Raw genomic sequence first — 144,179 nt, forward strand, 5'->3', positions numbered from 1 at the left:
GAAACACATTAAACGGAAGAAGCCTGAGAAGAAGGCACCACCACCACCACCAACCAAGGAAGAAGAGAACAGGAAGAAAGAGGAGAAAAAGAGAAAGAAGCAGATGAAGAAAGCTGAGAAGAGAAAGAGATGGGAGGAAATGTTAAAAGAGGAGGAGGAAGATGAAGAACAAAGACAACGAGTGTTAGAGTTAATGAGGTTAAGGCGGGATATAGTGAAAGAACTGAGCAGACTAGCGAGGGAGAGGAAGGTGAAAGAAAAGAAGAGGAAGAAGCACGCAGAAGGAGCAAAGAAGGACAGGATAAAAGAGGAAGAAGATGAATTACGAAAGAAAGAAATGGAGTTAAAAAAGTTAAAGCTGGAGATAGGGAAAGCACTGAAGGCGCAGGCTAGGGTGAAGGAAGCGAGAGAAGAGAATAGGAGGAAGCTTGCAGAAGCAGCAAAAAATTAGAGGAAAGGAAAGAAAGGACCGCTCAGACGATTCCTGAACTTTTTCCAGTTCTGAAGCCAGCGAGATGGGGTCCACACCTAGTGAAGAGGGGGGTCTGTACTGGGGGAGGGGGGAGCAAAACCTTAGAGAGGGAGGTTTGTAATGAGGGGGGTCAATAGCTAGTGGCGAGGGGGATCTGTACTGAGTGATGGGGGCAAAACTTAGTTGAGAGGGAAGTTTGTAAGGGGGGGGGGGGCGGCGGTCAATAGCTAGTGGCGAGGGGGGTCTGTACTGAGGGGGGGGGGCAAAAATTAGTGGAGAGGGAGGTTTGTAAGGAGGAGGGTTCAATAGCTAGTGGCGGGGGGTCTGTAATGAGGGGGGGCAAAAATTTGTGGCGAGTGAGGTTGGTAAGAAGGGGGGGGTCAATAGCTAGTGACGATGGGGGTCTGTACTGAGGGGGGGCAAAACTTAGTGGAGAGGGAGGTTTGTAAGGAGGGGGGTCAATAGTTAGTGGCGAGGGGGGTCTGTACTGGGGGGGGGAAACTTAGTGGAGAGGGAGGTTTGTAAGGAGGGGGGTCAATGGCTAGTGGCGATGGGGGTCTGTACTGAGAAAGGGGGGAGGGGCAAAACTTAGTGGAGAGGGAGGTTTGTAAGGAGGGGGGTCAATAGCTAGTGGTGGGGGGGGTCTATACTGAGGGAGGGGACTCTATACTTAGTGGAGAGGGGGGGCTATACTGAGAGAAGGGTGGTCCATACTTAGTGGAGAGGGGGGTCAGTACTAAGGAAGGGGGGGTCTATACCTAGTGGAGAGGGGGGTCTGTACTGAAGGAGGGGGGTCTATACTTAGTGGAGAGGGGGTCTGTACTGAGGGGGGGGGGGAAACTTCGTGGAGAGGGAGGTTTGTAAGGAGGGGGGGTCAAAAGCTAGTGGCGATGGGGGTCTGTACTAAGGGGGGGGCAAAACTTAGTGGAGAGGGAGGTTTGTAAGGAGGGGAGTCAATAGCTAGTGGTGATGGGGGCCTATAGTGAGGAAGGGGGAGGAGCAAAACTTAGTGGAGAGGGAGGTTTGTATGGAGGAGGGTCAATAGCTAGTGGTGAGGGGGATCTGTACTGAGGGAGGGGAGTCTATACTTAGTGGAGAGGGGGGCTATACTGAGAGAAGGGTGGTCCATACTTAGTGGAGAGGGGGGTCAGTACTAAGGGGGTGTCTATACCTAGTGGAGAGGGGGGTCTGTACTGAGGAAGGGGGGAGGGGCAAAACTTAGTGGAGAGAGAGGTTTGTAAGGAGGGGGGGTCAATAGCTAGTGGCGAGGGGGGTCTCTACTGAGGGGTGTGGGCATCGGTAGACGACCCGGCATCGGCAGGCGACCCGGCCGGCATCGGCAGACGACCCAGCTTCAGCAGACGACCCAGAATTAGCAGACAACCCGGCATCGCCAGACAACCCACTTCTGGACTCGATCCCGGCTTGAATGACTACCCGCTCTGGACTTGACCCCCCGGCTGTTCCTGATTTCGCTCCTCGTTCTTGCTGTTCGTTTATTGTTGTTGCTGTAATAAACTGCTTTATTTTACGTGCATCTTCGTGTGGTCTGGTTTCCTGGCACCCTGACACTGAGCCATCGATTGACCTAAGCGATCAAATGTAGCCGTTAGCTGGGCATTGAGAAGAGTGAAGCCAAGATGGCCGCCACTTGTCTCTATGCCCTTGGAGGACTGGAGTGATGTCAAAATTAAAATGCCCCTGTACCGCGTACGTCGCGGCCACATATGTAAACGGCGGTCAATCCATACATGTGAGGTTTTGCTGCAAACACTAGAGCTAAAATAAACAATAAAAAAAATTAAAGTGTCCCTGTACCCGCGCGCTGGCACGCAGAAGGGAAACGCACACGTACGTCGCGGCCACATATGTAAACGGCGTTCAATACATACATGTGAGGTATCGCCGCAAATGCTAGAGCTAAAATAAACAATAAAAAAAAAATTAAAGTGCCCCTGTACCCACGTGCTGGCACGCAGAAGCGAACGCACGCGTACGTCGTGGCCACATATGTAAACGGCGTTCAATCCATACGTGTGAGGTATCGCCGCAAACGTTAGAGCGAGAGCAACAATTCTAGCTCAAGACCTTCTCTGAAACTCTAAACTGGTAACCTGTAAAAATGTTTACAGAAGGTGAAGGCAAATCTTCCCAGTGGGAAACGGATTACGGGGTTAATACCCCCCCCCCCTCCCCCCATACTCTATCCAAAATCAAAATTTTAAAAAATAAAATAAAAAAAGTCTGATTTTAGCTCTACTTTAGGTTCCCTCAGCATCAATGTCTCGTTGGGCCTCTCACACCAACCGCCCATGCCCAACCTCCCTAGGAAATCGGCTTTTAATAATTTCTATCATCGTGCAAACTATAACACTATACAATATGAACATTAGTATTGGCAGAACAACCTGAATATCCAAAATCCGTCACTAGATGGTGCCAGTGCACAAGTCAAAGTTTAATGGCAGCTTGCCAGCATGCTCCACTTGCTCCATCAAATAGTTTTATAGAGTGGTGCTGGTTGGTATAGAGAGGACATTGGCTTATAGCACTTTTTGTTCTATTACCTAAAAAATAAAAATAAAAAAAAAGTAAATTTCCAGTAAAAGAAGACTAATTATACTTTCCTGTCCCATCTCCCATGCTGTCGATCCTTGCTGTCTACGACGTAGCTGGAAGCAGGGGGGGACAGCCCATACACGTGTAGGGGGCCCGGGTATCCTGAGGGGCCCGGCCGTCGGGCAGGGTCAGGAAATGGCAGGGGTGGGAGGAGCCCCTGCCCTTAGTGCATTCCTTTCATGTGGGTGCAGGGGCACTGCAAGGCCCTGGGGAATGTTGGTGGTCAAGTCTGGGGGGGGGCCCAGGCCTTAAGCTTTGTAAGGGAGCCCACATTTTCTGATGGCTGCCCTGGCTGGAAGGAACCTGAAAGCACGCTGCCCGTCTACACAGTCCCTTGGCCAGGAAGGCCTCACCTGTGCTCCTCTCTGATTTCGTTTCAGTTTTCCCAACCTCATGGCGAAGCTCTGCCAGGTGTCGCTCCTCTGTCCAATAAGAGTATGACAAGCACAAATGTGCAATGTGTGCAAAAAAACGTAAAAAAAAGAAGTGGTGGAACGTCCAAGTTCTGCAGAAGGAACTCATTGTTCTAATCAGATCCTTGCATCTTCACACCTGAGCCTCATTAGTGTGTTTAAACGCACAGCACCATGCATTGCCACTCATTTTGAATGGCGCCCCATTGCACAAAATGCACTGCAGCTCACATTGAAATGAATAAGGCTGCCTTATGCATCTGAAGTGAAAACGCATGCCAAAAAAACATGGAACGCTAGGTGTGAAGCTGGCCTTAAGTTGCAAGAGCAGAGGACTGGAGTGCAAAAACGATCCCCCTTGTCATCTTTAGTGGCCGGCACTACTGCCAAACCGACCCATTCAAACAAATAAGGGCGTGCCACAAAAGCCCCACATGGGGCTGCGCCATTTACCAGGTTACAACATGCGGCAAGGAGGAGCCCTATCACCTCCTCACGCTAAAAAGCGATTCAAGAGCAACAATTTTAGCCACACGTCTAGACCTAGCCTCAGGGTTGCCATCCACTCTAAACTATATATTAATAAGGCCCCCATTCACACTTGTCCAGCGACTTGGGACTGCAAAGTCCCATGACAAGCTGTATCCCATGATTTCCAATGACTACCATTCATATCGGTGCGACTTCAAGTCGCAGCTCCTGCACTACTTTGGTCCGACTTTGATGCAACTTGAGGTCCATGGAGGACCCTGAGGAGTCCTATACGGACTCTGGGCAGGCCAGTCAAGTTCCTCCACCCCAAACTCGCTCATCCATGTCTTTATGGACCTTGCCTTGGGCACTGGTCCAAATCATTTGGTGGAGGGGGGAATTATGATCTGGGGTTGTTTTTTTAGGGGTTGGGCTTGAACACTTAGTTCCAGTGAAGGGAACTCTTAAGGCGCCAGCATACCTCGGGTTGAAGTCAGGACTCTATGCAGGCCAGTCAAGTTCCTTCACCCCAAACTCACTCATCCATGTCTTTATGGACCTTGCTTTGTGCACTGGTCCAAATCATTTGGTGGAGGGGAGATTATGGTGTGGGGTTGTCTCCACTTTAATTTATCATAAAGGTGTTCTATCGGGTTGCAGGACAGTCAAGTTCCTCCACCCCATACTAGCTCATCCATGTCTTTATGGACCTTGCTTTGTGCACTGGTCCCAATCATTTGGTGGAGGGGGGATTATGGTGTGGGGTTGTCTCCACTTTAATTTATCATAAAGGTGTTCTATTGGGTTGCTGGCCAGTCAAGTTTCTTCACCCCAAACTCGCTCATCCATATCTTTATGGACCTTGCTTTGTGCACTGGTCCACATCATTTGGTGGAGGGAGGATTATGGTGTGGGGGTGAGTGGGGTATCCTCCAAACAGGGGGCCCCCCAATCAATAAACTTCAGATCTCTTGACTAAAACTCACATGTTTCACAGGAAACCACTTCTTCGGGAGTGGTGTTGATATGAGGTCATGTTTAGGTGTATTCCCTATACACAAGGAACTTTTTAAACTTTATCTGTTATAATAAATTTTCTATATTAAAAAAATATATATTGATCCAGTGTATAGTTGTCTATAACGTACCATGAAAGTCCCAAGGGCCTCAACTCCATGTCTTGCTCTATAACTCAATGTCATTCACGGCTTTGCCCCAAAAGTCATTCCTGAAGACACAGCTGAGGTTGGTCTCTCCTCGGCTGTCCGGGTTGTTGAGGATGGCCCAGATGTCATTGTGGACAAACTCCCCATACAGAGACCTGGCAAAGCATAGACCTGCCACCAAGGCCGGGAGGACAAATATCCATGGGCCAAGATTGACCCCTTTGGTAAAAGAGCAGTTTCTGGGTCTCTTGAATCCAACTTTATGGCTGTCATCCCGCATCCCACCTGCACAGTGGCTCTTTCCAACCCCATTAGTTGTGTTCCTGGAGCTCTCTCTTTGGGCACCTATTACCCCACCGTTGGATTAAGGTATGGGGCTGAGCGGGGTATCCTCCAAACAAGGGGCCCCCCCAATCAATAAACTTCATATCTCTTGACTAAAACTCACATGTTTCATGGGGAAACCACTTCTTCGGGAGTGATATTGATAGGAGGTCATGTTTAGGTGTATTCCCTATACACAAGGAACTTTTTAAACTTCATCTGTTATAATAAATTTTGTATATTAAAGAAAATATATATTGATTCAGTGTATGGTTGTCTATAACGTACCATAAAAGTCCCAAGTGCCTCAACTCCATGTCTTGCTCTATAACTCAATGTTGAACCCTACAGATGCCATTAAAGTTCATGTGTGTGTACTTTTGGTAATATAATTTGGTGATGGGAGAATGGACAATGCCTCTTCTGTAACCCAAAGTGGTATTCAGCCAATGAGATATCAGATCCTGAATCGGAGACAACAATGTGGGTGTGATGACCCCCCTGGGTGATCAGCATACAGACAATTGGATCTCTAATTAGGATAAGGATTAGGAATTGTTCAGCAGACTGTCAGGTCTATGTTGGGGGTCCTAAAATATTTGGGTAAGGAGGGAAATTGGTGGTAAATCAGGAAATTGTTCGGGAGGCTTTATGGCTCCTCAAACAAATGCCGAGACAAAGAAAATTTACTGATCTTATTTGTTTTTGCATCAAATGGAGCTCAACTTTTTTTTTACATTCTGTCACCAGTGCAGTACAGCATCATCATATATCTAGTGTGGTGGTGATCAAGGACACCGACTGGTGACAATATGTAGGACAAAAAAAAAAAAATATATATATATATATATATATTTTTTTTTTTTTTAAATAATATTTTTCATTTTATTTTTTTTTTTATTACTTTTACAATTTTTTTTTTTTTTTTTTACATACAGTGACCAGAGCAATACTTGGTTGTTATATCATCACTGGGTCTCTAGGGGTCAGGAAAAAATATGTATACAAGGTTTTCCCATCCACTGAAGCATGGAGAGCTCCCCCTAGAGGCCAATGTAGGATCTTTATATTTTTCATGAAAAATATGGAAATGATGTAATCACTGGGTCTCTGTGGGTCAGGGAAGAATATGTATACAAGGTTTTCCCATCCTGGAATTCAGCTTTAAGGTAGTAACTGAATCATGGAGAGCTCCCCCTACAGGCTAATGCAGGATCTTTATTTTTTTAATGAAAAATATGGAAATTATGTCATCACTGGGTCTCTGGGAGTCAGAAAAGAATATGTAGACAAGGTTTGCAGAGAGTCACTGAAGCATGGAGAGCTCCCTCTAGAGGCCAATGTAGGATCTTTACATTTTTCTATGAAAAATATGGAAATTATGTCATCTCTGGGGGTCAGGAAAGAATATGTAGACAAGGTTTTCCCATCCTGGAGTTAAGCTTTAAGAGAATCACTGAAGCATGGAGAGCTCCCCCTAGAGGCCAATACTTGATTTTTATATTTTTTCATGAAAAATATGGAAATTATGTCATCACTGGGTCTCTGTGGGGCAGAGAAGAATATGTAGACAAGGTTTGCCTGTCCTGGAGTTCAGCTTTAAGAGAATCAATGAAGCATGAAGAGCTCCCCCTAGAGGACGATTATATGATCTTTATATTTTTTTTAATATTGAAAAATATGGAAATGATGTCATCACTGGGTTTCTGTAGGCCAGGGAAGAATATGTAGACAAGGATTGCCTATCCTGGTGTTCAGCTTTAAGGTAGTAATTGATGCATGGAGAGCTCCCCCTAGAGGCGGATGATCTTTATATCTTTTCATGAAAAATATGGAAATTATGTCATCACTGGGTCTCTGGGAGTCAGAGAAGAATTTGTAGACAAGGTTTGCCGAGAGTCACTGAAGTATGGAGAGCTCCCTCTAGAGGCTTCTTTAGGATCTTTATATATATTTTTTTAATATTAAAAATATGGATATGATGTCATCACTATGTCTCTGTGGGTTAGGGAAGAATATGTCGACAAGGTTTTCCCATCTTGGAGTTCAGCTTTAAGAGAATCACTGAAGCATGGAGAGCTCCCTCTAGAGGCCAATGTAGGATCTTTATATCTTTTCATGAAAAATATGGAAATTATGTCATCACTGGGTCTCTGGGAGTCAGAAAAGAATATGTAGACAAGGTTTGCACAGAGTCACTGAAGCATGGAGAGCTCCCTCTAGAGGCTAATGTAGGATCTTTATATTTTTCTATGAAAAATATGGAAATTATGTCATCTCTGGGGGTCAGGAAAGAATATGTAGACAAGGTTTTCCCATCCTGGAGTTCAGCTTTAAGAGAATCACTGAAGCATGGAGAGCTCCCCCTAGAGGCCAATACTTGATTTTTATATTTTTTCATGAAAAATATGGAAATTATGTCATCACTGGGTCTCTGTGGGGCAGAGAAGAATATGTAGACAAGGTTTGCCTGTCCTGGAGTTCAGCTTTAAGAGAATCAATGAAGCATGAAGAGCTCCCCCTAGAGGCCGATTATATGATCTTTATGTTTTTTTTAATATTGAAAAACATGGAAATTATGTCATCACTGGGTTTCTGTAGGTCAGGGAAGAATATGTAGACAAGGATTGCCTATTCTGGTGTTCAGCTTTAAGGTAGTAATTGATGCATGGAGAGCTCCCCCTAGAGGCGGATGATCTTTATATCTTTTCATGAAAAATATGGAAATTATGTAATCACTGGGTCTCTGGGAGTCCGAGAAGAATATGTAGACAAGGTTTGCAGCGAGTCACTGAAGCATGGAGAGCTCCCCCTTGAGGCCAGTGTAGGATATTTATATATTTTTATGAAAAATATGGAAATTATGTCATCTCTGGGGGTCAGGGAAGAATATGTAGACAAGGTTTTCCTATCCTGGAGTTCAGCTTTAAGAGAATCACTGAAGCATATAGAGCTCCCCCTAGAGGCCAATGTAGGATTTTTATATTTTTTTTAATGAAAAATATGGAACTATGTCATCACTGGGTCTCTGGGGGTCAGGGAAGAATATGTAGACAAGGTTTGCCGAGAATCACTGAAGCATGGAGAGCTCCCCCTAGAGGCCAATGCAGGATTTTTATATTTATAATGAAAAAATATGGAAAAGATGTCATCACTGGGTCTCTGGGGGTCAGGGAGGAATATGTAGACAAGGTTTTCCTATCCTGGAGTTCAGCTTTAAGGTAATAACTGAATAATGGAGAGCTCCCCCTAGAGGCCAATGTAGGATTTTTATATTTTTTAATGAAAAATATGGAAATGGTGTCATCACTGGGTCTCTGTGGATCCGGAAAGAATATATAGACAAGATTTCCCTATCCTGGAGTTCAGCTTTATGGTAGTAACTGAATCATGGAGAGCTCCCCCTAGAGGCAATTGCATGATCTTTATATTTTTTTATGAAATTATGTCATCGCTGGGTCTCTGTGGCTCAGAAAAGAACACACACACACGATGAATATATTTAAATGATATTTGCTGATCCTTGATTTCAGCTTTAAATGTTGGCTACGCTGCACCCAACCAATCAGACGTGTTTCTGTCTGGTCAGAACCCACCAATCCGAATGTTGCTTTTATGTTTCCAGTACCATATGATAGAACTAAAAGGAAGATTTGATTGGCTGGTCAATAAGAATATTTTTTTTCCCCTCGAGCTTCAGCCTTGTATTATTCCTCGGAGCACCAATTTCGGGCCGTCCATAGACGGGGTCGGGTGACAACATTCGCAGTCACACGGAGGTCTAATTTTAGGGTCTGACCTCCATGTAATTTGCTCTTTTGGAGACATAACCTGACAAATCGCCACATAAGCTGAATCTCGGAAGGGTGAAATATATACCGTCTGCCTATGTATAGCGAGAGGATGGATGGGGGTATATCTCCATCTCTGTGACACCAGCCAACTACATACACTGCACTCTACACCTATTAATGCCAGGTCCCAATATACAGCAACATCCAAACCCGTTATCAATAAAAAAGCCATCCAGTGACCTTGCCTGGGCTGGGATGATGTCATCAGTCTTCTGCAAGCTGGAGGAAGCATTACACAATGCCTTCTCACTGCCTGTTCATATCTCCCCCTCTCCCCCCCAAAATTTATTCTAGTAAAGATCGCTTTTCAGAGGGTCAGCAGTAAAAGCCGCACATGTGAATGAGCCCCTAGCCGTGCCCATTGATGGCATCCTCTATAATAGGATGCGATCAATCATTCTGATCATTGCGATTCCCTATCTGTGATTTAGAGACGGCTGTTTCTCTGTATGTTTTAATTATTTACGTTGATTTTACTTGTACGTCTTTGTTTCAATTAAAGGCCGGAGCTATTAATGTTCGTTCTCCGCGCCCGTATGCTATGCCGCTATCAATTCTATGGTACTTTGTAAATTATATATAAGAATGGATTTATAGGCTCAAAGTTCTATTTTAAATCAGCAGGCTCCTTATTATAATAAACAACCATGGCGCTGGGAGCGTGCTCAGTGCACGCCTCTGGCATGCTGACTGAGCTGTGGCCGGCAGCTCTCCGTAAAGGAATTGGAGAGCCAATCACAGCGGTCATGTGATACAGAAGGAGTGCCGCCGGCCAGGCAATAAAGGCCCCCCTTTGCCTTCACTGATTCCTTCCTCCCCCCTAATCAGTATGGTTATGACATTATTTAAATAAAGCCTTTGTTTTCATTCCATACTTTATTTTAGTCCTTGTGACATCATCACTTGTCCTTTTAGACCTGGTGACATCATCACTGGTCATTTTAGACCCGGTGATATCATCACTGCTCATTTTAGACCCGGTGACATCATCACTGCTCATTTTAGACTCAGTGATATCATCACTGGTGATTTTAGACCCAGTGACATCATCACTGGTGATTTTAGACCAAATGACATCATCACTGATCATTTTAGACCCAGTGACATCATCACTGGTCATTTTAGACCCAGTGAAATCATCACTGCTCATTTTAGACCCAGTGATATCATCATTGCTCATTTTAGACCCAATGACATCATCATTGCTCATTTTAGACCCCGGTGACATCATCACTGGTCATTTTAGACTCAGTGACATCATCACTAGTCATTTTAGACCCAGGGGCATCGTCACTGGTCATTTTAGACCAGGTGACATCGTCACTGGTCATTTTAAACCTGGTGACATCATCACTGGTCATTTTAGACCAAGTGATATCATCACTGGTCATTTTAGACCCAGGGACATCATCACTGGTCATTTTAGACCAAGTGAAATCATCACTGATCATTTTAGCCCCGGTGACATCATCACTGATCATTTTAGACCTGGCGACATCATCACTGATCATTTTAGACCCGGTGACATCATCACTGATAATTTTGGCCCTGGTGACATCATCACTGGTCATTTCAGACCATGTGACATCATCACTGGTCATTTTAGACACGGTGACATCATCACTGGTCATTTTAGACCCGGGGACATCATAACTGGTAATTTTAGACCCATGGACATATAATCACTGGTCATTTTAGACCTGGTGACATCATCACTGACCATTTTAGCCCTGGTGATATCATCACTGGTCATTTCAGACCTGGTGACATCATCACTGGTCATTTTAGACCCAGTGATATCATCATTGGTCATTTTAGACCCGGTGATATCATCACTGATCATTTTAGACCTGGTGACATCATCACTGATAATTTTACACCCAATGACATCATCACTGCTCATTTTAGACCCGGGGACATCATCACTGGTCATTATACACCCGGTGACATCATCACTGGTCATTTTAGACCCCGTGACATCATCAATGGTCATTTTAGACCCAATGACATCATCACTAGTCATTTTAGACCCAGGGACATCATCATTAGGACATCATCATTGGTCATTTTAGACCAGGTGACATCATCACTGTGTTTCTCTATGCAATACAAGCAGATTATGGGTGGTGAGGGGGGGGGGGCGACAGGGTGCTTCCTTAAAACGTCACAGCACTCCTCTCAAGAGCCCTCAGCCCCCCGATGCAGGCAGTAGGAGGAGTTATGCAAATATCAAAGAGTCAGCCTGGAGCTGTAGGTGTTTCATTTGCACACCACATGTGATGCGCTCTCCAAGATTGAAAGAAGTAAAGTCCAATGAATGAACGGGGTGGGTCAGGGGCAGTCAGGCTGGGGAGGAAAGGGCTAGATGATGCTGGATGTCCTCCAGCCAGGAAATGAGGTGGGCTCTGACTTGCTGCAGCATCTAATGCACATTGTGAGAATCTCACAGTGTGCAGTGAAATCAAAGCAAGCCATTTCAGTGCAGGAGAGGAGCCGGGACATCTGTGCATGACTGAAGGGAAGGTGGAGGGATGGTGTCACTATGCGAGGTTACAGGATGGAAGTTAGAAGTGATAACCTCAATCTCACCCTCGGAAGGGAACTATTACAAAAACACCATGACAGCAGATATCAGCCCACACTGGAGGGCTAGATTTATAGCGTGATCATTCGTCCTGGAGATATATATTTAAAGTGAAAGTACCGCTCCAACGCCCCCCCCCCCCCCTATTTTCCCCCATGACACATTTGCATTTTTTTTTGCACCTGCTGCCACTTCCTCAATTCTCACCAATGTGAGAATGACGTCTGCTTTGGGGTCACACGTCCCAGGAGACTTCTAAACCAGTCCCACAGCGGTGACGTGCCTCGTGCATGCAAGATGATGTTCCTGGGCCTTGGCAAGGAATCCACTGCGGGAAAAACAGCACTGGGCACCATGGTATGTGTCTGTTTCTTTAAAAGATGGTTATAATCCTTGTCAGGTTTTGTTTTTAGTTTTTTTTCCCATCGGTGTCCCTATGGAGAAGATTTTTCTTCACTTCCTGTCCCATTGCTACAACAGGAAGTAAGAGGAAATACCTCCAAAGTGAGGAGATCCTTGGTGGTCACCAGAACTAGTGTCTCCATTGAGAAGATTTCCCTTCACTTCCTGTCCTATAGCCACAACAGGAAGTAAGAGGAAATACCTCCAAAGTTAGGAAATCCTTGGTGGTCGCCGGAACTAGTGTATCCATTGAGAAGATTTCACTTCACTTCCTGTACTAAAGCCACAACAGAAAGTAAGAGGAAATCTCTCCAAAGTGAGGAAATCTCTAGTTGTCAGCAGAACTAGTGTCCCCATTGAGAAGATTTCCCTTCACTTCCTGTCCTATAGCCACAACAGGAAGTAAGAGGAAACACATCCAAAGTTCGGAGATCCTCTGTGGTCACCGGAACTGGTGTATCCATTGAGAAGATTTCCCTTTACTTCCTGTCCTATAGCCACAACAGGAAGTAAGAGGAAATACCTCCGAAGTGAGGAGATCTTTGGTGGTCACCAGAACTAATGTCTCCATTGAGAAGATTTCCATTCACTTCCTGTCCTATAGCCACAACAGGGAACAAGAGGAAATCCCTCCAAAGTGAGGAGATCCTTGGTGGTCACCAGAACTAGTGTCCCCATTGAGAAGATTTCCTTTTTCTTCCTATCCTATGGCCACAACAGGAAGTAAGAGGAAATACCTACAAAGTTAGGAGATCCTTGGTGGTCACCGGAACTAGTGTATCCATTGAGAAGATTTCCCTTTACTTCCTGTCCTATAGCCACAACATGAAGTAAGATGAAATAACTCCGAAGGGAGGAGATCCTTGGTGGTCACCAGAACTAGTGTCCCCATTAAGAAGATTTCCCTTCACTTCCTGTCCTATAGCCACAACAGGAAGTGAGGGGAAATCCTTCCAAAGTGAGGAAATCTCTAGTTGTCAGCAGAACTAGTGTCTCCATTGAGAAGATTTCCCTTCACTTCCTATCCTATAGCCACAACAGGAAGTAAGAGGAAATCCTTCCAAAGTGAGGAAATCTCTAGTTGACAGCAGAATTAGTGTCTACATTGAGAAGATTTCCTTCACTTCCTGTCCCATAGCCACAACAGGAAGTAAGAGCAAATCCTTCCAAAGTGAGTTAATCCCTGGTTGTCACCAGAACTAGTGTCCCCTTTGGAAGATTTCCCCTCTATTCCTGTTCTGGTGACATCACCGAAAATTAAAGAAAATCCCAAATTTTGGGCTAAAGGTACACAGGACAAATAGCGAGGGCGAATGTCCTAACCAATTCTGGTACGCGGCTGAAGGAAGGGTGGCTGGAGTACAACTTACTGGGACGTCACCGTGCCGCTGTCGATACGCTCTGCTCATTCCCTCTGCATAGGGGTATGGACCTTCCATTACGGGGTTGGAGGAATGGAGACTTAATGTGAGGTCACGGCATGGCTGTTGGCATGCTCTGCTGAGTCCCTCTGCATGAGGGTTATAGGACTGGAGAGAAGAGCGGCTGGTCCACAACTTACTGTGACGTCACCACGTTGTTGCCTGCGCACTCTGCTGAGTCACTGTTCATGGAGGTAGCAGTCTCCTGGGATAGGGCTGCTGGAGTACAACTTACTGTGACGTCACCACGTTGTTTCCAGCACGCTCCACTGAGCCCATCTGCCCTGAGTTAGGGGTCTTCTGGTATAAGGTTTGAGGAAGGGCTGCTGGAGCACCAATTACTGTGACGTCACCACGTTGTTTCCAGCACACTCTGCTGAGTACCTCTGTCTGGGGTAGGGATCTCCTGTGATAGGGCTGGAGAAAGGGCTGCTGGAGTACAACTTACTGTGACATCACCACGTTGTTTCCAGCACACTCTGCTGAGTACCTCTGTCTGGGGTAATCTCCTGTGATAGGGCTGGAGAAAGGGCTGCTGGAGTACAACTTACTGTGACGTCACCACGTTGTTCCCAGCATACTCCACTGAGCCTCTCTGCACCGAGTTAGGGGTCTTCTGGAGGAAAGGGCAACTGGGGTACAGATGGGACTTGTAGCAAGCGATGCCAGACCCAGCAGTCCGTTGGCTCCACCAAATCCAAATAATCTCAAAATTTCTGCTCCTACAGCTTCATGGGGGCAGTATGGGTTTTGGGGATGTTGCAGCCCCTCTGCCCTGAGTTAGGGGTCTTCTGGTATAATGTTTGAGGAAGGGCAGCTAGAGCACAAATTACTGTGACGTCACCACGTTGTTGCCTGCGCACTCTGCTGTGTCCTTCTTCATGGAGGTAGCAGTCTTCTGTTATAGGGCTGGAGGTAAGAGCAGCTGAAGTACAACTTACTGTGACGTCACCACGTTGTTTACAGCACACTCCACTGAGTAGAGTACCTCTATCTGGGGTAGGGATCTCCTGTGATAGGGTTGGAGAAAGGGCTGCTGGAGTACAACTTACTGTGACGTCACCATGTTGTTTACAGCACACTCCGCTGAGTAGAGTACCTCTATCTGGGGTAGGGATCTCCTGTGATAGGGTTGGAGAAAGAGCTGCTGGAGTACAACTTACTGTGACGTCACCATGTTGTTGCCAGCGCACTCCGCTTACCACCTCTGTCTGGGGTAGGAATCTCCTGTGATAGGGCTGGAGAAAGGGCTGCTGGAGTACAACTTACTGTGACGTCACCACGTTGTTGCCAGCGCACTCCGCTGAGTAGAGTACCTCTATCTGGGGTAGGGATCTCCTGTGATAGGGTTGGAGAAAGAGCTGCTGGAGTACAACTTACTGTGACGTCACCATGTTGTTGCCAGAGCACTCCGCTTACCACCTCTGTCTGGGGTAGGGATCTCCTGTGATAGGGCTGGAGAAAGGGCTGCTGGAGTACAACTTACTGTGACGTCACCACGTTGTTACCAGCGCACTCCACCGAGCCTCTCTGCACCGAGTTAGGGGTCTTCTGGAGGAAAGGGCAACTGGGGTACAGATGGGACTTGTAGCAAGCGATGCCAGACCCAGCAGTCCGTTGGCTACACCAAATCCAAATAATCTCAAAATTTCTGCTCCTACAGCTTCATGGGGGCAGTATGGGTTTTGGGGATGTTGCAGCCCCTCTGCCCTGAGTTAGGGGTCTTCTGGTATAAGGTTTGAGGAAGGGCAGCTGGAGTACAACTTACTGTGACGTCACCATGTTGTTGCCAGCGCACTCCGCTTACCACCTCTGTCTGGGGTAGGAATCTCCTATGATAGGGCTGGAGAAAGGGCTGCTGGAGTACAACTTACTGTGACGTCACCACGTTGTTGCCAGCGCACTCCACTGAGTAGAGTACCTCTATCTGGGGTAGGGATCTCCTGTGATAGGGTTGGAGAAAGAGCTGCTGGAGTACAACTTACTGTGACGTCACCATGTTGTTGCCAGCGCACTCTGCTTACCACCTCTGTCTGGGGTAGGGATCTCCTGTGATAGGGCTGGAGAAAGGGCTGCTGGAGTACAACTTACTGTGACGTCACCACGTTGTTACCAGCACACTCCACTGAGCCCCTCTGCACCGAGGTAGGGATCTTCTGGAGGAAAGGGCAACTGGGGTACAGATGGGACTTGTAGCAACCGATGCCAGACCCAGCAGTCCGTTGGCTCCACCAAATCCAAATAATCTCAAAATTTCTGCTCCTACAGCTTCATGGGGGCAGTATGGGTTTTGGGGATGTTGCAGACAACCATGCTTAATGTTACACCCCAAATTTGGGGGCAACACGAAATCCCTTTCAAAAAGTGGACTTCTCCTTTAATGTTGCATTTTTTTTAAGCTTGATATTTTATTGATTGAGTTTACAATACGAAGACCTTGTGCCGTAGGACGTAAAAAAAAAAAACACTGCTTTTAGAGGTGTTTGACCCTTTTTTTTTTTTTTTTTTTAACCTCCAAACGCCTGTTAGCCTTTGCGGCCATGCAGAGGAAGAGAAAAGGAGCATTTGGAGGCTTAAAAAAAAAAAAAAAAAAAAACGCACCACCAGGAGAGGAGTTTTTAACTTGAAAAAACGCAGAATGTGCATAATTCTAGCCAATGGAATAAACGCCCCCAAACGCTTGACGCACGTAAACGCGTGTGCAAAACGCGTGTTTTTTAATTTTCTTTATTCCTACCAGCAAAAGATGTCCAGGAGAACCAAAGAAACGTCCTGTGAGAGTGAAGCCTTGGCCTCATACACACTTGAGCTCAAAAAACGCAGCTTTTACAGGCGTTTGAGTTTTTTTTTTCACATTATCAAAACAGGGATCCTTTGCGTCGTGTTGCGTCGTGTTGCGTCGTGTTGCGTCGTGTTGCATAGTGTTGCGTCGTGTTGCTTAGTGTTGCGTCACGTTGCGTCGTGTTGCGTCGCGTTGCGTAGTGTTGCGTCGTGTTGCTTAGTGTTGCGTCACGTTGCGTCGTGTTGCGTCACGTTGCGTAGTGTTGCGTAGTGTTGCGTCGTGTTGCGTCGCTACGCTTCAAAATAGAAGCTTCATGTGAAGTTTGGAAGGAGTTGAAGCATCTCAACTCCTTCCATTCAAGTCCATTAAAACGCACCATAAATGCGCCGACGCAACAAATTAGGCCATGTTCACAAAAGCCACAAAAAAAAATAGGCATTTGGACAAGGGCTGCCCAACATTGCAGTGAATGACGTGTACGTTTTGTACACTTTAAATAAAGGTAATATAAAACAAACAAAAAAAAAAGAAATAAGGGAGCTGTGCGATGCGATTATTGTGCATAACACTGCCCCCTAGTGCAGCGGCAACGCAGAACACACAGGAAACTGCAGGGACCCACAGGAAACAATTGTTTCCTATGTGTCCCATTCACAATGCAATGCAGCCTAGCCCTGTGCTCTGTGATAAAATGCAGACATGCTGCATGTTATCGCAGCCGAATCGCATTGCACTGTCGGGTGGCACAGCGCATCAAGCCACCCGACATTGCTGTGAATGAAATGTACATTTTGTACACTTCAAATAAAGTTAATAAAAAAATTAATAAGGAGCAGTGCGATGCGATTAATTGTGCATCACACTGCCCCCTAGCGCAGCGGCAACCCACACGTTTAATCACGTTCCTGCATCTGGGTTAGTGTGTGTTTATGGGCATTTAGGCACGTTTATTCGCGTTCCTGCAACTGGCGCTAATATGTTCCATCGGCCATTAGAATGCATAAACGCGGGAAGGCACCTAGCGTTAGTGCGCATTTGGGTGTGTTTGGGTGCGCTCCTACGTGTTTATTCGCTTTCTTGCATCTGGCGCTAAAACGTTCCATCAGCCATTAGAATGCATAGACGCAGGTTAGCGCCTAGCATTAGTGCGCATTTAGGCGCGCTCCCATGCGTTTATTTGCGTTCCTGCATTATTTGCGTTCCTGCATCTGGCGCTAATACATTCTATCGGCCATTAGAATGCATAAACGTGGGAAAGCACCTAGCGTAAGTGTGCATTTGGGCGTGTTTGGGCGCGATCCTACGAGTTTATTCACTTTCCTGCATCTGGCGCTTACATTCTATCGGCCATTGGAATGCATGAATGCAGGAAAGCGCCTAGCGTTAGTGCGCGTTTGGGCGTGTTTCAGCCTGCTTCTACATTTTTTTTTCACGTTCCTGCATCTGGCGCTAATACATTCTATTCTATATGAATAAACGCGTGGAAGTGCGCATAAATGCGCACTAGCGTTAGGCGCTTTCCCAGGTTTATGCATTCCATTGGCCGATAGATTGTATTAGCGCCAGATGCAGGAACGTGTGGAAGCGAATAAATGCGCACTAGCGCTAGGCGCTTTCCCGTGTTTATGCATTCCATTGGCCGATAGAGCGTATTAGCGCCATATGCAGAAGCCTGAATAAACGCATGGGAGCACACCTAAATGCGCACTAGCGCTAGGTGCTTACCCATGTTTATGCATTCCATTGGCCGATAGAAAGTATTATCGCCAGATGCAGAAGCGTGAATAAACGCATGGGAGCACACCTAAATGCGCACTAGCGCTTGGTGCTTTCCCATGTTTATGCATTCCAGTGGGCAATAGAATGTATTAGCGCCAGATGCAGGAAAGCGAAAACGCGTGGGAACACGCCTACATACGCATAGACGCACACTAATGCTAGGCGCTTTCCCACATTTATGCATTCCAATGGGCGATAGAATATATTAGCGCCAGGTGCAGAAGCGTGAATAAAGGTGAAGGAGCACGCCTAAGTGCGAACTAGCCCTGGGCGCTTTCCCGTATTTATGCATTCCATTGGCCGATAGAATGTATTAGCGCAGGATGCAGGAATGCATGGGAGCGCATAAATGCGCACTAGCGCTAGGCGCTTCCCACGTTTAAGCATTCCATTGGCCAATAGAATGTATTATCGCCAGGTGCAGAAGCGTGAACAAACGTGTAGGAGCATGCCTAAATGCGCACTAGCGCTAGGCGCGTTCCCATATTTATGCATCCCATTGGCTAATAGAATGTATTAGCGCCAAATGCAGGAATGCATGGAAGCGCATAAATGCAAACTAGCGCTAGGCGCTTTCCCACGTTTATACATTCCAGTGAGCAATAGAATGTATTAGCGCCAAATGCAGGAATGCATGGAAGCGCATAAATGCAAACTAGCGCTAGGCGCTTTCCCACGTTTATACATTCCAGTGAGCAATAGAATGTATTAGCGCCAGATGCAGGAAATCGGAAAATGCGTGGGAACATGCATAAATGCGCAGGAACGCACACTAACGCTAGGCGCTTTCCCACATTTATGCATTCCAATGGTCGATAGAATATATTAGCGCCAGATGCAGAAGCATGAATAACCGTGTAGGAGCACGCCTAAATGCGCACTAGCGCTGGGCGCTTTCCCATGTTTATGCATCCCATTGGCTGATAGAATGTATTAGTGCCAGATGCAGGAGGAACTCGTGGAAGCGCATAAATGCGCACTAGCGCTAGTCACTTTCCCACGTTAATGCATTCCAGTGGGTGATAGAATGTATTAGCGCCAGATGCAGAAGCGTGAACAAACGTGTGGGAGCGCGCTTAAATGCACACTAGCGCTAGGCGGTTTCCCGTGTTTATGCATTTTATTGGCCGATAGATTGTATTAGCACCAGATGCAGGAACGCATAAACGCGCACGAACGCTAGGCGCTTTCCCGTGTTAATGCATTCCAATGGGAGATAGAATGTATTAGCGCCAGATGCAGAAGCGCGAATAAACGCGTGGGAGCGCGCCTAAATGCGCTTTAGCGCTAGGCACTTTACCGTGTTTATGCATTCCATTGGCCGATAGAATGTATTAGCGCCAGGTGCAAAAGCGAGAATACACGCGTAGGAGCGTGCCTATATGTGCACTAGCGCTAGGCGCTTTCCCACGTTTATGCATTCCAGCTGCAATAGAATGTATTAGCGCCAGATGCAGAAGCATGAATAACCATGTAGAGCACGCCCAAATGCGCACTAGCGCTAGACGCTTTCCCGTGTTTATGAATTCCATTGGCCGATAGAGTTAGCGCCAGATGCAGGAACACATGGAAGTGCATAAATGCGCACCAGCGCTAGGCGCTTTCCTGTGTTTATGCATTCCATTGGCCGATAGAATGTATTAGCGTCAGATGCAGAAGCGTGAATAAACGTGTAGGAGCACGCCTAAATGCGCACTAGCGCTAGGCGCTTTCCCGCGTTTATGCATTCCATTTGTCGATAGAATGTATTGGCGCCAGATGCAGGAACTCGTGGAAGCGCATAAATGCGCAATAGCGCTAGTCGCTTTCCCACGTTTATGCATTCCGGTGGATTATAGAACGTATTAGCGCCAGATGCAGAAGCGTGAACAAAAGTGTGGGAGCGCGCTTAAATGCACACTAGCGCTAGGCGGTTTCCCGTGTTTATGCATTTTATTGGCCGATAGATTGTATTAGCACCAGATGCAGGAACGCATAAACGCGCACGAACGCTAGGCGCTTTCCCGTGTTAATGCATTCCAATGGGAGATAGAATGTATTAGCGCCAGATGCAGAAGCGCGAATAAACGCGTGGGAGCGCGCCTAAATGCGCTTTAGCGCTAGGCACTTTACCGTGTTTATGCATTCCATTGGCCGATAGAATGTATTAGCGCCAGGTGCAAAAGCGAGAATACACGCGTAGGAGCGTGCCTATATGTGCACTAGCGCTAGGCGCTTTCCCACGTTTATGCATTCCAGCTGCAATAGAATGTATTAGCGCCAGATGCAGAAGCATGAATAACCATGTAGAGCACGCCCAAATGCGCACTAGCGCTAGACGCTTTCCCGTGTTTATGAATTCCATTGGCCGATAGAGTTAGCGCCAGATGCAGGAACACATGGAAGCGCATAAATGCGCACCAGCGCTAGGCGCTTTCCTGTGTTTATGCATTCCATTGGCCGATAGAATGTATTAGCGTCAGATGCAGAAGCGTGAATAAACGTGTAGGAGCACGCCTAAATGCGCACTAGCGGTAGGCGCTTTCACATGTTTATGCATTCCATTGACTGATAGGATGCATTAGCGCCACATGCAGGAAACGCGTGGGAGCGCATAAAAGCGCACTAGCGCTGGGCGCTTTCCTACGTATATGCATCCCATTGGCCGATAGAATGTATTATCGCCACATGCAGAAGCGTGAATAAACGTGTAGGAGCGCGCCTAAATGTGCACTAGCGCTAGGCGCTTTCCCGCGTTTATGCATTCCATTGGCCGATAGAATGTATTAGCGTCAGATGCAGAAGCGTGAATAAACGTGTAGGAGCACGCCTAAATGCGCACTAGCGGTGGGCGCTTTCCCACGTATATGCATCCCATTGGCCGATAGCATGTATTATCGCCAGATGCAGGAAACGCGTGGGAGCGCATAAAAGCGCACTAGCGCTGGGCGCTTTCCCACGTATATGCATCCCATTGGCCGATAGCATGTATTATCGCCAGATGCAGGAAACGCGTGGGAGCGCATAAATGCGCACTAGCGCTGGGCACTTTCCCACGTATATGCATCCCATTGGCCGATAGAATGAATAAGCGCCAGATGCAGAAGCGTGAATAAACGCATGGGAGCGCGCCCAAACGCGCACTAGCACTGGGCGCTTTCCCACATTTCTGCATCCCATTGGCCGATAGAATGTATTATCGCCAGATGCAGGAAACGCGTGAAAGCGCCTAAACGTGCGTGCAAAATGCGTCTTTTTGCCGCGTTTTTGTTGCTGCTAAACTCCTGTTTGTTTGCCTTTTAGCAAATAAAATTTATTGCAACAATAAATAAATAAAATAACTTTTTTACAATTAAAGTGAAACTTTTTGTTCTTTTCTCCCAATGATTGATCTGACTTTCTATTGGAGGATTTGTCCTTTTTCATTGTTCAGGAGACAATTGTCCCATCCATGCACTGGGGGGGGGGGCCGGGGGCCCCGTCTGATTGGCCCCCTCAGCAGACTCAGCCCTCTCTTTACCACCTTCAAAAGATCAGAGCGGCCGGAGGATCTCAGTAGAAGTTCCTGCGAGGAGGGGGTGGCTGCTGGACCAAAAAACTCCCCCCCCCCCCCCCACCTCTCCTGTGTCTGAGTGCACAGTCAGTGTGTAAGCTGAAGCAGATCCAAGCAAGGCTCATCCTCCCGCTATGTCCATCCCCAGCACCTGCAGGATGGATGGGATGCTCCTGGGCTCCTGCGCCCTCATCCTGGCGATCTGTCACTCTCTGGTGGGAGGTAAGTCAATATTGCGGCTCTGATTTCCCATCCAATTCTTCTTCTCGTCCTTCGTGTGTCCCATTCTCCTTCAGCTGTCACCATGGTGGCGTCCGCCTGCGATAACTCACACCGAGGGCTCATTCCTCCTCCAATCAATGTGCGGGTGTGTGACCATGGTGGGTCGGGGGCGTTAGATTGCAAGCTCCTTTGAGTGTGGGGATGTAGGATATGGGATTTAGATAAAGTCAGAGTAATAATTTAAGAAGTCAGTTGGGTATTTGAGGCTGCGTTTGCTACCAAGGCGCCGCTGCATCCGGGGGTGCCATTTGGATTCCCCTGCGGAGCCGCAATCAGAGATGGATGAGAGGACTCTGTGATGGGGGGGGGGCTCTGATGTGACATTGGTGGGCTCTCATATATGGGGTGGACCCTGGTGTGACTTTTTGATGTATAGGTGGGACTTTATTTAAAAGGGGGGGACTCTGAGGTGAAGGGGGACCTCTGATGTGATGATGACCAGTGACGAGAAGGGGGATTCTGACATGAAAGGGACCTCTGATGTGGAGGGGGGACTCCAATTTGAAGGGGGGTGTTAAGGGAGAGTCTGATGTAGTGGAGGACCTCTGATGTGAGGGGGGCTCTGATGTTAAGAGTTTCTCTGATGTGAAGGGGGAATTCTGATAAATGGGGGATTCTGACATAAAAGGAACCTCTAATGTGATTGGGGGGGGGGGGGTGTGGGACCTCTAATGTGAAAGGAAAACTCAAATCTGTAGGGGAACCTCTGATATGAAGGGGGGGACTCTGATGTGAAGGGAGAACCTCTGATGTGTTGAGAGGACCTCTGATGTGATGAGGGGACCCCTGATGTGAAGGGGGGACTCTGATGTGAGGGGCGGGGACTCTGATGTGAAGGGGGACTCTGATGTGATGAGGGACTCTGATGTGAAAGGGGATTCTGACTTGAAAGGGACCTCTGATGTGATCGGGATACCTCTGATGTGGAGGAAGGACTCTAATTTGAAGGGGGGGGGGGGAGTGTGATGTGATGGAGGAGCTCTGATTTTTGGGGGGGGGGGGGGACTCTGAAGAGTGTCTCTTTCTCTGATGCAAAGGGCGACCTCTGACATGAAGGGGGGACTCTGACATGAAGGGGGGACTCTGAAGTAATTGGGGATTCTGATATGAAAGGAACGGTGGAACCTCCGATGTGATGGGGAGGGGGGGGGTACACTAATGTGAAAGGAAGACTCAAATCTGCAGGGTCGACCTCTGATGTGAAGGAGGACCTCTGATGAGAAGGGGGACCCTGATGTGAAGGGGGACTCTGATGTGAAGGGGGGACTCTGATGAGAAGGGGGATTCTGACATGAAAGGGACCTCTGATGTGATGGAGGGGGGACCTCTGATGTGCAGGGAGGACTCTTAATTTGAAGGTGGAGGGTGGGAGGGGAAGAGTCTGATGTGGTGGGGGACCTCTGATGTGAGGGGGGGGACTCTGATGTTAAGAGTGTCTCTGATGCAAAGGGGGACTCTGACATGAAGGGGAAATTCTGATGTAATGGGGAATTCTGACATGAAAGGAACCTCTGATGTGATGGAGAGGGGGGGGGGGGGGGCGACACTAATGTGAAATGAAGACTAAAATCTGCAGGGGGGACCTCTGTTGTGAAGGGGGGACTCTGACGTGATAGGGGGGGGAGAGGGGACCTCTGATGTGAAGGGGGAACTCTGACGTGATAGGGGGGGAGAGGGGACCTCTGATGGGAAGGGGGGACCTCTGATGTGAAGGGGGACTCTGACGTGATAGGGGGGGGGGGAGAGGGGACCTCTGATGTGAAGAGGGGACTCTAACATGAAGGGAGGGAGACTCTAATGTGATGAGTGGACCTCAGATGTGAAGGGAGGACTCTCATGTGAAGGGGGGACTCTGATGTGATGTGAAGGGGGGACCCTTACGTGATGGGGGACTCTGATGTGAAGGGGGGACCTCTGATGTGATGTGAAGGGGGGACTCTGATGTGATGGGAGGAGACTTTGATGTGATGAGGGGGCCTCTGATGGGAAGGGTGGGACTCTGATGTGATAGGGAGGAGACTCTGATGTGATGAGGGGACCTCTGATGGGAAGGGGGAACTCTGATGTGAAGGGGGAACTCTGATATGAAGGGGGAATTCTGATGGGAAGGGGGGACCTCTGATGTGATAGGGAGGAGACTCTGATGTGATGAGGGGACCTCTGATGGGAAGAGGGGGGCTCTGATGTGAAGGGGACCTCTGATGTGATAGGGAGGGGACTCTGATGTTAAGGGGGCAATCTGATGTGAAGTTAATCTCATGAAGATGGTAGTGTTCCTCGTCCCAGACTCAGCCTTCCCATAGAGAAGTAATAATTACCTCCAGATTCTGCATATTTATAAAGGATTCCTCCACTGGAAACAACTGGAGAAACTCTGATTCCAGACACTGACTCCCCCCAGTAAGGATGATATATTGGTGTCGGGGTGTCGGTGTCTGAAATAACCAACCGGAGTCTTCTATTTCTGCTCTGCATTTACAGATGGACACGGATCAGGCTGCCGGAAGGTGATAGGTCGCCTCCTCACCACCTGTACAGCTTGTATAACAGTGTACATTTGCTGTCCCCTCAAAATAACTCAACACACATCCATTAATGTCTAAACCGCTGGCAACAAAAGTGAGTACACCCCTAAGTGACAATGTCCAAATTGGGCCCAATTAGCCATTTTCCCTCCCCGGTGTCATGTGACTCGTTAGTGTTACAAGGTCTCAGGTGTGAATGGAGAGCGGGTGTGTTACATTTGGTGTTATCGCTCTCACTCTCTCATACTGGTCACTGGAAGTTCAACATGGAACCTCATGGCAAAGAATTCTCTGAGGATCTGAAAAAAGAATTGTTGCTCTACATAAAGATGGCCTAGGCTATAAGAAGATTGCCAAGACCCTGAAACTGAGCTGCAGCACGGTGGCCAAGACCATACAGTGGTTTAACAGGACAGGTTCCACTCAGAACAGGCCTCACCATGGTCCACCAAAGCAGTTGAGTGCACATGCTCGGCGTCATATCCAGAGGTTGTCTTTGGGAAATAGACGTATGAGTGCTGCCAGCATTGCTGCAGAGGTTGGGTGGGGGGAGGGTCAGCCTGTCAGTGCTCAGACCATACGCCGCACACTGCATCAAATTGGTCTGCATGGCTGTCATCCCAGAAGGAAGCCTCTTCTAAAGATGATGCACAAGAAAGCCCGCAAACAGTTTGCTGAAGACAAGCAGACTAAGGACATGGGTTACTGGAACCATCTCCTGTGGTCTGATGAGACCAAGATAAACTTATTTGGTTCAGATGGTGTCAGGCGTGTGTGGGGGCAACCAGGTGAGGAGTACAAAGACAAGTGTGTCTTCCTACAGTCAGGCATGGTGGTGGGAGTGTCATGGTCTGGGGCTGCATGAGTGCTGCCGGCACTGGGGAGCTACAGTTCATTGAGGGAACCATGAATGCCAACATGTACTGTGACATACTGAAGCAGAGCATGATCCCCTCCCTTCAGAGACTGGGCCGCAGGGCAGTATTCCAACATTATACGACCCCAAACACCTCCAAGACAACCACTGCCTTGCTAAAGAAGCTGAGGGTAAAGGTGATGGACTGGCCAAGCATGTCTCCAGACCTAAACCCTATTGAGCATCTGTGGGGCATCCTCAAACGGAAGGTGGAGGAGCGCAAGGTCTCTACCATCCACCAGCTCTGTGATGTCATCATGGAGGAGGGGAAGAGGACTCCAGTGGCAACCTGTGAAGCTCTGGTGAACTCCATGCCCAAGAGGGTTAAGACACAGGGAAAGACATGTACACCACTCAGGCAGTTGCATCTTCACAGCCAGCCATGGGTGCAGGACCTCGGATTGCCACCGCAAACCGCAAACTGATAAATGAGAAATGGCCGCACACCAGGCGATGGCTCACGATGAAAGGCTTTATTGAACAAGGATGCAAGGTACAGCAAAATGGATGGGGTAGCCATGTTTCACACGACTCACAGCGTGCTTGTTCACTACCAACAAGCACGCTGTGAGTCGTGTGAAACATGGCTACCCCATCCATTTTGCTGTACCTTGCATCCTTGTTCAAAAAAGCTTTCATCGTGAGCCATCACCTGGTATGCGGCCATTTCTCTTGTATCCAAGAGGGTTAAGGCAGTGCTGGAAAATAATGGTGGCCACACAAAATATTGACACTTTGGGCCCAATTTGGACATTGTCACTTAGGGGTGTACTCACTTTTGTTGCCAGCGGTTTAGGCATTAATGGCTGTGTGTTGAGTTATTTTGAGGGGACATCATTAACATAACAAAGGAATAGACACCTTAAGGGGAGTCCCTCCTTTGGGAGGTGAGCCCATTGGGAGATCTTGTATGGGTGACACCAGAGGGGGGAATTTCCCTCTTAGAAAGCAGCCATTAGAACAGATGTCCCCATTGGAAGATTTTGCCTCACTTTCTGTCCGCCTAAATTAAGGTGAAACCTCCAAAGAGAGAGAAAACGCCTCCTTGAATCTGACTGGCTGTTGTGCTGAGATCCACACCTCTCCAGCCTGACATGGATGAGAAGTGAATCTTTATTGGCTTTATGTGAGTTGCCAATCTGCTAAATGGACCAGAATTATGTGGCACCACTACGCAGGAACCGGTGGTATTGGTTAGTCCCGTTTCCCAACTAGAGCACACACAGCCAGGCGTACAGCATTTTATTCTCTCTCGTTGGCTCAATAAAACTGTCTTGATGTAACTTGGATAGGTATGGGGGTACATGGGATACCCCAAGGAAACCGAAGGAACTGAGGACTCTTCTCTCTATCCTAGCAGAGGACTCCCACAAGGTCTCTGCTTTGTTAGGGGGAACGCGGAAGCTTGCTTCTTTGTAGAGATGACCGCATACAGTCTCTGGGGCATAGACCCACCTCCTGATTGCTTCCAAGCACAAATTACCCCCCAAGGGAGACTCCCCACCACTAGACCCTCTTCCACCCAGGCTTCTCTTGCTTCTCCAGACCAAAAGAACAGGAAGCCCCAGACTTTTAGCCATGGAGGGGGAAGCCACGGCTGGAACCTTGTGATTACACAGCAGCATCTCAGCAAGCTGCCCAGAGGACTCCTTCAGCAGGGCTCACCAGGATCTAAAAGACCCTCGGCTCTGGTGCTTCGGGCTATTTATTGGTACCCCAGCCACCTTCTGGTCACACCTCTCCAGATATTGGCTGGGTTTCCATAAATATTTAAGCTGCTCCTCCATTGTCCCTCCCACTGCAATTCTAGAACCTACCAGAATGCAGGGGAAAACCAGCAGCCTGAGCGGGCCAAACCAATCAACTCCAGCTCCACCAATTACAGAGCAGAGGAGCTGAACTAAATTTTGCAAATGGAAGAGAAGAGCGCACGGGCTCTGGTGCAAGGCCCTTTTCTTTTGTAATAAAAAAACTAGATAAAAATGCACTCACAAGCATAGATAGATCAGAGCTTATCAACTACATCTCCCCACCAGGGCGGGGACAAGGGGTGGGCACTGGGCAGGAGGGGCGGCAGCCCTGGGTACTGTGGTATCACATGAGGTGTGGGGGGGGGGCTGCAAAGAGATTGGAGGGGTTTATGTTGGGAGGGGGGGATTTAGGGGGCAGGAAGGGGTAAGAATTGTTCTAGGAGGGGAAATGGGGGGGGGGGTTGTTAGGAGTGGTGATTTAGGGGGATTTGTGGTGAGAGGGAAGATGGGGGAAGAGTATTTGCGCTAGGAGGGGGGATTCGGGGGGTTTGTACATGAAGAGGTGATATAGTAGGGGGGAAGGGAACTACGCTAGGCGGGGAAAAACCTTTTCAGGAGGGGGGCAGTATTTGTGCTGGTAGAGATGATTGGGGAGTATTTATGCTAGGAGGGTCGATTGGGGGGGGGGGAGGAGATTTGTGCCAAGAGGGGGGATGGGGGGGAGGAGGAATTTGTGCCAAGAGGGGGGATGTGGAGTGAGGGGGGGTGGGCTGTGTACTTGAAGAGGAAATTTGAGGGGAAGAGGATTTGTGCCAGCAGGGGTGATCTTATTGGTGGGGGGGGGGGGCATTTGTGCTGGGAAATTAGGGGATGGGGGCAAATATTTGTGCTGGAAGGGGGGATTTTTGCTGACACATAGTGCTCATACATCTTGGGAAGGGGGGGGGGGGGCAGTTTGGCATGTTTGCCCTGGGCTCTAGATGACCTCCCCACAACGGTACTGTGCACCAAAATCCTCTCATCAACCCTAATAGAAGCTCCAGCCGACAGAGTGGCAGCAGTCCTAGACCGAATGCAGCCGCCACTATGTTTGGTCACATACGCGCTACTCTTACTAGGAGGGTGTTACACTTAGCTTGTGCCCTCTGCTGTCTTTATTTACTGCTCTAGATTAAGGCCACCCTATTTTTGTTGAGATCAGCCTCACCGGAGCTACAGTGCTCCATATGATCTCCATTGACGTTCTCCAACCCTGAACTTGTGATGGTTTTGAACCAGCACCTCTAATATACCTGGCGATCTACTTTAATTCATAAAGGGCCTTGAGCGTTCCGAGAATTGTTCGCGTCATAGGAAGACGTCAAGTGGTCACGGATTCGTTGGGACAAAATTCACATGTAATGCATGAAAGGAGGGCAGTGAGATGGGACATTCAGCATGGTTGGTGCCCGGCCAAGTTGTCCCTGTCCATTCACAGCAATGTCATCTCTTTGTTCAGTGTGGGAAAGTCCGTCCTCTGCCAGGGAGAGACTAGGAGAGATTGGGATTATCCTGAATGTCTGCAGGATTCTTTCCTGGATCATGAACAGGGCCTCCTAAGTACCATAAGCTCTAAGAAGATTTATTATGGAATTAATGTATTCTGGTGCGAGGCCCCCAACTGGGCTTCATTTACCGTAAAGCTCTGTGTGAGCTGGGGGGGGGGGGTCTAATGGAGTAAATTGGAGCCATGTAAAGGAACACAATTAAAGGCTCCATCTACCTAGACTAAAGGGTTCGAAGTTTGGTGGGTGCTGGAGCGTTAAAGTGTATCTAAACTCTAATTTTCTGGTTTTGGCTAGAGTGCGAAAGAATAAGAACCTCTTTTAGATGTTTATTCCTCTTTGTTTTCCCACAGGGGAGATTCACCCAGCTACCATTGACACAAGGTGGGATGTGAAAGCTCAAATCTTGAAAGGTTTCCACCATCCCTGTGCTGAGTTCCCCGATCTGTGCGGAGTTCCCGGGTCTGAACACCTCGTGTGCCCATTATGAGGAGTTCCCACCATCCCTGTGCGGAGTTTCCGGGTCTGTATACCTGGTGTGCCCATTATGAGGGGATTCCCACCATCCCTGTGCTCAGTTTTCGGGTCTGTACACCTTGTGTGCCCATTATGAGGGGTTCCCATCATCCCTGTGCAGAGTTCCCGGGTCTGTACACCTGCTGTGCCCATTTTGAGGAGTTCCAACCATCCCTGTGCTGAGTTCCCAGATCTGTACACCTAGTGTGCCCATTATGAGGGGTTCCCACCATCCCTGTGCTGAGTTCCCGGGTCTGAACACCTGGTGTGCCCATTATGAGGGGTTCCCACCATCCCTGTGCTGAGTTCCCGGGTCTGAACACCTGGTGTGCCCATTATGAGGGGTTCCCACCATCCCTTTGTTGAGTTCCTGGGTCTGTACACCTGCAGTGCCCATTATAAGGGGTTCTCACCATTCCTGTGCTGAGTTCCTGGGTCTGTACACATGGTGTGCCCATTATGAGGGGTTACCACCACCCCTGTGCTGAGTTACCAGGTCTGTATTACTGCTGTGCTTATTTTGAGGGGCTCCCACCATCCCTGTGCTGAGATCCCAGATCTGTACCCCGTCTGTGCCCATTATGAGGGGCTCCCACCATCCCTGTGCTGAGTTTCCGGGTCTGTACACCTGCTTTGCCCATTATGAGGGGTTCCCACCATCCCTGTGCTGAGTTCCTGGGTCTGTACACCTGTTGTGCCCATTATGAGGGGGTTCCCACCATCCCTGTGCTGGGTTTCTGGGTCTGTACACCTGCTGTGTCCATTATGAGGGGTTCCCACCATCCCTGTACTGAGTTCCCGGGGGGGGGGGGACCCCCCATGCTTTCAGTATTTTCTTTTAACTTAGCACTTATTAAAAAGTCATTGTTGTTAAGGATGTCACGGCTGCCTGCTCCTTAACAACCACGCTATTCCGAATGAAACAAACTGAATATCCCGAAGATACAAAACTAATTCCGAAAACAAAGGATTGGTACCCTTGTTCTGCAGATCCCCTGCTCAGGAGTACCCCCAGCTGTGTTGATGTCCTGCTAAGTAAAACCCCCAACTCTGCTGATCCTCAGCTCAGTTGAACCCCCAGCTCTGCTGATCCCTCACTCAGTAGTAAATCCCAGCTCTGCTGATCCCTCACTCAGTACTAACTCCTAGCTCTGCTGATCCCCCGCTCAGTAGTATTCTCCTTTGCTCAGTAGTAACTTCCTGCTCTGCGGAACCCCCGCCCACTAGTAGACCCTAACCTCTGCTGATCCCCTGCTCAGTAGCAACCCCCAGCTCTGCTGATCCCCCGCTCAGTAGTAACCTCCTGCTCTGCCGATCCCTTGCTCAGTAGTAACCCCCAGCTATGCTAAACCCCTACTTAGTAATAACCCCCACCTCTGCTGATCCTGCTGTCTCTCTGGTCCCTGCTCACCTCCTTCTATATTGCTCCCATGCTGCATACCACACGTGACATCTGCAAGTTTCTCTTGCTCTGGTCCCTCAATTCTGCTGATCCTTTGCTTCTCAGTGCTCTCTCTCCGTTCCCTTTCACCTTCTGCTGTATCGTTCCAATGTTGCACACCACATGTGCCGTCTTCCAGTTGCTCTGCTCTAGTCCAGACCCGCTCACCCATCTGATGGTCCATGCTGCACCCCAGATGTGACGTCTGCACCAGACACTTCCAAAATATATACACTGCTGATGATGTCTTTCTGGTTCGCTTGTTGGTCTCCCAGTGCATGACTGCAATACCTCCAAACACTACGCAAAGTCAATCCACGGGGCCGGAGGCCGCGATTGCTCCTGGTCACACACGATCGCTCCCCGCTGAGAGAGAAGGACGGTCGGCTGTTGTAAACACAGTTGATCGTTCTTCTCTCTGGAATGATCACAGAGCTCCTGTGAACCTTCTATATAGGAACACAGGTCTCTGTGGTTATTTTACAAGCCCCTCCTCCATTAAGTTAGAAAACACCCCCTAGGCTCACACTTAACCCTTTGATCACCCCTAGGTTAACCCCTTCCCTGCCAGTGTCATTAGTACAGTGACAGTGCATATTTTTAGCACTGATTACTGTAGTAATGTCACTGGTCCCCCCCAAAAGTGTTGGAAATGTCAGTTAGGGGTCCGATCTGTCCGCCGCAATGTTGCAGTCCCGCTAAAAATCGCAGATCGCCGCCATTACTAGTTAAAAATATAAATAAATAAAAATTACATAAATCTTTCCCCTAGTTTGTAGACGTGATAACTTTTGCGCAAAACCAATCAAAATACACTTATTGCATTTTTTTTTTTTTTAACAGAAATATGTAGCAGAATGCAAATTGGCCTAAAAGAATGAAAAAAATCGATTTTTTATTTATTTATTTATTTATTTTAATATGTAGCAGAAAATAAATTGGCCTAAAATGTTAAAAAATTTAGATTTTTTAATTTTTTTATTGGGAATGTTTTATAGCAGAATGTGAAAAATATTGTTTTTTTTTTTTTACAGAATTGGCGATTTTTTTTTTTTTTTGTTTATAGCGCAGAAAATAAAAATCGCACAGGTGATCAAATACCACCAAAAGAAAGCTCAATGTGAGGGAAAAAAAAGGACATCAATTTTATTTAGGTACAGCGTCGCACGACCACGCAATTTTCCATTAAAGTAACGCAGTGCCGAATCGGAAAAAATGGCCTGGTCATTAAGGGAGCAAATCCTTCCGGTCCAGAAGTGGTTAAGGACACAGTGGTGAGCTTCCCGGGCCTCTCCTTAACAACCAGCTATACTTTACATTAGGAATCGACCGATTATCGGCAATGCCGATATATGTCGGGGGGCCGATATGCACTTTCTCCGATATATCGGAATCGGCCCCGGAGGTTACCGATATTGCCGATATTTCGGGAAAGTGCTTGTACCGGAGTGATGCCTGCAGCTAGAGGCATCACCCCGTTACTGGCGTCCATAGCCGACAGTCGGCTGACTTGTAATGGCAGCCGATGCGGCTGAGAAGCCACTCGGCTGTCATTACAAGGAGCGGGAGGGGACGTCCCCGTCCTCCCGCCGCCTTTCGCGGCTCGCCCGGGTTCCCGTCCCACCGGTAGATCCAGGCAACCAGCCTGCACGGCCACCGAAGACCCGATCAAAGCCACTTTCGGCTCTGATCTGGTCTCCATGTCAAAAACCCGGAAGTGAAGTCAGCCAAACTTTGCGTTTTAAATGCTTTTAAGTGCAGAGGAGGGGTTTTGGGTTTTAGACCCCCCCCCCCCCCCCCCCCAGATCCCTCCACAAGAGTACCTGTCAAGTGATAAAAATAAAAATATTTTTTAAATGTACGAAAATATCGGCCAATATCGGCCGATACCGATATGCATTGATATGCATATGCAAGGAAAAAACGATATCGGTCGATCACCTCTTTACGCAGAATTTGAATCGTTCGGAAAACTTGGAATTCATTAGAAAACGAATATACAAAACTAAATTTAACGAAATTTGTTACTATTTCATTGGGGGATTCGTATACATACAAATCTCAGAATAACCAAAATGTTTTTTAAATGTACGAAAATTTCGGCCAATATTGGCCAATACCGATATGCATTGGCCAAAATATTGGCAAAGAAAAAACGATACATACAAATCTCAGAATAACCAAAATGTTTTTTAAATGTACGAAAATATCGGCAAATATCGGCCAATATCGGCCGATACCGATATGCATTGATATGCATATGTAACGAAAAAACGATATCGGTCGATCACCTCTTTACGCAGAATTTGAATCGTTCGGAAAACTTGGAATTCATTAGAAAATGAATATACAAAACTCAATTTAACGAAATTTGTTACTATTTCATTGGGGGATTCAGATACATCCAAATCTCAGAATAACCAAAATGTTTTTTAAATGTACGAAAATATCGGCCAATATCGGCCGATACCGATATGCATTGGCCAAAATATTGGCAACGAAAAAACGATACATACAAATCTCAGAATAACCAAAATGTTTTTTAAATGTACGAAAATATCGGCCAATATCGGCCGATACCGATATGCATTGGCCAAAATATTGGCAACGAAAAAACGATATCGGTCGATCACCTCTTTACGCAGAATTTGAATCGTTCGGAAAACTTGGAATTCATTAGAAAACGAATATACAAAACTCAATTTAACGAAACTTGTTACTATTTCATTGGGGGATTCGGATACATCCAAATCTCAGAATAACCAAAAATTAGTCCAAATTTTTTAATCGGACCGAAGCAATTTGCACATGCCTAATGGAGGCTTTGGAGACGCACCAAGAATACGACACGGGGTATCATTTTTGAAGCGAAGCCAACACAATGTGTGAACGGGACTGTAAGGAAATTATTTTATTAAGTGACAGCCGCTTTAAAAAAGCGCGTCCAATGCCACATTTTGAAGCGTAAAGGAGCCCTTCGAGGTTTTTCCCAGGTTGTGTAATTATTGGAGAAGGAGGAATTTCTTGGCCGTTCCAGGTCATTAACACGGTTATCCTTTTGTACCGTAATTGGTAACTAAGAGAGAAAAAATACAAAACTGCGAGGAAGGAAGAAAAACTTTAGTTATCGTGAACCGTAAACGCGGCGGCTAACATAGTGCTAGAAGTTATACGGCAAAGTTACGCAACAGTCCTCTATACTGTATACCCGTCAATGTTACTGGTAACTTTTTTTTGTGTAATATAATGTTATTATTGGAGGTTCAATGGTCCTTTCATGGTTAAATCTTGCTTTTACAAAAGGACGGTGTAATGATTAAACTGATGAAGCTCGAAGTGCAAGCGGCCGCCAAAGCTCACGAGATAATGATTGCCTTCTTATAATACCATCTATTAGGGAAGTCCACGGGGGCCGGGACAGAGCAAAGTATTGTTTAAAAGGAATTTTTTCCATGTAAAAGGGTTCATTTTTTTTTTTAATGCCAATGGTGAAAGAGAATGTTACTCTGGTCCACTCCCCTCCCCCCCCCCCCACACACACTAAATAGGGTTAAAGGCTTTTTAACCACTTAAGCCCCAGCCCTATATTGGACACTTTTTGTTTACAAGTTAAACCAGTATTTTTTCCTAGAAAACTACTTAGAACCCCCAAACATTATATATATATATTTTTTTAGCAAATACTCTGGAGAATAAAATGTCGGTCATTGCAATATTTTTTGTCACGCGGTATTTGCGCAGCGGTATTTAAAGCGCCATTTTTTTGGAAAAATTTTGAAAAATCACATTTCACTGCATTTAAAAAATACTAAACAGTAAAGTTAGCCCAATTTTTTTGTATAATGTGAAAGAAGATGTCACGCCGAGTAAATAGATACCCAACATGTTACGGTTTAAAATTGCGCCCCCCCCCCCCCCCCTGTGGGATGGCGACAAACTACGGTCAATAGAGATCTCAATAGGCGACGCTTTAAATTTTCTTAACGGTTACCAGTTTAGAGTTAGAGTGTGGCTCTTTTTTTTTTAATTATTGCTCACGCTCTGGCGATCGCGGCGATACCTCACATGTGTGGTTTAAACAGCGATTTCATTCGCGGCTCGACTTCCGTATACGTTTTTTTGTGTGCGAGCTAACGGCGACGGGGGCGGCTAAAAAATTTTTTTTTCCTATTTTTTTTTTTTAACTTTATTACAGGTTTTTAAAAAAAAAAAAAATCTGATCACTTTTATTGCTGTCACAAGCAATGTAAACATCCCTTGTGACACCAATATGCATTGACAGGTACTCTTTATGGAGGGATCGAGGGTCTAAAAGACCCCAAACCCCTCCACTACACTTCCATGTATGCAAAACGCCGAAAACTGCGTTTTTGCATACAGCCGTTTTTTTAAATTTGCTGCCTTTTGCAGCACAGTAACCCGGAAGTGACGTCATGGACGCCGCCTCCAGGTTACGTCATCGGAGACCCGATTGAAGCCGTTTCCGGCATTCATCGGGACTCCATCCAGCCGGCGGACGTGCCGGCTGGGTGCTCGGGGCGCCCGGTGGGACGGGAGCCCCGAACAAAGTCACGGAAGGCGGCGGGAGGGGGAGGGGCGTCCCCTCCCGCTCACCTGGGTAACCAACGGAAAGCCGACCTTTGGCTCTAAACCATTGTACCGGGATGGTGTCTCTAGCTAGAGGCATCATCCCGGTATACTACCGCAAAGTTTGCCGACGTAGGGCTACGTCACTTTGCGGTAAGTGGTTAAAACTCTAAAAAACAAAAAGACTCTAAAAACTAAAAAATTCAGATTTAGACAATAAAAAAAAAAACAAATAATACTGCAGCAGACGACTTTTAGGATGCCAACGCTTACCAGCACGTGGGGTCCAGCGCTGTCTTCCATAGAACTGTTTTGTTTGCCAGGCTTCGGTTCTCCGATGCTGCCATCTTGGATATGGGAGACGGCTGTGACTTCCTAGAGCACATGGGTCAAACACAAGGCCAGTGGTCCAAATGCGCGGCCCTGCCAAGCCATTTCATGTGGCCCTTGCCAGGGGAGGACTGGGCCAGGGGGCAGGGGGGCAATTGCCTCCCAGGCCACTCTGATGCTCTGTAAAAAGGCTGCACTGTCTAAAGGATTCCTGGTGAAGAGAAGTCCCCACTGCTGACCTACTGAGTGCAGGATGAAGTCAAGGACAGATCGGATTGGATGTCAACGGACATGTCTCCGCTGACATCCGCTGCCCCATGGGGCGTCCGTTCATATCCGCCTGAAAAACTGACAGACGGATCTGAACGGTCCGCCCGTGTGAAAGGGGCCTAAGACTTATTCACATGCACGTAGGCTGCAGGTTTCTAAAATTCCCCCACCGGCGCCAAAGAAGTCAGGAAAACATGGAAGGTAGGACTTCCCTTTAGGTAAATGGCACTTTTTGTAGGATCTCCATGCTACCACCAAATTTCTGGTAAAGGGTCCAATGGAGGACGTGCGAGATGTGACCTCTTCTCTAGGAAAGCCGATGCAGAAGTTGTTGATTCTTGTGCATTGCCGTTTTGTAAGAATATTTCAGTAGAAGTGATTTCGGAGATATGAGCCAACACCTCGCTGTTGCTTATGAATATGATAGTGTCACAGAGGTGATAACCGATCTCACACAGCAACTGAATTGTGTCTTCGGGCTTAGTGTAGGTATAGAAAACTTTTTTTTTGGAGCAGTATTAAACCCTCACATTTCTAAGTTTAACATATTAGACCGGTCCCCACAGGAAAGAGTTACCAGTGGACAGTGCAGTCTCCAGCCAGTCTGTTAGTTGGAAGGGGCTGTGCTTTGCCTTGACTATCCTAGGCTTTGAGGCTGTGTGTTTCTATTAATGTACACAGTGTAGGGAGACACAGCTCTAGTCCCTGCATGCAAGGGTGGCTCCATAGGATGGTGCAAGAGAAAGGAGCCACCTTGAACCAGGAAACCTTGGGCAGCAGTCATGGCTCCAGCTTAACCTTTTCCCGCCCATGTCCATAGAGGTCCTCCCGTGCTCGCGCTGCCCGCGCGCCCCCTGAAGCACGCGGGTAGCGCGCTCTGTGATCGCCGAGTCCTTCAGATTTGGCTCATCACAGATCAGGGTAAAGGGCCATTCAAGGCTCTTTACCACATGAGCAGCTGTCAGCCAATAACAGCTGATCACACGATGTAAACAGAAGCCGGTTATCAGCTTTTTTCCCCCTACAGCATAAGAAAAAAGGATAAAGCCAATAATTGGCTTCTGTAAAAGGGACATCAGTCCCAACATTTGCCCGCCTGTGCTGCTAAACAGTGCCCACCAGTGCCACCTACCAGTGCCCATCAGTAATGCTAATCAGTGCCCACCAGTGCCACCTATCCTTGCCCATCAGTGCCTCATTAGCAGTGCTGCCTATCAGTGCCACCTACCAGTGCCTATTAGTGCCCTTCAGTGCCACCTATCAATGCCCTTCAGTGCTGCCTATCAGTGCCCATCAGTGCAGCCTCATCAGTGCCACCTCATCAGCAAGCTACTCATTAGGGGGGGAACCTCTGGGTGAGTCTAGGATGGAAAAGGACCTGGAAGTACTGGTAGACAACGGGCTTGGCAGTGGCATGCAATGCCAAGCCGCTGCAAGTAAAGCCAACAGAATACTGGGAAGTATAAAAAAGGGGATTCACTCCAGAAATAAAGAGATTATTCTCCCGCTCTACAAGACTCTGGTCCGGCCACATCTGGAGTATGCTGTCCAGTTCTGGGCACCGGTCCTCAGGAAGGATGTGCTGGAACTGGAGAGAGTCCAGAGAAGGGCAACAAAAATAATTAGGGGAATGGAGGACATCAGCTATGAAGAAAGACTACAAGCACTGAACTTATTCTCTCTGGAGAAGAGACGATTGAGGGGGGATATGATATCAATGTACAAATACTGTACTGGTGACCCTAGCATAAGAAACAAACTATTCAGAGAAAGGAGATACAATAAGACACGTGGCTACTCACTAAAACTAGAGGAAAGGCGGTTTAACCTTAAAATACGCAGGGGGTTCTTCACTGTAAGAGCAGTAAGGATGTGGAATTCTCTTGCACAAGCAGTGGTATCAGCAGGGAGCATTGATAGTTTCAAAAAACTATTAGATGGGCATCTTAAAGACCACAACATGCAGGGGTACACAACATAGAGGGGTATACAATGTACAACATACAGGGGGTATACAATGTACAACATACAGGGGTATACAATGTACAACATACAGGGGTATACAATGTACAACATACAGGGGTATACAATGTACAACATACAGGGGTATACAATGCACAACATACAGGGGTATACAATGTACAACATACAGGGGTATACAATGCACAACATACAGGGGTATACAATGTACGGTTAAAAGCAAACACACACACACACATCATAGGTTGAACTGGATGGACTGATGTCTTTTTTCAACCTCACTAACTATGTAACTATGTATTAGTGCCAATCAGTGCTACCTCATCAGTGCCAATCAGTGCTGCCTCATCAGTGCCGCCTCATCAGTGCCGCCTCATCAGTGGCTCCTGATCAGTGCCCACCAGTTCCACCTCATCAGTGCCAATCAGTGCTGCCTCATCACCGCGCATCAGTGCAGCCTATTAGTGCCCATCAGTGAAAGAGAAAAATTACCTGCTTGCAAAATGTTATAACAAAACATTTGGGGTATATATTATGTTTTAACTCATTTAAATTCATGAAAGTGTATTTTTCAAAAACAATTGCGTTTGAAAAACTGCTGCGTAAAAACCATGTGAAATTTGCGTCAGAGCAATTTGTGTAAAATTGCAACGACTGCCATTTTATTCCCCAGGTTCTCTGCTAAAAAAAAAAAAAATATATATATATATAGATAATATATATATATATATATATATATATATATATATATACATAATGTTTATATATAATGTTTGGGGTCCTATGTCAGAGCAATTTGTGTAAAATTGCAACGACTGCCATTTTATTCCCCAGGTTCTCTGCTAAAAAAAAAATATATATATATATATATATATATAATATTTATATATATATACATAATGTTTATATATAATGTTTGGGGTCCTATGTCAGAGCAATTTGTGTAAAATTGCAATGACTGCCATTTTATTCCCTAGGTTCTTTGCTAAAAAAATAATATATATATATATATATATATATATAATGTTTGGGGTCCTATGTAATTTTCTAGCAAAAAATACAGATTTCTACTGGTGGACAACAAATGTCAGAAAAAAGCTGGGTCCTTAAGTGGATAAGTTGCTAATTACCGCCAAAAATAGAAATTAAAAAATAAAAATTCCAAAAAAAAATTATTATTTTTTTTTTATCAAAGACATTTAGCAAAATACATATTGATCTAAATTTATGAAGGAATTCAAATTTTTTTTTTTATTATTATTGGATATGTTTTATCAAATATACACTTTTCGGGATTTTTTATTTATTTTTTTATCAAAGACGTTTAGCAAAATACATATTGGTCTAAATTTATGAAGGAATTAGATTTTTTTTTTTTTGTTCTTATTATTGGATATGTTTTAGGGCAGAACGTTAAAAAATGTTATTTTTTTTAAAAATAATTTTGTTTTGTATCGCAAAAAAAAAAAAAACCCAGTGGTGATTAAAAACAACCAAAAGAAAGCTCTATTTGTGTGGGGAAAAAAAATTATAAACATTTCATATGGGTACTGTGTTGCAGGACCGCGCGATTGTCATTCAAAGTGTGACAGCGCTGAAAGCTGAGAATTGGCCTGGGCAGGAAGGGGGTAAAAGTGCCCGGTAGGCAAGTGGTTGAACTAGAATAAGTCCCCGTTCACACTAGGGCGACCTGTGAGGCGACCTGGTCGTCTCACAGGTCGCCGTAGGTCGCCTCCCATAGGGAAGCTGCGGACCCGTTCTAATAGGAGCGACACAAGTCGCTCCGACTTAGAAAAAGGGTCCGGAGCTTCTTTGGGGCGACCAGGAGGCGACCGCCATAGACTTTAATGTTATGAAGTCCGTGGCGGCCGCTCCGAGGTCGCGGCGTGCTGCTCGCACCGCGACCTCTGAGGTCGCGGTGCGAAGTAGCGTCGCCCCTCTGTGAACAATAATACAATAATAATAATAATAACAATAATAATAATAATGTGTCAATAATACCTGGGCATTCCCATTTAGAGAACTAATAGGAAGTGGCGTGAATACTATACTAGGCAGGGATTACCCAATAATAATGATAAGAAGTCTATATCACATTGATTATTTGCTGAACTTGTAACCTGGCTGATATAATTTTAGTATATGTTCTTACGAGGCCAGACAGATATCAGTGTAATATTTCCCTGTCCTCCAGCCTCTTCGAGTTTCAACCTTCTTCTACTTTTTTTTTCCACTTGGCTGGTCTGCCATTCCTCATCCGTACACCTAATTACAGTAATCATGTCTGCCCTTCCAACATGAAAGCCTAGATAAAGCCGAATCTTTCTTTTCAAGTAGTGGATGAAGTGGCAAAAGGTTAAAAACCCCTGTGAAGGATTTATATTCCTTCTATATCCTGGCAGGGGAGGTTCACTGTCCTGCTGACCACTGTCAATGGCATTGGAAATAAAACGAAGAAGACGCTGAGCTAGAAGTTTAATAACTCTAAAAGGAAAACTCTATGGAAAAATTGTGTGCAGATATAAATGCCCTATGTCCTATTTGACAAAACGCGTAGGGTGGAGCTGGAAGCCATGACGTCACCACGCATGCACGCTTCAATAGTTTGAATTCTGGGAGTTGTGGTGTTTTTTGTTTTTTTTGTTTTTTTTTGTTTTTGCTGAAAGCTTGCAACTGGATTTTACGCTATTGGGAGCGAGTTTGCTCTGTTTTATATTCCTTTCTATGCTGCTGAGTTAGTGGAGGGGAAATAGGGATGTGCGCTGCAGAGAACATCTCTTCATTCTTTACAATGAGCAATGTTTGACTTGTGACGTGAGAGTCACACACCCTCTAGTAAGCCACAGTGTGTGATTTGGTGGAGGACACAAGGTGGTAAGTGGGAGAAGATTTGCTACAAATCACATTGCACTGTTAATATATGCAAATGGTTGACTGCAAGTCTACTGTGGACTTTTACTGCATATAAGAAACACCTTCTGGCATTTTAATCACATGGATACCATTGTGATTCTATTTGTTTAATATTGCATTTAAATATATATTTTTTTGATGAATAGCGCTACACTTTTACATTTAAATAGCATTGGGAATGATGGGAGATCTAAAATGTTACAACTGTCACCAAAGCAGAAATAAAAAAGGAAGTCTTCCAATGGGGGACACCTGTTCAGAAACCACAAACATAGAGAGTAATGATACTTTGGAGAGATTTCCTCGCAATTCCAGTTGTGCATTTTACATTCCAAAGGTATCCGTGAGGTTGATTTGAGAAGGTGCAGGAATTGGGGTGATCTGAGGTGTAAAGGTGCAGGAACTGGGGTGATATAAGGTGTGAAGGTGCAGGAATTTGAATGGTCTGAAGTGTAAAGGTGCAGGAATTGGGATGATCTGAAATGTGAAAGTGCAGGAGTTGAGCTGATCTGAGGTGTGAAGGTGCAGGAATTGGGATGATCTGAGATGTAAAGGGGCAGGAATTGGGGTGATCTGAGGTGTGAAGGTGCCAGAATTGGGTTGATCTGAGACCTGAAGGTGCCGGAATTGGGTTGATCTGAGACCTGAAGGTGCAAGAAATGGGGTGATCTGAGGTGTGCAGGAATTGGGATGATCTGAGATGTGAAGGTGCAGGAAATGGGGTGATCTGAGGTGTGAATGTGCTGGAATTGGGGTGATCTGAGACCTAAAGGTGCAGGAAATGGGGTGATCTGAGATGTGAAGGTGCAGGAATTGGGGTGATCTGAGGAGTGAAGGTGAAGGAACTGGGGTGATCTGAGGTGTGAAGGTGCAGGAATTGGGGTGATCTGAGACCTAAAGGTGCAGGAAATGGGGTGATCTGAGATGTGAAGGTGCAGGAATTGTGATGATCTGAGATGTGAAGGTGAAGGAACTGGGGTGATCTGAGGTGTGAAGGTGCAGGAATTGGGGTGATCTGAGGTCTAAAGGTGCAGGAATTGGGATGATCTGAGGAGTGAAGGTTCAGAAATTGGGGTGATCTGAGGTGTGAAGGTGCAGGAACTGGGGTGATCTGAGGTGTGATAGTGCAGGAATTGGGGTGATCTGAGGTGTGAAGGTGCAGGAAATGGGGTGATCTGAGGTGTGAAGGTGCAGGAATTGGGGTGACCTGAGGTCTAAAGGTGCAGGAATTGGGATGATCTGAGGTGTGAAGGTGCAGGAATTGGGATGATCTGAGGTGTGAAGGTTCAGAAATTGCGGAGTTCTGAGGTGTGAAGGTGCAGGAAATGGGGTGATCTGAGGTCTGAAGGTGGGGTGATCTGAGGTCTGAAAGTGCAGGAACTGGGATGATTTGAGGTCTGAAGGTGCAGGAACTGGGATGATCTGAGGTCTGAAGGTGCAGGAACTGGGATGATCTGAGGTCTGAAGGTGCAGGAAATGGGGTGATCTGAGGTCTGAAGGTGGGATGATCTGAGGTCTGAAGGTGCAGGAACTGGGATGATTTGAGGTCTGAAGGTGCAGGAACTGGGATGATCTGAGGTCTGAAGGTGCAGGAACTGGGATGATCTGAGGTCTGAAGGTGCAGGAACTGGGATGATCTGAGGTCTGAAGGTGCAGAAACTGGGGTGATCTGAGGTCTGAAGGTGCAGGAACTGGGATGATTTGAGGTCTGAAGGTGCAGGAACTGGGATGATCTGAGGTCTGAAGGTGCAGGAACTGGGGTGATCTGAGGTGTGAAGGTGCGGGAATTCGGATGATCTGAGATGTGAAGGTGCAGGAACTGGGATGATCTGAGGTCTGAAGGTGCAGGAACTGGGGTGATCTGAGGTGTGAAGGTGCAGAAATTTGGGTGACCTGAGGTCTAAAGGTATAGGAATTGGGATGATCTGAGGTGTGAAGATACAGGAATAGAGGTGATCTGAGGTCTGATGATGCAGAAATTGGGGTAACCTGAGATGTAAATGTGCATGAATTGTGATGATCTAAAGGTGTGAAGGTTCAGGAGTCGGGTTGATCAGAGGCCTGAAGGTGCACTATTGTCCAGTGGCACCCCAGTTGTCTGATGATTGACACTTAATGTAGAAGAGGCGGCTGAACTAAACTATACTGTTAATGTTGTAGCCCAGATCCAATTTTTTTCCACTGTAAAATCAGATGAAAATTGGACTTAAACCCCACATTCCAATGCGTTGTGAGGTTCAGCCTTGCAAGCCCTAATCCCCGAAACATGTTGGCTTCATGCACAGTTTCCATCTGATTTTACTTTGAAATAAACTTGATTCTGGGTTTCTGGAGCTTTGTAGTAAAGGGTTCAATGGTCTCGTCTCTATGGGGTGACATAATAATAACACATTTTACCTTTGTACTATACTATTTATAATTTACTTTATTGTTTCTTTCCTTTTTGCTACACTTTTGTATCATGAGATAGTTAATTCCACAATACGAACCTAAAACAACATAAATATTTAGCAGTCTCAGGATAAGTATGTTACCTACAGAACATTGTATGGGCTTATTCCATTCCATATAGCTAAATTTGTCACTGGTTTGGCATGGTTGATGGATAACAATTATTTCTTTGTTAAAACTTTATTGTAAATGAAATAAAAATTATTAAAAAGAAAAACAACCGTACCCTGAGCTCAGGGTTGAAATTAACAAATTTAATGTTTTATATAAGTCAATGCTATTTGCTAACACATATATTTTTATTGTTCTCTTTTGTTTCAGGAACCTCATGGACCTACACAGGTGAGTTCATACCCTGTTATCCTTACAACGAAGCACATGCGTAAAACGAGTCTTGTGAAACGTGTCAAGGTTTCTTTTTTTATGCCTGTTTCATCTCTTCATGTCTGTACACCTTCACAAAAAAAATCTTACAGTCAAGCAAGACAATGAAGCAATTGTGTTTTACTGCACTTGCTGAAGCTGATATGAATATTTAAAGAATCGGTCCACTCTACACTCCGATGGTGTCCTTGGGTTTCCAGCTGTACCCAACTGCCAAGGCCAGCAGGATCTCACTGCCATCGTTTGAAAATTCTAGGTATTTTATTTTTCAGAAAATGCAGCAAGGTCATAGGCAACATTCTGTAGCCTGGAGTCCTTGAGATATGTTGAGAGGCCATGATGTCCAACCACAAGGGCATATAATGACCAGCTTTGGGCTTGTGCCTCATAGGCAATACACTGTAGGGAAGATCTTGCCCAAGGAGTCCTTGAGAGATGTTGAGAGGCCATCGATGTCCAACCACAAGGGCGTATAATGACTGGCTTTGGGCTTGTGCCTCATAGGCAATACACTGTAGGGCAGATCTTACCCAAGGAGTCCTTTGGGGATGTTGATAGGCCACTGATGTCCAACCACAAGGGTGTATAATGACCGCCTTTGGGCTTGTGCCTCATAGGCAATACACTGTAGGGCAGATCTTGCCCAAGGAGTCCTTGAGAGATGTTGATAGGCCACCGATGTCCAACCACAAGGGCGTATAATGACCGGCTTTGGGCTTGTGCCTCATGGCAATACACTGTAGGGCAGATCTCGCACCTGGAGTCCTTGAGAGATGTTGAGAGGCCATGATGTCCAACCACAAGGGCAAATAATGACCAGCTTTGGACTTGTGCCTCATAGGCAATACACTGTAGGGCAGATCTTGTCCAAGGAGTCCCTGAGAGATGTTGATAGGCCACCGATGTCCAACCACAAGGGCCTATAATGACCTGCTTTGGGCTTGTGCCTCATAGGCAATACACTGTAGGGCAGATCTTGTCCAAGGAGTCCTTTGGAGATGTTGATAGGCCATCGGTGTCCAACCACAAGGGCGTATAATGACCGGCTTTGGGCTTGTGCCTCATAGGCAATACACTGTAGGGCAGATCTTGCCCAAGGTGTCCTTGAGAGATGTTGATAGGCCACCGATGTCCAACCACAAGGGCGTATATTGACCGACTTTGGGCTTGTGCCAATGGCATCAGTTTGAGAGGCTTCTGAGATCATTCACACTCCATTGACATGTGCAGTTGGTCTTCTTCTGACCTGCCTTTGACTTGTGTTCAGTCTCATGGATCTACACAGGTGAGCTCATACTTTGCCATTCCTACGATAAAGCACATGTAAGAGACACTTTAGGGTTTCCCTTTTTTGATGCCTGTTCCATCTGTGCATGTCCATACGTCTTCACAAACTGTGAAGGAAGACTATGAAGTACCTGTAGTATTATTTTCCTGCTTTTGTTAAAGCTGATATGTATATTTGAGGCTGGGTTCATGGAGCGACTCACAGCAAGGGTCGAGTGCGTTCATGTTCACCGTTTCCGGTCTGATTTCTGTCCAATTTTTTTGGTTGAATTTGGACCTGAATCAGACCCGAAGACGTACCGGACTCATGCAATTCACACCGGAGCTGCTCCGGAGATATGTGAACCGGCTCCATAGAGAGCCGGTCACAATCTCCTGACATGCGAATAGGATGTGGGGAAACTCACATCCAGTTCTCAATAGTGTGAACTCAGCCCAAAGGATCGGTTCACTCTACACTCAGTTAGTGTCTTTGTTTCCAGCTCTACTCAACTGCCAAGGCCAGGAGGATCCTGCTCCCACCTTTGGAATTTATAGATATTTATTAGAAAATGCAGTACGAGCACCCATGCTGTATTTAATGGTCATAGGCAAAACACTGTAGGGCAGATCTTGCCCAAGGAGTCCTTGAAGAGATGTTGAGAGGCCATAAATGACCAACCATAAGGGCCAATGATAATGGGCTTTGGGCTTGTGTCAATGGCATCAGTTTGAGAGGCTTCTGAGATCATTCACTATTCCTGGACAGGTGCAGTTGGTCCTCTTCTGATCTGCTTTGACTTACTTCCAGCAGGTTTTGCATTCCTGTTGACTTGCATGGGACAAACAATAGGCCATCAACGCAGACCCTTATCAACATATTAATTTTGAGTGAAGCCACACTTTAATGTACAATATTGTATGTATGAAGGGTCAGGCCACCAAAAACGAACATTTGTAAAACCCGAACTCCACTGCAAAAGAGTTTCATCCTCTTTGCCGGCCTTTTTACTTGTTCACATTGGCTCTTACATACAGTTGATATGGTGCAGGGCTTTTATTCTCAGAGAATAGGTGCAGGAACTCCCCCTTTCAGATCCACCCCTTGTCTCCGCCCCCCAACCACCTCCGATCACCGTCCCTTGGTTTTAACCCTTACCCACCTTTCAATACCGCCCCTTTTAGAGAATACAAACATTTGTGGTGCTGGCTAATTTGTATGGAATTTGGCAGCAACAACAAATATCCTCACGGCCAGCATCAATACACCCCCAGCAGCCAGCAGCAATAGACCCTTACCTCAACAGTAGATTCCTTCTAGCAACAACTGACCCAACAGCAAAATAAGACCCACCTGCAGCAACAATAGACCCCCCACCAGCAACAATAGGCCTCAATCAGTAGACCCTGCAGCACACCCCAGAACCCCTTGCCATCACATTTAGTGCTGGAGGTGCCGGAACTGCATTCCCCCGCGTTCCCGCTGAAAAAAAGCCCTGATATGGTGATACTGTAGGTATATTTCCTATAGTCTAGACCAGTGATGGTGAACCTTGGCAGCCCAGATGTTTTGGAACTACATTTTCCATGCTGCTCATGCACTCTGCAGTGTAGTTGTGCATCATGGGAGATATAGTTCCAAAACATCTGGGGTGCCAAGGTTTGCCATCACTGGTCTAGACCAGCCTTTCTCAACCTTTTCAACATGGAGGAACCCTTGAGATAATTTTCTGGTCTCAGGGAACCCCTGCTAAAAATGACTTTATATACAACTCATGATACATTAGTGTGATGGTCAATGGGAAGAATGCTCCTTACACTTGTGGTCATTGGGAAGAATTACCCCATTGCAGATAGCTAAAATGATCAATGGTGTCAGTGGGAACTTATCTGAGAGGCAGAAATTGCTCATTGCTCGAGGAACCCCTAGCAACTTCTGGAGGAACCCTAGGACTCCATGGAGCCCTGGGTGGGGAACCCTGGTCTGACCCATCCCACTGGACCTCTATAGGGAGTTGTCTGAAAAAAAAATCAGCTATTAAAAACATTAACATGAACATATTTTGAATAAATGAAATTTTAAAATCAAAGTCTATTTGCACACAAAGTAGAAAAAAATGGTCCCTCTTAAAGCATAATTTCACCCATATCTGATATATTAGGCAGAGGTGGAACACAGTGATCTGAGTCAGACCCTTATATGCCTTGGATGGTGGGAACGCCCCATAATGGGCACAGCAGGGGTACAGACCTGGAAACTCAGCACAGGGATGGTGGTAATCCCTCATAATGGGCACAGCAGGTGTACAGGCCTAGGAACTCAGCATAAGGATGGTGGGAACCCCTCATAATGGGCACAGCAGGAGTACAGACTCAGGAACTCAGCACAGGGATGGTGGGAACCCCTCATAATGGGCACAGCAGATGTTCAGAACGAGGAAATCAGCACAGGGATGCCGGGACCCCCATTACATTGCCCCAAAATCCTACCAGGTTCTCTTAAAGCTGTATTCCCTGTTTTAACACTTCCCATTATCTCCCCTGATCCTTCCTATCTGGCCTGTATAAAATCATAAAATCAAAGTCTATTTGCACACAAAATAAAAAAATTGGTCCCTCTTAAAGGATCATTTCACCCATATTTGATATATTAGGCAGAGGAGGAACACAGTGATCTGAGTCAAACCCTGGCACCTGAAATGCTTTGGATGGTGGGAATGCCTCATAATGGGCACAACAGGTGTACAGACCCCGGGAACTCAGCACAGGGATGCCGGGAACCCCTCACATTGCCTTGAAATCCTGCCAGGTTCTCTTAAAGCTGTATTCCCTGTTTTAACACTTCCCATTATCTCCCCTGATTCTTCCTATCTGGCCTGTACAACGATGCTTCTCATTACGTGCAGTGACTATTTCTGGCACTGGATTATATTTAGGACACCCTTGTGAAGGTGAACTGTTTTCGGAGCTGAATTGAAATTCTCAGGCCAGTGGTATGATTGTTGAAGAGGCAGCTCCGCTCCTCCTCCTGGGTTCCTATACAGGTCACATCGGCATTATTTCCTGATGGGACATTAACATAGAAATAGAAGGTTTATTGAAATGCAAATAAGCCCCATTTCTTTGAATTGTAAATTCCTCCAGTTTAAAGTCATTATTCACAATGCAGGAATCCGAGGGGGTCGTTAACTCATTTTCTGAGGTCACTAAAGCGAGAGTGATGACTGCAATGACATCTTTTATTGCCGGCTATTCTCCTGGAGTTCCAGAGTAAAGGCATTTAGAAAATTTGATTTTATTCATGCTGTGTCAGCGGTTCTCACATTAATTCCTGAAAGGTTTTTCATTCCAAAATGTAATCAATTCATTAAAAAAAAAAAAAAAATTCTCATATTCCTTTAAATATAATTGCATTTATTTTTACCTATAGCTAGCATACATACTTGAATTTATTTTCGTTTCACAGCAGCACTTATACTGGGAGAGGCTATCAGCCAATCAGTAGGAGTATAGAGATGAGTTAATCAAAACAAGAAAATTGGCCCGTGGGACTTTATATGAGGTCGTGCTCAGTGGCTGGAAATAATGACATGCACAGTATATGAATAAAAACAACATAACATTTTATTGCAATATAAACCAACATGGCAATATATGCTCAAAGACACATGATATAGCTCAAAGGCTCAAATATGAATGGCATATGACATGAATGATATATTCACAACTTTTTTGATATGCATCTTGGTGTATCCTCTCGATGAAAAATACCATAATTGATACTGTAAGAATGTACATTGTGGTCTGACGCGTTTCGGGAGCAACATCTCCCTTCCTCAGAGACCAATACGTTCAAGGTATCTCTATGGAAAATAATGATATATTAAAGTCTACAGTAGGGATGGAATTAGAATAAAAGAGTTCAATCAAAAAAATGGGAGCTAAAGGGAGTGCTGTATACTCACAAATCAACGGAGCTCAAATAGCAAAAGTAAACTCCTGTGTGGCAGCGGTGCGTCTCGTCTAACCCGGGAGCATGTCATTATTTCCAGCCACTGAGCACGACCTCATATAAAGTCCCACGGGCCAATTTTCTTGTTTTGATTTATATTTAGGGATGGAGGAGTGCTCTGGAAGAAACCAGACCATTACCCCTTTTGTACTTATATTTAGGGTGGAAGACACCCATTGTGCCCATCAATGATCTGGTTTCCTCCCGGCTAATAATGCAATCTTGGTGGCCCCCCCCTCTGTATCTTTGTCGCCTTATTTTCATTGTTGTTATATCATAAGTTATATACATACAATTTCCCTTTTTTTCTTCTGCTATCAGTAGGCAACATCTCACTACTATAGAGTCCTCTTTTTTATACTATCAATGTGGTACCAATAGATTTTGACACACTGGCTCCTTGTATCAGGTGGTGTTTAGCCTATATCCCGGGAGCTGCGATGTATAAAGAGGGAGGCCCCGCCTCCCTTGCTGTCCCCGCCCCTCCCCCCCATTGGGAGGAGCGGGTCCACCCTTACATCGGCGTCATGCCGCACCTTCAGCGCCGCACGTCGGCATCCTTACTGACGTGCCCACGCTGCTGCGTGCCGTCATATCTGCGGGACGGAGAGGTCCGCATCCCAGCGTTCCTCTCCTACATGCGATCACAGTTGCTCAGGCTCTGTCAGATCTGCATACACCCGCGACATGACGTTAGGGTCCCTCTTTTGCTGCCAGCCATGGAGATACCTGACAGGTGAGCCACCGACCCCTTTCCCCACTATTCTCCCCACGGCTTCACTTTCTCCCTCACCCACTTTCCACAGCTAAGCACTCCACTTTGACTCTTCACTCACCTATATTCCTCACATCACCTCTCCCCTGCCACACATTTCCACCTTATCCTCTGCTATCACTTTATGGCTTTGGGCTTCCCCTCTTCCATCTTCTCTCCCCCCTCCTCTTTCCCCTCTCTTCCTTCCCTTCCCCCCTCTTCCCCCCCCTTTCCCCCTCTTTCCTTCCCTTCCTCCCCTTCCCCCTTTCCCTCTCCCCCATTCCTTCTTCCCTCCTCCCCCCCCCTTTCCTGTCTTTCCCCTTCCCCCCTCCCCCCTCTCCCTTTTCCTCTCCTTTTTCCTCTTTTCGTTTCCCCCCCTCCTTCCTTCCCTTCCCCCCCATCCCTTTCCCCTCTTCCCAATTCCTTCCTCCCTTTTTCCGTTCTTTTCCTTCCCCCCCCCCCCCCCCCAATTTCCCATCAATCTTCCTTTCCTACACTTTCCTCACCCTCACTTGGTCACTTCCCTCTCCTTACATATCTTTCACACTAGCCCTTTCCACCTGATTTAATATCACATATGCTTTTCATTATTGGTAGCCTACACGCTACACCTTGAATACTTTGTTACTTATATATACACAATAGGTATGGAAGGTCTCCCATCACACACACACTTGCCTGCCATGGAACCCCCCCCCTCTCTGGCTGCTGTCATATTGGGACCCTTCAGCTCCCGGGTTAGACGAGACGCACCGCTGCCACACAGGAGTTTACTTTTGCTATTTGAGCTCCGTTGATTTGTGAGTATACAGCACTCCCTTTAGCTCCCATTTTTTTGATTGAACTCTTTTATTCTAATTCCATCCCTACTGTAGACTTTAATATATCATTATTTTCCATAGAGATACCTTGAACGTATTGGTCTCTGAGGAAGGGAGATGTTGCTCCCGAAACGCGTCAGACCACAATGTACATTCTTACAGTATCAATTATGGTATTTTTCATCGAGAGGATACACCAAGATGCATATCAAAAAAGTTGTGAATATATCATTCATGTCATATGCCATTCATATTTGAGCCTTTGAGCTATATCATGTGTCTTTGAGCATATATTGCCATGTTGGTTTATATTGCAATAAAATGTTATGTTGTTTTTATTCATATACTGTGCATGTCATTATTTCCAGCCACTGAGCACGACCTCATATAAAGTCCCACGGGCCAATTTTCTTGTTTTGATTTATATTTAGGGATGGAGGAGTGCTCTGGAAGAAACCAGACCATTACCCCTTTTGTATAGAGATGAGTTAAGGCATCCTCTGAACTCATCGGTATCCGAACCTCCTCTTTGTGCTACTTTAGAATCCAATCAGCTGCAGGCTGTGTTAATCCCCGCCCCTGCAGAACTTGTAAACAAAGTTGTGGGATGCTGGTGATGTCATTGCCCTTAGATGGACACATGTCCATATTTAGTCAGTGTCAATGACTATATATGGGCATGTGTCCATATAAGGGCTACTTTGTTTTTTTTTTTTTTTTATATTATATGTTTTTATTGAATTTTCCAAGATACATATAAACAAAATACATAAAAAAGAACAAATAAAAATTTACATTTACTGGGATAAGACTGGGATACCATTAAAATTCATGTCCGTGTAAGCGCAGGTGTCCCAAAACTTATGATTCTGCTCTTCTGGGTAGGGGTGCACCTCTTCAGCTGTGATTAGTGTCAGCAGAAGCTGATAAGCGGCTGCCAGCCAATGGATGATCGCCAGCACCTGCTGATCAGTGAGGAGACAGACAAGACAGAGCTCTGTCCTGTCAGCGGGGATTTTCGGGGTTTTGTTTCTCTGCAAAGCAGGTAATAAAAACCGGCACATCCCTTAGTGAAAGCAGCAGATAGTGTACCGTATATACTCGAGTATAAGCCGACCCGAATACAAGCAGAGACCCCTACTTTTACCACAAAAAAGTGGGAAAACTTATTGACTTGAGTATAAGCCTAGGGTGGCAAATGCAGCAGCTACTGGACCCAACTGGACCACCACGAGACACAAAACAGGGGCTGCGGGCATGTTACAGGAGATGGCGCAGGTCATGGTAAGGGCATGGCACAGGTCAGGGCACGGGCATGGCACAGGTCAGGGCACAGGTCAGGGCACAGGTAATGGTACAGGCATGGGACAGGTGGTGGTATAGGCATGGCACAGGTCATGGTACAGGCATGTCACAGGTCATGGTACAGGCATGTCTAAGGTCATGGTACAGGCATGGCATAGCACAGGTGATGGTATAGGCATGGCACAGTAAGTACAGGCATGGCACAGTATGTACAGGCATGGCACAGTATGTACAGGCATGGCACAGTAGGTACAGGCATGGCACAGTAAGTACAGGCATAGCACAGTAGGTATAGGCATGGCACAGTAAGTACAGGCATGGCACAGTATTTACAGGCATGGCAAAGTAAGTACAGGCATGGCACAGTATGTACAGGCATGGCACAGGAGATGCAGTGCTGCAGGCATGGTACAGGGGAATGTCCTGCACTGCATGAGGAAATACAGGGGCTGCGGAGGAGTCTCACATACCTGTCGGTGAGGCGCCGTCTTCGATTTAAAAATCGCGCCACCCGGCGCCGTCAATACGTCACCGCAAATGTGCCGCCGATGCTCGGGAAAGGCCGAACACGTTCGGCTATTCCCGGGCATGCGGCACATGCGCAGTGACACATCGGCGCCGAGTGGCGCCATTTTTAAAGAGACACTCTAGCCAGTGACTCGAGTATAAGCCGAGGGGTGCATTTTCAACATGAAAAAACATGCTGAAAAACTTGGCTTATACTCGAGTATATACGGTGCACAAAAACACTGGTTAGGCACACATTTAACCCTTTGATCGCCCTAGATGTTTAACCCCTTCCCAGCCAGTATCATTAGTACAGTGACAGTGTATATATTTAGGACTGATTATGGTATTAGTGTCACTAGTTCCCATGAAGTGTCAAAAGTGTCAGTTAGTGTCAGATAGTTTGCCGCAATATCGCAATCCCCCTAAAAGTCGTTGATTGCCACCATTACTAGTATAAATAAAAATTCCAGTGTATATATATACCATAGTTTGTAGACTCATAACTTTTGTGCAAACCAATCAATATACGCTTATTGGGATATTTTATTTTTACCAAAAATATGTAGCAGAATACATATTGGCCTAAATTTATGAAGAAGTTTGATTTTTATTTTTTTATTTTTTATTATTAGATGTGTTTTATAGCAGAAAGTAAAAAATATTTTTTTTTTTCAAAATTTTCAGTCTTATTTCATTAATAGCGCAAAAAATAAAAACCCAGTGGTGATCAAATACCACCAAAAGAAAGCTCTATTTGTGGGAAAAAAATTACCTAAATATAATTTGTGTACAGAGTTGCACGACCGCGCAATAGTCAGTTAAAGTACCACAATGCCGTATCGCAAAAAAATGGCTTGGCCATGAGGGGGGATGAATCCTCCGGAGGTGGCTAATGTACCATGAGGTGTAAATATAGTCATTTTTAGCAGGGGTTCCTTGAGACCGGAAAGCTATTTCAAGGGTTCCTCTGTGTTGAAAAGGTTGGGAAAGGATGCTCTAGGACAGGGGGTCTCCAAACTATGGCCCTCCAGTTGTTCAGTAACTACAATTCCCATTATGCCTAGTCATGTCTTTGAATGTCAGAGTTTTACAATCCCTCATGGGGTGTGTAGTTCGGCAACAGCTGGAGGGTGTTAGTTTGGAGATCCCTGCTCTAGGAAGTCACAGCCGTGTGCCATATCCAAGATGGCAGCACTGAAGAGCCAAAGCCCAGCATAGAATACAGGTCCAGGGAAGACAGCGGAAGTGGTTAAGATTTGACTTTGGAGTGAATGGACTTTCCCACATGACACAACCACAGGGAAAGTTCCATTCTGCTACTTCAAAATTCCTTCTCACTGCGGTCGAAAGCCAACATCGGATTGACCTCACTGACCATATGGAAATTAAATGAACATCCCAAAAGTGAAAAGTTTTGAATAAAATTCGACTTTGTGTATGACCAGCTTAAAGTAAAGGAGATGACCTCTTAGTTGCCACCTGAGAAGGGAATAGATTTCCCCTTGACATTGAAAAGGTTGGGAAAGGATGCTCTAGGACAGTGGTTCTCAATTCCGGTCCTCGGGACCCACTAACAGGCCAGATTTTAAGTATTACCTTGGGGAGATGCAGACTAGAATACTGCAATCACAGAGCAGCAAATGGGATCACCTGTGATGTAATTTAGTTATCTTGCAAACCTGGCCTGTTGGTGGGTCCCGAGGACCGGAATTGAGAACCACTGCTCTAGGACAGTGGTCTCCAAACTTCGGCCCTCCAGTTGTTCAGGAACTACAATTCCCATGATGCCTAGTCATGTCTGTGAATGTCCCTCATGGGGTGTTTAGTTCCGCAACAGCAGGAGGGTGTTAGTTTGGAGATCCCTGCTCTAGGAAGTCACAGCCGTGTCCCATATCCAAGATGGCAGCACTGAAGAGCCAAAGCACAGCATAGAATACAGTCCAGGGAAGACAGCGGAAGTGGTTAAGATTCGACTTTGGAGTGAATGGACTTTCCCACACGACACAACCACAGGGAAAGTTCCATCCTGCTACTTCAAATTTTCTTCTCAATGCGGTTGAAAGCCAACGTCGGATTGACCTCCCTGACCATTCGAAAATCAAACGAACGTCCCTAAAATGAAAATTTTTTAATAAAATTCAACTTGGTGTATGACCAGCTTAAACCTCTTGATGCCACCTGAGAAGGGGATAAATTTCCCCTTGATGTTGAAAAGGTTGGGAAAGGATGCTCTAGGACAGTGATCTCCAAACTATGGCCATCCAGTTGTTCAGGAACTACAATTCCCATTATGCCTAGTCATGTCTGTGATTGTCAGAGTTTTGCAATCCCTTAATGGGACGTGAAGTTCCGCAACAGCTGGAGGGTGTTAGTTTGGAGATCCCTGCTCTAGGAAGTCACAGCCGTCTCCAATATCGAAGATGGCAGCTCCGAAGAGCCAAAGCCAAGCATAGAATACAGTCCAGGGAAGACAGCGGAAGTGGTTAAGATTTGACTTTGGAGTGAATGGACTTTCCCACACGACACAACCACAGGGAAAGTTCCATCCTGCTACTTCAAATTTTCTTCTAACTGCGGTGGAAAGCCAACGTCGAATTGACCTCACTGACCATTCAAAAATTAAACGAACGTCCCTAAAATGAAAAAATTTGAATAAAATTCGACTTTGTGTTTGGCCAGCTTAAGGTAAGGGAGATGACCTCTTAGTTGCCACCTGAGAAGGGAATAGATTTCCCCTTGATGTTGAAAAGGTTGGTAAAGGATGCTCTAGGACAGTGGTCTCCAAACTATGGCCCTCCAGTTGTTCAGGAACTACAATTCCCATTATGCCTAGTCATGTCTGTGAATGTCAGTCATGGGGTGTGTAGTTCCGCAACAGCTGGAGGGTGTTAGTTTGGAGATCCCTGTTCTAGGAAGTCATAGCCGTCTCCCATATCCAAGATGGCAGCCCTGAAGAGCCAAAGCGTAGAATACAGGTCCAGGGAAGACAGCCAACGTCGAATTGACCTCACTGACCATTCGAAAATTAAACGAACGTCCCTTAAATGAAAAATGTTGAATAAAATTCGACTTTGTGTATGGCCAGCTTAAGGTAAGGGAGATGATCTCTTAGTTGCCACCTGAGAAGGGGATAGATTTCCCCTTAATTACTGCTCTGGTGACACTTTCTGTCCTAGTGACAGTGGTGACCAGAACAAAATAAGAAACATTGAATGTCCCTAATGGGGACACAGTCAGTGATAGGAGAACTAAATCCTGCAGTCAGCTGCATTGCCTTACTTCCTATATATAAATCTGTTGTATATGTCAGAGTTTTGGAAGGGAGAAAGCTTCAGGAATTCCTCTTATGAATCAGCACTTACATTTGCCAGGGTTTGAGCTGAGTGTTTATCTCACAGCTGTCATGCCTTTTCTATAGAAAAAAGATACAACACAATGCCATTGCTTCATACAGGCGTATCCTTCCGATAGGGACTGATATGACTCAACCGGGCTGAAAGCTGAACTTGGGTCAAACGGCTGAATATGCATTTGAAATAGATAAGTCAATCTTTTACCGGCTAAAAGCTTTGTTATTCTGTTTAGGCATGTTCCAAAGTTGTGGTAGACAGAACAGCTAGGTCAGTGACCTCTCTCTTCACCGCTATAGTTAAGCAGCACAGCTTGGTCACTGACACACCCCCCATTCTACTGATTGGACAATAAAGGGGCATTGCTGATATTTTTTCCAATTCCCTCAAATGAGCAGTAAGGATGAAGATGACCGCCCCAGGCACTCGTTTAGTGTGACTTTGACACATGTTTTCGATATTTAAGCGGTCAGTCCAACCAAAACAGATATTTTAGTGGAGATTTAAACCCTTACCTTCTGTTCCAGAGACAGCTGTAAAAATTTCAGATTTCCCTGCATGCAACAGGAAATTAGTGGAATTCTCTCCAGAATTCCCAACTTAAAGGGTTGTTAGGAGTAGACATCCCAATTGGAGGATTTTTTCCTAATTTCTGCTCTCTAGGGTACTTTGGATGATCCCTCACTTTCTTTCTTGGTCATTATGGTCATCAGGGATGAGCTTGGGATCAATCTAAACCTGGAGAATGGAAAATTGTTTCAAATACTTACCGTCATTTTCCTTTCCTAGCGCTAATCCATGGCAGCATACATGTGGTATTTGGATTAACACCAGGATATTGGAAAACTGTATCAAATACTTACCATTGTTTTCAATCCATGGCAGCATACATCTGGGATTTGGATTGACGCCAGGAAATTGGAAAATTGTATCAAATACTTACCGTAGTTTTCAATCCATGGCAGCAAACATATGGTACATTGATTGGCGCCAGGAAACTGGAAAATTGTATGAAATATTTACCGAAATTTTCCTTTCCTGGCGCTAATCCATGGCAGAATACATCCGGGATTTAGATTGATGCCTGGAAATTGAAAAATGTTATCAAATACTTACCAGAGTTTTCCTTTCCTGGCGCTAATCCATGGCAGCATACATCTGGGATTTGGATTGACGCCTGTAAATTTGTATCAAATACTTACCATAATTTTCAATCCATGGCAGCATACATATGGTATATTGATTGGCGCCAGGAAACTGGAAAATTGTATCAAATACCGGAATTTTCCTTTTCTGGCGCCAACCCATGGCAGCATACATGTCGTACATGGGTTGACGCCAGAAAAATTGAAAATTGTACCAAATACTTACTTGATTTTTTCTTTCCTAGCGCTATTCAATGGCAGCATACATGTGGTACACCAGGGCGCCAGGAAATTTGAAAATTGTATCAAATGCTTACTGTAATGTTCTTTTCCCGGCGCCAATCCATGGCAGCATACATGTGGTAATGTAGAAGTACTGGTGCGCTGCTATGGCTGGCTAATTGAGTAATAAGGCCACAGTGAATAAGAAATTATGTGAATTGCTGCTCCCACCAAATCAAGTACTCATAAACCTGAACAAATGAATAAATAATAATGTGAAAGTGGTGCGCTATTCTGTGTAAACATCAATGTGTAGCAATTTATATATATATATATATATATATATATATATATATATATATATATATATATATATATATATATAATTATTATGAATGTTTTTCCAATAATAAAGGTAAATCCGTGAGTCTCTTAAACATGCAGTGCTTCTTCAATAAAAAAACTTCATTGCTCAATGTGCAAGATCCATCCATCTGCTATCCATCTTTGAGCTTGGGTTTCTCTTTCAAATTGCCCCCAGTCTAACTTTCTACATGTGGTACATGGATTGGAACCAGAAAAATGGAAAATTGTATGAAATACTTACTGTCGTTTTCCTTTCTTGGTGCCAATCCATAACAGCATACATGTGGTACATGGATTGGCACCAGGAAATTAGAAACCGGTATCAAATGCTTACCTTAATTTTCCTTTCCCATTACCAATTCATGGTAGCATACATGTTGTACATGGATTGGCGCCAGGAAATTCTTACCGTAATTTTCCTTTCATGGTGCCAGTCTATGGCAACATACATGTGGTACATGGATTGGCGCCAGAAAATTGCAAAATTGTATCAAATACTTACCGTAATTTTCCTTTTCTGGTGCCAGTCCACAGCAGCAAACATGTGGTACATGGATTGGCGCCAAGAAACTGGAAAATTATATCAAATACCTATCGTACTCTTCCTTTCATGGTGCCAATCCATGTACCATTTGTGTGCTGCCATGTTGGCACCAGGAAAAAAGCTTTCAGTGCCTAACAGTTGGAGCAATTGACCTAATATGGCCACATGGCCATATTGGGTCAATACCATTGACCTAATATGGCTGTTTGGCCATATTAGGTCAATTATGCCACAAGCACACCTGTCCCTTTTTTTATATGCACTTGCTTGGTGGGGAATGCCCAGGCCACAGTTGATAGGGTTGGCAATGAAGACCTCTTTTTGTGTTCGGACCAGACCCAAGCTCATCCCCAATGGTCTCCAGGACAAATAGACAGCAGGAATGTCCCCACTGGTGCCATAGACAGTTATGAAGAATGGACACGCGTTCTTACCCTTCCACAGTTCATCCAAAGCTAAAAAAAAAATAGAGGAATTTGGAAAAAAAATAAAAAATAGAGGAAACAAAAGGGAGACAGAGGGATCAAGTCCTTGTACACCTGCATGCAGTCCTTAAAAGGATTGTCCTCTTCCTCTTGAATAATTGATCAGCATTGTCTTCTACCTTCTATCACAGGTGACCACGGCCAGGAACATTGGCCAGATTCCTTCCCTGACTGTGCTGGAACTGCTCAATCTCCAATAAATATAAAGACTGGAGAAGTCACCTACAACAGCTCCTTACCCCCCATACAGACAGTCGGATACAGAAGTCCCAGAGACTCCACATTCACACTCAGCAATAATGGTCACACAGGTAAATAATGGTCAAGATTCGCCTTGGTCGAGATGCTTCTATAATGGTTTTAATTGGTTATTGTGAATTGGGGAGCTGATTATTCCTCCTCAATGGAGTGATCCACAGTATTACAACTCCAGCTCCATGTTTTTGTTAAGAGAACCTGTCTTTTTTTTTTTTTCCATTTAGAGAAAATTGACAAAATCTCTCCTAAGCCCACTGGCTTCCTTTGTTGAGGCCACTTCAAAATACCCCATATAATCTCCACATTGGGTGGTGTAGGAGCTTACAAAGGCATGCTGATCCTCCATTTGAAATTGTTTGGGCCTTGGGATGGACCACTAAGCTTGGGCACTGCTTGTGGGAGAGGGTGCCCCACCCTGGGTACTTTATAATGGCTGCATAGATTACTCTAAATAGGTTAGGATCAAACAGAAAGAGCACCAGACCAGGTGGTAAAGGAGTCAACATCACTTTAATCACAGATCCAAAACTAACGTGTTTCGGGAGCCAAAAACATTTTTCCTTGAGATTTAATCAAGAACTTGAATGGGTTTGGTAAAAAGTTCTCATGTTAATCTCAAGGAGCACCAGACCAAATGGTAAAGTCCAAATCATTTTAATATTTCACAGATAAATCAAATCTTCAATGTGTTTTAGGGACCAAGAGCACTCCCCCTTAATCAAGGCTTGAAATACAACCATAAACTTGAATGGATGCAAGAAAGAGCTTTCCTAAGTTATTCTGTATGGGAAAGGAGTAATTGAATCCGGGGAGTCAGTGATCAGTGGTTCCAGTGTTATTGGAAGCGTTAATGCTCAATAACGCGGATACTGTTGGTCTCTTACGGCAGTGGTCCTCAACTCCGGTCCTCAGGGCCCACTAACAGGCCAGATTTTAGGTATTACCTTGGGGAGATGCAGACTAGAATACTGCAATCACTGAGCAGCAAATGAGATCACCTGTGATGTAATTTCGTTATCTTGCAAACCTGGCCTGTTAGTGGGCCCCAAGGACCGGAGTTGAGGACCACTGCCTTAAGGGGAGTGGTTTTTGCCCCTAAAACATGTTGACTGTTTTTACTTGTGAACCATTAATATGAATTGGACTCCTTTACCATCTAGCCTGGCACTTCTTCTGTGTTATGTTTGTTTTGGATTATTTTCTGGGTACCAACTGGAGGGTAACCCCGTTGTGTTGTTTCCTAACCAGTCAGTGTACTCTTTGGATGGTTGTTCTCCTTTGCACTGCACTATATGGATAATGACTGAAATCTGAGCACCTCCTGGATGTTCTTTTTTTGAAAGCTATATAAATTGGTTAGGCGCTTTAAAGGGAATAAGTCACTGTACCTGGAATAGGCAAAGTCAGCTCTAATGAGCAAGACTCTCTGATTCCTCTTGTATTGAATCATATTGTAACTGTACTGCCTGCCCTCATTATGTAAAGTGCAAGCTGTTGGCACTATATATATCCTGTACAATAATAATAAGTGGGAAACATAGGAAAGTAAGAAGGAGAAGCCGCCATGACTGTTTTATAGCATTATCCTTCTAATTATGACCATATTGTGGATTGCGGGAAATAATGTCTAGGAAGCAGCCATGATTTTTCAACAACCTCCTCCCCCTATCCTCCTACACAAGGGTGTAACTATAGACCAAGGATTTCCAAATTTTCGAAGCAAAGTGACAGTTTGCTTCAGACTTTAGGGGGGCAGGACTGTCCCCAGTAGGAGTAAATAGTGTCCCATCTTTGCTATTAGGGGGGAAATTAGTGCCACATCATTGGTGTCAGTGGGAGGAATAGTGCCTTGAAGGCCAGATAAAGGCAAACAAAGGGCAGCATGGTGGATATCGGCATGAGGCAACTAATGATCTTGTGCCTGAGTAGTTGACCCAACTGCCAAATCTTTTAATTTGACCCTCACACCCAGTTCTGCAGCCAGAAACGTGGCAGAACTGCATTCTGCCAACTCTGGCTCTCACCCCCTGCTTCCCGCTGTAACAGAAGTCTTCTGTGTTTACAGGGGACAGCTTTGCTCTCAGCGGCTCCTCACAGCGGTGACTGAGAGAAAAGTCTCCCTGCAAAGTGAGGCAAAGCCGCTGACACAGGGAGGTACTAGAGCTGAATACATGGGTAGTAGAGCCGCCTACACCGGGAGGTACTAAAGCTGGGCAAGGTAGGAGAGAGAGATGCGAGGAGGCTTTGGGGGAGAGGGGTTGTAATTGCACACTGTGCATTGTGCACCCTTAAAGCCTGCACTCTGTACACAGCATACCCCTGAACTCTTCACTCTGTACGTAGTGCACTCCTGAACCCTGCACTCTGTACGCAGTGCACTGATAAGTCCTGCACTCTGTACATTGCACACCACTGACCTCTGCACTTTGTACATAACAAACTCCTGAACTCTGCACTCTGTATGTAACGCACCCCCTGAACCCTACACTCTGCACGTAGCATAATCCTGAACTCTGCACTTGTATGTAATGCACTCCTGAACCCTGCACTCTGTACGTAGCGCACTCCTGAACCCTACACTCTGTACGTAGCATAAACCTGAACTCTACACATAGCATTATGCTGAACTCTGTACTCTGTATGTAGTGCACCAATAAGCCCTGCACTCTGTACATGGCACACCCCTGACCTCTGCACTTTGTACATAACAAACTCCTGAACTCTGCACTCTGTATGTAACGCACCCCCTGAACCCTACACTCTGCACGTAGCATAATCCTGAACTCTGCACTTGTATGTAATGCACTTCTGAACTCTGCACTCTGTACGTAGTGCACTCCTGAACCCTACACTCTGTATGTAGCATAAACCTGAACTCTACACATAGCATTATCCTGAACTCTGTACTCTGTATGCAGTGCACCGATAAGCCCTGCACTCTGTACATGGCACACCCCTGACCTCTGCACTTTGTACATAACAAACTCCTGAACTCTGCACTCTGTATGTAACGCACCCCCTGAACACTACACTCTGCACGTAGCATAATCCTGAACTCTGCAGTTGCATGTAACGTACTCCTGAACTCTGCACTCTGTACGTAGCACACTCCTGAACCCTACACTCTGTACGTAGCATAAACCTGAACTCTACACATAGCATTATCCTGAACTCTATACTCTGTATGTAGTGCACTCCTGAACCCTGCACTCCGTACATAACGCATTCCTGAACTCTTTACCTCTTTACGTAGCACACTCGTTAACTCTGCACTCTGTACGTAACACACCCCAGATACAACCGGCCCCTTGAGGGTAACCATACTGCCGATGTGGCCCATGATGAAAATGGGTTTGACACCCCTGTCCTAGACTGTTTTTTTGAGCCAGTAAAAGAGTGCAGAAAATGCCGTATGTCTGGCTGTGTGTATTCTAATGGGGAAATAGGACCAAATTCACCTGTGGCTCCGTGAGGGTACGCTACAACAATAACAGAAGTCCCTTTGACCCTTCACAGAAGCAGCAGCAGCCAGACAAACATGTTGACATGAATCCATTTCTGTCTGAACTTTTATGAAGAATATTCCATGAACTTTGGAGAGGAGTCTGTAATGGAACCGAGTGACATTTAAACATGGCCGCACAGGTTGTCCACACACATATCAGCACGTTGGACCATATCAAAAATGTTTGGCATGTCCTACCAAGCTGTCTAATTAATTTTACAAACCACATACTTCTGCCAATGTAAGACAAAGTGACGGGTTCAGCTGTTGTGTAGTCAATGCAGCACTTATAATGCTAAAGTTCTGGACATTTGTCGTCTGGGCGGTGTCTAGTCATTATTTTGTCTGACAACACATTTTGGTACCTTTATTTTAACTTCAGATGAGATGTCACCAATTTTTCCGTTTGCTACATCTGACACCTGTCCCCTCGATCACCCCATGGGCTATTTCCAACACCAAATGCTTTTCAGGAATGGGAACATTGTGACACATTTCCAAGGAAATGAATGGCCTTTCCTGCCTTCTGGTGTCTAAGTTTGGAAAAGTGTGAAGGTCAGGCTCCAAACCAGCTGGCTCCATGTACCAAAAATGATGAAGGATGTGACCTTTGTCCTCCTGTCACTCTTAATCAGGACTGGTTCCCATCCAGCTCAGGACCTGTGTAGATAATTGACCTGGAGACCTGACCTCGAAGGCATAAAGTCGGTTACAAACCTCAGCTGGAGGTTAGATGAGTGTGCACAATCTAAAACCTCAATGATCTTTCTTGTCACACTTTATCATATAGACATACATTTTGTACTGCATTTGGCAGACACCATTGGCTCCACTGTCATCCTGAAGCTGTCAGAAGCTGTGCTTCCTTTTTTTAAGATAGTAACACAGTACAAGATAAGGACAACAGAGGGCGAATCTTAGTGTAGTAGTAGAAAAACTAATTTATTCTCACAACTATAGAATTAGCAATTTCCAAGACAATAATACAAACAATGTGTAGCGCTAAACCCATAAAGAATCAAATATCTATATCGATATCACCACAATAAGGGCAGTTAAATGAGACTCTTTCCAAATGTACATGGTCACCCAATCAAGGGATAGACCTCACCCAGTATATATATTTGCTGAGGGGATGCCTCAGACACATAGAGCGATGAGTGGACATTCAAATCCCCATGGGAGACAAAAACAAATATGCGGACATAGCGTAATCCCGTTTAAAAAACACTATTTATTAGTAAAGGGCTAAACTCACATGATGTGATGCAGTATTGGGCATATAAAACATTTAAGCGGTGCTGGAGGAGGATAACAGCGCCTTCATGTGAAAAAATTGTAGGTCGGCTCCGGGGGCGTGGTCACGTCATGTCTGACTCCACCCAAAGCGTTTCGTCATAGGTTTGACGTCATCAGACCGTCATAGGTTTGACGTTGTTTCCAAGACAATGTAGTGATATCAGGCATACATGTAGAAACATAATTTAGGATCAACTGCTGGGGATGGACCTTTGCAGAACAGGATGAGCTTCCTGGGGGGTGGAGGATTGCAGTACCTATAAGGAAGTAAAGGGTTAAGAGCATGTGGGTCTTCCACTTCACGTGGGTCCAATTGTCCATTCATCGTCCAGATGTAGGAGAGCCGAGCAAGGTTCAGCTGTCACTGGAGCTTATGGATGTGGATGGGAGCCCTGGAGAGCACTAGGAGACCTCAAGAAGGCCTACAGTGGAGAGGACGTGGCTCAGGTGAGGTCACATGCGTGGCCATGTATAGCCCAATATTATAGAGCCATTTATGCTAAACCACATACAGATGTTTTAGGCTTTTTGGCCATCATCAGTGCAGTGTATGGAAACTATTACTTCTATGAATTAAGGCAGTGTTCCCCAACTTTTTTATCGCCGCGGACCGGTCAACGTTTGATAATTTTTCCGTGGCCCGCTGATGCAGAGTGACCAGCGTGCCCCCAATCAATACAGAGTGCCACAGCATGCCCCCAATCAATGCGCAGTAACCACAGCGTGCTCCCAATCAATGCACAGTGACCACAACATGCCCCCAATCAATGCACAGTGACCACAGCATGCCCACAATCAAAGCACAGTAACCACAGCATGCCCCCAATCAAAGCACAGTAACCACAGCATGCCCCCAATCAATGCACAGTGACCACAACATGCCCCCAATCAATGCACAGTGACCACAGTATGCCCCCAATCAATGCACAGTGACCACAGCATGCCCCCAATCAATGCAGAGTGCCACAGCATGCCCCCAATCAATGCAGAGTGCCACAGCATGCCCCCAATCAATGCAGAGTGCCACAGTATGCCCCCAATCAATGCAGAGTGCCACAGCATGTCCCCAATCAATGCAGAGTGCCACAGTATGCCCCCAATCAATGCAGAGTGCCACAGTATGCCCCCAATCAATGCAGAGTGCCACAGCATGCCCCCAATCAATGCAGAGTGCCACAGCATGCCCCCAATCAATCCAGAGTGCCACAGCATGCCCCAATCAATGCAGAGAGCCACAGTATGCCCCCAATCAATGCACAGTGACCAGTGCACTTAACTTATTTGCAGCGGCGGCTTCTCTTCAGTCTCTCCACGTCTCCTCGAGTCTTCCCTCCTCCTCCTTGGCCAATGGCATGGGTTCGCCTTTCAGCCAATGAGGAAACGCGTCTTGGACCCGCTTCCTGATTGGCCAAGAGGAGGATCCGTGTGACAATAGCGAATATTCATTTGCTATTGTCACACAAATGGGTGGGCTGAGGGCGAACTGCTCTGCGCCCCGGGTCCACCCTTTTCTGAAAAATGTTTTTTTTTTCTAAAATAGAAATAATGTAATGTTCTTTGGGCGGACTGGTACCGTTTGATCCACGGACCGGTACCGATCCGCGGCCCGGGGGTTGGGGAACACTGGATTAAGGTACCCAACCAAACAGTATAACTATTACTTATATGGTTATACTCTCTTCCTTTAGGATATAAAGCTAATTTAATAGCTTGTGCAAACTCCTACAGGTTGCTTAGCTATTGGTAGCTAGTAATGAAGGAGTTACTTTATGAGAAAGAGCTATACTTTATGGATAAAGGTGTGTGGACACTGGATTATTACACCTCTCTGCACTTGTTGGACATCCCGACTCCAGAACCATAGGGTTTCATATGCACTTTTCTGGAAAAGCTTTCCATAATAATTTGTAGTGTGCCTGGGGGGGATTTGTTCCCATTCAGCCAGGGCAGCCATCAGAAATTTTGGGGCCCCTTACACACCTTTAGGCCTGGGCCCCCCCAGGCCTGACCACCGACATTCCCCTGAGCTCGCCCACTGGCTGTCCCACCGAATCCTTCAGTGCACCCACTTTTATTTTAACACTCTTACAACTTAACCACTTTACCACCGGAGGATTTTGCTGTCTTACGTCCAGGCCACTTTTTGCGATTCGGCACTGCGTGACTTTAACGGACAATTGCGCGGTCATGCAACACCGTACCCAAATGAAATTTACGTCCTTTTTTTCCCACAAACAGAGCTTTCTTTTGGTGGTATTTGATCACATGTGCGATTTTTACTGTTTGCGCTATAAACATAAAAAGAGCGTAAATTTTGAAAAAATAACAATATTTTTCAAATTTTTTTATATGAAATTCCCCCCCAAAAAAATTTAAAAATCAAAATTTTTTTACATTTTACATTTGTTTTCTGTTACCTATGTTTGGTTAAAAAAAATCACAATAAGCGTATTTTGATTGGTTTGCGCAAAAGCTATTGCGTTTACTAACTAAGGGAAAGATTTTTGTAATTTTTGTTGTTTTTTTTTAAGGCATAATGGCGGCGAACTGCAATTTTTTTTTTTGCGGTACTACGACATTGCGGCGGACAGGTCGGACCCTTGACTGACATTTTTGACACTTTTGGGGGTACCAGTGACATTACTACAGTAATCAGTGCTATACATATGCACTGTTACTGTAAAAATGACACTGGCAGTGAAGGGGTTAACTTTATTGGAGAGGGAGGGGTTAAGTGTGTCCCTAGAGGCGTGTTTCTTACTGTGATTGGATGTGGCTTTGTGTGTAAAAGCTCAGATCAATGGTCCTACATAGCAGGACCGAGTGATCTGTGCTTTTACACAGGGGAGAATGACAGGCGGCTTTGTTTACATCAGCCGCCTGCCTTTCTCCCTCTCTACCCAACGATCGCGAGTGACCGGCGGACATCGGGTCCGCCGATCACACGCGCCGGCTTTCGTCGTGTACGCGCTCGCCCCCTATTCGCTCCCAGGCTAGTGACGTACCGTACGTCACTTTGCCTGGGAGGGGCTGACAGCCGCCGTATATAGTCGGGCGGCGGTCGGCAACTTTTATTCTCAGAATTGTGTTTAATAAAATTTAGCACGGTCCAAATTTGTAATCTCAGAATTCTGACTTTCAATGTCAGAATTCTGACTTTCAAACCCAGATTTCTGTAAAAAAAATAGAAGAAAATAAAACAAAAATAAAAAAAAAACAAAACAAAAAAAAATGAAAACTAAAAATAAAACAAAATCGTTTGAAAATCCTTTTTTATTTTAATTTAAAATCAATTTTATAAATCCCGTACAAGGCAGGAAGGGGTGCTATGAACAAACATGGAGAAGTTTACACAAGTCAGTTTTTAATAACACTCAAGAATTATAGAGATGTTCCAGGAGATTAGGAGAACCAGTCTATTATTAAACTGGAGATGGTGAAGGGATATTTTCCAACACAGCTGACATCTAGTACAGTAGTCCCACAAAATAATATTAATATTAATAATAATATTATAATAATTAATAATGAATTAATATTATTATTATTATTATTATTATTATTATTATTAATAATAATAATAATAATAGGATTATTTAAAGTATTTATTAAGATTTTTAAAGTATATTTACCCAGTTCCCACCCTGCTCAATTCTGAATATTTCTCTCCATGTAAAAATTTGTATTTTTAAAATTTTATTTTTGCTGAAAAATTACTTCGAACCCCCAAACATTACATACATTTTTTTTTTTTAGCAGAGAAAGCTATTTTTTATCTCACGTGGTATTGGCGCAGCAATTTTTCAAATGCTATTGTTTTGGGGGGGGGGGAATACACTTTAATGAATTTTAATGCACAAAAACACAATATATAACTTAACTTTTTAGTAAGATATAAAAGATGATGTTACACCGAGTAAATAGATACCTAACATGTCACGCTTTAAAATTGCGCACGCTCGTGGAATGGCACCAAACTGCGCTACTTAAAAATCTCCATAGGCGATGCTTTAAAAAAAGTTTACAGATTACCAGTTTAGAGTTACAGAGGAGTTCTAGTGCTAGAATTATTGCTCTCACTATAGCATTCGCGCTGATTACTCACATGTGTGGTGCGAACAGCGTTTACATATGCGGGCGCAGCCTACGTATGCATTCGCTTCTGCTTGTGAGCGCAAGGGGACGGGAACACTTTAAAAAAAAATTTTTAATTGTTACATAGTTACATATTGTTACATAGTTAGTCAGGTTGAAAAAAGACACAAGTCCATTTGGCTCAACCAATACAAAATAAATAAATTATAAATTTTTTTTATTAAAAAAAAAAGTTATTTATTTTATTTTTATTTTTTTATTTTTACACTGTCCCTTTAGGTTTTTTTTTTTATCACTTTTGTTCTTATCACAAGAAATGTAAACATCCCTTGAGATAGAAATTAGGTGCGACAGGCCCTCTTTATGGAGACATCTGGAACCTTTCTAGGAAAAAATAAAAAAAACAGCAGTGTTTATATCTGCCAGAGCCAGAAGTGACGTCATGACGTCTCTTCCGGCCTCCCAGGATCATAGAGATTGACGGAGACCATCCAGTCTTCAGCCAGCTTTGTTGTAACCTGCCGCCACTGGATCTCCGGCTCTCCCATAGGATCCCACAGGAGAGCGAGCCTATGGGCGGCAGGAGATGGGCGGGGACGTCCCCTCCTACTGCCTGTAAAAGCAATCCAGCAGCTAATCAGCCGCTAGGATGATTTTTACATTAGAGGGAATCACTGGCTAAGAAGAAAGATACCGGGATGATGGATTTACTGTAGCTGCAGACGGCATCATCCAGATATCTCCCATACCGTCCCAATATTTTGAGATGAGAATGAGGGACACCTATAAGCAAAAGTGCGCAGGCATAAGATACATCCCCTGCCCCCCCTTAAAGTAGAATTACATTTAAAAAAATTATTAGTTAAACCCACAAGTGCTTTTTCTACCACTAGTATTCCTTTATATTGGCTTGTGGAATTTACAAATGCAGCAATTTAGAAATTGGATGAAAGGTTTAGCACTGGGAAACACCTTTTTAAAGATAAAAGTGAATTTTATATACAACTATATAGATCAGACTAGATGAACTTGTTTTATCTTCAGGACACCTGTCCACTGACTATCCTAGTCCTGGGGTGGCCCCCCTCAGGTCAGGCCCCTAGACACGATCCCCTGTACTCACTTTCTTCTTTGGGCTTCCATGTGCACTGCACTGTGATGCGTTTTCACGCGTTTACATGCGTTTGTGCGCTTGTCACTGCACTACACTGTAATGATGTGAGATATACCTGTAGGATGGAAGAAAGGAAAAGTCCGATCTCTGCACTCTGAAGAAACCCCAATGGTCTTGCAAGTAAAAGCAGCCTCAGCCTAGCTCCGTCTGGGCCACACACACACCGACGCGTTTCGCATCGCCCACAGGGCTCAGTCATGGAGGCATACCTACTGCTGCTCTTTCTCCTTGTGCAGGGTGACTGGTCTTGTCTCCACACCCTCCTGTATTTTTCTGTAGTAGGTAGAGCCTGCTGGCTCTTCCCACAGCTCTGCTCTTTCTCAGTGTGCAGGGTTACTGGTCTTGTCTCTGCCCCCCCTGTAGGTTTCTGTAGTAGGTGGAGTTTGCTGGGCCCCTCCCACAGCTCTGTTCTCTCTCCTTGTGCAAGGTGACTGGTCTTGTCTCCGCCCCACCCTGTATTTTTCTGTAGTAGGTAGAGCCTGCTGGCCCCTCCCCCAGCTCTGTTCTCTCTCCTTGTGCAGGGTGACTAGTCTTGTCTCCGCCCCTCTTCCTGTAGTTTTCTGTAGTAGGTGGAGCCTGCTGGGCCCCTCCCACAGCTCTGCTCTCTCTCCTTGTGCAGGGTGACTAGTCTTGTCTCTGCCCCCTTCCTGTAGTTTTCTGTAGTAGGTGGAGCCTGCTGGGCCCCTCCCACAGCTCTGTTCTCTCTCCTTCTGCAGGGTGACTGGTCTTGTCTCCGCCCCCCTTCCTGTAGTTTTCTGTAGTAGGTAGAGCCTGCTGTGCCCCTCCCACAGCTCTGTTCACTCTCCTTCCGCAGGGTTACTGGTCTTGTCTCCGCCCCCGCTTCCTGTAGTTTTCTGTAGTAGGTGGAGCCTGCTGTGCCCCTCCCACAGCTCTGCTCTCTCTCCTAGTACAGAGTGACTGGTCTGGTCTCCACCCTCTCCTGTAGTTCTCTATTGTGGGTGGAGCCTGTTGGGTCCGTCCCCCAGCTCTGCACTCTCTCTCCTTGTGCAGGGTGACTGATCTGGTCAATGCCCCCTCCTGCAGCTCTCTATAGTAGGTGGAGCCCGCTGGGCTCCTCCCACAGTTCTGCTCTCACTACTTGTGCAAAGTGACTAGTCTTGTCTCCGTCCCCTCCTGTAGTTTTCTACAATGGGTGGAGCCTGTTGTGTCCCTCCCACAGTTTTGCTCTCTGCACAGGCTACGTCCAGCACAGTGATGATGTCACTGCTATGTTTAAAAGGTAATATTTGGGTTTGCAAATGTGTTTGGTGCTAAATGGATTTATATTCTTTGTGGATATTGAGGAATTGATTAAATGATACATTTTTCAGCTTTAAGCCTCTTCAAGCCTTTAAATGGCATCTAATATACATCCTATTAGTTATTGTATTGCCCTGGCCTTTGTAAGGACTTTTACATAAAGATTTATGAATTTATTCGCTAATCAGAGAACCGATTTGTCGGTAATAGCTCATTTTCTCAGAATTTCTGGTCCTTTAGTCGGTGTTTATGTGAACTTTTGTGAACCGTGCTAAGCAAAGGATGAGCCGTGGAATGTGCTAAGGCTGCAAGGTCACGTTCCTGCATGCTGAGCCACAAAAAGGACTAAGCAGTCTTAAAGGGGAACAATATCAGAGTTGGCATCAGATGTGCCTTTTTATTTTATGAGGATGCATGCTAAGTAATATGTCATCTATATCCTCCTACAAATGTCCCAGTACTCCCCTTGAGGATGGTGCCACCTTCATACTGTATATACCAGTTGCATGTGCAGTTGTTGGCTGTGTTTCATTGGCTGGGGAAATGGCAGTTGGCAGACAATGGACGTGACGTTACGGGAAGACAGGCCCCAGGAACAGAGTAAATCTAGATCAGAGATTGGGTCTGTAAATTGGGATTAGTAAGGGCCTGTGTAGGCAAGCTTTGGCCTTGTGCCAATGGCACCAGTTTGAGACACTTATGAGATCAATAGTGTAACGGACAATGATGACAGGTGCGCTTGACCTGCTTGAGGTTTTGCATCCCAATAGACTTGTATGGGAATGCAAAACCTGTTGACTGGGGTTCCCGCCTGGGTGTTTTTTTAGTGGTCTGGACAGCAAAATGTGGACTTTTTACCAATGTTATTGGGAAAGGAACATAAGGCATGCATTTCCCTTTAGGGAAGGTGGTAACCCTACCATCAACAAAGGCACTTAAGGTAATAGCAGGTATCAAGTGGTGTGTGGAAATCTTTAAAAAAAAGGACAACAGGTTCATTTTAGTAAAATAATTGTGAATCTTAAATTAACTGGTACCGACATCCGACCTGTGGTTCCCTTGTGGCTTAATTGTTCCCGTTTTTTTTCTTTTCATCCTAGCCCTTTTCTTCCCAGTGCTACTCCTTAACAGGGATGATCTTTGGTTTGCTCAGAACACGGAAGGAAGCTGTCAGTGCTGGGTCAATCAGTTGCAGGTGGGGTATTCCCTGCCCCACAGCTGCTTTTATATGGGTGGGGATGCTCAGGACATCAACGACCTAACATGCCCACATAACTATGTTGGGTCAATGACCTAATATGGTCACATGGTCATTTTGGGTCATTGACCTAATATGGCCAGATGGCCTTGTTGGGTCAGAGACATTGACCTAATATGGCCATGTTGGGTCAATGATTTCATGGGTGCTGGGCTATTAAGCTGCAGGAAGGGTATTCCCTGTCCCACAGCTGCATGTTGGGTCAATTGCCTAATATGACCACATGGCCACGTTAGGTCAGAGACCTAATATAGCCATATGGCCATGTTGAGTCAATTATTTAATATGACCACATGGCCATGTGGGGTCAATGACCTGTGGCCATATTAAGTCAATGATCTAATATGGCCACATGGCCATGCTGGGTCAATGACACTGACCAAATATGGCTGTTATGTAACGGTATCAGCCAAATGATCAGACCAGTGGTGATGTGCAATTTCTACTTTACTTAACAATGTAGAACGGATAGATGCTGCCTGCTCTTGTGCTCACTGCTGGTGGCCCACACACCAGACTAATCAAATGAGGACCCAGCACTTGGGGACAGCTCACTTGCCCAGTCACTGCTGTCCCATCAGGCAGGATCTCTCTGAGCACAGGAAGCTGGGAGGAGCTGGCATTTATACTCCCTGGGCGTGTCCTGGAACTCAGGGGATGCTGGGAGCCCAGAGGATTGTGGGGAATTGAGTTAAAGGGACTTGCACCTGCATCTGGATAAAGGGGCACACCACTACATGGCCACATGGCCATATTAAGTCAATGACCTAATATGGCCAAATGGCTATGTTGGGTCAATGACCTAATATGACCACATTGGCCATGTTGGCTCAATTTCCTAATATGACCACATGGCCATGTTGGCTCAATGTCCTAATATGTCCACATGGCCATGTTGGCTCAATGTCCTAATATGACCACATGGCCATGTTGGCTCAATGTCCTAATATGACCACATGGCCATGTTGGCTCAATGTCCTAATATGACCACATGGTCATGTTGGCTCAATGTCCTAATATGGCCACATGGCCATGTTGGCTCAATGTCCTAATATGGCCACATGGCCATGCTGGGTTAATGATTTCAAGGGCATCCCTACTTCTTCGCAAGACTTATATTTATATATTCCTCACTGGTCTACTTATGGTGGGCATTCACTAGTGAATCCACCTCCCTTTAATTGCCCCCTCTCAATTGAGAGAAAGATCCCACATGCACACTCAGCGTTCGATATGTGGCGCCATTTATGACGTAGCCACTATTAGTTAGGAAGGGAACCTAGTGAAAACAAAAAGGTACCTGAGGACTCCTGCGGTATATGACGCTGATATCCTAGGAGTTGCAAGCAGTACGTGTCATGCTCACCTAGGCAAGAAAGACAGAAGTGGGGGAAAAAATAACCTTTTCCATTTATTAGGTGGATTATAGGAATTGAGAATGTTAAAAATAAGAGAGTAAAGATCCACTTTAAATTTATAAAACTTTAATAAAGACATATTACTGCAAACAATTCTGTAGAAGGCTCTGATAAAAATAGGCGAACAGGTAGTCACTGCCAAGGTGTCAGGTCCAACGTGGAGGGGGGTCACGTCTTGTTTGTGCCACCTCTATCCGGATAGGGTGGGAGGGGGTCACAGCAAAGTCGTCAGGGTATATCGGAGGGAAGATCTGCGGGGATGGAAGAAGCCATTGCTTGTTCCTGGCACTGGCGGCGAGGATGAAAGATCTGTTGGCAGGGCAGACAAGAAGCTCGGTCAGGAGATGCTGCCATGGGGACAACAGAAAAAAGAACGGAGAGGGGTGGGTTAGGGGTGGTGGGGGGGAGGGCAACACAACAGACAGCAATAGTGAATGGCTGAATAGAATAAGCGTGGGGGCGGAATGTGGTGGGGGGGGGGGGTGACACTGTGGCACTGAATAACTAAATAGAACTGAGCATAGTGGTGTGAAAAGCCTGATAAGAGAGGAGGAGGAAGAATTGTTACAGAAGCCGGTGATGTGGAAAGAAGCAAAGAAAAGCGATGGGGGGCCTGTGACTGGATGAATAAGAGAGGGGCAATAAAGGCTGTGAGGGGCCTCTTATAAGGGGTTCATTTAATACATACAACACATACATGGGAACTGAAGCTGTGATATACTTTCACATGATTATCAGCCTTAGGACCATGGTAGACAGGCTATCCGAGTGCTGGTGGCATGGCAGGATCACCAAAAGGGCACTTACCTGCTCTTACAGCACCGTTCCTACTGCAGGTGAAATCCACCTTCAGGACATATACTGTATGTCTGTGAAGGTTCTCATTTGTTTAGGTCATGATATTACTGGTAGTAGTAGGGATTGTTGGCTATTAGGGGACCCCTTATTTTAAAGGGGGCTTCCAGATTCCAATAATTCCTCTGCTGCAGAACCCGACAACCACCAGGCCAGGGTCGTTGGGAAGAGGCCCTTGTGTTCATCAGCATGGGGACACAGTGCTTTACCAGGGGCCTCCCTAGCAAAAGGAATCCTCTTCATCTTGAGGGCATGTGGCCTGGTGTGGTTCAGGAGGGTGGTGCACACTTACTGCCCCTCATTTCATTGCCAGCCAGGCTGCATGCTTAGGTAAGGGTCTGGTATGGATTTTAAGGGAGGGGGGCAGTATTTTTTTTTGTGTTGGGTACTCTCTTAAAATCCATAGCAGACCTTGCTTTAGGTTAAGGATCTGGTATGGATTTTAAGGGAGGGGGGGCAGTATTTTTTTTTGCATTGGGTACTTTCTTAAAATCTGTAGCAGACCTTGCTTTAGGGTAAGGGTCTGGTATATATTTTAGGGGGGGAAACCCTGCACTTTTTTTTTTACCGTAGACCATAACCACCAATGACCGTGCGGCTGCCAGTGTCCCAGCAACCATTGTCATCATTGGTTGCTAGGATGCAGTCGGCTGGCCAATACAGCACCTTTGGTTGCTGGAGTGCAGATGGCCCAGAGGGAAGCTGTCAGTTAATTGTGGTAGTAATGCTGCAGTAGCAGCCATAGGTTCGTGTGGGTAAACGGGCTAAATCTGTCTGTTTAGTTTGCCATTTTGCTTGCCGGTTCACAAATCCTGAACATGCAGAGTGCAGTGTGAACTCTTTATTGTCTATTACTCTATACCAGGGGTATCCAAACTTTATAAACAAAGGACCAGTTTATTGTCCTTCAGGCTTAAGGGGGGCTGGACTGTGGCCATTGGGAGTAGAAAAGTTCCCGACGTCTAAGGGAAAAAACAATGCCCCATCTTTGGTGTCAGTGGGAGGAATAGCACCCAATTATTGGTGTCAGTGGGAGGAATAGTGCCCCTATCATTGGTATCAGTGGGAGGAATAGCGCCCCATTATTGGTGTCAGTGGGAGGAATTGTGCTCCATCATTGATGATATTGGGCACCTTTATTGGTGTCATCGGGAGGAATTGTGCCCCATCTTTGGTGTCAGTGGGAGGGATTGTGCTCCATCATTGGTGTCAAAGGGCCCCCATTATTGATGTCATTGTGAGGATATGTGCCCCATCTTTGGTTTTAGTGGGGGGAGTTATGTCCAATTAATATCAGTGGATAAAAGTAGTGCCCCAAGGCCCAGATAAAAGCAAGCGAAGGGCCACATCTGGCCCCGGTCTGCAGTTTGGAGGCAATTGCTCTATACCATAAATCGAGACACTGATAGATTTGGAAGAAACCTTCCTCTATGTAACCGCTGCAGGTCCAACCACTCTTTGTCCTTCATTCCCAGAGAATTCTTCTGCTTCTGTTTTCTTTGTAATTGGCCCAAAGCACAATATGTCTCTCTCCATCCCAAAGTGAATAGGTCAAAAAAATAAATAAAAATAAACCTGATAAGCTTTTTACTTCCTCTGTATATTTGGAAATTCCTTGGAAGGCTTTCGGAAAAATGCAAAAAGTAACAAGCAGAGCCTATTCTCACAGGAACCAATCCAAAACCAATCCAAACCAAAAGTTTCAGTAAAAAAAAAGGCAGTTGGAATTAAAAGAGTGACCATAAGCAGCGTCTAAAGTGGACCCATCATTAATGCTATAAGTTTACAGGAATACATTCCTGACATCACAGTATACAGCAACAGTATAATTTTTTCAGAAAATCTCCTTTTCTGATTAAAAAACATCTTGGATCTCCAGTCTAGTGACTTTGCCTATGCTGAGATAATGACATTAGTCTGCTGCAGGCAAGAGGAAGCATTTTCTTAGTCTCCTTTCCCGAAGTGATCTTCCCCCTGTAACTTTGTAGCCAGTCAAGAGGTGAGAGGCTGCAGCATCCTCACTTCCGTTTCTTGACCACAACGGGTTCCATCATCAGCATGCAGAGATTGGTTACAGAGGTTGAAACTATGACTGGGCCCCTGTCCCTAAATGATCACCGAGCCTTTCTTGGCCTCTCAATATGCACTTCACTGATAGCATAGTTCTTCTCAGTTTTTGCTGTGCATGGTCACTGCAAAGCTACAGATTGTGCTGCCCAAGGCCCTCCATTGACCATGGATGGCCATAGTAAGGGCACAAATGTCTCGCCCTACTTGTTAGTTTGGTCACCTAATCACACAAAACAGAGGCTCGGTGGCACTGGACAGAAGCCTCAGCTATGCCAGGTAGCCATCTGCTTGAAAGGTTTAACAAGCCGCCAAAAATTGCAGGCTCTAGAAGAGAGTGACAAAGGGAGTCAGAGATATAGAACGTGAAGACCAGACAAGAAACGAAAGGGTTACCCAGTAGCTGATCTCCAGTGTGGTCACGTTATCTGAAGATATCTTCCTTGCCTCTCCCTCAAGAGGCTTTATAATAATTAGCACTAATAACACAGGAACTTGGCTTGCTGAGAATATGTAATTCACGTAGGAAGAAGTTTCCAGACAATCCTGTGCTTCATCCTAAATCCAGTCTGGTCTACCAGAATACCACAAATAAACTCTGAGGAGGTCAATGAAGTAAGGCTAGGAGTAGAAGTTTCTCCCTTTTTCGGGTCATCTACACCAGAACTGGAAGAGGTTGTGCAACTCCACCTAATGGGGAACATCTCCAGATCAGTTGGTTTCAGGGGCGTCTTGAAACTTCTTGTTTTTGGGGCCGGAACTAGGAGCTCAGCCCGAGTTTGCCCAGAAATGTTGGTGACGACAAGGTAAGTAAGAATTTGAAGGGCTTACTTGTGATATAGAACAGGATGTGAAGGGAAACTTGCCCACTTCGACATGGTGTCACACAGAGCCTGTTTTTTCACTCATGAACGTAAGGGTGGACTCAGATGGGCACACATAGATGTAAGTGGGACTCTGATTTGCACTCCTGGATGTATGGGAGAGTTACATAATTACATAGTAGTTGAGGTTGAATAAAGACAATAGTCCATCCAGTTCAACCTGTGTAGGTGTGTGTGGCCGTAATCATCTCACATAGCCCTGAATGTTCTGATCCTTGAGATGTACGTCCAAGAGTCAAAGTAGATCTAAACAAAAGTGGTCTTCAGTATTTGTGTATCTGCAATCTGGAAACACTACATTGAAGGTCCTTTTTTTAGGCACTTCCTGTTAGGAGGTGACAACTGTTTCTTAACCACTTGCCGACCAGTCACGTTGACTGTACTGCGGCAAAGTGGTTCGTTATCGTCTGGCGACGTAGACCTACGTCACCAGACATCCCCCTCTCTCGGCGGCGCGCGCGCCGCGGCCGGAGGCTCGCTCCCGCTGTATTTAGTCACAACGGGAGTCGGGTCAGGGGAGGAGCGGCGGTGATCACCGCCGCTCTTCCCCGATCGTCGGGGAATCGAGTGTGGAGATCCGCCCGCTTGTGTAAACAAAGCGGGCTGATCTCCTAAGTGACAGGCAGGGTCAGATTGCAGGGTTCAGCATAGCTGAACCTGCGATCTGTGCCTGTGTCACACAGTCCCCTCCCCCCACACACGTCAGTAAGCACCAGGCATACATTAACCCCTCCCTCTCCAATAAAAATGAACCCCCTTCCCTGCCAGTGTCATTTTTACAGTAACAGTGCATATGTATAGCACTGATTACTGTAGTAATGTCACTGGTACCCCCAAAAGTGTCAAAAATGTCAGTCAAGGGTCCGATCTGTCCGCCGCAATGTCACAGTCCCGCAAAAAAAATCGCAGATCGCCGCCATTACTCGTTAAAAAAAAAAAACACCAAAAATGACAAAAATCTTTCCCTTAGTAAACGCAATAACTTTTGTGCAAACCAATCAAAATACACTTATTGCGATTTTTTTTACCAAAAATATGTAGCAGAAAACAAATTGGCCAAAAATGATAAAAAAAAATTAGATTTTTACATTTTTTGGGGGGGGAGGGGGGGAATTTCATATAAAAAAATGTGAAAAATATTGTTATTTTTTCAAAATGCTTGCTATTTTTTTGTTTATAGCGCAAAAAGTAAAAATCGCACAGGTGATCAAATACCACCAAAAGAAAGCTCTGTTTGTGGGAAAAAAAGGACGTAAATTTTGTTTGGGTACGGCATTGCATGACCGTGCAATTGTCAGGTAAAATCGCACAGTGCCAAATCGCAAAAAGTGGCCCAGACGTAAGACAGCAAAATCCTCCGGTGGTAAAGTGGTTAATAGTACTCTTGTGTTGTCACCATGTCACATGCGGCTGTGCTAACTCAGCAGCACTGAGGTACAAAAAAAGAGGAATACCGTATTTTATGGAAAAAGCGTGGTAGTTTTTATGATACACATTGCTTTAGCAATGTGTGCTGAGCAACTTAACCCATGTGGTTACGATGCAAAAGGGTGGCCAACAAACTTAATAATTGTCTATTTCTTGAAAACGTCAGGAGGCGAAACGTGCTGAGAAGGCTTTTTGGATGTGATGTCACCATGCTCAAAACCATGAAGTATGACTGTTTATGGGTGATAGCGCTGTCTAAATATTTATTAGCTCTGAGTGGTGATTACATCATATAGATACCAGCTGCACTACTATATATTTTGCTGAGGGAATCGTGGCGCAGATCAAAATATTTCTTTGATACTGGTATCACATATGCATTACAGCAAAAAAAATAGTGGGTAAATAACCCAAAGAAAGTTGGAATATTGTGACCCCAGATGATAATGCAATGAATACAAAAATAACAACTTTACAAAAATAATTACATTTCTCCACCTATCACCACTATAACCACGTTGTTATAATAAAATCAGCACCACTAGGGCCTATTGATAGGCCCAATGTGGATGGTTATTCGACTAACTGTAAGTCTTTTCTGAGATCCCTGATAAATATTCCCCAGCTGATTACTGCTACTGTCATGGACTCCCGAGTCTGCTTTTTATCAAACTGCTCCTACCAATGCCTGCACACACTTTGGGAATATTTCCCCAGCAGTCTGGATCTGGTCCTATCTGTAAGTCTGGCAAGTTAATGAACACTTTGATCTCCTGTAGAGGATGTTATCATTTCTATTGATCCCACTGTGCAATATTCACCTAAGAGTTCCTTAAGAGGCTACTGCTGGATGAACTGTTAACCTCTGAGGTGGAATGGTGAATGCATCATTTTAGTCCCTCACTGATTCCCCTGCTCAAAGGGTGAGTTTGTTCTTTTTTTACGTTTATCACATATGCATACTTGCATTGTGCAAGCTGGCCCAATGTAGGTATGCAAAAAAAAAAAAAAAAAAATCATCCCTGGAGTACAGCTTTAAGATAGTATCCGGATTTTAGTCCCTTGACCCCATTGCTTTGAGTTCTGAATTGTCTCTAGACTTAAATTTTAGAGATTACAGGATTTAACCTGATGATTTTTTTTTTTCAGTTCAGCTCTCCCTGCCATCCTCGATGCGCCTCCTCGGCCTTTCGAACAATTTTACAGCTGTACAACTCCATTTGCACTGGGGGAGCGAAGAGCACCCAGGAGGCTCTGAGCACCACATCAATGATCAAGATTACCCTGCGGAGGTGAGATCTTACATGCCAACACCCTTTAGTAAAATTTAGAGGTCATCCTTCCAAAAATAATATTTCTGTTATGGGCTTTGGTAGGCTAAGTAATCTACATGTGTAGGTAAGTAGTCAAAGCTACCTATAGCGCTTGCTCTAAATTAATACATATATGATTATAAATACAGGGTGTTAATTAAATATGCCAAAAAAAACAATATATAAGTTCAAAAGTGTCCAATAAATCTAATCAAAATTCCTCAGTGAAGAAAAAATTTTCAGTGAAAGTTCCAATAATTGTGCAGAAAAAAATCTTATGCAAAAAAAATTATATATATAAATATGTTGTGACTCTTCTGTGCAAAACTTCTTTAGACAAAGTGCAAGTGCTCAGCGCAAAAAAAATATCCAAGTGACAAAGGTAGGATTCGGTCACTCACCAGATGTTGTGGGTCATGTGTGCCTTATAGCACCAAGACCTATCAAGCTTGTATAGCCCTCTAGGCTAAAAACGATCACTCTGGCTTGCTTCTAGGCCGGTGAAGTAATGAGGTCCCCCTCCGTCTCCTTTCCCCTCGCCAGGCAGAGATGTATATAAAAAAGTAAGCTCCAAAATCTTTATTCCCAAACGGGTTAAAAATATACATGCAAACCGAAAAGAAGTTGGTAGTAAAGGACAAAAGACAGATATAATCCTTCTTGAAGAGTGCAGCCCTGTGTGGCCGCCTGTGAGCGTGTGTATACGGCGCAAGCCGATCGGCGTGGCCGCTAGCGGGAGAACTTCCGGCTTGCGTTCCACCCTTAGCACACTTCACTCCGCTGTGCGTTCCAATCTGACGCGTTTCGTCACTTCCGGTGACGTCTTCGGAGATCTAAGTAATCTACATGCTCTTAGGGTCTCTAGCAGTGAGATCTGCCATACTTCCTGGTCCTCTTCCGGCCCATCTGGGAGCTTCAGCTGTTCCTGCCAACCTTTTGGCGCTTTTCCACTGCATGGAACCGAACGGTTCGGCTCGCTTTTGTGCTTTTCCACTGCATGGTACCGCATGGTACAGTGTTGGAACGGTTCGGTACGGTACGGCGGCGCTTTTCCACTACATGGAACCGAACGGTACGGCTCGCTTAAACAGTAACACCCTCGGTTGTGGTTCCAAGAAAGCCGTACCGGTACCATATCCCACAATCCTTTGCATGCAGCCTTGACTGTTTGTCACTACTAGCCACTGATTGGTCAGAGAATCGTTGTTATCCCACCCACTTACTATTAGTGGAAAAGCAAACCGTTCCAAACCGTTCCAACACCGTACCATGCGGTACCATGCAGTGGAAAACCAAACCGAGCCAAGCAGGGCCGAGTGGAGCCGAGCCGGTACTTGCAGTGGAAAAGTGGCAAAATTGTTCTGGCTCCTCCTGTTATATTCTCCGTAATAATAAATAAATAAAAATTCAGCAGGGATGGTGGAGAAATATCATTCTGGGTGGACCATTTATACCATGTCTCTGGTCCTAACAAGCTTTGACTAACCATCTGGCCACTTTTGCTCAAACCAATTAAAGTGAGTATTTAGCAACTTTGATGGTACCACAATGTTCTCCATAGGATCCCTAGTTTCCCGATACTATAATAACATCCTGAACAACAGAAAATGGAACATATTTAACTTTTAGTTTGTGTATTTATCAATAAAAAGTCAGAAAAGCACCACCAACACAGTTCTTGGACCTATTTGACAGTTCTTCTCAAAGTCTATAACTGAAGGTCTTATTGTCAGTACCCTGTATTAGAAGCACAGCCCACAACTGAATTTACTGTCCTCTGTGTAGCATCAGCCCAACCTAAAATTGTCAGATTTACTGTAAATACAAGATATAATTGTCCATGACCCTGGTGTGGTCTTCTGGTCTAGAAAGGCCAGTTATAGGTTGGGGTGGGTTGCCATTTGTTTGTACCTAGAAACATCTACCAGTCCCTCCTCAACACAAAGGTCCACATCTACTAGGTCCCCTCTAACTCTAATGGCACTTTTCCACTGCAAGTACCGGCTCGGCTCTACTCGGCCCTGCTTGGCCCGGTTTACTTTTCCACTGCTGGTACCGCATGGTACGGTGTTGGAACGGTTCGGTACGGTACGGTATGGTTTGCATTTCCACTAAAGTAGTACTAAAGTTAAGTGGGTGGGATAACAACGATTCTCTGACCAATCAGTGGCTAGTAGTGACTGCATGCAAAGGATTGTGGGATATGGTACCGGGTATGGTACCTCTTGGAACCACAATCGAGGTGGTACTGTTTTTGAGAGCCGTACCATTCGGTTCCATGTAGTGTAAAAGCGCCGCCGTACCGTACCGTACCAAACCGTTCCGACACCGTACCATGCGGTACCAGCAGTGGAAAAGCACAAAAGCGAGCCGAACCGTTCGGTTCCATGCAGTGGAAAAGCGCCATAAGGTTCATGTTTTACAAAACACCTCCCTATCTCAGGAGTAGATGAGGAGAACTTATTTAATGGATTGATGGGAAGACTCTCGGGGAGTGCTGTGCATGCAGTCTTTATATGTGGAATTTGCTAAGAGTTGAACTGTGTGGAGTAGCACCAACAGTTCACTATTGTATTTGCTCAAAGTTATGTCCAGTTTTCTGACCTCTCAGGTTCTGGTTCCGAGAGACTTTGACTACCCATCCAAAACTATATTATTTTTGGGAGTCATGCTGATATAAAAAGAAGGACAAGTCATTAGAGATCATCAAACATTTTTTCCTACTTTAGTTCTACGCCAGATTACAACAAAAAGCTTGTGTTCAGGGAGTACACATTGAATGCATTATACGGCCAACAGTTTGCTGATACTTGGCCATCTTACCTACTACTTAGCCAAATGTTTGTTGACCCCCCTCCAAACGATTGAGTTCAGGTAAAGAGGACTGTTCTTATGACAGAATACAAAGACAATGTAGACAATTGGGCTCTACCAACCTTGTTTTAACAATTTGGTGAAGGCCCTTTTCTGTTCCTGCATGACCAGGGCTTTTTTTCAGCGGGAACGCGGGGGAACGCAGTTCCGGCACCTCCAGCACTGACTGTATGTAATCCAACATCAGTACCCGACCTCACAAATGGTGGCCAGCTCCATCTTAAAGACATTTGATGTGGTGGAACTCAAGCAGCCTCCACAGAACCCTTATCTCAATCCCACTAAAAACCTGGATGAGTAAAGTCTTGGTATCCCACATTGGCTGAAAGGGCAAAAACTCCCACAGACAACCTCCAAAATCTTGTGGAAAGGCCAGAAGAGTGGAGGATGTTAAAGAAGCAAAGGAAATAGGAGACTCCCTTATAATGCCCATGGTTTTAGAATTAGACATCCAATGAAAAGGTGACCGGATGGCCAGATGTTAACAAACGTTTGATAGTGTGTTTCACATACAGCTTTGAAACGGTCCCCTTATTGGCTGTATGTGTAAGAGACAGTTCAGCTTTTATCTGTTAGCTAATTGAGATTAAACCAACTACAGGATATCACCTTATTAACCTCACATTTATCCACATTTTACTAGTTGTTTATTCATTACCTCTTTTCGTTTTAATTGGCTTTTTTAAACTGCACTAAGAGCCCATTCACACTAGCGCGACTTGTCAGGCGACTTGTCAGCCTAACAAGTCGCGGTATGTCGCGGTCCATTGAGTAGTACAGGACCCGTTCTAATAGGAGCGACACAAGTCGCTCCTACTTAGAAAAAGGGTCCTGTACTACTTTGGGGCGACTTGTATAGACTTCCATTATGTGAAGTCCCTGCAAGTCGCGCCGAAGTCGCGGTGCACGCGACTTCACAGGTCGCCCCCCGAAGTCGTGTGAACCGGCTCTAAGACCCTTAATCACTGATACTATTATATATATATATATATATATATATATATATATATTATTAGATTGCAGGTGCCCTTTAATGGGTCAGTTCACCTAGGATTTATATTCAAATGTCTGGTACATACTGGAGAGTTAAACCACCTGACAGTATCTTCTATCAATTTGGGACTCTTGGTGAGATCCCTGTGCTGAGTTCCCGGGTCTGTACACCTGCTGTGCCCATCATGAGGGGTTCCCACCATACGTGTGTTGAGTTCCCAGGTCTGTACACCCGCTGTGCCCGTTATAAGGGGTTAGCTCCATCCCTGCGCTGAGTTTCTGGGCCTGTACACCTGCTGTGCCCATTATGAGGGGTTCCCACCATCTCTGCCCTGAGGTCCTGGGTCTGTACACCTGCTGTGACCATTATGAGGGGTTCCCACCATACCTGTGCTGAGTTCCCAGGTCTGTACACCTGCTGTGCCCATTATGAGGGGTTCCCACCATACCTGTGCTGAGTTCCCAGGTCTGTACACCCGCTGTGCCCGTTACAAGGGGCTATCTCCATCCCTGTGCTGAGTTTCTGGGGCTGTACTCCTGCTGTGCCCATTATGAGGGGTTCCCATCATTCCTGTGCTGAGTTCCTGGGTCTGTACACCTGCTGTGCCCATTATGAGGGGTTCCCACCATACCTGTGCTGAGTTCCCAGGTCTGTTCACCCACTGTGCCCGTTATAAGGGGTTATCACCATCCATGTGCTGAGTTTCTGGGGCTGTACTCCTGCTGTGCCCATCATGGGGTGTTCCCACCATTCCTGTGCTGAGTTCCTGGGTCTTTACACCAGCTGTGCCCATTATGAGGGACTTCTACCATCTATGTTGGATTTTTATTTTATATTATAGAGAATGTAACAGGAGAAGCTGAAACACACAAAGATGGCTGGGGATGCCCAAAACTCCCAGCTAGACAGAAACCGAGTTGGGGATTATAGCCAGGAGATCATGTTGTTGTAGTACCCAGGACATAGGAAGTCATGAGCTGACTCGGCGTGACCCTTTAAAGGAATTGGACCCTCTTCCTATATAGTCAACAATAGTAGAAAGATTTCTCCTTTTAATATTTGGTTGCCCTTTAAGACCTTATGAAGCTATTCATATTTTAAGAACATTGCTGTGAGGCTTATAATCTTACTGCGTGTTTTGTAGTATTAGACAGGGCTCAGGCTAAGTAAATCTATTCTCTGCAGGAGTCGTTGATCCCCGTATTCCTGGCAAAGAGCTCTGCTTGGCCTGCCACCAAACTACCAAATGCAGTGTATAAAGACCTTCACATACAGTTCAGTTAATAGAACAGAACTTGAGCAAACCGCTATATACACTAATTATTACATATATGGGAACATTTTTTCCTACCAAATCTGTAAATCTCTCTACCCAGGCTGAAGAATCGCACAGCACTGCCCTGTCTGGCAGGGCAGGAGACCTGATTTATCTCCCTTGCAGTTCAGTAACACTTACAGGCCTTAAAAATGGGTGCCTTCAAGATTTCAAGAAAAACTTTTTACCATCTCATGAGCTTTGTTTGGGGAGACGATTGAGCAAGATATTCCTGGTTTTCCTCAACCCACCATTGTCTTCCTTTTTGCATCTACCAAAGGACAGATGCGGAAATGTCTGGCCTGGACTAACACAACCCATTAATTGCAGTATGTCTTTTAGCAGACACAAGGACAAAGACAATGGTGGGTCCTGAGTGGATTGAAGAAGACCAGGAAAATCTAGCTCAATCATCTCCTCAAATCAGGCTCATTAGATGGTAGAAGGTTTCCCTACGTTTCTAGCTTTTGGCTTTGCCACGGCACGTGTAAGAACTCCTCTTGCCGCCTTTTATCTTTTAGGTGGGCGGTTGGGGGGGCTTTACCTGCCTGTTTTGACCACTCCCTTGCCGCCTGTGTAAATGAAATCTAAAAAATGGGTTCCCCTGAAGGAAAGCACCCTGGACTACACAGCCCGGTAACTGCGAAGGCCAGCAATTTCCACATCTGTCCTTTGGCAATTGGCAGAAGCGAGTAGTGAATCTAAGATGGGTTGACGAAGACAAGGAATACCTAGATAATCATCTTCGCAAATCAGGCTCATTAGATGGTAGAAGGTTTCCCTGAGTCTCTAGCTTTTGACTTTGCCACAGCATGTGTAAGACCTCCTCTAGCCATCAGTAATTTTTTGGTGGGTGGTTGGGGGGACTCTACCACCTGTTTTTACCACTCGCTTGCCGTAAATAAAACCAAAAAAATGGTTTCCTCAAAGGAAAGCACCCTGGACTACACAGACCATTAAATGCCAAGGCCAACAATTTCCACATCTGTCCTTTGGCAGAAGCGAGTGGTGGGTCTAAGATGGGTTGACGAAGACAAGAAATACCTTGGTAATCATCTCCGCAAATCAGGCTCATTTGATGGTAGATGGTTTTCCAGAGTCTCTAGCTTTTGACTTTGCCACAGCATGTGTAAGAAGACCTCCTCTAGCCCTCTGTTATCTTGTAGGTGGGTGGTTGGGGGGCCTCTACCACCTGTTTTTTCCACTCCCTTGCCGTCCATGTAAATAAAACCTAAAAAATGGTTTCCTCCAAAGGAAAGCACCCTGGACTACACAGACCATTAAATGCCAAGGCCAACAATTTCCACATCTTTCCTTTGGCAGATGCAAGTGGTGGGTCTTGGATGGGTTGACGAAGACCAGGAATGCCTAGCTCAATCATCTACTCAAATCAGGCTCATTAGATGGTAGAAAATTCCAGAGTCTCTAGCTTTTGACTTTGCCACAGCATGTGTAAGACCTCCTCTAGCCATCTGTTATCTTTTAGGTGGGTGGTTGGGGGGCCTCTACCACCTGTTTTTACCACTCCCTTTCCGTCTGTGTAAATAAGACCATTAAATGCCAAGGCCAACAATTTCCACATCTTTCCTTTGGCAGATGCAAGTGGTGGGTCCTGGATGGGTTGACGAAGACCAGGAATGCCTAGCTCAATCATCTACTCAAATCAGGCTCATTAGATGGTAGAAAGTTCCCGAGTCCCTAGCATTTGGCTTTTCCACGAGATGTGTAAGATTTCCTGTGGCTGCCTGTTATCTTTTAGGTGGATAGATGGGGGGTCTCAATCGCCTGTTTTTACCACTCCCTTGTCGTCCGTGTAAATAAAACCTAAAAAATGGTTTCCTCCAAAGGAAAGCACCCTGGACTACACAGACCATTAAATGCCAAGGCCAACAATTTCCACATGGTTCCTTTGGCAGATGCAAGTGATGGGTCCTGGATGGGTTGACGAAGACCAGGAATGCCTAGCTCAATCATCTACTCAAATCAGGCTCATTAGATGGTATAAAGTTCCAGAGTCCCTAGCATTTGGCTTTTCCACGAGATGTGTAAGATTTCCTGTGGCCGCCTGTTATCTTTTAGGTGGATAGATGGGGGGCCTTAATCGCCTGTTTTTACCACTCTCTTGCTGCCCGTGTAAATAAAACCTAAAAAATGGGTGCCTCCAAAGGAAAGCACCCTGCACTAAACAGCCTGTCCTTTGGCAGACGCAAGTAGAAGGTCTTGGATGGGTTGACGAAGACCAGGAAAATCTAGCTCAATCATCTCCTCAAATCAGGTAGAAGAGTTCCCCAAGTCTCTAGCTTTTGGCTTTACCACAGCATGTGTAAGAAGACCTCCTCTAGCCCCCTGTTATCTTTTAGGTGGGTGGTTGGGGGGCCTCTATCACCTGCTTTTACCACTCCCTTGCCGTCCATGTAAATAAAACCTAAAAAATGGTTTCCTCCAAAGGAAAGCACCCTGGACTACACAGACCATTTAAAGTCAAGGCCAACAATTTCCACATCTTTCCTTTGGCAGATGCAAGTGATGGGTCCTGGATTGGTTGACGAAGACCAGGAATGCCTAGCTCAATCATCTACTCAAATCAGGCTCATTAGATGGTAGAAAGTTCCGGAGTCCCTAGCATTTGGCTTTTCCACGAGATGTGTAAGATTTCCTGTGGCCGCCTGTTATCTTTTAGGTTGATAGATGGGGGGCCTCAATCGTCTGTTTTTACCACTCCCTTGCCGCCCGTGTAAATAAAACTTAAAAAATGGGTGCCTCCAAAGGAAAGCACCCTGCACTAAACAGCCTGTCCTTTGGCAGATGCAAGTAGAAAGTCTTGGATGGGTTGACGAAGACCGGGAATATCTAGCTCAATCATCTCCTCAAATCAGGTAGAAGAGTTCCCCAAGTCTCTAGCTTTTGGCTTTACCACGGCATGTTTAAGACCTCCTCTGGCCATCAGTTAACTTTTAGGCAGGTGGTTGGGGGGCCTAAATGGCCTGTTTTACCACTACCCTGCTGCCCATGTAAATGAGAACTAAAAAATAGGTGCTTCCAATGGAAAGCACCCTGCACTACACAGCTTATTAAATGCCAGGGCCAGCAATTTCCACATCTGTCTTTTGGCAGGGGCAAGGAGGAAGACATGGCCTTGGATGGATTGAAGAAGACCTCAATCAGAGTTCAATTGAAATCCTCCTCAAGTCAGGCTCATGAGATAAGGTTCTCCCGAGTCTCTAGCTTTTGACTTTGACATTTAGGCTGCAGAGGAAAAGCTGTTTGCACGCAGTAAAAATTAACCCATCTGGATGCACAGCGGGCTGCGGTCAGTTTTCTAGTTCAGTAACCCCACGCGGATTAGAAGCCTGCGGGAATCCTTCAGCCAGCAATGAGAAATTTGGCTTACTGACCGCGGCAAACGGCCCCATACCGCTCCGACACAGACTACAAAGAGTCTGAAAGGGGGCAGACTGCTGATTCTGCTGTCTCGCCCATTACAATGTATGTGTTCACACTGGCTACAATAACATGGGATTATACTTTGATGACAATGTCCTATCATGATGGTTCTACAGCTTAATAACCCTTTATACCATTAATGTATATGTAAACTCAACCACTAAAATCCCATATCGGCTCTAATATGGTAATGTCATTTCAAAATCTGAAACTTCCTGTAAAATAATCCCTTGTGATCCTGCATCAAATGTCCTCATTCAGGTTCTTCCTGGTATAGGGTGACAACTCTCTTTCCCTGTATCCCAATTGTTCTTCTGGGTTGTCACCCTGACACATGGGCTTCTGCTGGAGACTGCAATTGGCTGTTTCAACATATGGCCCCCCCAGTGACGCACATGTAATGTATTGACATCCTTCCATAGGCCCAATCTCATCACCTGCTGACTTGCCACTATCCACAGGCAGAATAACTCTTCAATAAGACACAAGAGTGGAACCCAGTGTAATTTTGCTTCAGATACTCGAAGTACAGACATAGGAGTGTGCAGGGGGTGTGCCAGGTGTGGGCACACCCTAATCAATACATGTGGTGCCGATTGCCGATTCCCCCTACTGCCCGGGCTTCCTGTTGGCTTCCTTTCTCTCCTCCACCCACTAATCCTAACCCCCCCCCCCCCCCCGGCTGCTGCAGGGAATGTTTCAGGATGGAGAGTGGGAGAAAGGGCTAGTAAATATGTAATTTACCGGCCCCCTCCTTTTCTAAAGGAACCCAGTGAATACACTCACTCACTGTGTTCAATCGTAACTGAAGAATAGTAAACTGTGTTTGCTATGCTTTAGTTTGTGAATGAACAGGAAGCCGCTCAGCACAGAGCACTTCCCATTCATTCGCTGCCCCGTACAGGTGAGGCTGCAGGGAAAGGCATGTGTTTTTAAGCTGTGGGGTGCACACCCTAATGCAATAGGCTGCACACACCTATGAGTACAGAGGATGTTTTTTCCAGTCTTTTGAAGTGTAAGATGACAAAAACTTTGCCCTGTCTCTGCAAGAAAGCGAACACTGACTGAGGAAACATGGAAGAAACCGGGAAGGTGTAGCTGGGACTGAACGAACTAGCACTAATCACAGGGATAGGGGGGCACCAAATCACAAGTAAATGAGCTGTAGTGGCCTTAAACCACCACTAGATGGCATGAAGTGTTCCAGAGGGCTGCACTGACTTTGGACCTAATAAAACACAGTGGACCAACACCAGCAGATGACATGGCTCCCCAAATTATCATTGACTATGGAAACGTCACATTGGACCTCACGCAACTTGGATTCTGTGCCTCTCCACTCTTCCTCCAGACTCTGAGACCTTCATTTCCACATGAAATGCAACATTATCCACAGTCAGTGATGATTTGGGGAGCCATGTCATCTTCTGGTGTTGGTCCACTGTGTTTTATCAAGTCCAAAGTCAGTGCAACCCTCTATCAGGAAATTCTAGAGCACTTCATGCTTCCCTCAGCTGACCAGCTTTATGGAGATGCTGATTTCATTTTCCAGCACCTGCCCACACTGCCAAAAGTACCAATACCTGGTCACATGATCATGGTATCACTGTGCTTGATTGGCCAGCACCCTCGCCTGACCTAAACCCCATAGAGAATCTGTGGGGTATTGTCAAGAGGAAGATGAGAGACACCAGACCCAACAATGCAGACGAGCTGAAGGCCGCTATCAAAGCAACCTGGGCTTCCATAACACCTCAGCAGTGCCACAGACTGATCGCCTCCATGCCACGCCGCATTGATGCAGTAATTCATGAAAAAGGAGCCCCGACCAAGTATTGAGTGCATCCTATACTGTACATGGACAGACTTTTCACTAAGCCAACATTTCTGTATTAAAAATCCTTTTTTTTATTGGTCTTATGTAATATTCTGATTTTCTGAGATACTGAATTTTGGGTTTTCACTAGCTGTAAGCCATAATTATCAAAAATAAAAGAAAGAAATGCTTAAAATCTATCACTCTGTGTGTAACACATCAATATAAAATATCGGAGTTTCACTTTTTGATGATATTCTAATTTTATGAGATGCACCTGTATATATGGAGGGAGTATTTACAAATTTAAAAGCTGACGATTGTGACATTGACTTTGCTCCGCCCAACTTTTTCTAGCTTCAGTGTTGTAAATTTTGGCAGTAAAAAGACCGTAGTAATTGTTCAATGTCTGTTTTTATTCCCCCCCCAATCCAGTTACACATCGTCCATTATAATGCTGACCAATTCGCTGACATCAATGAAGCCAAAAACAAGCCAAATGGATTGGCGGTTCTCGGGATCCTAATCACGGTGGGCAACGCGTTTCATTACCAGATTCTAGAATTTCTAAAACACATTGAGCTTCTGTTTTGAATTTCCAGAAGCCGCTTTCTTTCATCTGATAGGTCTCATTTTTTTTCTTTTATCCTCACTATATAGGCTGGGTCCAAGGATAACCCAGGCTATGCCAACATCATCAACGTCCTGGAGAGAGTCAGCTATGCAGGTAAGCATTCTTTAGTATGGGTTCACTGCACACTGTGAGCATCTCACAATGTGCATTGGAAGCTGCAGCAAGTCAGAGCCCGCCTCCTTTACTGGCTGGAGGACGTCCAGCGTCATCTAAGCCAATTTTCTCCCAGCCGGACTGTCCCTGGCCATTCCCTTTCATTCATTAGATCACATGTAGGTGGTACCTATGAAAAATGCAGCTTTTCTAGGAACGCCCACTCCACCAGACTGACATCCATCCATCAAGGCATTTTGAATATTTGCATAACGCCTTCCACTGCTTGCATCAGGACTGAGGGCTCTTGAGAGGTTCGAGGGGCGGAGTGTGGGGGGTATGGACTGGCAGGAGCCCAGGCCAAGGCTGAGCTTCATGGGATCCATCCTTTGCTCAACTCTTGAGAGGAATACTGAAGCAGGGTGATGAGATGTTTTCTAGAAGATATGTGATGGGACGGGAGTCACTTTGGTTGGGGGGCCGGTGGAGCACAGCTTGCGTTGGAGAGGTTGGGAAGTCCCTCTCTCGGCCCCCTAGGCCCCTCTTATGTATAAGTCACCCTGTGTCTATTAGGGACACAGGGTGACCAAGGAAATGATGGACAGCTACTTAATGGACACTGAGAATATGGTTTGGATTACTTCAAATGGGACAGTAATATTTATCCACAATATACCTGAAGGAATATATGAGGGCTCTGGGACTCTAGGCCTAGGATCCAGGTTAAAGGCCTAGCTGCCTATTGCCAATATGGGACTGCTCCGCAGTCAGACTCATAGCAGATGCTAATATCTTTAGCTCAACCACCTGTCTTCCACACATTGATGAATATGCTGATTTACTCACCGGTTCTCTACTGTGGGTTCTGTGTTTACACTTATAATAATGTGTATTGTACGTCAGGAGCTCGAGGACGGTAGTCTGCTAGATAATTAGTTCAGGTTAATTATTTTTCTGTACACAATTTCATCTGCATATGATAATGTAATCAGGCACCCGAATTGGTGTGGTAAATCTGATCAGGAGGGGGATGTTTCCCTGTGCTGTATATATTGTGTGTGAGACTGTTCAATAAAGATGTAGTTGGTTCCAGACTCATACAAGCTATTATTGGCTAGTTTTGTATGGGTGGGGGGCAGCTCGAATATCTGATATCTATGTTCAGACTGAAGAAATCGGTATACTGACGGAAGTCCACAAACACAGTGTGGGTCGTGGTTCCGTTACATGTACAAAACCCTGCCAGCCCCTCCCAGTGGGTCTAAAATAAGATATCTAATGAAAACAGGTTTTATTTAAAGATGTCTTTAGCATGTGAAGAAGGGGGAAGGAGCACAAGGTTGGAAGAGCACAATTGTCCACAATGTTTTTGTATGCAATACCCTTCACTGGAAGTACCTGAAAGCCATTTAGAGGCGCTGCACACATTTCTGATCATTTAGAGTATGTGACAACCTTGTATTGATATTTCCTGCAGATCAGAGTGTCACCATTCCATCCTTCAATGTGGAGGAGCTCCTGCCTAGCAAACTTGATCAGTATTTCCGCTACAGAGGTTCCCTGACCACACCGCCATGCTTCCAGAGTGTCACCTGGACTGTCTTCCACAACCCTGTCCAGATCTCAAGGACTCAGGTAAGTTGGTGGTGCAACCACAGAATTTCATATGAATACAAATATTGTGGAAATGCAACTGTAGAAACCATCTAACACCCACAAAGGCAGGATAGCACCTCTAGAGGCCAGGGATGGGATAGCGTGGCTAAAATGGGGGGACTGAGAAAGGAAATTGGGTATCAATAACTTTTGACTTTTTAAAGTTTTATTGCAGAACAGTTAAGGAGGTGAGGGGTCACAGATACTGTAGCAGATCCCCTGGGGGCTGGATATGGCCCTTTGCTTGCCTTTATCTGGTCCATGGAGCACTATGCCACCAACTGACACCAATGATGGAGCACCATTCCCCCTACTGACAATATTAATGGGGCACTATGCTTCACATTGATATCAACAATGGGGTAATATTCCTCCCATGAAAACCAATGATAGGGTACTGATGCTGGGACATTTTTTACTCCTACTGACCACGGTCCAGCCTCCCCAAAGCCTGAAGGACAGTAATCTGGCCCTTTGCTTAAAACGTTTTAAGACCCCTGATTTACATTCTCTCCAGAGCCAGATCAGTGTCCAGCTTCACAGTATTCAAACCTTTAGGCAGACCTGGCAACACAGTAAGCACATTCCCAAATTTCAGTGCTTCCTCCAAGTGAGTCACCAGTCCCTTCTGAGAGAACAGCCTTATTCCTGGCTCTCTTCAGCAAGGTTCCTCCCCTGGGTCTCCTCCTTGGCACTGCTTCCTCCAGACCAGGCTTCAGGACCACTTCAGCACACGTTAGGTTCCAAACCAAGCTATTGGGCCTAACAGCAGAGTTCCATCCAGTAGCACCTCCGTAGCCCTAAGTCCAGGGGAAGAAAGCAAGCATCATGGCCTGTCTCAGATATTTATAACCTCCCCCAGTATGCTTTAGGGGCATACACCTTTTACTGGATTGGCTGAAGGAAAAATAAATATTCCTAACTTAGTTTTGTTTGTGAAATCTGATACTATGACCATTGTTACCAGTGACATCTACTGGTGACAGTGGGAATCACAAGCCAACTTTAGCTTAAGAAAAAACCAAGTGAAAAACTATACAATCAGTGTAAACTAGCAGGCTAGCTGTAGAAGCCAGCTGCTTGGGTTTCACTTTATCTTACTTTTTTCTATAGATGGATAAACTGCGCAGGACACTTCATTCTACTCCACTCAGCCGCCCTCCTGAAGTCCTAGAAAAAAATGTTCGGCACATTCAACCAGTGAACAAGAGAACAGTGTACTCCTCCTTCGTAATAGAGAAAGGTACGTTGCTTTATAAGGGCACCATAACTCCATACCCCTTTCCCTCTATGCACTTCTCATGCACTTGGTTTGTTGTTGGTCATAGTTCCCAGAATAGTGAATCTCAAATGCCGTGATTTCTACTCATGGGTAAAGCAACTGAGGTAGTTGGCTTAGCCCAAAGGCTCAAGAAGAACTTTTTGACAAAAGCCAAGACTGGCTCACCAAAATGTGAGCCCTAAACTCAACTAGCTCGCCAAAATGTGAGGTCTAAACTGGAGTGGCTCGACAAAATCTGAGGCCTAAACTCACCCAAGCTTCAGAGAAAGACTAAAGCAATGCCACTTTTACTGAAGTCTATTGTATTCCAGCCACAGCTGTGAGCCCCATTAGTATTCTCTAAACTGGAAGATATATACGGTTTATTAATTGACCAGCGAATGAAGTGCCCATAGGGAACCCCCAATGAACCACAAAGCTATGGTTGGAGACTACTGAACTGAAAGGACTATAGCCAATATGGTTGAGGTCTAGACCCAGATGTACTTATTGGGCCATTTAAAGCTTGTAGGCTTTAGTCAGTCAGTTTACTCAAATCGGCAACTGAGATAAGTACAGTATTTGTTGGTCTTTTCTACCTCAACATATGTTGGCATTAAATATAACTGGGCTCACAGCTGAAGACCATCAAATCAATGCTTAAGTAGATGGTTTAGGCTCCATTTACACTACCACGACTTGTCAGGCGACTTGTCAGCCTGACAAGTCGCTGTCCCTCGCGGTCCATTGACTGCTACAGGACCCGTTCTAATAGGAGCGACACAAGTTGCTCCGACTTAGAAAAAGGGTCCTGTACTACTTCGGGACGACCTCGGAGCGACTTGCATAGACATTCATTATATGAAGTCCGTGCAAGTCGCGCCGAAGTCGTGGTGCACGGGACTGACAGGTCGCCCCCGAAGTCGTGCCGTTTCAATGTGAATGCGGTCTTAATCTCTATAACTCTGGTGGCAGTTCAGCTGGTAGATAGTGGCCCTTAAGCTGAATTCTCACATGGGTGATATCGCTTTGCTGAAACATTGGCCACCAGTGGAAGGTACCAAATTATGTTAGCTTACCACAAAAAAAGTTCACTTTTAAGAACTGCAGTTGACATGTTCAAAATTAAAAACTGCTACCTGGAAGATGGTGGTAGAATGATGTTATACAAGACTAAGCAACATTTGGAAAAACTTGGGATAATCTATCTAAAGCAGCCCTCAGTGTTCCTATACCATCCTTGAGCCAGGTTCCCAGGTTCTGTACATCTGCTGTGCCCTTTTTTAGGGGTTCCCATCATCTCCGTTCTGAGTTCCTGGGTCTGTACATCTGTTGTGGCGATTATGAGGGGTTCCCATCATCTCCATGCTGAGTTCCCATGTCTGTACACCTGCTGTACCATTTATGTGTGTTCCCACCATTCCTGTGCTGCATTCCCAGGGCTACACTCATGCTATGCCCATTATGAGGGGTTTCCACCATCGCTGTGTTGAGGTTCTGGGTCTTTACACCTGCTGTCCTTATTATGAGGGATTCCCACCATCCCTGTGCTGAGTTCCTAGGTCTGTACACTGGCCCCCCTCATACCGGGCTGTATTTCTTGTTCTATGGAGAATGTAATAGGAGAAATTGGAACACACAAAGGTGAGGCAGGGAGACCACAATGGTGGAGCACCCAAGACATATAAAAAGCTAGGGCCTGACTAATCCTGCCAGGCTCCACCCTTACCTAAAATATCACATGAGGCGGACTTAACCTTTAAGATTTCATTCTCCAACCTACATTAGGAAAGTAACAGTCATTTGGAAGGCTCGCTATGGCCACCATAGATGCCATGCTTTTTTGAGGGTTATTGTAACATGTTTACTATTTATAGTCTGATAAGCGATTGAGTTTTTGGATTTTTCTTGTTATATGTCCACAGTTTAATTATTTTCTTTTCTTTTTTGTCTTGCAGGGCTGTCTGCAGGTAAGTTCTCTTTTTTTATCTTGACACTCATGTAGCTGAAAGTTGACAGATGAGGTGTGACTGCTCTTTTGGGTGATTTTTTTTCTTTTTTATAAAGACCAACTGGGGTCTTTAAGAGATCCTCCATCACCATAGGTAGGCACTAATAACACCACCACCACCAAAGGCCGAAATGATCTCTTACCAGCTCACATTGACCCTGTTACCGGAGGTCAGTAATGCCTCGTACACACGCAACGATTATCGGCCGACCGATCGTCCGACTTTTGTCCAAGTTGTGTTTTGTTGGTTGGAATGTGCCTAGACTGCACCCGAATTTTCTCGGCCAACAAAATTCTACTTCAGAAGTGATGTCATGTGTTGGTTTGCTTTCTTTGTGTTTTTTCTTCACTGAGCATGCCCAGTCTTGCTCATCAGATTTTTCCCTGTCGAAATCTGTACTGACTGCACGAAAATCGGCCGTTGTGTTGACGGCCAACAAAAATTTTATAGTCTGCACACCAGATTTTTTTCGGCCGAAAAGTCGGAGTTGGTTGTCGGAAGCATCATACTAACAAGCCGAAAATCGGCAGATCGGACATTGGCCGAAAATTCCCTGCCAATTTTCGACGCGTGTGTACGGGGCTTTACACTTGAGGTTTAATACCCAACCGGGGTCTTTAGGAGATCCAGGGTCCTACTATTTCTCCACACATCGATAACCCAACGATATCATCATAGGTAAACCCTTATCCACAGGAGGTTTAAAATCTTGTCAGGTTATTTGATATTTTAAAATGATTTTCAGATTCCATCTCTTCCTGTAGATTATCTCTCAGCATTCACTTCCTGTAAGCCATCTTCCCTAGGAAGTGAAGGTTTCTGGGAGATGGCTTACAGGAAGTGAATGCTGAAAGAATCTACAGGAAGAGATGGAATCTGAAAAATCATTTTAAAATATCAAATAACCTGACAAGATTTTAAACCTTCTGTTTAATAAGGGTATACCTATGATGATATCGTTGGGTTATCAATGTGTGGAGACATAGGAGGACCCTGGATCTCTTAAAGACCCCGGTTGGGTATTAAGCCACAAGTGTTTACTGACCTTCGGTAATGGGGTCAATGTGAGCTGGTAAGAGACCATTTCAGCCTTTTGGTGGTGGTGGTATTAGTGCCTACCTATGGTGACGGAGGATCTCTTAAAGACCCCAGTTAGGTATTAAGCCACAAGTGTTACTGACCTCCAGTAACAGGGTCAATGTGAACTGGTAAGAGACCATTTCAGCCTTTGGTGGTGGTGGCGGTGTTATTAGTGCCTACCTATGGTGACGGACGATCTCTTAAAGACCCTGGTTGGGTATTAAGCCACAAGTGTTTACTGATCTCTGGTAACGGGGTCAATGTGAGCTGGTAAGAGACCATTTCAGCCTTTTGGTGGTGGTGTTATTAGTGCCTACCTATGGTGACAAAGGATCTCTTAAAGACCCTGGTTGGGTATTAAGCCACAAGTGTTACTGACCTCCAGTAACGGGGTCAATGTGAATTGGTAAGAGACCATTTCAGCCTTTGGTGGTGGTGGCTGTGTTATTAGTGCCTACCTATGATGACAGAGGATCTCTTAAAGACCCCAGTTGGGTATCAAGCCACAAGTGTTACTGACCTCCAGTAACGGGGTCAATGTGAGCTGGTAAGAGACCATTTCAGCCTTTAGTGGTGGTGGCGGTGTTATTAGTGCCTACTTCTGGTTTGGTTAAATACTGCATTATGGCCACTAGATGGCACTAATAATCATAGCAAATAAGTATTTATTTCCTAAGATTATCAGCTCCATCTAGTGGCCATAATGCAGAATCACTCTATTCTATATGAATGTAAAACATTCCACTTGGAGAGAAAATAGCCTAGTAACATTTGATTTTGCCCCTATTCTCTCGAAATGAATGTACATGCAGTGTCACAGGATGAATAGCCCTGCAATTGTTTTTTATAAATACACTTCTTAGTGTCTTAGGTTTTCTTACCATCCTGATCTATGACCTGTAAGTCAGTAGCCTCTGTCTACCCGATTGTCATCCGGCATGACCTGTATCGTTTTTGGGAGTATGTTTGCTATAGGTAATACAATAGTGACTGGCTTCTTTACCTAATCCTCTCTTTCTTCCTTCAAGGCGTGATTGTGGCCATCGTGTTTGGAGTTCTCGGAGGGGTACTGCTCATCTCCATAGCTCTGTACTTTATCATCATGGTCATCAAGTAAGGAAATCTATTGCTATTCAGCTTAGGTGTTAAGTGCACAGATCTGACAGATTGTCATTAGAGGGTGTATCTACAATTTGTTGAATGGAATAAATATATCCTGTAAATATATATATATATATATATATATATTCACTCACCGGCCACTTTATTTGGTACACTGTTCAATTCCTTGGTAACACAAATTGCTAATCTAGCCAATTACATGGCAGCAACTCAATGCATTTGGCGCGGCGGGGGCAGCATATAGAGGAACCAATCACTCCATTTACCTCCTTCAACTGTATAATGCCAATGACCTCAGTCCCTGCCCTGGAGAGCTTACATTCTAACATCCCTCCCAAAATCATATGCTAACTAGGAGCCAAGTATCCCTATAAAGGTTTTGAATTGTGGGAGGATCTGCAGCAAGTGAGGGAACCCATATTGAGCATACAAACTCCATGCATATAATGGCTGTAGTGAGCACTGAGCACAAGACCTCAGTGCTGTAAGGGCTCACTCACACAGGCGGCCATGGGGGGGGGGGGGGGGAGGGTCAGTAAAAGCAGGTGGTTTAGCAGTAGTTTTACCTCCCCCTGACTGCCCACCTAAACAAGGAAATGCAGCTGGTCTGGGCTGTGCACATGCTGGGGCTGCAAGGTTTTGCTTCAGAGCCGTGGAACAAATTACTTGGGCAGTATCGCTGGTAAACGTGACCCATTCAAGAGAACGGGTCCACCCGCGGACCATGTGCAATGCACGTGGATGTGTCACAGTGGTTTGGCCTTTTCAGAGTTAAAACAGTTGGTGAGGAGGAAGCTGCCTCCACCATGGACTGGGCTGCTACACATTTGAATAACCCACATAGTCACCATATCGTCCAATTATGAAAATGCAGCACGGCCAGCATTCAATAAATGGAAAATAGTATTGAAAATCACTTTCATTACATTTTGCAATAATTACCTGAACAAATGATTAATGAAAATATTTGATCTTTAAAGACACCTCATTGAATATCTTATACTCAAGTGTCCTGCACAGAGCCTTGACCCTCAAGTCTACTGACCACCATTGGGATGAACTGGAATGCTGATTGTAAAGCCAGGTCTTCTCATTCAACATCCTCAAATGTTTTTTTTTTGGCTAAATGAGCACATATTTTCACAAGAACATTCTATAATCTTATAGAAAGCCTTCCCAGGGGAGTGGAGGCTGTTATAGTCTTAAATGGGAGGCCAACTTCATATAAGTGGCCATCGTTTTGGAGCAGGACCTCAACAAGCTCATATTGGTATGATAGGTTTCCACATGGTTTTTAGCCATATAGTATACACACTGTTTTTGTAGTATGTTTATTTGTAGTATTTATCATCTAATGCTAATATGTATTTATTTCTTTACAGGAGACCTATTGCACACATAGGAAAAGCCTAACAGTGCCGCCTTATTTGACTTTGGTGCTTCCCAGTACAGCTGCCATTGGAAACCATTATGCCTTAACCTGACAATATGGAGGCCTTAAATATGGCTTCCACTTTGCTACTGGTAAACCAAGATACTGTGACCAGTTTCAATGCTGTGAAGCTTTTTCTTGACATGCTGGACCTAAAAACCGTTGCACATAATGCTGATCCCAGATTCGTTATAGACTTTTATTTTCCGGACCTGGTAAAGGCCTTATTTATCAAAGTATCTGAATGGACATATGTTTGTCGAATCAAACGGTTTCATTCTTCCTTAGTTCGTAGGAAAATGAAGATGATCTGCTGGCTATGGTCAACAGTAAAGTTGCTTTCCTGAGATGATCTTGAAGATCTGCTGGCTATGGCCATCAGTAAAATTTCTTGAAGGCTCTACATTCTTTGATTATTTCCTCTCCAGGCATAGAACGTCTCCAGCCACCGGTCACCATGAATGGTCATACTCAACAGTTTCATTGTCACGTACTTAAATTGGAAAATGAAGAGGACCATCTGATTGCTATGGCCAATAGTAACATTTTTTTTTCTTTGGGATGATCTTAGAGGCCTTACATTCTTTGACCACTGACTGTCCAACCAATGGTGACCATGAACGGTCATTTTAAACAGTTTCATTGTCCCGTACTTAAATTGGAAAATGAAGAGGACCATCTGACTGCTATGGCCAATAGTAACATTTTTTTTTTCTTTGGGATGATCTTAGAGGCCTTACGTTCTTTGTCCACTGCCTGTACAGTCCCATGATATCTCCAACCAATGGTGACCATGAACAGTCATTTTAAACAGTTTGATTGTCCCGTACTTAAATTGGAAAATGAACAGTAACCCCTGATTTCTATGGCCATTAGGCCTTTTTTTGTTTTCTTTTGTGATGATCATGTTTGCCCTACATTCTTTGACCACTGGCTGTGCAGTCCCATGATGTCTCCAACCAATGCTGACCATGAACGGTCATTTTAAACAGTTTCATTGTCCCGTATTTAAATTGAAAAATGAAAAGGACCCCCTGATTTCTATGGCCATTAGTCCTTTTTTTTCTTTTGTGATGATTGTTTGCCCTACATTCTTTGACCACTGCCTGTCCAGTCCCATGATGTCTCCAGCCAATAGTCACCACGAAAGGGTCATTTTAACTAGTTTCATTGAAGAAAACCACCTGGGTCCTATGGCCAACAGTAATGTTTTTGGATTTGGGATCCTCTTGGAGGCCCCACATTCTTTGACCATTGCCTGTCCAGTCCCATGAGGTCTCCAGCCAATAGTCACCACGAACGGTCATTTTAAACAGTTTCATTGAAGAAAACCACCTGGGTCCTATGGCCAACAGTAATGTTTTTGGATTTGGGATCCTCTTGGAGGCCCCACATTCTTTGACCATTGCCTGTCCAGTCCCCTGATGTCTCCAGCCAATGGTGACCATGAACAGTCATTTTAAACAGTTTAATTGTCCCGTATTTAAATTGAAAAATGAAGGACCCCCTGTTTTCTATGGCCATTAGTCCTTTTTTTCTTTTGTGATGATTGTTTGCCCTACATTCTTTGACCACTGCCTGTCCAGTCCCATGATGTCTCCAGCCAATAGTCACCACGAAAGGGTAATTTTAAATAGTTTCATTGAAGAAAACCACCTGGGTCCTATGGCCAACAGTAATGTTTTTGGATTTGGGATCCTCTTGGAGGCCCTACATTTTTTGACCACTGCCTGTCCAGTCCCATGAGGTCTCCAGCCAATAGTCACCACGAACGGTCATTTTAAACAGTTTGATTGAAGAAAACCACCTGGGTCCTATGGCCAACAGTAATGTTTTTGGATTTGGGATCCTCTTGGAGGCCCCACATTCTTTGACCATTGCCTGTCCAGTCCCCTGATGTCTCCAGCCAATGGTGACCATGAGCAGTCATTTTAAACAGTTTAATTGTCCCGTATTTAAATTGAAAAATGAAGAGGAGCCCCTGATTTCTATGGCCATTAGTCCTTTTTTTTTCTCTTTTGTGATGATTGTGTTTGCCCTACATTCTTTGTCCACTGCCTGTCCAGTCCCAAGATGTCTCCAGCCAATAGTCACCACGAATGGTCATTTTAAACAGTTTCATTGAAGAAAACCACCTGGGTCCTATGGCCAACACTAATGTTTTTGGATTTGGGATCCTCTTGGAGGCCCCACATTCTTTGACCATTGCCTGTCCAGTCCCCTGATGTCTCCAGCCAATGGTCACTATGAATGGTCATAATAAAGAGTTTAATTGTCCCATACTTAAATTGGAAAATTAAGTGGACCACCTGATGACTATGGCAAATAGCAAAAATTTTCTTTGGAATGACCTTGGAGGCCCTAAATTCTTTGACCACTGCCTGTCTAGTCACATAACATGCCCTCACTTTCAAAAAATGTTGGTTGCCTGGCTGTCCTGCTGACTCTCTTGAGGTGTATTTCAAAACCAAACTCCTGTCAATCTTTTATTTAGTTTTGGATGGAATATAGAAGAATTAACATTTTACCAACTTTTATTTTTGCTTGTGGTCCCCATTAGGGAGATTTTGGTTTGCTTTCTATCGCCACAATACCCGAACAAGAAGGGGATAGAACGGTTGTCACAGGGAAAGTAAGGCATAGACAGCCATTACCACATGGTCAGGAATTCTAACCCTTACCCACTCTACTACAACTGTGTTTTTGTTTACTGTTCTAGGAGAGTTACCTCCCAATAGGGAGAAAGAAGAGCAAAAACCTGTTAGAGGCCCCTAAGCCAAATAAAAAAAAATTGTCAGGAGTTGGGATTTAATTTTGTAATATGCCTGGACTCAAGACCTTTTGCCATTGGAGAAAATTAGAGCATTTGTATTGCCCTGTAACAATCAATCGATCTCATGTAACAAGAAAGAACCTAGTTTCAATGAATCAATCGATCTCCTGTAACAAGAAAGAACCTGGTTTCAATGGATGCAACCTCAGTTTATCACTTTTGTAGATGATAACTCTTGGAGTGCCTTACCCATTTATTTTCATCATTTCAGCCTGAACTTTTAGGAATCAGTGCCATTGAAGAGGACACTCCCATTGTGTAGGCTGTAATTCATTTTTTTAGTTTATTGCAACTTATGTACATTTTTTATGTGTTTGCCAAAAAAAAGTCTATTTTTGGAACTAACCCTTTCCATAGAAAGTCTTTACCAATCGGCTATGGTGGTCAAGTCATGACATTTCTCAAACATGCTCTTCACCAGTCTTCCTTATAACCTCCATTGTTCCTTCTTGATATGTTACTTAGTCCCTGCTACAAATGTTAAAAGTCCCTTGTACAATCGTATTGCCATTTGTAAAGCAGCCCCTTAGCCTTTGTGTGACCACTATGAACAAGCATGTGTGTCTTGTGACAGTAATGCCTATAAGGACCTCTACTAAATGACAAAGGTGAAACCATACCACTACTATGGGCACTAGGAACTAGCTACAGGAGTACAGGACACTGGCAAACAGAAAAATTTAAGCTAGCCCCCAGTATATCCCCTCCTCTTACTCAGCGTGTCTCAATTTCTTTTTTTTTTTTTGCGGGAATCTTACAAGGATGGACTTCTTTTCTTCAGCTCTGCTAGGGAAAGTCTACCCAACTTATGCTAGTTTTTTTTCTTTGTTTTTGGTAGGTTCTGGTTCATCCGCTTCTTATTGGCTCAAGTTTAGTATTCTCTTCCTCGTTAAGTCTTTCCCCTTTTCAAACCTGGCCCTGAGCATCAGATAGCTGCTCTGTGCTCTCTCTTGGGTTTCATTGGAAGGTTCCCCTAGCTGTTTGGGGGTCCCACCTCATCCATTCAGAATCAGATATTGGTCCTTCAGCAGGCTGTTGGACTGTAGGTAGCCCCCCCCACCTCACCCCCAACTGCTGTCTTTGTTTTTTTCCCCCCTTGTGCTGTGTTGCCTATGCTTCAAGGGGACTTTTTTGGACACCCCAGTTGTTTCTGAATTTCAGTGTCCCCCCAATAGATGAGAAACAAAAATGTTCTACTTATCTAAAATCCATTTTTTTGGAGTCCAAGTTGTAGAGGAGGGATTATACAAGGAGATAACTTTTGATTTTTTTTTTCTGTTTGCCAGTGCTCAATCCTCCTGGAGGAAGCAGAAAAATGTGAATGTTTCAGAATTACCAAGTCCTTCAATGGACTCCAAGAAATGGATTGGACAGTAGATATAAAAATCCCATTATATAGAGATGGTATTCCTTATTAAGTACACATACCCCAGACTAGCTCACGATTGCAAGATATAATTAAAATATAAAGAGCTGGTAGGGATCCCAAAAACATTGCATTCTTTTTCTCACCTGTTATTGAAGGAAACAGCAGATCCTCAGATCCCGGACAAGCCCCCCTACCCAGGGTGATCCCAAAAACATTGCATTCTATTTCTCTTCTGTTCTTGAAGGAAACAGCAGATCCTCAGATCCCGGACAAGCCCCCACCCAGGGCTATCACTATCTAATCTGGGAGCCCTTAAACTGCTGAGGGGAAAGACATAGATGGGTGGGGAATCATCCAGGATCTGAAGATCTGCTGCATCTACCAATGAACTCAGAGAAAAGTATTTTTACTAAAAATCCCTTTTTTTTAATCCCGTCTTTCTGGACTCTTACCTGAAGACATGTCTGTGCATAAATGACAGGTTTGGGATGCTGGCATTGATTCAGCCAGGTAAAAGAAGCAATACATCCTCCATCACCAAGGTTACATAGTTACATAGTAGGTGAGGTTGAATAAAGACAATAGTCCATCCAGTTCAACCTGTGTAGGTGTGTGTGGCTGTAATCATCTCGCATAGCCCTGAATGTTCTGATCCTTGAGATGTACGTCTAGAAGTCTTTTGAAGGCCACCATACTAACCTGCAGAAACCACCTCCTGTGGTAGAGAATTCCACAATCTTGTAGCCCTAACAGTAAAGAACCCCCCACGTTGCCTGAGGTTAAAACGCTTCTCCTCTAATCGCATTGTATGCCCCCGAGTCCTCATGCAATCCCTGCGACTGAACAGCTTTTCTTCTAAGCCTAGATCCCCATTGAGATATTTAAAAATTGCTATCATGTCCCCCCTCAGGTGGACCTGTTTTTTTGTTTTAAGGCTACACACAGTACATAATACAGGGTCTAATTATTGAAAATAACTGCAGGTCTTTTAACCCAAATAATCCACCTGCTTCTTCCTCCAAGTGTCTATGTAGTAGGGATATGTTGGAGTGGTTGCAATGAACATGAAGACCAATGCTCACACTTTTTCTGGCTACCAGGCTTTAACTCACTCCTGTATATAATACACATCAGAATCCTGTGTTATTTTCCTGTTTTTGTTCTGGTTAGTAAACATAACAATAAAGTCTAAGAGAAATTTATTTTTATGTTTTATCTCAGATTTGCCTTTATTGAAACTGACATATACACAGAAAAGACTAAACTTTAGCCTTTTAGCTATTGGTTTTCTCTGCCATCAACCATTTTGTTCCCAAGAATTATATGAGAACACACATCCCTGGCATCCCTTTAGATGTGCATGCTCCCTGGGTGGTGTACACTAAGAACACATCCCTGGCATCCCTTTAGACGTGCATGCTCCCTGGGTGGGGCATACTTTAGCTGTGAAATCTGCTGAGTAGTTACTGGATCACAAACCATTTTGTTCCCAAGAATTATATGAGAACACACATCCCTGGCATCCCTTTAGATGTGCATGCTCCCTGGGTGGGGCATTCTTTAGCTGTGAAATCTGCTGAGCAGTTGCTTGATTACAAACCTTGGTTAAGTCCTACACACTTCCTAGCTGAACACCTACAGAAAGAATCAGTCCTACAGCAGTAAAGCCATTTATGAACAGCCTTGCATTTTCATTGATTATAAGGTATTCTCTGATTAGCTGAAGGTATGATTTGAACCAAACAGAAAACACCTTATATTCAGTGATAAAATTAAAAGGCTGTTCTTAAATGGCTGGAAAGCCATAGGACTGAGCAGAAGATATAATTGTTTAGGACGCAGCCAGGAATATAGCACAGCTTGCGGTATGCTACAATGTTTTAGAGACTCCACACCACATCATTTGGAAGGGTACATACATATTCGCCAGCAGCCCATGGATCTTGCAAAAGCAGTCCAAAAGCTTTTTTGCAAAAAAAAAGATCACATCAGAAACAGTGCAACGTTTCAGAGCCACGCAGGCCCCTTCGTCAGGCATGTGCCAGTGTCCAGCTGGTGATCACTTCAGCACCCAATATATATGTGCCTATATCCAGGAAGGTGTGCGATGGGAATATGAACTTTACTTTATCATTTGGAGGGGGTCCACATAATTTTACATTTCTTACTGGAGAGGAAAGAAATAAAAACTGACACATACACAAGCCTTAACCAAGGCTCTGTCTTTATTGGAGAAATGTATTGCAGGACTGTAAAAACAGTAGTGATATCTGTACATGTGGTGTTTTACTCAATTCGACAATGGACCCTGCAATGCATAGTACAAGAATGGCGGCACAAAAGAAATCTTTGGGTTCTCTCAAAAAGGAAAAAAAAATTAGACAAATGACACCTAAGTGGCTTCTTTCTGTAGGGTAAGCTTGTCATAAGAGAAACCAGGGAGCAGCCATTGCCAATCTCCTTTCAGACATGTGAAAGCCAGGAAACTTGCATTTTGGGCAATAGTAGCCTCCAGATTTCTTTCATGAAAGGGCCCCTTTAACTTTTTCTGTGCCACTGACAAAACACCTCATACTATACAGAGGACAGAAAAGCCTTACATAAAAGAACATATTAAAAAAACACAACAAAACCAACTTAGTCATTGGCGCAGAGTAGTGAAATCTTAACAACTGAAATTATTTTACTTTTTTTTTTCTAGCGTTACCATGTTATAATTCTAAAGGCCCTTGAAGTTTCCGCAGTACTCCAGCACAAATATTCAAAAAGTTGTAGTCCTAAGTCTTCGTACCCGTAGTCCCAATGATGCTCTTGGATCTGGCCTCCCACCACTGTGCTAAATTTATAATCAACAGCACAAGTCATTTGATCAGGGGTGCCCAAACAGTTCTACCTTTCGTCATGGGTCACATAGAATGTTGTCTGACCATGGCTTGATCTACAGCTACCCCCCAATAAAAGAGCGAAGACTCATTGCTTAAGGAGAGCGGATATTTCAAGGGCCGATACAAGCAAAATGGAATAAGATGGATTAGAGGTTTCATTTACAAAGCTGATTATTTCACTGTCCTCCTTTACCCATATCAAGTCTGTCAAAAAAGGTGCAGTTTAAAGTTTTAAAGCCAAACTCCAGACACTGTTTTTTTTTTTTAAACTTCTAAGGCTGCAATACCCGGCTCGACTTTCCCTTGTCAAAAATCAATTGATTACCACATCCACCCAAAACAGCCGGCTCCACTGTTGGCTTTTGTATTCAGGCAGCCATGGCAAAGCCAAAAGTGATCCCGAAATGCATCCAGCAGGATGCAGTCATGGTTCCGCTGATAATTTTTCACTCTGTTCAGTAGACTTAATTCGACTTTTGGCGAGCCAGTCGGCGCTTCTCACTTCCTGTCCCAAAAACACATCAGGCACACAGTAAATAAGGACATTTTTCCAACAGGAGAATATAAACCATTGGCTAGCCATAGATGATGTGATTTGCTTTCTTACAACCGTAGGTTGCAGGAAAGAAAATCTCTGGATTCCCCAATCAACACAGTCCGTGTTGATGGCGGAATCCCTCCAACTGAGCTATTGTGCTTTTAAGGCCCCTTTCACGCTTGTACGACTCCAAATTTGCGCCGACTTTGAAATGCATCTTTGAAGCCCCTTTCACACTTGTACAACTTGGTCATGCAACTTTGGACATCAGAGTTGCACAACATGTCGTTTCCTCATGTTTTCAAATGATACCTATTCATATATGCGCAACTTAAATGTTGCGGCAACTTCAAAGTAGTTCATGCACTACTTGGTACTTTCATACAACTTGAGGGCCATAGACTTCAATGTTAACCCTCAGATGTTGCATGAAAGTCATACCTGAATGTTCTACAATGCAACTTGTGTGCAACAGTTGTCCATTAAAACTGGTCAAAGCCAAAGTCGTATCCAAGTTGCACTTACCCAAAGTTGGCGCAGCTTTGGAGTTGTACAAGTGTGAAAGGAGCCTTAAGCAGGGGGCGCAGCAGTAAGAAGAAACCCCAATGGGGTCACAAACTGCTACAAAAGAACTGACCGATGTTAAAACATGTGAAAAATGTTTTCTCTACTCTAAGCAAAAAAAAAATATGGCTGGACTTTAGCGTTAAAGGCAATTGGTCACATATTTGTGAGAGAAGCTAAGGGGCCCTTTCACACAGGTGCCTTCTGTTCCGATCAACAGGGTATCTGTAAACTGATATCTCAAAGTAGAGATGAGCCGACACCAAACTGATATTTCAAAGCAGACATGAGCCGGCACCAAACTGATATTTTTAAATGGCGCTTTTCCACTGCATGGAACCAAACGGTTCGGCTCGCTTTTGCGCTTTTCCACTGCATGGTACGGTGTTGGAACGGTTCGGTACGGCGGCGCTTTTCCACTACATGAAACCGAACGGTACGGCTCGCTTAAACAGTACCACTTCGGTTGTGGTTCCAAGAGGGCCGTACCGGTACCATATCCCACAATCCTTTGCATGCAGCCTTGACTGATTGTCACTACTATCCACTGATTGGTCAGAGAATCGTTGTTATCCCACCCACTTACTATTAGTGGAAAAGCAAACCATACCAAACCGTACCGAACCGTTCCAACACCGTACCATGCAGTGGAAAACCAAACCGAGCCAAGCAGGGCCGAGTGGAGCCAAGCCGGTACTTGAAGTGGAAAAGTGCCAAAAGTAGGGATGAGCCGGCACCCTGTAAATCCATCAAATGCAAAGTCTTTATCGAGTACATATAAGTCACATTACAAGTATGCTAACGCTTTTTTTATAGCACTTCTATGTAGCCAATAAAGACTTTTTCATTTGATAGATTTACTCATCTCTACTATGGAATTTCTACTCGAGTGAGGGAACACTCTGCCTTGAGCACCGGTCTTCAGCCACGAGGAACTGAGCGGGCGATCGAGCTTGGGTATTGTTTATCTCTTATCTAGCTGATCGTGGCCGAGTGGGGAGGATGACAGGTCCACTTCTGCTCAGTTTATAAATTTTTTTTGAGCAGACAGGATCGGATATAGGCGGGTGTGAACAGACACCTGTATGTCCATAGGAATGCATTGACCTTCTGAAAAAATGTAAAGTGGACTTGATCGGATTTCCTTATGTGAAAGGGCGCTAAAAACTGAGCTACCGCTCTGCAACTCTTCCATCTGAGACTTCTCACCTAAACATTTGCTTCATGATACTTTGTAAAAGGGCATTTTTTTTTTTTTTTTTTTACACCCCAACTTAGCACCAGACAAGACTCGAGCCCCTTTACTCCAGCAGCCTAGGAGTGTCACCATCCTCTACTTACAGAAGAAAAAGAAATAAACGTTAAATTAAGTAGCGTTCTGGCACACAATGTTATCTTGACACGTCTTTGAAGTTTCGTTAAGTACTGTAATGAAGTCAGTGCTGGACACATGATCCGTCTGATGGAATAAAACGACATGCCGTCTGACGGCGTCTTCCGTCGGTTTACCCAATTGCGCTCCCTCCCCCAAACAAAATCAAAAGGACATAGCACATTAAACTCATGTTATTCAGTCCCTGAGGAGCAGCCGCGTGTGACTGTTCCTCACCAAGATGAAAGGGGAGGGGGAAGAGGAACCAGTAGAATCCACGTTCCAAGGATCGATATCCGAAATATGCATATCCTTTACCAAAAAAAAAAAATTAACTGTTCTCCGAGACAACAGACAGTTCTGAGCAGGAAAGCCTCCATCGTAAATCGACAAATTGAAAGGAAGGAAAAAAAAAAAAAAAATGAGCACAGATGAGCCGTAGACTTGACCATCTCAGCATAAGAGCGGCACGTGAGTCTGAGAGGATTCTATTGTACTGTTTTTGAAGAGGTGAGCAATACCAGATTGCTCCAGTCAGCCTGAGTTGGCCCAGCGCCGGCCAGAAGGGCGGAATGAGATCTGAAGGTAAATAGAGACAAAAAAAAAAGAAAAGGAGGGGGGAGAGGAGCACAGGGAGCGGGAACAGAGTAGAGCAGGAGGGGGGGGGGGAGCGCAGAGCGAGAGGGGGCGGAAGAGGAGAGGAGCAGAGCAAGAGGGAGGGGGGCAGAAGGAAGAGATGAGTGGAGCGAGGGGGGGGGAGAGCAGTAGTGCGAGGAGAAGGGCGGGAAAATAGCAGAGCAGGAGGGGGAGCGCAGAGCGAGGGGGAGGAGAGAGGAGAGCAGCGGAGCGAGGGGGAGGAGAGAGGAGAGCAGCGGAGCGAGGGGGAGGAGAGAGGAGAGCAGCGGAGCGAGGGGGAGGAGAGAGGAGAGCAGCGGAGCGAGGGGGAGGAGAGAGGAGAGCAGCAGAGCGAGGGGGAGGAGAGAGGAGAGCAGCAGAGCGAGGGGGAGGAGAGCAGCAGAGCGAGGGGGAGGAGAGAGGAGAGCAGCGGAGCGAGGGGGAGGAGAGAGGAGAGCAGCGGAGCGAGGGGGGGGGGGCCGAGAGGAGCGAGAGGCAGAGGGGGGTGGAGAGAGAAGAAGGGGATGAGGGGAACGGAGGGGTGAGTGGAGCAGAGAGAGAGGGGGTGAGAAGAGTGGAGAGAGAGGGAGGGGGTTGAGAGGAGCGGAGGGGAAAGGGGAGCCAGAAGAAGGGAGAGGAGAGTAGTCTTAATGGCCTGGGCCAGATTTTAGAAAGGGGAGCCGGCTTCTGGGAGAGAGAGGAGCACTTGAATGGTGACTCAGTGTCTGTTGGTGGCTGCACGGCAGCTGAGCTGGGTGGGTCTCAATCCTCACTGGGCACCTGAAGAGCAGAATAGACCATAACCTGGTTACACTCTTGCCGTTTCCCTGCAGAAACAAAACAGTTCCTGTTTTACCTATCCATGGGGCAAAACCAAGCACTGCGCTGGATGGGGGGAGGTCAGGGGGTGGGGTTCGGCAGAAAAACCCCTGCGCTGCCTCTAGGATGGGTGTAACTTAACAACCCTCCAATAACGGTATACACAAACACCCATTACTTCCCATCCTGCATTGGGAGACAGGACAACCTAGATGCTATGGGACATACCAGACTCATCATGCGTTAAAAAAACAAATAGGGCCCCAAGTAAGTAAAACATATGAATCCCTTTAGAATGTGTATGGCAGGCAGCGGAGGGGTTTATCAAAGGACACCACACACCTCAGGGGTTTTGCCACCTTCAAATGACACTTATACATTTAATCCCAATGCACTGAAGCAAATAAAGTCACTTGTCTGACAAGTTTAAAATGCAACTTCACTCACTACCTCCCGCAGTGACTGCTTCTGGGACAACAAACTTTTGTGTAGCTGCCAGGGGGAGAGTAAAAGGAAATACTATAAAGTGTAGAGTGACAGCTCTGAGTCTGCTGACATCCCATCCAATATGGCGGCGCCCAGCTGCAGTCTCAGGGTTTCGGGATGTCTCCACTAGGTTACATTTTATTCAGGGGTACATAAAATGCATAATAAATGCAAATAAAATCTTATGGGAAGATTTTTGTTAAAGTGATTCTAATTTATTTTTTTTCTTCAATGGTATACAGGCCTGCGCTGTGTAATGGTATTGCACAAAGCAGCCCGATTCTCCTTGTCTCCGGTCCCCCTGGCCTTCTCTCACCCACCATAGCAAGAAGTTTGCTATGGTGGGTGAGAGAAGGCCAGGGGGACCCGAGACGAGGAGAATCGGGCTGCTTTGTGCATAACCATTACCATTTCTCATGCGGGCTTGCTCCAGGCTTTATCCATAAGACACACAGAGTGCGGCTCAACCCTGCCCCCTCCTCAATGGCAGTGATTGACAGCAGGGGGAGCCAATGGATCCCACTGCTGTCTCTAAGCCAATGGACCCCACTGCTATCTCTAAGCCAATGGACCCCACTGCTGTCTCTAAGCCGAAGGACCCCACTGCTGTCTCTAAGCCGAAGGACCCCACTGCTGTCTCTAAGCCGAAGGACCCCACTGCTGTCTCTAAGCCGAAGGACCCCACTGCTGTCTCTAAGCCGAAGGACCCCACTGCTGTCTCTAAGCCGAAGGACCCCACTGCTGTCTCTAAGCCGAAGGACCCCACTGCTGTCTCTAAGCCGAAGGACCCCACTGCTGTCTCTAAGCCGAAGGACCCCACTGCTGTCTCTAAGCCGAAGGACCCCACTGCTGTCTCTAAGTCGAAGGACCCCACTGCTGTCTCTAAGCCGAAGGACCCCACTGCTGTCTCTAAGCCGAAGGACCCCACTGCTGTCTCTAAGCCGAAGGACCCCACTGCTGTCTCTAAGCCGAAGGACCCCACTGCTGTCTCTAAGCCGAAGGACCCCACTGCTGTCTCTAAGCCGAAGGACCCCACTGCTGTCTCTAAGCCGAAGGACCCCACTGCTGTCTCTAAGCCAATGGATCCCACTGCTGTCTCTAAGCCAATGGATCCCACTGCTGTCTCTAAGCCAATGGATCCCACTGCTGTCTCTAAGCCAATGGATCCCACTGCTGTCTCTAAGCCAATGGATCCCACTGCTGTCTCTAAGCCAATGGATCCCACTGCTGTCTCTAAGCCAATGGATCCCACTGCTGTCTCTAAGCCAATGGATCCAGATTGGGCTCAGGTGAGTATGAAGGGAAAGCAGCACTTCATGCATTAAAGTGGAGTTCCACCCTCAAAAAGAACTTTTCCCCATCCGCTTGCTCTAAATTACCTGAAAAAGAATTGGACAATTAAAAAAATTTTTTTGGGAAAAAAAAAAAAAAAACCCTTCTGTTTTTACAACCACTTTAAAAATGTGTCCCTTCATATCTTATCCCACCCCCCAGTGGAAGCTGATTTCCTTTATCTCGCAGCCCTGTCTAGCTCTACACAGCCTCAGGAGAAGAAAGTGGCAGCCCCGTCCAACTGCTACTGCGCACGAGCGCTACTTGGCACAATTATTACTATAGCTGGAGCCATACTCCGCATTGATGGCGCCACCATGAGTGCGGATCAGCCACGATAATAAATGGGTCAAGTAGAGCACTTGTATAGTAGGAGCTGAAAGGCACTGGGGCCTTCTTCTGCAAAGGAGCTCAGGAAGATAAAGATATGTGGAGGCACCCAATGTCACTTTAATCAGTCCAAACAAGAGACAGGTTCAATTTAGGCTGCAGCTACATATACTGCATGTATATAAAAGGTATAAGTGTCATTTCAAGTGGTCTTTTTGTGATATCTTGGGGGGGGGGGGGGGGGGTAAACCCTACAGGTTGTTTAAAGGATAAGTTCACCTTTTGCAATAAGTCACACCTATATTCAGGGTTTTAATGCGTTACAAATGTACCGACCCCTGCACCCCCCCGTTTTAGCATTGAAAAGGGGGTGGGGCGATGGCGGAATCTCAAGAAAACGCAGTAGTGGTGCACCGAAAATGAACATTTTGGTGGCTAAACCGGAAATTCAGGATGCACTTGGCCGAAACTAATGTTTTTTATTCAAATATATATATATTTTTTTTTTTCATAGATAAATATATATAAAATATATATATATATATATATATATATATATATATATATATATATATATATATATATATATATATATATATATATATATATATATTCTATATAGATAAAAAAAATGTTTATATATATATACACACACACATACATACACATACATATACACACACAGGTCATTTTCAAAAAATGAGCATATTGTGATAAAGTTGATTATTTTCTGTAATGTACTGATAAACATTAGACTTTCATATATTTTACATTCATTGCACACAACTGAAGTAGTGCAAGCCTTTTATTGTTTTAATATTGATGATTTTGGCATACAGCTCATGAAAACCCAAAATTCCTATCTCAAAAAATTAGCATATCATGAAAAGGTTCTCTAAACGAGCTATTAACCTAATCATCTGAATCAACTAATTAACTCTAAACACCTGCAAAAGATTCCTGAGGCTTTTAAAAACTCCTAGCCTGGTTCATTACTCAAAACCGCAATCATGGGTAAGACTGCCGACCTGACTGCGGTCCAGAAGGCCATCATTGACACCCTCAAGCAAGAGGGTAAGACACAGAAAGAAATTTCTGAACGAATAGGCTGTTCCCAGAGTGCTGTATCAAGGCACCTCAGTGGGAAGTCTGTGGGAAGGAAAAAGTGTGGCAGAAAACGCTGCACAACGAGAAGAGGTGACCGGACCCTGAGGAAGATTGTGGAGAAGGACCGATTCCAGACCTTGGGGGACCTGCGGAAGCAGTGGACTGAGTCTGGAGTAGAAACATCTAGAGCCACCGTGTACAGGCGTGTGCAGGAAATGGGCTACAGGTGCCGCATTCCCCAGGTCAAGCCACTTTTGAACCAGAAACCGCGGCAGAAGCGCCTGACCTGGGCTACAGAGAAGCAGCACTGGACTGTTGCTCAGTGGTCCAAAGTACTTTTTTGGATGAAAGCAAATTTTGCATGTCATTCAGAAATCAAGGTGCCAGAGTCTGGAGGAAGACTGGGGAGAGGGAAATGCCAAAATGCCTGAAGTCCAGTGTCAAGTACCCACAGTCAGTGATGGTCTGGGGTGCCATGTCAGCTGCTGGTGTTGGTCCACAGTGTTTTATCAAGGGCAGGGTCAATGCAGCTAGCTATCAGGAGATTTTGGAGCACTTCATGCTTCCATCTGCTGAAAAGCTTTATGGAGATGAAGATTTCATTTTTCAGCACGACCTGGCACCTGCTCACAGTGCCAAAACCACTGCTAAATGGTTTACTGACCATGGTATTACTGTGCTCAATTGACCTGCCAACTCTCCTGACCTGAACCCCATAGAGAATCTGTGGGATGTTGTGAAGAGAAAGTTGAGAGACGCAAGACCCAACACTCTGGATGAGCTCAAGGCCGCTATCGAAGCATCCTGGGCCTCCATAACACCTCAGCAGTGCCACAGGCTGATCGCCTCCATGCCACGCCGCATTGAAGCAGTCATTTCTGCAAAAGGATTCCCGACCAAGTATTGAGTGCATAACTGAACATAATTATTTGAAGGTTGACTTTTTTTGTATTAAAAACACTTTTCTTTTATTGGTCGGATGAAATATGCTAATTTTTTGAGATAGGAATTTTGGGTTTTCATGAGCTGTATGCCAAAATCATCAATATTAAAACAATAAAAGGCTTGCACTACTTCAGTTGTGTGTAATGAATCTAAAATATATGAAAGTCTAATGTTTATCAGTACATTACAGAAAATAATGAACTTTATCACAATATGCTCATTTTTTGAAAAGGACCTGTATATATTCATAGAGCACTGAATGATGCAGCCGGAGCTCCGCCATGTTTTAGCGTTGCACCGAAATTTCGGCCGCCGAAAATCATCATCCAAAAATAGCGCTTTCAGCTTTGTGCCGGAAGAAAAACAAAATGCCGATAATGGCTGCTAAAAAAACACCTGTGATATTTTTTTTGCGATTTTCCCTTGCTTTTAGGGTGTTTTTCATAAGTCATGACACAAATGCATCAAAACCGCGACGCGGGTGCATTCTTGATGCGTTCTTGCTGCAATTTCAATTAATTTTAACGGCGAGGTGCCTTTTTTTTTTTTTTTAACTGACCAAATAAGCACTTTTAACACCACTTTAAAAAAGGTGACGGGTGCCGATAATGGCCAACAATAAATTCATATTAATTTTAAATTCATGATATTAAAAAATGGATTTTTGTAAGAACTTACCGTAAAATCCTTTTCTCTTAAGCTCATTGACAGACGTAGTCTTCTTGATTCTCAAGAGCTGGGTTATGTTGTCTCCGCAGGAGTAGGACTAGGCAGAATGACAAAACGTTCTGGCTCCACCCTAGGGGGCAGTCCCTGAGGGTATATCCTCCCTCTCTCTGCTACAGGGAATCAGTTCTGTTTAAAGCAGTACAGAGAAATTAACCCAACCCAACTCAATGATAGAGGGGCGGGTACTACGTCTGTCAATGAGCTTAAGAGAAAAAGATTTTACGGTAAGTTCTTACAAAAATCCATTTTTCTCTATCGCTCATTGACAGACGTAGTCTTCTTGATTCTCAAGAGCTGGGACATCCAGAAGCAGTGCCACAAATGAGGGGTGGGATTGACAAAATCAAATCCAATCTAGAAGGCCCAACCGGTGCCAAACTAGAAGTTTTAAAGGCTCATTATAAACAAAGAATGAGGCTAAAGAAAAATTTTTCCAACGGAAAAAAAAACCCTCGAGGTAGACCACTGGTCTCCTCAAATTGCGGCCTGCAAAACCTTGCGGCCAAATGAGGCATCAGACGATGCCATTACATCAACTTTATAATGTTTAGAGAAGGTATGCACCGACGACCAGGTAGCCGCCTTGCACACCTGGACCACTGACGCCTGATGGCGAAAGGCCCATGACGCACTAAGTGCCCGAGTGGAGTGCGCCTTAACAGGGAACGGGGGCTCCCGACCCTTAATAGAATAAGCTTGTACTACCGTCTGTCTGATCCATTTAGAAATGGTCGCGGCAGATGCAGGCAACCCCTTTTTGGGTCCATCTGGGATCACAAAAAGTGAATCCGTCTTGCGAAACGAGTCTGTCGTTTTCAAGTATACCCTGATCGCCCGGACCACATCCAAGGAGTGCAAAGCAAATTCCCGAGGATGACTGGGCTTAGGACACAGGGAAGGTAATACAATTTCTTCATTCAGATGAAATTCTGAAACTACTTTTGGTAGGAAGGATGGATTCGGACGAAGAACCACCTTATCTCTATGAACCACCAGATATGGTGAACGACAAGATAATGCGGCCAGCTCTGACACCCTGCGTGCAGAAGTAATAGCCACCAAGAAGGCCACCTTCTGGGACAACGTGGGTAGAGGAATCTCCCTAATATCTTCAAAGGGAGGTTTCTGAAGAACCGACAACACTAAATTAAGATCCCAGGGGGGTAACGGCGCGTGCACTGGCGGAGCCAGATGTCGCACCCCCTGGATGAAATTCCGCACCAAGGAATGAGTAGCCAAAGGCTTCTGAAAGAAGATGGCTAATGCTGAGACCTGACCCTTGATAGTACTCAAGGCCAGTTTCTGCTCAACCCCTTGTTGCAGAAAAGCTAATATTCGACTAACCGAATAAGACCGAGGACGGAACCCCAAAGGTTCACACCATGCAATGTAGGCCTTCCATGTGCGATGATAAATCTTTCTGGAAGTCGCTTTCCTTGCTTCAACTAGAGTAGGAATAACTGAAGCTGACAATCCCTTGTCCTTCAGCACCTGGGTCTCAATAGCCAGGCCGTTAAAGCCAGCGATCGTAAAGCAGGATGGAAGATCGGTCCCTGAGACAGTAGATCCTCTCTGAGAGGAAGTCTCCACGGGACGTCCGCCACCAGTCTGACCATGTCGGCATACCAAGCTCGACGAGGCCAGTCCGGAGCTACCAGGATTACTGGGATTCCTTCCTCCTCTACCCTGCGAAGAAGTCTTGGCAGTAACGCGAGAGGAGGGAAGGCATATATTAGCTGGTATTGCCCCCACGGGGCGATCAGTGCGTCTGCGGTTTCTGCTAGAGGATCGCGGGAGCGAGCCACGAATCTCTGAATTTTCCTGTTGAATCGTGATGCCAACAGATCCACATCCGGTGTGCCCCACCGTAGGCACAACTGGTGGAAAACGTCTGGATGGAGGGACCATTCCCCCTGATCCAGGGTCTGACGGCTGAGATAATCTGCCTGCCAATTCTCCACCCCCGGAATGAACACCGCAGAGATTGCTGGAACAAATCGTTCCGCCCAGCGAAGAATGCAAGCCACTTCTTTGGCCGCTCGGACACTCTTGGTGCCCCCCTGGTGATTGACATAAGCCACGGCCGTGGCATTGTCCGACTGGATCCGAACCGGGCTGCCCTGGAGCTGCTCGGTCCAGTGAATCAGACAAAGTCTGATCGCTCTCAGTTCCAATACATTTATCGGTAATCTGGATTCTTCCGGGGACCAAAGTCCCTGGGCAGATAATTGACCGAGAATTCCTCCCCATCCGGATAGGCTGGCATCCGTGGTCACTATCATCCAATATATTGGCAGAAATGACTTTCCCTGGCTGAGCATTGGAGACCGAAGCCACCAAACCAGAGACTCTCTGGTCTGTTTGCTCAATCGTATCTGATTGTCCAGGGATTCCGGATTCCGATTCCATCTGAGGAGAATCTCTTGCTGAAGAATTCGGGTATGGGACTGGGCAAATGGGACTGCTTCGAATGAAGCCACCATCAACCCCAGAACCCTCATGCAAGTCCGAAGGGAAGACCAGCTGTTGGACAGTAACAACTGGACTGCTGATTGAATCTTTCGAAGTTTCCCTACCGGAAGAAACACTCTTGTCCTGACTGTGTCTAGAATTAGACCCAGATATTCGAGCCTCTGGGTGGGAACCAGAAAAGACTTTTGCTGGTTCACCAGCCACCCGAATTCCTGTAAAGAAATCATAGTAATTTCTATGTTTTGTAGCAAGGTCTGAGGAGACTCTGCATGAAGCAGAAGATCGTCTAGGTAACCTAGAATCGATATACCTCTTTGGCGCAGAAGTGCCAACATAGGGGCCAACACTTTTGTGAAGACCCGCGGAGCCGTGGCGAGACCGAAAGGTAACGCCACAAACTGATAGTGGTTCTCCTCTACGGAAAAGCGTAGAAAACGCTGATGTCCTGCGAAAATGGGAATGTGAAGATAGGCGTCCTTGATGTCTATGGACGCTAAGACATCCCCTGGATGCAGGAAGGCTGCTACCGTGCGAATGGACTCCATTCTGAATCTTCTTATGTTGACGAAAGAATTGAGTGCTCTTAAGTCCAGAATTGGACGCACTTTGCCCTCTTTCCTGGGTATTGTAAACAGGTTTGAATAAAACCCTTGAAACCGTTCTGTCCAAGGAACGTGGACTACCACTCCTTGTTGTAGTAGATCTGTGACTGCTCTCCGCAGATCTTCTAGACGATCCGGAGATAGTCGGATATTGGAAGGGAAGAATCGCGCCGGTGGGAGAGATCGAAACTCGATCTTGTACCCTGACCTTATGACTTCGCAAACCCATTTGTCCGGGATTCTGGAAAGCCATGGATCCGGGAACCGGCGAAGACGTCCCCCCACCCCAGTTATGGGTGGGGGCGCACCTTCAGGCTTTGGATGGTTTATCTTCAGGTCTGGAGGGGGCGGGCTTTTGCTTACCCGACCAACGACCCCTGACGCCTCCTGTAGGAACCTTGGAGGACTTAGTTTTTTCACCCGCTGGACGAAAAAACCTCTTGTGAGCAGAAAAAGAAGGCCCTCGTCTTTGACGAGTTCCTCTACCTTTAAAATTTTGCGGTAAAAAGGTGCTTTTTCCACCGGTGAGATCCTTAATGATCTCATCTAAGTTGGCCCCAAATAGACGCTCTCCTGAAAAGGGGATATTAGCCAATGCTTTTTTGGAACCTTGGTCGGCTATCCAACCTTTTAGCCACAGTGTACGCCTGAGAACCACTGCTGAGACTGATGCTCGCGCCATTAATGGAGTGGCGTCTAACGCCGCATCACATACAAACTGTAACCCCTGTATCATTTGTTCCAACAAATCTGATACCGCCTGAGGGACTTCATCTAAGTCCCGGCGTAACCACTTGGTCCATTCAGTTACAGCCTGCGAAACCAAACCAATAGCAATTATTGGCCTGAAAGCTGATCCAATCAAGGAAAACATGGTGCGAGACATAGCTTCTATCTTGCGATCCACTGGATCTTTAAAAGACGGAGCGTCTTCTAAAAGAATAACCGTGGCTTTATTCAATCTAGCGATTGGTGAATCCACCACAGGTGGTTCTGTCCATTTCTTAATAAGGGTTTCCTCAAACGGATAACGCCTGTCAATGCGTTTGGAAATATTAAAAGTGCGTTTTGGCAGACGCCATTCTTCATCGATTGGATTGCCAAAACATTTGGGCAATGGAAAAACCTTTGCCACTTTGATGCGCTTTTTAGTCCCAAAAGGGATCTCAGTTTCAGCTATTTCTGATGGAATACCCTGTAACCTTAAAGTCTCTTGAACAGATACAATGAGTGCGTTTACCAACGCTTCCTCTCGGGCTATGGCGGATGCCGAAACATCCTCCTCACTGTCTGAAGAGACAGGACCCGAGACACCAATACCAGATGAAGTACCTGCAACTGCAGAAATAGGCTCAGAGTCTGAATCCGAGGTCTCAGATAATAAGGGGTTAGGCGGGGGTCGCTTTCTTGCGCCCTGTCCCTGACAAGCCACTTCCACCCGGGACACAAAAGTTTCCATAATGGCTGACAAAGATTCAACTGTCAATGGGGTGCTGGAGGATCCCGCAGACCCCTCGAGGGGATCCGGAGGAGATACATGAGTGGCAGGGTCCATGTTAATACAGGACACTTTTGCCAGCAATAAACAAAAAAACTTTTTCTTTTTTTTTTTTTTTTTTGTGTGTCTCCCCCTAGCGCAATAGCGCCCCTCAGAGTACCTGCTTCTCGATCCCAGAGAGAGAGAGAGGGACCCCCAAGGCTCACCAACCGATGCAGTGTAGTTTCCAACAAACTGCAGCCAGCGTCTGTCTTACACAGACTGGAAGGAGCTGTTTGCTTTTTCCCGGGCAGAAGGCGTGGCTCCGCCCCCTGTGTACGCCTTCGGGCGTTCCCAGCCCTCCACGAGGAAGCTGGGCTCACAAAACATGGCCGCCCCCATGGAAGAGACATAAGACTCCAAAAACATGGCGGCCGGCGTGACTGAGGACATACATGCATACGGTCTACGGCAAAATGGCGGCGGACCGCCGATATCGTCTTCCCAGCACATCCACCTGCACTCTGCTGAGAGGTGACATATGGATCTACAGAGATACACTGCACATAAGGTAGGATTATACCTCCTATGTTTGCTGTAATGTTACAGTCTGCTGGGTAGAGTGTTAGCTCTTGAACCAAGTCCACTTCCCACAAACACATGCTGTATTACAAGGGGGACTTGTAAGTGTCAGATATATACTGACCATATATGGAGGGGCCCATAATATATACTGCCTCATAAATGAGGAAAAAAGGGAACGTTTTACTCACCATACCGAACCGACAGGCACCCTCTCTTCATAATACCCTCTCCACCGAGGTGGGGGTTTGTGGACGCCTCGACTCTCTGGTCCTGGCGTCCAAGCGAGCTTTTAACTCGCAAAGTCAGTCCCTTTACTGGGACTCCGTCGCGGCCGACTCAGCGCACTGGTCTGCACGCGCTTTTAGGCAGAAACCGGGGTGACCACTGGATCTCACATCCAGCCCGTCGCCCGGCCCCGCATACTTACTTGAATATGTCGCGGCCGACCAAGCGCAATGCCTGGTCTGCACGCGCTCGTAGGCCGGCTGGGGTGACCACAAGTGTCGCCCAGTCCGGCATTTTTGCTTGAAGATCTCACAGGAAAAAAACACTGGAGAACTACCTAAAAAATGTCTTTTTCTTAAAGAAAAAAAGTCTTGCCAGGACCAAAAGATCCCAGCAAGGAACTTAGGTCCTTACTCCTGACTAGACAGAAAAAAACTGATTCCCTGTAGCAGAGAGAGGGAGGATATACCCTCAGGGACTGCCCCCTAGGGTGGAGCCAGAACGTTTTGTCATTCTGCCTAGTCCTACTCCTGCGGAGACAACATAACCCAGCTCTTGAGAATCAAGAAGACTACGTCTGTCAATGAGCGATAGAGAAAAGTTGAATAGAATACAATTGCGTGTGTGTATATTATATATATATATATATATATATATATATATATATATATATATATATATATATATATATATATATATATATATATATATATATATATGCGCATTTTTTTATTTATTTTTTTGAAAGGTGAACTTATCCGTTAAACTGAGGCACTTCCCTGGCGGTGGGGATACCTTCACAAAGCTTCTTTTTTTTTTTTTTTTTAAATAAAAAGGATCCTTTCACAATTGTATGGTAATGTGCAAAAATCACCCCATGCAAAAATACACATTATACACCATATGCTGAAAACGTTTGGACACCGGACCATCACAGATCTAGGACCCTAAAGGACATCCAGTACTAAAATCATGGCCATTAATATGGAGCTGCCCCCTCTCCATCTGCAGCTAAAAACATCCTCCACTCTTTCCTGGAAGGGTGTCTGGGAGAATTTGTGCCCATTCAGCCAAAGGGTGAGGTCAGGTTCTGATGTTGGATGAGAAGACCTGGCTCACAATTTATTTCAAAGGCGTTCAATAGGGTTGGGATCAGGGCTCTGTGCAGGACACTCGATAGTTTATACGCCACGCTCAAACTAATTCTTTATAGAGCTGGCTTTGTACACATGGGGCCCAGTCATGCCTTATCCCACCATAGGCCTGGAGGTGCAAAACTGTATAACAAATGTCCTTGTATGCTGTAGTAACAGTACCCTTCATTGGAAATACCAGAGTTTCCACATATGATTTGCTGTGATGGTCAGGGGTCCACACACGTTTGACCAAATAATGAAGATGTGAAGGGGCCTTGGGAAAAAAAAAAAAAAAAAACAGAAAGATAAAGAAAAAAGAAAAAAGACAAAAGAAAAAAGAAAAAAGAAGAAAAAAAGAAAAGAAAAAAGAAGAAAAAAAGAAAAAAGAAAAAAAGAAAAAAGAAGAAAAAAAGAAGAAGAAAAAAGAAAAAAGAAAAAAAGAAAAAAAGAAAGAAAAAAGAAAGAGAAAGAAAGAAAAAAGAAAAAGAAAGAGAAAGAAAGAAAAGAAAAGAAAAAAAGAAAGAAAAAAGAAGGAGAGAAGAAAGAAAAAGAAAGAAAAAAAGAGAAAAAAGAAAGAAAAAAGAGAAAGAAAGAAAAAAGAAAAAGAAAAAAAAAGAGAAAGAAAGAAAAAAGAAAAAGAAAGAGAAAGAAAGAAAAGAAAAAGAAAAAAGAAAGAAAAAAGAAGGAGAGAAGAAAGAAAAAGAAAGAAAAAAGGAAAGAAGAAAAAAGAAGAAAAAGGAAAAGAAGAAGAAGAAAGAAAAAGAAAGAAAAAAGGAAAAGAAGAAAGAAAGGACGGAGGAAGAAAGAAGAAGAAATTCGCTGTTAAACTGGAAGTCAAGGCAAGATTTTCTTTGATCTGCAGAAATTCTATTCCCTAATCCGAGTGGCTGATCTTTTACATTATAACGCTGCAGCCAGCAGTAGTCATACATCAGCCACCTAAATCTCTCCCCTCAGCTCCAGTGGTGACACAGCAGCAAAGTAAATTCTGCCATTACTCACAGTGTGCACAGAAACCCATCTCTACCCACAGCACAATACCGCCCCCTGTGTCCAGCCTAAGGAGTGACCTGAAGGGCAAATCTCCTTTCAGTATTGTGCAATTACATCTCACTACTAACTACAGCTTCTGTAGCCATTCCTAACAATCTTTTATAATAGGAAGGTTGCTGGCAGGGTCATAGGACCTAAAATTTATGAGACAATTTGACGTTAAGTGTCGCAATTTTTAAAATAAAAGGTTTTTAACCTTATACTGGAAAGGTGTTGACTGAACGGTGTTCTTTATTTGGTTGCCTTGACTTCCACTTTAACACTGCTGTAAGATTTTATACTTGGTACACATGGAAAAGCTGGTGGTTCAGAGGAGTGGCAATCCCCTAGAGCAGGGGTCTCAGAGGAGTGGCAATCCCCTAGAGCAGGGGTCTCAGAGGAGTGGCAATCCCCTAGAGCAGGGGTCTCAGAGGAGTGGCAATCCCCTAGAGCAGGGGTCTCAGAGGAGTGGCAATCCCCTAGAGCAGGGGTCTCAGAGGAGTGGCAATCCCCTAGAGCAGGGGTCTCAGAGGAGTGGCAATCCCCTAGAGCAGGGGTCTCAGAGGAGTGGCAATCCCCTAGAGCAGGGGTCTCAGAGGAGTGGCAATCCCCTAGAGCAGGGGTCTCAGAGGAGTGGCAATCCCCTAGAGCAGGGGTCTCTGACCTGTGGCCTGAGGGGTCGGCTGCAGCCTTTTGCTTGCCTTTATCTGGTCCTTGGGGCACTACTACACACCAATGATAGGGCAGTTTTCTTTCAATAATGTCGGGACATTTTTTGCTCCCACTGGCCACGGTCTCACCCCTGAAAGCCTGAAGGACAGTAAACTGCCCCTTTGCTCGGAAAGTTTGGAGACCCCTGCTCTAGAGTACAGCGGCCCCCCAACCCCCATGATACTAGCACACCAGCCTTACAGAGAAGGGCCAATATCCCCTGCTGCTGGAGGTCTATGAACATGTATCCTTAAAAGCCCTGCATCAGGGAGGAATATTGGGGGGGGGGGGGGGGGAGGTGTAGGGACAAAAGGCCTACCAAAACAGATCATTCCAAAGCATGAGTGCTCCCAGGAGGATGGGTGGAATGGTGCAGTGCTTTACCCAAGTGGACACAGGTAGCACACTACTCAGTAAGAATGCATTCCCAGGCTCCCTATTGGATAACTGAAGCAGTTAGAGAATGACAGTGTCCAAATCTACCAAGATTCTCTTGCCATTCATACCTTAAAGCTGAATTCCAGCAGCTGACTTCATCCACTTTGTAAAAAAGTGAAGGCACTTTATGAGTCAAGTCCAAGGAGGCGCATGACATCTCCTGAACTTATCTCTCATTCTTTATATCTGACAGGTTTATGGCCCTGCCCGGAGATACACTCCAGACACTTAGGGCTGTGAGAGCAGACACTCCAGACACTTAGGGCTGTGAGAGCAGAAAGGCACACAGAGCAGCTTCTCCAACCCCTCCCCACTACTGTCCATTCACAGAAGCCTTTGTATTTTGTGAAAGAGTTCACATAACACAAAGGCTTTTGTAGGGGTGGGCATAGCAGCTGCAGCAGCTCTACTGATGAAGATGCAAAGACCTGAAGGACAAGCCTGGGGCCCCTGGAAATACAGCATATAGCGGTCTTCCAGGATGAAGGCACTTTATGAGTTAAGTCTAAGGAGGTGCATGACATCTTCTGAATATAGCTCTATTATTTATATCTTACAGATAGCGGTCTTCCAGAATACTATAAACCTGTCAGATATAAATAACAGATCCATTGCGAAGATGTCATGCACCTCCTTGGACTTAATTCATAATGTGCCTTCACTCCTGAAGACAGCTATCTGCTGCATTTCCATGAGCCCCACAAGGATCCTTCAGGTCTGAGCATCTTCAACTGTAGAGTCGCTGCAGCTGCTATGCCCACCCCTTCCCCCGCCTAATCACAGAAGCCTTTGTATTACGTGAACTCATTTAAAAAATACAAAGGCTTCTGTGAATAGGCAGCAGAAGGGAGGGGTGGGCATAGCACAGTGGTTCTCAACTCCTTTCCACAGGGCACACTAACAGGCCAGATTTTAAGTATTACCTTGGGGAGATGCAGACTATGCTGTCTTCAAGAATACTATAAACCTGTCAGATATAAATAACAGATAAGTTCATAAGAGGTCATGCACCTCCTTTGACTTAATTCATAATGTGCTTTCACTCAGGAAGACAGCTTTCTGCTGTATTTCCATGAGCCCCACAAGGATCCTTCAGGTCTGAGCATCTTCAACTGTCGCTGCAGCTGCAATGCCCACCCCTTCCTTCACCTAATCACAGAAGCCTTTGTATTATGTGAACCCATTCAAAAAAATACATAGGCTTCTGTGAATAGGCAGCGGAAGGGAGGGGTGGGCATAGTGCAGTTGTTCTCAGCTCCGGTCCTCAGGTCCCACTAACAGGCCAGATTTGAAGTATTACCTCGGGGAGATGCAGACTAGAATACTGCAATCACTCAGCAGCAAATTATATAACCTGTGAATGTATTTCAGTTATCTTGCAAACCTGGCCTGTTAGTGGGAGTTGAGAACCACTGGCATAACGGATCTGTGTGCCTTTCTGCTCTCACAGCCCCGTGCCATAAACCTGTCAGATATAGATAATAGCGATAAATTCAGGAGATCCCACGCACCTCCTTGGACTTAACACAATGTTGCTTTCCTTTTTTTTTTTTACAAAGGAGCGGAATTACTGCAATTCAGCTTTAATCATCGAAGACACAATCAATGAATGTAGGAGACCTTGCACTCTTCCCTTCCCAGTTCACTACAAAATTAGGTATTTACATATAAAGGAGGCTCAGCACAGAATCTAGAAGACTAGACCCCTTCTGAAACATGGCCAACCCATGAGTGAGATGGAAAGCCCGTATTTTTTATAGATTAGTGCTCAGTATTTTCCTTTTAGCCATAGTGAACGGTTACGGGGTCCAAATGATCCCCTTTATCAAGGGGATCATTTGGACCCCATAACCGTTCACTATGGCTAAAAGGAAAATACTGAGCACTAATCTATAAAGAATACGGGCTTTCCATCTCACTCATGGTCACCCCATAACTGTTCATGTAAACTACATATCCCCCTCTCCCAACCCCCTCCTGGGCACTGGTGCCTTTGTGCATTTAGTGTTGGTGCGGTGATAGGCTGCCCTCTTTCTGGAGGAAACCCATCCCTCAATAAACTGAAGGGTAACAGACCTCCATCTTGTGCCAGCACAGTGGTTAGGCGGCTGCTGCTAGAAAAAGACCCTTATACTTACAAGCGAGGCATTTGCGTATGTTGTGGTGGTTGCCTCCCGATGCTATGAAAGCCCACACTCCCATGCCGAGGGTGAGGATGTATATGGGGATCAAGCTGGCCTCGTACCTCGGGTTCAGGAATGTCTGCAAGAAGGGAAATGACACATTTTATGAATATATTAAATCTTAATTGAACTATATTCGCGCATACAAGTATATACAACCGGATGTACCGCTTTATTATAAACCTGCACTGGCTAGCTTTAACCATTTCCATACCGGGCCAATTCTGGCACTGCACTCCTACATGTAAAAATCATCTTTTTATACACCCATTCATGTAATAACCTACTCTGTTTTTAAATTTATTATAGGCCGATACATGTTTTTTTTTTTTCTGAAGTAGCCAATTGCAGTGGCAAGAAATGCGTCAATGGTGTCTTAAATGTTTCTATGATCGATAAGCGCCGACCTTCCGAACATATAGTTCTCAAGCATCTCCCTTCTGTCATTGGCGGGTCAGCTAATGCAGAACTAAACTCAAAGAGGAGCTCTCCAAAAAAATAAAACTCAGCAGCTACAAATACTGTAACTGCTGACTTTTAATATAAGGACACTTACCTGTCCTGGAATCCAGCGATGTCCTCACCTGAGCCAATTCTTCAATCGGCTTCGGGTGCAGGTGCCAGGATCATACACTATATTAGCAAAAGTATTGGGACGCCGGCCTTTACCCGCACATGAACTTTAAATGGCATCCCAGGTCTTAGTCTGTAGGGTTCAATATTGAGTTGGTCCACCCTTTGCAGCTATAACAGCTTCAACTCTTCTGGGAAGGCTGTCCACAAGGTTTAGGAGAGTGTCTATGGGAACGTTTGACCATTCTTCCAGAAGAGCATTTGTGAGGTCAGGCACTGATGTTAGGACGAGAAGGCCTGGCCCGCAGTCTCCGCTCCAATTCATCCCAAAGGGTGTTCTATCAGGTTGAGGTCAGGACTCTGTGCAGGCCAGTCAAGTTCCTCCACCCCAAACTCGCTCATCCATGTCTTTATGGACCTTGCTTTGTGCACTAGTGATCGACCAATATCGTTTTTTTTGTTGCAGATACCGATATTTTGGCCAATGCATATCGGTATCGGCCAATATGCGCTGATATTTCCATACATTTAAAAAAAATTATTTTTTTCTTGACCGGTACTCTTGTGGAGGGATCTGGGGGTCTAAAAAGACCCCAAACCCCTGCTCTGCACTTAAAAGCATTCAAAACACCAAGTTTGGCTGTTTTGAATGCTGTCATTGCTTTGAATCTGGCGCAGAGTACCCGGCACTGATGTCATGACACTTCCAGGTTTTTGCATGGAGACCCAATCAGAGCCGATTGCGGCTTTGATCGGGTCTTCGGCGGCTGTGCAGGCTGGTTGCCTGGGTCTCCCGGTGGGACGGGAGATCCGGACGAGCCGCAGAAAGTGGCGGGGGGGGGGGGGGGGGGGGGACGTCCCCTTCCGCTCCTTGTAATGACAGCCGAGCGGCTTCTCAGCCGCATCGATTGTCATTACAAGACTGCCGACCGTCGGCTATGGACGCCGGTACCGGGGTGATAGCCTCTAGCTGCAGGCATCACTCCGGTACATGCACTCTCTCAAAATATAGGCAACCTCCGGTGCCGATTCCTATATATCAAGGAAAGTGCATATCGGCCCTCGATATATCGGCTTTGTCGATAATCGTCCATCCCTATTGTGCACTGGTGCGCAGTCATGTTGGAACAGGGAGGGGCCATCCCCAAACTGTTCCCCCAAAGTTGGGAGCATGAAATTGTCCAAAATATCTTGGTATGCTGCTGACGCCTTAAAAGGTCTCTTCACTGGAACTATGCACCAACCCCTGAAAAACAACCCCACATCATAATCCCCCTCCACCAAATGGTTTGGACCAGTGCACAAAGCAAGGTCCATAAAGACAAGGGTGAGAGTTTGGGGGTGGAGGAACTTGACTGGCCTGCACAGAGTCCCGACCTCAACCTGATAGAACACCTTTAGGATGAGTTAGACCAGGGACAGGCCTCACAAATGTGCTTCTGGAAGACTCCTTAAGAGAGTTCCCTTCACTGGAACTAAGGGGCCAAGCCCAAACCCTGAAAGACAACCCCACACCATAATCCCCCCTCTACCAAATGGTTTGGACCAGTGCACAAAGCAAGGTCCATAAAGACATGGATGACCAGAAAAAAAAAAAAAACCTGCCCAATGGGGAAAGGACCAGTGCTCTAGATTCAGATGTGACATGACCAAGGCAATTGGTCTCCAGCTGAATAAGTCTAAGGAGACAAGACTGTATATACTATAGAAAACACAATTTGTCTCGAATTAAAACAATCACCCTGATGGGATCTAGCAATAATGAAGGCCAAGAGTATGATTGACAGTTAATTACACTCCCACTGTATGACACTGGCAGGGGAGGGATTAATAGAGGCAAAGGGCTAAATGTGTTCCCTATAAATGTTTTCTAACTGTGGGGGGAGGTGCTTTGACTAAAGGAAAAACAGAGATCGGTGTTCTTTGCTTAGCAGAAACACAAGATCTCCATTTTCCTCTCTGGCAGAACAGTGTTTACATAGGCAGACCGCCATTCTTCCTCTCTCCCAGCGGACATCACATCCGCCAGACCCACCGATTGGCTCCCGCTGTGTCCAATCAAAGCAGGGGCAGGGCTCCAGAGCAGAAGAACAAAATCATGTACAGATAAATAATTTTGTGCTTTAAGGGCCGCCCTGCGGCAGTATATGTACGTGGGGCGGTCCTTAAGCGGTTAAGGGAACAGGATCCATTTTTTTTTTCTTAGTGTAACAAACGCTTTAACCCCTTGATCCTTGCACTAGCATGTGGTAATCACTGACAGTAATTCACTTGATTGGACTGCGCTGTGCCCACTGATAGTGACCGGAATTAGAATACTTGTTGTGGAGCCCAGCCACTGTGTCTCTGCAGCTAAAGGGGGGTAGCGGTTGGAGAGTGGTAAAACTGTGGCTCAACCATGGCGGGGGGGGGGGGGGGGTTTCTTCCCCAAACCTCCACGTGTGAAGAACCCCTAATGACATTTATTCAACTTAGACATGAACTCACCAGCCCGGAGGTGACCAGGTGACAGAGGACCACGCCTGCAATGTGTATTGGTTTTCGCTTTTCACAGGCGGCAAAGAATATGATACCCCAGAAGGTGTGCAGGAAAACAATCGCCATGGTCAGGAATGCTGGAACAGAGGAAGATCAATCAATCACAGCACTCCATGAATCTATTTATTGAAGACAAGTCTGTTAAAATGAATGTAAAATCTCAACAATGAACTTCTCTTATCTTTCACAACAGCAGCAGAATGCATTAAAGTAAAAACCTTCAGCCTTTAGAAGCACTTTAGGAAATAAAAGGTAAGGAGGAGCCACATCATCCCAGCAAGGCACCCGAGAAAGTGCAGCAGTACCTTCTCCTGTAATGCCGGAGGAAACACTAAAACTAAGTGGGGGGGGGACCTCCTCTTAGGACTGTTTACTTTGCGGGTGGGGCTATCCTGAAAAACTATTTGGGAAAAACCCACCAACATGAGCTGCTAAATGTGACTTCACCAACATGCCCAGTCTGCCATACCTGAAGTTAGGAAGTAAAACTGGGAATCGCCATGAATCCCCACAATTCCAGGGCCCACCGCATCCGCCAAGATGTTGATTACGGAAAAAACTCCGCTGATGATCCCGAAAGAGAAGCCGGATACTGCGAGAAAAAAAGATGTGTCATGTTATTATCTGTACTGATACTTTTATTTAGAGCAATGGTCTCCAAACTTTCTAAACAGGGGGCCAGTTTACTGTCCTTCAGACTTTAGGGGGGCCGGACTGTGGTCATTGGGAGGACAAAAGGTCCCAATGTCAGTGGGGAGGGAACCGCGCCCCTTCACCACTGGTCCCAGCGGGGAGGAAACTGCGCCCCCCTTCCGCTGGTCCCAGCGGGGAGGAAACCGCGCCCCCTTCACCACCGGTCCCAGCCGGGAGGAAACCGCGCCCCCTTCCGCTGGTCCCAGCCGGGAGGGAACTGCACCCCCCTTCCGCTGGTCCCAGCCGGGAGGGAACTGCACCCCCCTTCCGCTGGTCCCAGCCGGGAGGGAACTGCACCCCCCTTCCGCTGGTCCCAGCCGGGAGGGAACTGCACCCCCCTTCCGCTGGTCCCAGCCGGGAGGGAACTGCACCCCCCTTCCGCTGGTCCCAGCCGGGAGGGAACCGCGCCCCCTTCACCACCGGTCCCAGCTGGGAGGAAACCGCGCTCCTTTTTACTGGTCCCAGCCGGGAGGGAACCGCGCCCCCTTCACCACCGGTCCCAGCTGGGAGGAAACCGCGCTCCTTTTTACTGGTCCCAGCCGGGAGGGAACTGCGCCCCCTTCCGCTGGTCCCAGCCGGGAGGGAACCGCGCCCCCCTTCCGCTGGTCCCAGCCGGGAGGGAACCGCGCCCCCCTTCCGCTGGTCCCAGCCGGGAGGGAACCGCGCCCCCCTTCCGCTGGTCCCAGCCGGGAGGGAACCGCGCCCCCCTTCCGCTGGTCCCAGCCGGGAGGGAACCGCGCCCCCCTTCCGCTGGTCCCAGCCGGGAGGGAACCGCGCCCCCCTTCCGCTGGTCCCAGCCGGGAGGGAACCGCGCCCCCCTTCCGCTGGTCCCAGCCGGGAGGGAACCGCGCCCCCCTTCCGCTGGTCCCAGCCGGGAGGGAACCGCGCCCCCCTTCCGCTGGTCCCAGCCGGGAGGGAACCGCGCCCCCCTTCCGCTGGTCCCAGCCGGGAGGGAACTGCGCCCCCTTCCGCTGGTCCCAGCCGGGAGGGAACCGCGCCCCCCTTCCGCTGGTCCCAGCCGGGGAGGGAACCGCGCCCCCCTTCCGCTGGTCCCAGCCGGGGAGGGAACCGCGCCCCCCTTCCGCTGGTCCCAGCCGGGGAGGGAACCGCGCCCCCCTTCCGCTGGTCCCAGCCGGGGAGGGAACCGCGCCCCCCTTCCGCTGGTCCCAGCCGGGAGGGAACCGCGCCCCCCTTCCGCTGGTCCCAGCCGGGAGGGAACCGCGCCCCCCTTCCGCTGGTCCCAGCCGGGAGGGAACCGCGCCCCCCTTCCGCTGGTCCCAGCCGGGAGGAAACCGCGCCCCCCCTTCCGCTGGTCCCAGCCGGGAGGAAACCGCGCCCCCCCTTCCGCTGGTCCCAGCCGGGAGGAAACCGCGCCCCCCTTCCGCTGGTCCCAGCCTGGAGGAAACTGCGCCCCGTTTTACTGGTCCCAGCCTGGAGGAAACCGCGCCCCCTTCCGCTGGTCCCAGCCTGGAGGAAACCGCGCCCCCTTCCGCTGGTCCCAGCCTGGAGGAAACCGCGCCCCCTTCCGCTGGTCCCAGCCTGGAGGAAACCGCGCCCCCTTCCGCTGGTCCCAGCCTGGAGGAAACTGCGCCCCGTTTTACTGGTCCCAGCCAGGAGGAAACTAAGCCCCTTTTTACTGGTCCCAGCAGGGAGGGAACTGCGCCCCTATTCACTGATCTCAGCGGGGAGGGAACTGCGCCCCTTTTACTGGTCCCAGCAGGGAGGGAACTGCGCCCCTTTTACTGGTCGCCCAATTGTTGGTATCAGTGGATGAAAAGGTGCCCCAAGGGCCGGATAAAAGCAAGCAAAGGGCCTCATCGGGCTCCCATGCCTCAGTTTCGAGACCGCTGCTTTAGACTATGATGACTAAGGCCTCCTGCACATGGCAAATTAGCCACTTACACTGGATTTCAGTGGCAAAAAAATCAGCGGATCCTTGCAACTGAAACGACATGTAAATGAGTATAGTGACATTTGCTCAGACTATATAAACTAATGAAAGGCTGACAGCTGTTCACATGTAGCCACAGCCCAATCGGTTATCTATGGTTAGATACAGATGTCTGAGTCTAGATACAGCTGACTGGGTCCAGGCTAGCGGTTCTTTGGAGGTCCACATCCCACCACGGTCTGCATCAGCAGAGGAAGCCCAGTGGAGAGTCTTGGTGGTCCTTGATTGCACATGTTTGCCCGTGTTCCAACTTGTTTTGTGAATACAATGTGTTTGCTATTTTATTTTAATAAATTGTTTTAAAGATAATGCGCTAGGCTGGTGCGCCCTCTGTCCGTTCCGTTTTAGCGACTGGGTCCAGGCCCCGACATCCATCCCTAACCGCCGGTTAGGCTATGCTGCGTGGCTACATGCAAACAGAGGCGCTATTCACATGCACCGGTCATTTCAGCTGCAAGAGTCGAATGATTCTTGCCACTGGAACCCGATGTGTTGACTGAACAGCCGCATGTAGGAGGCCTAAAGTGTGTGGGTGCAATAATCCTAATTATATTCAGATTTTCTGACTATTAAAGCTTTCTGCTAAAAACTCAAAGGATAAAAAAAGAAGGTAAATTGCCGGTTTTCCGAGTAGGTAAAATAATGAATGCTACCCACCAAAGGCCATCTGCTGAATAGAGATTGGAGATCTTCCATCTTCACTGATCTGAGCCAGACCCTCAATGGCTTTCCTGTAAAATAAGGACATAAACTTTAATCTCTAATCTAAAGACATCTTTTGTGACTTCACTGATCCATGCAACTCTACTTTTACATTATTTACATAATTCCAGAGATGCCCACAGCTACTTTACATAACTTTTTTCAGTTATCTTGCAAACCTGGCCTGTTAGTGGGTCCTGAGGACCGGAGTTGAGAACCAATGCTCTAGAGAGGAGCAACAGGAATAAACACGCTCTCCTCCTGCGCTCTCCTCCTCAGTCTCCCCAGCGGTCCTGGCTGTGTGTAGCTGAGCGCATGCGCTGTCGATCCGGCATAGCCTGTCAGTGGCAGAGGTACCTGACGGCTCAGGCGACTGTGGGTTCTGATCTGTATCTTGAGGGCGGGCTTTTGAGGACTTGTTGCAATAGCGGCCATGAAAGCATTCTCGTTAATGCCATCTTAAATCAGGTAGGAGAGAGTACAGATGGGAGGTTTGCTTTGTGCTTTGGAAGGTGGGGGCTGTGGAGGTGTGTAAGAAGAGGTGTTTAGAGGTGGGGGGGATGGGGGGCAGAGGTCAGAACCCAGGAGGAGGGGTGTAAATAAAATGTTGCACATTGGGCCCAGTGCGCCCCTGAACCCCGTACGTAGCGCGCCCCTGAATCCCTGCACTCTGTACATAGCGCATGTCTGAACCTTGCACTCCATACTAGTGCATCGCTGAACCCTGCTCTCTGTATGTAGCACACCCCTGAACCCTGCACTCCGTACGTAGCACACCCCTGAACCCTGCACTCCGTAAGTAGCACACCCCCTGAACTCCGTACGTAGCACACCCCTGAACCCTGCACTCCGTACGTAGCACACCCCTGAACCCTGCACTCCGTACGTAGCACACCCCTGAACCCTGCACTCCGTACGTAGCACACCCCTGAACCCTGCACTCCGTACGTAGCACACCCCTGAACCCTGCACTCCGTACGTAGCACACCCCCTGAACTCCGTACGTAGAACACCCCTGAACCCTGCTCTCCGTACGTAGCACACCCCTGAACCCTGCACTCCGTACGTAGCACACCCCTGAACCCTGCACTCCGTACGTAGCACACCCCTGAACCCTGCACTCCGTACGTAGCACACCCCTGAACCCTGCACTCCGTACGTAGCACACCCCTGAACTCCGTACGTAGCACACCCCTGAACCCTGCACTCCATACGTAACACATTCTTGAATCTTGCACGCTGTACATAGCGCACCCCTGAATCCCTGCACTCCATACCTAACACATTCTTGAACGCTGTACATAGTGCACTCCTGAACCCTGCTCTCTGTAGGTAGTGCACCCCTGAACCCTGCTGCCCTCTGTACGTAGCGCACCCCCGCCGCCCTCTGTACGTAGCGCACCCCCGCCGCCCTCTGTACGTAGCGCACCCCTGAACCCTGCCATCTGTACGTAGCGCACCCCTGAACCCTGTCCTCTGTACGTAGCACACCCCTGAACCCTGCCCTCTGTACGTAGCACACCCCTGAACCCTGCCCTCTGTACGTACCACACCCCTGAACCCTGCCCTCTGTACGTACCACACCCCTGAACCCTGCCCTTATGTAGCATAATTCTGATGTAATCCTGAACTCTGCACATAGTATGACCCAGCTACAACCGGCCCTTTGAGGGCAACCGCACTGCTGATGAAATTGAGTTTGACACCCCTGCTCTATGGGCTGCCTGAAACTTTTTCCGGCATAATTAAAAAAATAAATAAATAAAAAAAAGTCTCTTTAAGGCAAGTCTATCATGAAAGTAAATGAAAAAGACTGACTGGCTTTCATGCCATTCCAATGCCCCTACAACTTTCCTTCAATCTTAGTTCTGGAATAAGCATGTAGCTAGTAAAGTCAAATATTCCATGTACCAGGTGAATACTTAAAAAAGATGTTGGGTGTTGAGTATGACAGCCAGATAAATGGTATTTTTAGAACGGTAGCCTCCATGCTTCCCCTAGGATAGGATATCTCTAAAAGCATAAGAAAAGCTTCTTTTGTTTAAGCATCAGAGTTGGCAATCTCATACACGTCATTTATTGGATGACCGCGGCACTGAGCATCATGTGGGTGAGAGCGGCAATTCCCATCAATGTCCACTTTGTCTTTGTTCAGGGTTGTTGCTCTCTCTATGGAATTCCAAATGGCCAAAAAAAGCTGCATGATGCACAGCGTATGTATAAAGTTTATTGTAAAACTAGAAGGGACTTCAGAAAAAACTGAAACTACTGAGGAGCAACTGTCAGACGTGTCCGAACCCTGAACTTCTCTCCCCCATCCCAGCCGGTCCCCCACATCCCCCATTCCAGCGGCTCCCCCGTCTCCCAGCCCCGTGCTGTGCTCCCATGGCTCCTCCTCTCCCAGCACCGTGCTGCGCTCACACGGCTCCTCCTCTCCCACCCCCAGTGCTGCGCTCACACGGCTCCTCCTCTCCCACCCCCAGTGCTGCGCTCCCGCGGCTCCTCCTCTCCCACCCCCAGTGCTGCGCTCCCGCGGCTCCTCCTCTCCCACCCCCAGTGCTGCGCTCCCGCGGCTCCTCCTCTCCCACCCCCAGTGCTGCGCTCCCGCGGCTCCTCCTCTCCCAGCCCCGTGCTGCGCTCCCACGGCTCCTCGTCTCCCAGTGCTGCGCTCCCGCGGCTCCTCGTCTCCCACCCCGAGTGCTGTGCTCCCGCGGCTCCTCGGCTCCCACCTCGAGTGCTGCGCTCCCACGGCTCCTCGTCTCCCACCCCGAGTGCTGCGCTCCCACGGCTCCTCGTCTCCCACCCCGAGTGCTGCGCTCCCACGGCTCCTCGTCTCCCACCCGAGTGCTGCGCTCCCGCGGCTCCTCTTCTCCTACCCCGAGTGCTGCGCTCCCACGGCTCCCCATCTCCCACCCCGTGCTGCGCTCCCACGGCTCCTCATCTCCCATCCCGTGCTGCGCTCCCACGGCTCCCCATCTCCCATCCCGTGCTGCGCTCCCACGGCTCCTCATCTCCCATCCCGTGCTGCGCTCCCACGGCTCCCCATCTCCCACCCCGTGCTGCGCTCCCACGGCTCCTCATCTCCCATCCCGTGCTGCGCTCCCACGGCTCCCCATCTCCCACCCCTTGCTGTGCTCCCACGGCTCCTCATCTCCCACCCCTTGCTGTGCTCCCCATCTCCCCTCCCGTGATTTGCTCCCTGGCTCCTCACCACTCAATCCCACACTGTAGTCCCCTGCTCCACACCCGGTCATCCAATGCTGTGGTCCACTGCTCACCCCACTCCCACAAAAAACGAGAAAAAAAAAAAAAAAAAAAAAAAAAAAAAAACACACACATAACTGCTTCCTTATAAAAAAAAAAAAAGTCCTTCTGAAATCACTGCACAGAGCCCAGATGAGACGTTTACTTCCTTTTTTCTTGCTAATATGCTATGCAGAGCAGGAACGTATAACCTTATACAATGCTGTGCCCTCCCCCACTCCACTTTACTACATCATGGTGCCTGACACAGCAGCTAATAGAGAACGAGAAGTGCCCGACGTATCTTCCTGGTCAGGGCTGACCCAGCCACAAATCCTGCTACACATTGATGGTAAACCTTGGAACCCCAGATGTTTTGGAACTACATTACCCATGATGCTCAGCAGAGTGCATGAGCATCATGGGAAATGTAGTTCCAAAACATCTGGGGTGCCAAGGTTCGCCGTCACTGGTCTAGTGTAAGAAGTATAGAGCCAGGTTGATGGTATTGACCAGTAACACACCTCCTGTATTAGAGCGCCCCCTCTCTGGGTGAAGGAGCAACGGAGCTTTGGATGGCAGCATTGTCAGTCTGGGGGGAGGGGAGTGTTAGACGTACTAGCAGATTTAGATACACTAACAAATTGAAGCCACACTCCAGCTCACACCATATACACCCCCCCCCCACCACATATGTAGGGGAAACATGGAAACTCACTTGAGCAGTCTGTAGTAGGCGTATCTGAAGGCCTCCTGAAGCAGAACAGAGATGGCGGCTCCGAATATAAGCAATCCATACTGCAGGGCGGAGTCATTCTTGTTGCTGACCTGGACTGATATGAACCAGATCAGAGAGGACAGGAGGACAGACACCAACCAGAAGAAAGATCTGCAAGAGAAAAATAGGGACAGGTCACATATCGAGCTCAGACTGCACAATGATTGTATTATATGGGGGTCACTGACAGAAAACCTTACTCTGCACCCCTCTACACAACCAGGAGTCCTCATATATACTCAGCCCCCCTCTACACGACCAGGAGTCCTCATATATACTCAGCACCCCTCTACACGACCAGGAGTCCTCATATATACTCAGCACCCCTCTACACAACCAGGAGTCCTCATATATACTCGGCACCCCTCTACACAACCAGGAGTCCTCATATATACTCAGCCCCCCTCTACACGACCAGGAGTCCTCATATATACTCAGCACCCCTCTACACGACCAGGAGTCCTCATATATACTCAGCACCCCTCTACACAACCAGGAGTCCTCATATATACTCAGCACCCCTCTACACAACCAGGAGTCCTCATATATACTCAGCACCTCTCTACACGACCAGGAGTCCTCATATATACTCAGCACCTCTCTACACGACCAGGAGTCCTCATATATACTCAGCACCCCTCTACACGACCAGGAGTCCTCCTATATACTCAGCAGCCCTCTACACGACCAGGAGTCCTCATATATACTCAGCACCTCTCTACACGACCAGGAATCCTCATATATACTCAGCACCTCTCTACACGACCAGGAGTCCTCATATATACTCAGCACCTCTCTACACGACCAGGAGTCCTCATATATACTCAGCACCTCTCTACACGACCAGGAGTCCTCATATATACTCAGCACCTCTCTACACGACCAGGAGTCCTCATATATACTCAGCACCCCCTCTACACGACCAGGAATCCTCATATATACTCAGCACCCCCTCTACACGACCAGGAGTCCTCATATATACTCAGCACCCCTCTACACGACCAGGAGTCTTCATATATACTCAGCATCCCTCTACACGACCAGGAGTCCTCATATATACTCAGCACCCCTCTACACGACCAGGAGTCTTCATATATACTCAGCACCCCCCTACACGACCAGGAGTCCTCATATATACTCAGCACCCCTCTACACGACCAGGAGTCCTCATATATACTCAGCATCCCTCTACACGACCAGGAGTCCTCATATATACTCAGCACCCCTCTACACGACCAGGAGTCCTCATATATACTCAGCACCCCTCTACACGACCAGGAGTCTTCATATATACTCAGCACCCCCCTACACGACCAGGAGTCCTCATATATACTCAACACCAATCTACACGACCAGGAGTCCTCATATATACTCAGCACCCCTCTACACGACCAGGAGTCCTCATAAATACTCAGCACCCCTCTACACGACCAGGAGTCCTCATATATACTCAGCACCTCTCTACACGACCAGGAGTCCTCCTATATACTCAGCAGCCCTCTACACGACCAGGAGTCCTCCTATATACTCAGCAGCCCTCTACACGACCAGGAGTCCTCATATATACTCAGCACCCCTCTACACGACCAGGAATCCTCATATATACTCAGCACCTCTCTACACGACCAGGAGTCCTCATATATACTCAGCACCTCTCTACACGACCAGGAGTCCTCATATATACTCAGCACCCCTCTACACGACCAGGAGTCCTCATATATACTCAGCACCTCTCTACACGACCAGGAGTCCTCCTATATACTCAGCACCCCTCTACACGACCAGAAGGCCTCATATATACTCAGCCCCCCTCTACACGACCAGGAGTCCTCATATATACTCAGCACCCCTTTACACGACCAGGAGTCTTCATATATACTCAGCACCCCTCTACACGACCAGGAGTCCTCATATATACTCAGCACCCCTCTACACGACCAGGAGTCTTCATATATACTCAGCACCCTTCTACACGACCAGGAGTCCTCCTATATACTCAGCAGCCCTCTACACGACCAGGAGTCCTCATATATATATACTCAGCACCCCTCTACACGACCAGGAATCCTCATATATACTCAGCACCCCTCATATATACTCAGCAACCCTCTACACGACCAGGAGTCCTCATATATACTCAGCACCCCTCTACACAAACAGGAGTCCTCATATATACTCAGCCCCCCTCTACACAAACAGGAGTCCTCATATATACTCAGCACCACTCTACACGACCAGGAGTCCTCATATATACTCAGCACCCCCTCTACACGACCAGGAATCTTAATATATACTCAGCACCCCTCATATATACTCAGCAACCCTCTACACGACCAGAAGGCCTCATATATACTCAGCACCCCTCTACACGACCAGGAGTCCTCATATATACTCAGCACCCCTCTACACGACCAGGAGTTACTGAACACAATTAGCATGAGTCGATATCCCCCTGTATACAGTGTATAGACTCCGTATCACTCAGTTTGTCCTGGGAATCCCCAAATACTTAGCATTGCTCTGAACACCCCAAAATACATTTCATGAGGGAATACACTACCAGCACCCCTTTACATGATTGGGGCACCATGTATGTTTTATAATATATATATATATACACACACACTCTCTCAGCAGGACTATATATCTCAATACACACCCAGCATGACTCTATACACCCCAAATATGCACCCAACACCCCTCTACATGACTGGGGGCAACATATATACACACACCCAACATGACGCTATACACCCCAATACGACTGGGGGCACTATATATATATATATACATACACACACACACACACACACACCCCCCCCCAACTGACTACACCCCAATACTCACCCCAATAGGACCATCTACACTCAATATGACTACACTTCAATACACACCCAATATCCCCCTACGTGACTGGGGGCACCATATATATATATATATATATATATATATATATATATATATATATATATTATATATACACAGGGCTTTTTTTCTCCGAGAATAGGTGCAGGTACTCCCCTCTTCTGAGTCAACCCTTGTCTCCACCCCCTCCGAGGGCTGTCCTTCGGGTTCCACCCTCTACCACCCGCCAGTACCCCCCTTTTAGAGAATACAGAACCAAGTATCATGTTGTGGTTCTAGGTAATTTGTATAGAATTTGTTAATGAGAACTAGAAAAGCAGTAAAATAGATCCCCGGGAATCAGCAAAAATAGACTCCCCCTCCCCAACAATAGATCCCTTCAGCAACAATTAATCTTCCCCTGCAACAATAGCCCCCCCCCCCCCCCAATTAATCCTCCCCTGCAACAATAGACCCTTCCCAACAACAATAGCCCCCCAGCAACAATAGTTCCCCCAAGTAACAAGAAATCCTCCACTGTAACAATAGCCCCACCCACAACAAAATGCCCTCCAGCAACAATAGATCCCCCAGCAGCCAGCATCAATAGGCCCTTCAGCTCACCCCACTGACCCCAGCACCAATTTGCCATTGCATACATTCAGACTGGAGGTGCCGGAACTGCGTTCACCCGCGTTCCCGCTGAAAAAAAGCCCTGTATATACACACACACACCCAACATGACTAGACCCCAATACTCACCCAACATGACGCTATACACCCCAATATATATCCAATACGACTCTATACACCCCAATACACAGTACATCCAGTAACCTTTATATAACCAGAGACCCCCACATATATACATGGGGTGTATAGAGTCAGGTTGAATATATATATATATATATAGAGCCCCCTGATAGGATCACCATATTTACACCCTTCCTCCCCCCACCTCCTCATATATACCAAGACCCCCTCATAATCCCCTTCATTTACAACAGGACCCCCCCCTCCCCCAATTTAACTATTACCCTCATATACACTCAGCCCTTACACCCCTCCCCCCAATACACCCCCATATGACAGGGGCCCCAACATACCTCCCAATATTACAGGAGCCTTCATGGGTAAGAGGGGCCCCCCCCAATATAATAATGGTACTCACATACACTCAGCCCCCCTCCCCCACCTCTCATACAATACCCACCCCTCCCTCCCATATAGTAGAGCCCCCCCTGTACTCTGTATAAGCCCCTCCTCCCCCCCTTCAGGCAGTACCCGGCCACCAGGATGATGACCCGGAGGGGGTCCCGGGCGATGGTGAGGACGAAGAGGGACAGCGCCGGTCCGAAGGCCACGAAGGTGCAGCCGAAAAACACGGCCGCCCCCATCTCCCGGACACACCGGACACTTCCGCCTTCCGCTACGGCGGCCGGGGAGGGACTGAGCGGCCTCACACAGCCCCGCCCACCGGAGCATGCTGGGAGATCCACAGCTCTGCGAGACTTCCGTCTGCGCTCCTCCTGGCTGTGTGCGCCCTCCGGTGGTGAGGGGGAGGAATCGCCATTCCCTGCATAGCAAGCAGAAGACACAAGAGGCTCCCCAGAGCTCAGCAGTGACTGGCGGAGAACTACAAGTCCCAGCATGTCTGATATAGGTCACTAGAGGTTCCCCAGAGCTCAGCAGTGACTGGCGGAGAACTACAAGTCCCAGCATGTCTGACATAGGTCACTAGAGGCTCCCCAGAGCTCAGCAGTGACTAGCGGTGAACTACAAGTCCCAGCATGTCTGATATAGGCCACTAGAGGCTCCCCAGAGCTCAGCAGTGACTGGCGGAGAACTACAAGTCCCAGCATGTCTGATATAGGCCACTAGAGGCTCCCCAGAGCTCAGCAGTGACTGGCATTGAACTGCTTTGCTGTCCCCTTAAAATAACTCAACACACAGCCATTAATGTCTAAACCGCTGGCAACAAAAGTGAGTACACCCCTAAGTGACAATGTCCAAATTGGGCCCAAAGTGTCAATATTTTGTGTGGCCACCATTATTTTCCAGCACTGCCTTAACCCTCTTGGGCATGGAGTTCACCAGAGCTTCACAGGTTGTCACTGGAGTCCTCTTCCCCTCCTCCATGATGACATCACAGAGCTGGTGGATGTTAGAGACCTTGCGCTCCTCCACCTTCCGTTTGAGGATGCCCCACAGATGCCCAATAGGGTTTAGGTCTGGAGACATGCTTGGCCAGTCCATCACCTTTACCCTCAGCTTCTTTAGCAAGGCAGTGGTCATCTTGGAGGTGTTTGGGGTCGTTATGTTGGAATACTGCCCTGCGGCCCAGTCTCTGAAGGGAGGGGATCATGCTCTGCTTCAGTATGTCACAGTACATGTTGGCATTCATGGTTCCCTCAATGATCTGTAGCTCCCCAGTGCTGGCAGCACTCATGCAGCCCCAGACCATGACACTCCCACCACCATGCTTGACTGTAGGGAACACACACTTGTCTTTGTACTCCTCACCTGGTTGCCGCCACACACGCCTGACACCATCTGAACCAAATAAGTTTATCTTGGTCTCATCAGAGCACAGGAGATGGTTCCAGTAATCCATGTCCTTAGTCTGCTTGTCTTCAGCAAACTGTTTGTGGGCTTTCTTGTGCATCATCTTTAGAAGAGGCTTCCTTCTGGGATGACAGACATGCAGACCAGTTTGATGCAGTGTGCGGCGTATGGTCTGAGCACTGACAGGCTGACCCCCCACCCCTTCAACCTCTGCAGCAATGCTGGCAGCACTCATACGTCTATTTCCCAAAGACAACCTCTGGATATGACGCTGAACACGTGCACTCAACTTCTTTGATTGACCATAGTGAGGCCTGTCCTGTTAAACCGCTGTATGGTCTTGGCCACCGTGCTGCAGCTCAGTTTCAGGGTCTTGGCAATCTTCTTATAGTCTAGGCCATCTTTATGTAGAGCAACAATTCTTTTTTTTTTCAGATCCTCAGAGAGTTCTTCGCCATGAGGTGCCATGTTGAACTTCCAGTGACCAGTATGAGAGAGTGAGAGCGATAACACCAAATTTAACACACCTGCCCCCCATTCACACCTGAGACCTTGTAACACTAACGAGTCACATGACACCGGGGAGGGAAAATGGCTAATTGGGCCCAATTTGGACATTGTCACTTAGGGGTGTACTCACTTTTGTTGCCAGTGGTTTAGACATTAATGGTTGTGTGTTGAGTTATTTTGAGGGGACAGTAAATTTACACTGTTATACAAGCTGTACACTCACTACTTTACATTGTAGCAAAGTGTCATTTCTTCAGTGTTGTCACATGAAAAGATAGAATAAAATATTTACAAAAAATATGAGGGGTGTACTTACTTTTGTGAAATACTGTATATGCAGTGGAATATAACAGTCCAAGATGTGTAAACCAAAGTTCTTAGTATCAACCTTCGGTGAAAATTACACACATAAACGTCTTCATCAAGAATTGAGAAGTGGAAAAAAGTGACTTGTGCTGTAATACTCAGTGGGGGGGATAAGTGGTAATCACTCGTGCCCCTCCCCCCCTTTGGGTCCACACTCACCTCAGAGTCTCACCCCTACAGGGGCAAAGAGAACTTAGATATAAGCCATATTTGGATCCTCTCTCCTCCGACTCCTTGTCCGTCTGGTGGCTGGTTCCCTGAATATACTCACACACGGATGAGTTGACAAAAGAAACAATCCATTCTGTAAATCTATAAAGATGAGTTTATTAAACTATAAAAGCAGCTAAGCACAGCCTCTCACGACATTTTAGAGATGTGCACCATGGAGATCCTTTGGGACTCATTTTCTATGGATGTGATCAAATTAAAGGCCACTGGAGAGGTGACAATAGGATTAGAGTTTTACAAAATGAAACGAGATGGATATATCAATTGGGGTCTTTGCACCCAGAGGGTCTCAATATTGATATTTATTTCAATTGTTTCATTTCTAATTTTTGAGTTGTGGTTTTAAATTGCCATTTTTATGGTTTTTACCCTTTTCAGTATGTAGGGTCCTCCCTGAACCCCAGGCGGAGGATGCTCCGTTTTTATCTCCATTTTTATATATTTATATATATATATATGATATAAAATATTGGAGAGGTGACAATAGGAGGATTAGAGTGTTACAGAAAGAAACGAGATGGATATATCAATTGGGGTCTTTGCACCCAGAGGGCCTCAATATTGATTTCAATTGTTTCATTTCCTAAATTTCGAGTTGTTGTGGTTTTAAATTGCCATTTTTATGGTTTATACCCTTTTCAGTATGTATGGTCCTCCCTGAACCCCAGGCGGAGGATGCTCCGTTTTTATCTCCATTTATATTTTTATATAATTATATATATATATATATATATATATATATATATATATATATATAATTTTATAGCATCATGTTGGGTGAGTATTGGAGTGTAGTCATGTTGGGTGTGTATATGTATATATATGGTGCCCCCAGTCACGTAGGGGGATATTGGGTGTGTATTGGAGTGTAGTCATGTTGGGTGTGTATTGGGGTGTAGATAGTCGTATTGGGGTGTATAGTGTCATGTTGGATATATATTGGGGTGTATAGCGTCATGTTGGATATATATTGTGGGTGTATAGCGTCATGTTGGATGTGTATTGGGGTGTATAGCATCATGTTGGATGTGTATTGGGGTGTATAGCATCATGTTGGATATATATTGGGGTGTATAGCATCGTGTTGGATATATATTGGGGTGCATAGCGTCATGTTGGGTGTGTATTGGGTAGTAGTCGTGTTGGGTGTGTATATATGTTGCCCCCAGTCATGTAGAGGGGTGTTGGGTGCATATTTGGGGTGTATAGAGTCATGCTGGGTGTGTATTGATGGATGGATGTATATATATATATATATATATAAATATTATATATAAAATATATAATATTTTTTTATATAATTGTTTCATATTTTTTATATAATTTTTTTATACAGTTGATAGAGTTATGGATCAATATTGTAA

At 46.0% G+C, this 144,179-nt stretch overlaps 2 protein-coding genes across 3 annotated transcripts; one reads left to right on the forward strand and one right to left on the reverse strand.

Annotated features, from left to right (window-relative positions):
• The first annotated feature begins 21,911 nt into the window (after positions 1-21,911).
• Positions 21,912-99,305, forward strand: CA14 (carbonic anhydrase 14). The gene is made up of 11 exons (XM_082274856.1): positions 21,912-22,041; positions 43,647-43,667; positions 58,621-58,800; positions 79,140-79,282; positions 90,182-90,277; positions 90,407-90,473; positions 91,951-92,108; positions 93,243-93,372; positions 95,349-95,360; positions 97,466-97,595; positions 98,987-99,305. Exons 1-11 carry the CDS (start codon positions 21,954-21,956, stop codon positions 99,015-99,017), a joined length of 1,056 nt encoding a protein of 351 aa, XP_082130982.1. The 5' UTR covers positions 21,912-21,953; the 3' UTR covers positions 99,018-99,305.
• A 10,518-nt stretch (positions 99,306-109,823) lies between these two features.
• APH1A (aph-1 homolog A, gamma-secretase subunit) lies at positions 109,824-140,591 on the reverse strand. 2 transcript variants are annotated; one of them, XM_082275464.1, is made up of 7 exons: positions 140,428-140,591; positions 136,240-136,410; positions 132,234-132,307; positions 129,402-129,524; positions 128,882-129,009; positions 125,777-125,900; positions 109,824-109,992 (listed from the first exon to the last, which is right to left on the reverse strand). In XM_082275464.1, exons 1-7 carry the CDS (start codon positions 140,538-140,540, stop codon positions 109,982-109,984), a joined length of 744 nt encoding a protein of 247 aa, XP_082131590.1. In that variant the 5' UTR covers positions 140,541-140,591; the 3' UTR covers positions 109,824-109,981. The 2 variants fall into 2 exon arrangements, with proteins under 2 accessions (XP_082131590.1, XP_082131589.1); XM_082275463.1 differs by having other exon boundaries at positions 109,824-110,039.
• Between the last annotated feature and the right edge of the window lie 3,588 nt (positions 140,592-144,179).

The sequence above is a fragment of the Pelophylax lessonae genome (genome assembly GCF_965119305.1).
Source record: "Pelophylax lessonae genome assembly, chromosome: 13".
Taxonomy (NCBI): domain Eukaryota; kingdom Metazoa; phylum Chordata; class Amphibia; order Anura; family Ranidae; genus Pelophylax; species Pelophylax lessonae.

What these genes read in the sequence shown, in the direction of transcription:
- CA14 (XM_082274856.1), top strand. Translation starts at nt 21,954, where the DNA reads ATGTCCATCCCCAGCACCTGCAGGATGGATGGGATGCTCCTGGGCTCC. An exon ending in CTGTCACTCTCTGGTGGGAG is followed by an intron (nt 22,042 to 43,646) that starts GTAAGTCAATAT and finishes CTTTTGTTTCAG; the next exon opens with GAACCTCATGGACCTACACA. An exon ending in ATCAAGATTACCCTGCGGAG is followed by an intron (nt 79,283 to 90,181) that starts GTGAGATCTTAC and finishes CCCCCAATCCAG; the next exon opens with TTACACATCGTCCATTATAA.
- APH1A (XM_082275463.1), bottom strand. Translation starts at nt 140,540, where the DNA reads ATGGGGGCGGCCGTGTTTTTCGGCTGCACCTTCGTGGCCTTCGGACCG. An exon ending in GCCTACTACAGACTGCTCAA is followed by an intron (nt 132,308 to 136,239) that starts GTGAGTTTCCAT and finishes CTTATTTTACAG; the next exon opens with GAAAGCCATTGAGGGTCTGG. An exon ending in TATTCAGCAGATGGCCTTTG is followed by an intron (nt 129,525 to 132,233) that starts GTGGGTAGCATT and finishes TTTTTCTCGCAG; the next exon opens with TATCCGGCTTCTCTTTCGGG.